Raw genomic sequence first — 141,979 nt, 5'->3', positions numbered from 1 at the left:
TTAACACCCTCTGTAATCCTAAAAGACAAACCAATAACTTTATTAAAAAAATTAAGAAAAGACACAAAGAGTAGCACAATAGAAAGAGATACAACAGAAAAATTCTGAAATAATTAATGGCATCAAGAACTCTCTCTGATAAAGGCAACGATGTAGTTTCAATGATCTTCCAATTGTTCCTCAACGGTGTCAATCTTTCACATCGGTTATCTGGCAATTCCACCAATCTCACTGTTGCACAATTGTAGTCTGACAATTCCAACCTCACTGTTTTCACCCCTCGGGAAGATGCTTTCTTCTCCTCCAAGTATCCACAGGCGTTGCCGTTGACTCTGCTCCGGTATCATGTCATGCCTAGGAAACTCGAAGCTGAGGCTACTAATTCTCTCCGCAGTGCTTCTTCTTCCATCCTTCATCATTCCCAGATTGATACCCTGCTTCGAGGTCATCGTTTGGTAGTCACTACTATAATATACGAAAAATACGCATCCCTCAATGAAGTCACAATCACTGAAATGAATCTTTATAACAATGGAGGTTTGATTGTTCATGGTGTTGGTAACTTCTTCAATCCTGCTTTCAGGTTATATATTGAGGATTTTAATCTATAGGCTGTTGAGGATGTCGATGTTCAAGGTTTTGGGTGAGTTAGATTGATTCTTAGTGGTCTTATTTAATTATTTATGAATTTTTTATGGAAAATGTTGTCCTCTGTTCTCTTATATATATATATAAAGGCATTAATATTTCATCATTGATTGCTAGCTCCTTGGTCTTTTGATTTGTCCTTATTTTTACAGTATTTGTATTGTATTTTTGAGATTATATACAAATGTTGGTATCTGATTTGAATTAATCTCAAGCCAAACTTGAATTGTCATGTGATAAGTGAGTTTTAGCTCACTTATTTAGGATCCATTTGGTAAAGCTGATGAAAGTAGAGATTAATCTGTAGAGTTTTGTATAATAGATCTTTTTAAAAAGGATCTTTTATTAAAAAGCTAATAAGTGTTTGGTTGTAAATAAAAAAGCTACATTAAATACTCATTCAGCTGTATTAAATACTAATTAAATTTCTATATAAAGTAAAAAAAAGAGTTTTTCTGGAGAAGTTCAAAATTTGGATTTCTCTAAAACAACTTAAAAAAGCTCATTTTTTGGTCAATAAGTACTTATTAATTTTTGCCAAACACTTTTATTTTTTTATAAAAGAGCTTTCGGCCCTCAAGTAGAGCTTTTAAACAAACAAAAAAAACTATGCCAAACAGAAGCTTAGTCTTCTATAGCTTAATTATTTGTGAAAAACTCAAGCATTTATAGTTATTTTGATAATATGTTTTTGTATACTTATGTAGGTTAGCTCTAAAGTGAAGTTAAGAATAATTTTCATAGTTTTTGAAGCTTTGGAGACCATTTTGGAGAGGAAGAAGGCTCACCATACCTCAACCAAGTTAAAGATGCCACCCATTATGTAACAGCCCAAACCACCCGCATCAAGATATTGTCCGCTTTGGGCCCGGCCCGTATGGTTTTACTCTTTCTGACCCCAATACAACGGTGGGTCACAGGAAAAGGCCTCTTGAAGGGAAAGGTATCGACATGCTTATAAGCCATGCTTTGTTCCCCTTTCCAACTGATGTGGGATGTTACAATCCACCCTCCTTAGGGTCCAGCGTCCTCACTGGCACACCGATCCGGGTCCGGCTCTGATACCACTGTAAGAGTCCAGACCACCCGTATCAAGATATTGTCTGCTTTGGGCCCGGCCCGCACGGTTTTGCTCTTCCCGACCCCAGTACAACGGTGGGTCACAGGAAAAGGCCTCTTGAAGGGAAAGGTATCCACACGCTTATAAGCCATGCTTCGTTCCCTTTTCCAACCGATGTGGGATGTTACAATCCACCCTCCTTAGGGCCCAGCGTCCTTGCTGGCACTCCTTAGGGCCCAGCGTCCTTGCTGGCACACTGATACGGGTCCGACTCTGATACCACTGTAACAGCCCAGACCACCCACCTCAAGATATTGTCCGCTTTGGGCCCGGCCCGCATAGTTTTGCTCTTCCCGACCCCATTACAACGGTGGGTCACAGGAAAAAGCCTCTTGAAGGAAAAGGTATCCACACGCTTATAAGCCATGCTTCGTTCCCCTTTCCAACCGATGTGGGATGTTACAATCCACCTTGAAGATTTCACCTAAGTGAATATCGTAGTGTGGTTACTACTATGAGAGATTGGGCAACTCTCTAAAAATACTCATGATAGAGATACATGCGCATGACTGTTAAAGCACAAACTAGATTAGAACTCAAAAGTTTACCTGTACTGTGTGTATTATGAGTGAAAATCTGGTTAAAAAGGCCTAGTTCAAGACTTTAGCTCACTATAGTTCTTTCAGATGAAAACTTATAAATATTAAGTGTTGGTTCAAACCCATAAGGTATCTACATCTATCACACAGTAAAAAATGCTTAATAATATATTTATTTTATAAAGTTATATTTTCATAATTTTTAATCATGTGGGGGATTGTTGTAATTGTTTTAAAATTATTATTAGAATTTATTTTACAAAATATATATTGCTTATGTGTTTTTATACGTTAGATGCTTTTGACTAAGAATTATAGTTGTAGTCAAACTATTTTCCTATTAAATAGTAGGTGTGGTTAGAGTTTTAGTCAACTTTTAACACTTATCTATCTTTTAAAGTTCTATATTGTAGCATCTATTTGTTGAGTAACGTTAACTTTGTTGCAAATATTGTGCAACTTATTATCTAAAGTTTTGCTAAGTAGTTTAATAGCTGTTTTTTTACAACTCTATAAATAGAATCATTCTTTTCCATTTAGAAATATACAGTAATAGAAAGTCAATGATTTTTTATTTTCTCTCTAAATAACTCTTTTCAAGTCCTTCATATTTTCTTATTATTGTTATAAAAAATTATTTTACTACTACAATATATATATATATATATATATACAGGAATACTAAAAGGGTTCATGGAAAATTCTATTGCTGCACCTTAGAATTTCTGAAAGATCGTTATATCTCTAGAAAGGAACGCATTAATATTACCGATGCAGAAGGGGGCGTATTTTCTCTAAAAACAGCGTATTATACATGCCTTGATCCATCATTTACAGGCTATATTTTATTTAATTGTGTTTACTTATTTGTTATTTATTTATAAATAAAATTTATATTAACAGATATTTCTTTCCTTGTATTATTTCTCCAACATAATTAACTTAATTCTATCTACAAAGTTAGCTACTGGATCAATGAATATAAACTGTGTGTTAAGAAAAGTAAAATTTGGATGCAAAATTAATAAAGCAGACAACGCACAAGAAGATAAAATTATTACAGGACAGAAATGTGATGATGGGTATGAATGATATAATCCACTTTAAGCTGCCAAAAGCAAAATCTAAACTCACCTTTTTTTAAAATAAAAATAAATTATGTATAATGGATATATATATAGTTTAAAATATTCTTGGTAATTGTTACAATTATATATTGTCCAAGAAGTTTCTCAAAAAATTTAAACCCCAAACGTATTCGTGGTACCTGTGACTTTTGTAACCTAAAATTTGTTTAAAAGTAAGCCACTCATACTCTAATCCACAGTACCTGTGACTTTTGTAACCTAAAATTTGTTTAAAAGCAAGCCACTCAGACTCTAATCCACAGAAATTCATCATACTTTGTTCATGGAGCTCTACTTACCTTCCTTCCAAATCCTCTTCACTACCTTCCTCTTTCTGTTTCTGTTGCTCAAAATATTGACTAAGAGATCAAAAACCACAAGCTCAGATTCAAAACTACCTCCACGACCATGGAAGCTACCCATAGCAGGAAACTTGCACCAACTGGTTGGCACTGTACCTCATCAAGCATTGAGAGAATTAGCCAAGAAACATGGACCTCTGATGCACCTAAAGCTTGGACAACTTTCAACCGTAGTAGTTTCGTCTCCAGAGATTGCCAAAGAGATTATGAAAACCCATGATGCTATATTTGCATCTAGGCCAGAAATTCTTGTTTCAAAGATCATGTCCTATAATTCTACCAGTATCACCTTTTCCCCCTATGGTGAGTACTGGAGACAACTTCGAAAAATTTGTGTACAAGAGCTTCTGAGCACAGCACAGGTCCAATCTTACCGACCCATTAGAGAGGAAGAGCTATCAAATCTCATTCATTTCATTGGTTCACATGCTGGATCTGCTATTAATCTTACTGAAAAGATTCATTCCACCGCATATAGCATCACCTCGAAGGCTGCCTTTGGTAAGAAATGCAAAGAACAAGAAAACTTTGTATCGGTTGCGATGGAAGTTACCAAAGCAGCTGGAGGTTTTGATGTTGAAGATCTGTTTCCTTCTGTATATTTGCTTCATTTATTCAGCGGATTGAGGACTAAACTTGAGAGGCTGCAACAAGAGACTGACAGGATATTGGACGTCATCATCAAGGAACATAAAGAGGCCAAGGCAACAAGAAAAGGTAGTGTTACTAAGGCAGAAGAAGATATTGTAGATGTTCTTTTGAGGTTTCATGATCGTGGCGACGTTGATGAGTTTTCGCTGACTTGTGATAATATCAAAGCAGTACTCTTTGTAAGTACTTTATATGTTCAGTTTGTGCTGAGACATATTATTGCTTTCTTCTATTTCCCTGTCACGTCCCTCTACTACCAAATTGGAATTTACTTGCTTCCTTATGTTTGTTAACTTAGTCAAATTAAAGTTAATTATTTAGCTAGTTTTTGTTGAAATGGTGGACTTTTGGTGAGTCTTTTTTTTTGTTTTTTTTTTTTCCTCCCCAAAAACTACCATATGCAACTTGAGAGGAAGTACTTTACATTTCAATAGAATTAACAGAAAATAAAAAAAACTTTCAGGATATATTTTCCGCAGGGAGTGAGACATCATCTATTGCTTTAGACTGGGCAATGTCAGAAATGATAAAACATCCAGAAGTGATGAAGAAGGCGCAAGAGGAGGTTAGGGAAGTGTTTAATAGAAAAGGCTCAGTTGATGAAACAAGCATTAATGAGATGAAATATTTGAAGTGTGTTTGTAAAGAGGTTTTCAGATTACACCCTCCTGTTCCTCTGTTGCTTCCAAGAGAATGCAGTGAAAGATGCGAGATTAATGGCTATGAAATTCCTATCAAAACCAAGGTGATTATAAATGCATATGCAATAGGAAGAGATCCTAAATATTGAACTGACGCTGATAGCTTCAATCCAGAGAGGTTCATTGATAGCTCTGTGGATTTCAAGGGTACAAATTTTGAGTATGTTCCATTTGGTGCCGGAAGAAGAATGTGCCCTGGTGTGTTATTTGGTATGATCAATGTTGAGCTTCCACTTGCATTGCTATTGTACCATTTTGATTGGAAACTCCCAAACGGATTGAAACATAAAGAATTGGACATGACTGAGATGTTTGGCGCTTCAGTTGGAAGAAAAGATAATCTCCATTTGATTCCCCTGGTTTATCACCCTAATTGAATTCGCCCATTGAAAATTTGCCAGGGGAAACTAATAAATAAGATGTTACTTTGTCCTTCTTTAGAAAATATATATATATAATATATGTTAGACAAACAATAAATATATGGTATAATGCCATTAAGCTGTAAGTGCCGTCAATACTTAATTCTCAATGTAGCCTGGAATATTGTTGGTTTCTCTACTTATCACTTTTGGCAAGTGCATGTTTCTTTTGTTTTTTTGTTTTTTTGTTTTTTTGGTGAATACAAGTGCAATATCAATTTAAAAACTGCCATATAATTTACTTTCTTTTGGCAAGTGCATGTTTCTTTTGCTTTTTAAAAATGTAGGTAATATCAATTTAAAAATTATTAATAAACTGCCATATAATTCTATTCAAATTTTGATTAGTAAATATAGCTTTGTAATGTAATTGTTCCGAAGTTTTAAAACGATTAGTAGTAGTGACCTTTTTCGAATAGGATAAGTAAAAAAGTTAAATCATGATAGAAGAGCCCGTTCATTATGTATAACAATTACCTATCTCTTCTGGTCTAATTTGTTACAATATTTTTGCATTCTTGAAGCCTTCTCACAATCAATTAATCATGGCATCCAAATGGGTCTTTGGCCTCCTTATTTTGGTAGCAGTAGTATTTTTCTCTACTCGTTTACAACAATTCTCTCATAAGGTCTCGAAACCAGATGTGAAGAGTTTACAAACTGACAACTTCAAATTCACTTTGGCAATGGCATCAAGAACCCTCTCTGATAGAGGCTACCATGTAGCGTCAATGATCTTTCAAGTGTTCCTCAACGATGTCAATCTTTCACGACTATTATCAGGCAATTCCACCACAACTCTCACCGTTTCACAACTGTTATCCGGCAATTCTAACCTCACTGTTTTCGCCCCACGGGATGATGCTTTCTTCTACTCCAAGTATCCGCAGGCGCCGCCATTGAATCTGCTTCGGTATCATGTCGTACCTCGGAAACTCGAAGGTCAGGCTCTGCAATATCTTCGCCGTGAGTCGTCTCGTCGCTTTCGTGCCAAGATTTTTATGTTTGATACGCTGCTTCAAGGTCATCGTTTGGTAGTCACTACTATACTATCCGCCGAATCCGCATCCCTCAATGGAGTCACAGTCACCGAAACGAATCTTTATAACAATGGAGGTTTAATTGTTCATGGTGTTGATAACTTCTTCGATCCTGCTTTTGAGAAGCAGATATATACCATGGTTTCCTCAGGCTGTTATACTAGGTATGGATTGGACGAATATGTTGAGGATGTAGGATGTTGAGGGTGTTGATATTCAAGGTTTCGGCCGAGTCAGATTGAATCTTAGTGGGTTTATATATATATATATATATATATATATTTATATATGCAAAATCTTATCCTCTTTTCTCTTATGCATATAAGGAATAGTTATTGTTGGTATGATATTGTCTAATTATTACCTGTGGCAAGTGCATGTTTTTTTTTTTTGGGGAATGATTACGCCCGCATATTTCTTGTATGTATTCATTTTTATCGCCCAAGACAATACATGGTTTAGATTCAATAACTGTATTGTTTTATTTGACGTAATTAATTTTCAAAAAGTCAAAAATAATTTTTAAAAATATTTGAATAATTTTTAATAAATATTTTTTTTCTTTAGAAATATTTTCTAAGCAAAATCAATAATGAAAAATGACTTTTCAATTAGCATTTTTGAAAATGTTAAAAAAAAAAAAAAAAAAAAAAAACAGAAGCAGATGCTAGTCTTATAATCAACAATGGTTAGTCTCGTTGTACTAGCTTGTTATTTAGCACTCGTGCTAAGGACCTGTTAAATGTGCAGCCAAGTGATACAATAGACGGGGTGCGAAGGACTTTGGAAAATGTACAACGTAGTCAGTTTGTTTGACATAATTTATGACAAGTGCAAATTATTTTTCTCTTTTTATTTTCTCGACAAATCAAACTAAACTCTACCAAACCCATGAATCTATAAGGGCAAATAGCGCGAATTTATGTGTAGAAAACAAAGATATTCGGTTTTTTTTTTTTTTTTTTGTGGTAAGTAACATAAATATTGGTAGTTAACCGTTAGAACTTCTCCACTTCGTCATAACAAGTTCATTTATTTACATTAGATTAAATAAATTGACAAATTGCCTTTTGTTTTGTGTCACTTCCTTCCAATTTATATTTTGCATTTTGTTCAAATAAAAAAAAAAATTTAAAATGCTTGCATTTTCTTCTAATTTCCTTTACTCATTTTGAATCTACCATGCCAATTAGACTGAAGTGATACAAAAACTATTTAAATGGATTATATGGTGGTGACCTTCTAAAAGTTCATGCCCAATGTGCCATTTTTATTATTATTATTATTATTATTATTATTTATTTATTTTTATTTTTTTTTTGTTTAGCTGAAAAGCCAAAGTACTAAAATCGTGAGGGGGAGTGTATTTTACTCAATGTGCCAGACATCTCTCATTTCCTTGCTTGATTTTTGTCTGCCATTAATTTGTCTGTTTACATGGTAGGGCCCATCATTAGTTAATACATTTTTACAATTTTACCTTTATTTCATTCATTTTTTTTTTTTTTTTTTGTTGGTTTTGTTTTTTATTTCTATAGTACAGCCGCAGTTTTACCGTTTCCTAAAAAATTTTGGTTGTGGTACGGGTACCCCACTCCTACCAGATACTATATGTTAATTTTTAACACATGTTTTAATTCATTATTCAAAGCTGGTATTTACCATCAAGCTTGTCCAACAATTTCAAGCACAGCCAAAAGGGAAAATTGAATATTCAACATTGCAAAACTTTCAATTCTGGTTTAATTATTTTTTGTTTTGGTGATTTTCAATTCTTGTGTATGATTGATCTAACGTCACTCACTCAAACTTTATTCTCATTCGGTGTTTGACATTTTTATAATTATACCAAATTAACAATATCATGTATATCCCAATTTCTTCATGAAGGGTCACATAATCATTTTTTTTCAAAAGTTATTCACTTTTCAATCTGTCTGTTTAGTCAAATTCAAATTTTCGAGTTAGACTTTCGCTACATGATTGAAGAAACTTTATGACTTTAAATTAGATTATAAATCCACCTATAAATTCGATAATGTAGCTGCATCATTCTCTTCACTTAAAAGAAATAAACCGATATCATTCTCTTGCACCTAGGTGTAGCTATGTTTTCTTTCACCTAGGTGCACCCATGGTATAAAATTAACATGGTAAAAAACAACTTTAAGGATATTTGCTGTAGGGAGTAAGACATCAGCTACTGTTTAGAGTAGATAATGTCAAAAATGATAAAACATCCAAAAGTGATGAAGATAGAAAAAGAGGCGAGGCAAGTGTCAAAGAGGAAAGGTTCAGTTGATGAAACAAGCAATAATGAGATGAAATATTTGAAGTCTGTCTCTGTCATTAAGAGGTTTTAAAAATTACACCATCTAGTTGCTGTGTTACTTCCAAGAATGCACTAAAAGGTGTGAGATTAATGGCTATAAGATTCCTATCAAAACTATAGTGATTATAAATGCATATGCAATAGGAAGAGATCCTAAATATTGGACTAAACCTGATAGCTTCAATCCAGAGAAGCTCTATGAATATCAAGGGTACAAATTTTGAATATGTCCCATTTGGTGCTGGAAGAAGAATGTGCCCAGGCATGCTTTTTGGTATGATCAATATTGAGCTTCCACTTCCATTGCTGTTGTATCATTTTGATTGGAAACTCCCAAATGGAATGAAACATGAAGAAGAAAACATGATCCGTATTTGATTCCCTTGGCTTATCATCCTTGGTTAAATTCAGCAATTGAAAATTTTCCAAGGGGAAAAACTAAATAAGAAGTTGTTTCTTTTTCTTGTTTTTAAGTTAGGACATGATTTGGAAGAGGAACAGTTAATATATACATTGCCACTAAGCTGTGTAGTAAACAATTAATGTTAATGCTTGAAATTTTTGGTTTGCTACTCAGTAATTTATTGCTTATGGCAATTGCATGTTTCTTGCAGGTTAATAATTAATGTTTATTTTCATGGCACAAAATACTTTTTTCTATTTTTTCAATTATCTATATAAAATACTTATTTTATTAGTTTTATAAGTGCATTCAGTTTTTGAAAGTATGACATTAGACAGTCGTTAATTTTTAATCAACTAGTCTAGTTGTTACTAGCTGGTCAATTTACAACTCATAGATCTGATGCTTAGGGATTTGGATAGCGTGTCGCCTAGGGATTTGTCTACTTACTGCAATTATTTATGGTAACAAATCAGAAAATCAAATAATAAATTATTATGTTACTAAAATAACAATAATAATAAATAATGTATTTTTTTGGCAATGATTAGTTCCTCTTTACTTTAAAAGATTTTTTTGATATTATTTTATTTAATGTTTAAATACCTCTACTAATCATGTTTTGCAGTTTGCTCTTAAAAAATTTTAAAAATTGATATATTACCATCTGAAATATTATTTTTGTATAATTAACAAATATTATATTTTCCTCCTACACTATCCTGTATATTATTTCATCTTGCTCTCCAAATATATGCATATTTTTTTATTTTACAATTTATCGAAATTTCCATTACCCATTTTGAATCTCCTTACTAATTGAACTGAAATATGACAACAACATTTAGAGAGACAAATGTAAGCAAATTTTAAAGTTCAAAGGGGCAAAGTGTAAAAATCTTTAAAAAGTGTATTTAATTTAATCAACCCTTCGAGAATCAATTTGTGCCAAACTTGTTCGTGGCTGAGAGTGGCATCTTTCATCTTAGCGATTTTTTATTTATTTATTTTTTTTTTTTCCCTGCACTACTTAGCATGTGCACACAATATTTTAATAGTTAAAACTGGTACAAAACAGAGCAGTTTCTCTGTCACTAAACACAATTGAACCAAGCATTCTCTGAACTATTCCCATCCATCTCATAATTCATGGAGATCCACATTCCGTCCTCCTCTGCCCTTTTCACCTTCTTCCTCTTCTTGGTCATGATGATCCACATCTTATGCAGAATCAAATCCAAACAACCAACACCAAAGTTACCTCCAGGTCCATGGAAACTGCCTATAATAGGAAACATGCACCAGCTTACTGACTCACTTCCCCATCACTCTTTGAGAAAATTGGCCATGAAATATGGACCTCTCATGCACTTGAAGCTTGGTGAAGTTTCAAACATCATTGTTTCTTCGCCCGAAATTGCGAAAGATGTTCTCAAAACCCATGACACAACCTTTGCCAATAGGCCATTCCTTCTTGCTGCAGAAATCTTGGCCTATGACTCTACTGGCATTTCATTTTCTCCATATGGGAATTACTGGAGACAGCTGAGGAAAATTTGCAGCATGGAATTGTTAAGTGCAAGCCGTGTCAAATCGTTCGGATCCATAAGAGAAGAGGAGGTATCAAATTTCATCAGAACAATATATTCGAGTGAAGGGCAAGTAATCAATCTTACAGAGAAAATCTTTTCATTGAATTATGGGATCACAGGAAGGGCGGCTTTCGGTTCAAAAGCCAAAGATCAAGAAACGTTCATAACCATTGCCAAGGAAATCACAAAGCTTGCAGGAGGGTTTTATATTGCAGACATGTACCCTTCAATCAAAATGCTTCAACTGGTTGGTGGACTGAGGCATAAACTTGAGAAAGTTCATGCAGAGGCTGATAGGATACTTGGAAACATCTTAAGTGACCATAAAAAGAAGAGGATGAAAAGAAGTGAATTCTATGAAGATGAAGAGGCAGATGAACAGGAAGATTTAGTTGATGTTCTTTTGAAATTTCAGGATGGTGGCCAGCTTGATCATCCCCTAACCGACAGAAACATCAAGGCAGTTTTTTTGGTAAGCACATTATATATATACATGTAAGGAAATATGAAAATATTATCAAAGGGAAAGTTGTTCACTATTTAGTAGGAAATAGTCATTTATAACGATTATATTTTATAAATTATGCAAATTTAATAATTTTAGATGGTTATCACCTATTCATAATGTCTGATTTCATTCATAATAATAATTGTATTATATAAAAACTTATTTTATTTTTGTATGATTTACCTATATATGAAGGCTTGCAAAGTCATCCATTTTCATTTTTCTTTTGTTAATATAAAATCAATGCTAAACTTTTTTTTTTGGGCATCAACTGAGCTCCTTATTCAAATTCAAACTGATAGTTTTGATAAGCTTTGGTAAATAGTAAAAGTAGAGCAACGTTAACAAAATATGTTACTTTATTATGTACTAATATTACTTGGCAATATGTTCACCCCTTTAGGGGGAAGTTAAAAGTCCATTATTCAAAGTCAGCTAGATAAATTTTAATTATGATGTTTTGGGATGAAGGCATATATACTTCATTTGCATGGCATAAAAATAAATAAAAAAATTGAAATCTTGGAACAAATTTGAATTAGATCTATAGTGAATGTTTGTCCCAGGTACAGGCAGACCCACATGGGTTCCAGCGGCACGTTCCCCTCCGTAATGTTGTCTTTTTTGGTAGATCTAGTGAATGTTTGTCCCAAGCAAAGACAGGTTACATGGGTCCAAGGGGCACGTGCCCCATTTAAAATGTTTTGATTGGTATATTTATTCATACTGTAAAATATATTATCTGTATTACAATTTTAATAATTTTTTAACATTTTAACAATATTTTCTATTAAAATCTCTTAAATAGTTTTAAATATTAAAAAACAATTATTAGATACATTATAATTGCGTATTGATTATCTCTGTTTTTCCCTCTGTCTCTCTCATCTCTATTGTGATCCCCTCTATTCTGTTTTTTTATTTCTCTTCTTTCCCTTACTTATCTGTAACCCTCTCGTATAATCTCTCTCCTCTCTTTTCTCTCTATTCTTTCTTTCCTCTATAACTTTTTCTCCTGTCTCTCTTTTGTAACTCTCTCTTCTCTATCTATCTTTCTCTCTATTCTCCATAACTCTCTCTCTCTCTCTCTCTCTCTCTCTCTCTCTCATGTTTGTGAAAAACTACATGTAAATTTTTTTTTCCTTGCAAATTGCTAAACCAAACGTAAGAAAAATTCCTTTTTTTTTTTCTTCTATATATATATATATATTTTTCCCTCTAATTTATTTTTTCATTTTGTATTTCCAATATTCAAACAACGCCTAAAAGGGATTAAGAAAAATTATAAATTGTAGCATATGTAAGTTCAACTTTAAGTCATTAAAATATGCATAAATTATTGATATAACTAGTAAAAATAAATTTTACTTTGTTGGCACATTACACGTCCAAATGGGGCTTGTCTAATGCAAAGAAGGGTCTAATTAATCTTTTGTTAAGCTCTAATGATTTTACAAACATTTTGGAAGAGGATTGTGGAGGTTATCACGCCACAAGCTGATTCGTTGGCATCATGATTGTATGTGTATGATTGCCCCTTTTTTTTTTTTTTTTTTTTGGGGGTTAATATAACACATCCGTTTCAGCTAAAAAACCTAGTTAAAATAAATTTTAAAACAGATCGTAGCATAGTTAATATATTTTATAAGTCGATAGAACTGCCTTTTTTTAAAAAAATGTATTATTTCCGTTACATATTTATAAAGCATTTGTTTTAAATTGTTATTTTTTCCTCATAAACTGCCTTTTCCTATGGGAACTAAGTGAAATTATTTTATATCATTACTCAATCTAAACGTTCCTTTCTTTTCAAGTAATTATTGGTAACTATATGATCAAAACTTTTATTTTATTAACTTGATTAGATTTTTTTAACTTTGCTCAGAAGTTAAAGGTTCTTATCTTAAGGGGGAAAAAAAAAAAAAAAGCCATCTCAGTTTTACGCCGAATTATAACAAATAAATTCTAATTTAAAATTTGAAATTTAAAATTTATTTAAATAAAATTTTTTCATATATAAGTATTAAGCTAAAGTAGTAATTTATATATATATTACCATTGCCTTCAAAAATATCCTCGTTATACAATGGTGCTCCCCCTTAATTAAATTTCTAGATCGGCCACCTGGAAAGAGTTTTAAACTTTTTCTTTTTCCATTTCTTTTATTAATTTTAAGCTATTTTACACTTATTTTTGTGTATTTTTGGTTTATCTCTTCTATAAATATAATTAGTTGATACAGTTAGTTAATAGTAAATGAAATATGTAATTAAAAGAATATACTTATTTATAATATAATATCTATTATACTACTTCTTTTGTTTTAATTATAGATAAATTGACTGGTTAGTTCTTTGGTTTCAATTACAATTTTTTTTTCAATTTCCAATTCATTTTGGTGGATTAATTCCTGACAAAACCAAAACATTTTTATTTTCTTCTACTGGAGGAGTTTTAAATAATTTATAATGATTTTGTTGAGAATACAACGTCGTATTTGCTAAAGTATTAAAATTATTATTCTCTCCATTTTTTCATAAAATAAAGAAAATTTCGACCTACTTTATTATTACAATTAGCTAGACAGTAGATTATAATATAACCAAAAAAAAAAAAAATATACCGTGTTTTTATACATGTTTAAGCCTCTTCAAACTATCAATTAGCTATAAATTAGCATTATTGATGGTGTCCCCATCTTTATTTTATTTTATTTTATTTTATTTTTTTTGGGTTGCAGGACATTTTCACTGCTGGGAGTGAGCCATCGTCAACAGCTATAGTTTGGGCAATGTCAGAATTGGTGAAGAATCCAAATGTAATGGAAAAGGCACAATCCGAGGTAAGAAGGGTGTTCGATGGGAAATCAAACGTAGACGAAACGAAAATCCATGAACTGGAATACTTAAAAGCAGTTATCAAAGAAACACTGAGAATTCACCCTCCTGTTCCACTGTTGCTTCCAAAAGAAACAAGCCAGAGCTGTGTTGTGAATGGATATTACATACCAAAGAAGACCAAAGTGATTGTAAATGCATGGGCAATTGGAAGAGACCCAAAGCATTGGACTGAGCCTGAGAAGTTCAACCCTGAAAGGTTTCTGAATAATAGTGTTGATTTCAAAGGACTAGATCTTGAATACATTCCATTTGGTGCTGGAAGGAGGATATGTCCTGGTATGATATTTGGTATGATTGCTGTTGAGTTGATTCTTGCTCAGTTGCTTTTTCATTTTGATTGGAAACTTCCAAGTGGTTTTAAGCCTGAAGATTTAGATATGACTGAGGTTTTTGGCTTATCTAGCAGAAAAAGAGTAGATCTCTGCTTGATTCCCATTCCTCATCATCCTAATATATTTTCTACATAAGAAAATTTCAGCTTGTTCATCCTGTGATAATAAGCATGTTATTCAGAATTATTCATTTTAAAATATGGGATTCTTTTTTTATATTGTAATTAATCAAAATGTAAGCTTGTAATGTGTTTGAATAAAGTTTAGTTCAAATTGTGTACCTGTTTAATTGGCCTTTGATGTCCCTATTTAATTTGCCCTCAATTTTAAATTGGGTTCTGTATTTTCAATTTGGTTTCATAAGTTAAGTTTTATTTTTTTTTTTTTGGGGGGCAAAATTAATAATTTTAGTTTTGGTATCATGTGGGCATGCACTTTAACTTTTTTTCAATTGGGGTTATATTATAATTTACCTAATTTTATTATGGAAAAATGGCATAATCTCTCCCTAAACGTCCACTCAACTTACAATTTGCTCCCCCAATTTTTTAATCGATGCGATGTCGTTCCTAAACCTTCATATAATGCCAATTTGCTTTCCTTTAATTTTGTTTCTTTTGGAATTTGACAATATTAATTGAGTTCGACTAGAGCAATTTTTTGGACTGGTGGATAATTATTAATTGCGCTATTTCTTTCCATTTGCAATGACCCAAAAAAAAAAAAACAGAAAAAAAAAGCTTGTGAAAGCATTAAAATATATTTATTGTGCAAGTTGCACCGTAACTATCTACCATAGAAAAAAATAAAAATAAAAACTGCTTTGGTTCTGGTTAATTTTATCTGAAAAACTATCTGCTTTGGAAAATATTTATTCATTTAGTTTATTTTTATTTTTCAAGTTCATCACAAATAAATCAGTCAATTTTACTGTTCAATGCCAAGCGGTCGAACGGCGGCGTGTGTTTGAAAATATTCAAACTGGAACTACCTTTCAAAAAGAAAAGTCAAATGTGAAAAAACTATGAATTGTATTCTATTTTAGTAAAGTCATACATTATCGAGTATCAAAGAAGAAAAATAATAGTGATACATGTTGCTGAATTGACAATTACCAAGAGATTTCGAATACACTATCATATTAAAAAAGAAATAATAAGTTGGAAAGGTATTATAAATTGATTTGGCCAACCAGGTTATCTAAATGTATCAATCAAATTACCTATTCCATTTCCATATTGCTCGTAATTGAAAAGTCACATGGTGTAACAAAAACAGTAGTTGAGTTATCATGTTTTGGAAGTGTGATAGTTCACACTACAAAAAAATTTATCCCAGTTAAAAATATAATTTAGTTACAAAAGATTACAGAGTATACATTATTATCGGCCTTTCACTATTCATGTTTTTCTCTCAGTGTAGCTAAATCACCACAACTGCACCAAAAAATTTCTCCTACTATGGAGATTCTTATTCCATCCATTACTTTCTTCCTCTTCTTGTTCATGGTATCAAAGCTAATATTGAGAACCAAAAGAAATAAAACAACTCCAAAATTACCTCCAGGACCATGGAAACTGCCAGTAATAGGAAATATGCACCAGCTTCTTGGTTCACTTCCTCATCGCTCTTTGACAAACTTGGCCATCAAGTATGGACCTCTTATGCACTTACAGCTTGGTGAAGTTTCGAACATCATCGTCTCTTCACCGGAAATTGCGAAAGAGGTTCTCAAAACCCATGACACAATTTTTGCCAATAGGCCATTCCTTCTTGCTGCTGAAATCTTTGCCTACAATTTCACAGACATCAACTTTTCTCCATATGGGAGTTATTGGAGGCAACTCAGGAAAATTTGCAGCATGGAACTGTTAAGTGCCAAACGGGTCAAATCGTTCCAATCCATGAGAGAAGAGGAGGTATCAAATCTCATCAGGACAATATATAACACTTCAAGTGAAGGATCAGTTCCCATATTCAATCTAACACAGGGCATCAATTCACTAAGTAATCGTATAATAGGAAGGACAGCCTTTGGGAAAAAATCCAGAGATCAAGATGCATATATGATGATTGTCATGGAAATTTCAAAGCTTGCTGGAGGATTTTATGTTGCAGATTTGTACCCTTCGATTAAGATTCTTCAATCGATAAGTGGATTGAGGCAGAAACTGGAGAAAGTTCATGAAGAGGCTGATGGGATACTTGGAAACATCTTAAGTGATCATAAAGAGAAGAAGAAGATGATGATGAAGAGAAAGCACAATGATGAAGAAGAAGAAGATTATCATAGGGAAGATTTAGTTGATGTTCTGTTAAAGTTTCAGGATGGTCATGATGATCAACTTGATCATCCCTTAACCGACAGCAATATCAAAGCCGTCTTGTTGGTAAGCATTTACATACATACATACATACATACATACATACATACATACATACACGAAATATTATATTTTGGGAAATACTAAAAATTAAAATTGTCCAAAGTCAACTGATATAATTGAAATCTTATATTTTGGGAAGTACTAAAAAATAAAAGCATATGCATTTTGTAGAATTAGTTCATACCTCTGGTGTTTAAGATACTTAGATTCATATAAAAATTTATACTAAAACACTCAAATAAGTTGTGGCCAACAAATTGAAGTAAATAATAACTGCTTCAGCACATTTTCACTACTGGGAGCGACACAACATCACCAACCGTAGAATGGGAAGTACATACGCACATACATACATACATATAGCATTGTCAACAAATTGAAGTAAATTAAAAGATAAATCCCCTGTTCCAGGATATTTTCACTGCTGGAAGTGATACATCATCAACAACTATAGAATGGGCGATGTCCGAAATGGTGAAAAACCCAGTGGTGATGAAAAAGGCAGTCAGAGGTGAGAAGGGTGTTCCATGGGAAAGCAAATGCAGATGAAACAGACATTCATGAACTAAAATACTTGAGTGCAGTAATCAAAGAAACACTGAGACTCCATCCTCCTGCTCCTTTGCTACTTCCAAAAGAATCAAGCCAGAGCTGTGTTATTAATGGATATGACATACCAAGCAAAACCAAGGTGATTGTAAATGCCTGGGCAATTGGGAGAGACCCAATGCATTGGACTGAAGCTGAAAAGTTTAACCCTCAAAGATTTCTTGGTGATTCAGTAAATATTGATTACAAAGGGTCAGATTTTGAATTTATTCCATTTGGTGCTGGTAGGAGGATATGTCCAGGCATGACATTTGGTATGGCCGTTGTGGAGCTCACTTTAGCACAGTTGCTTTTTCATTTTGATTGGAAACTTCCCAATCATATGAAGCCAGAGGAACTAGACATGAGTGAGGTCTTTGGCTTGTCTGTGAGAAAAAAAGTCAACCTCTGCTTAATTCCCATTCCCTATCATATAAGATTATAAGAAAGAGAAAGTACAGTACATTCATTAATTCTGCATTTTTTTTTTTTTTTATGCCTAAATGTTGCTGGAAAGTAAATCATGTTACTTGGTGCAAGGCAATAAACTGTCATCATTTCCAGTATCACACTATATGCATAATTGTAGTGAATGTAATCATGTTACTTGGTGAAAGGCAATAAACTGTCATCATTTCCAGTATCACAATATATGCATAATTGTAGTGAAAGTTATCTTTTATTTCCTTTTATTCTTAGCAGTAGGTAAATTTCTCTAGCTATGATGGATTTTTATAAATACTCTTATTCTGATTAATGAAAATACAGCATTCTTGCAATATCTCTTATACTTGGAACTTTTCCCTTCATTGTTTTCCCTGTGACAACATGTTGTGAGTCTGTGCTGGTAAAGAGCATTCACGCAGCAATGGGGTTCACCAATTGAGTTTTGGTTTGAGAATTTGGCTTCTTGGAGTTCAAGATTTGATTTCTGGATGTGAGAATCTGAGTTCTCGATGGAATTTAAAGACTCTGGTATCTATCTGATAAATGTCAACTTTTATAGGTTCTTTTTCTCCTTAAGAGATGCAATATTTATGATACATAGCTCAAAATCTTGGAAATGTTAATTTTGGTCTCTGCACTCTTTTTTTTGGACAGTCTTACCGTTTACTTTGCTAACAATTTTCCAATAAATAAAAAATCACCTAGTTTAAACTTTCTCTGTTAAAAAGTCAACAGATTTTGCCATGTCACTCGAAGCCTTATGACTTATAAGCAGTCACTTGAAATTAATTTTCCACAGAAGTCAACAAAAAAAATAAATAAATAAATAAAAGAAAACAGAGTAATGATTGAATCCATATAGTATTATAATGGGAAAGCTTTTTTTTTTTGCTCTGAATAATGGGATAGCTTTAGAGATTTTAGTTTTCTTTCTCTCTAATTATAAAGCAGAATTTGATTACCATTACTATTGTGGAGGCAGGACGCTCATAAAAGATCCCAATGGTGATATAGAGCAGAGAAAAATTGTTCAATATAATGGACAGCTTTGTCTATTATTATTATTATTTAGTGATGTAATTGTAGTTTTCTTTCTAATAAAAGCAAAGTTCGATTCTTACTATTCATATCTTTACACATGGCTAAAGCAAGTAAAATCATGTTCCCATTTGGCGTTTCCCACTTGCAAGAAAAATTAACAAAGTCTCAAAGCACTAAAATATTTTCCCATTATAAATGTCTTTCTTCTATGTATAATTTATTGGTTAATATAATTTTATTCACCAAATTATGCCACATTATATTGATATAAAAAAATTAAAAAAAAAAACTATTATATGTTTTGCATTTCACCTTCTATATTATAGTAAATTTCATGTTGTTTTTAAATTATTGTTCACATATCAGTTTAGAGTGATCATGCGATTTTCTAAAAAGAATCCGGCTAAATTAGTCCTTCAAACCATACAAAAATAAACAAGAGCAAGATAAAACAGTTTAGGAACAAAGTTATATGGAATATATATGGTCAATTTGATCAAGTTTACGTTTAATCTATTGAAAATGCATATAGACTACAAATTGACAATAGAATCATAATTTAGAGGACAATATGAAAATTTTTGGAGCCAAAATGCAAAATACGTATTACGATTTGGAGGAAAAGAAAAATATTATATTAAATGTAAGAAGGATTTTACAAAGCTCTGGACTTCGTCTAATTGTCCTTATTTATGGTTAGGATTTAATTTCATAGTAGGTATTTTGTTTGTTTAAGTTTGGATTTGGTTCAGTACGCTTTGAAGGTATTTTGATATATTGATATATATATATATATATATATAGATATATTATTAAGATATTTTGATACATTGATATTTTTTTAGTAGAGTTTTTTCTTTCGCAATTTGTTAAGTTTTGTTATCAGTTTGTTTTTAGTAAGTTTATTCATATTTCCAGTTCACAAATATTTGAAATGTGATATTTACAAGATTCCCAAAAAAAAAAAAAAAAAAAAACTTTTGGAATGGTTAACTTTTTGTCAGTCTTTATAGAATTTTTGATTTAATAAGCATTATCAATATGAATTTAAGTTCCATGCTTTTTGTTTTAATTATTCCCTTTTTATAATTTTTCAACGGCTCAAAAACTAACTATCCATATATACGACAATTTTGATTATGTTGAAGACTAATTCCCACCTTAAGTTAGAAACTTAAAGAGTTTATTTAAATAGGATGATGGGGTAAATTGCCATCTACAATTGGATTGGATAGTCTAGTACATCACTTGTTTGGAACATAACAAAAATTGGACTGAATCGAAAAATATTACTTTTCTATTTTAAATAATTTGTAATATAAATTTACAATAAAATTAATGGAAAATTATTTCTGGACTTGGCTAAGCTCCAGTGCAATTTCCGTAAACTTTTTGAGTGGTCATCATCTGTCAATGCCAACCAACAACTGGTCAACAGTTGGTCAACACCCGTCAATGACTGATCAACGCTGGTCATTGGTCACTAATGAAATAGAAACAGCTAAATTCATGCATTTCAATGAGATTAATTAATCCGATAGATTAAAAAGCCAATGAGAAGGCAAAAAAATATTGCATCAAACATGGTACTAAACATAACAATCTTTTTTTCTTTTTTCTTTTTCATGATTTTTTTGGCAAAAAGTTCTGAACTTAACTTAATATACTCATTCTACTCCAATCAATTGCAGTGGCCCAACCGGGCCCATAGCATATTCATTAGTATTAATTAAATTTCCCAACTTATTGTTTTACTCACTTTAATATTTGGGTGCCTCAAATTTCCCAACTTATTGTTTTACTCACTTTAATATTTGGGTGAGAGGCAGGGTATCTTTCATATTTGTTTGGGTTTTGTTCGTGGCCACACAAATTTTTTTTTTTTTTTCCTTTTCTTTTTATATGATATTAATTAGTGGCCACACAAATTAAGTGGACTGAAAAGGCTTCTTTATCACTACCCAGCCAAGCACGACTGCATGCGCTAGCACTATCTCTTTCAAGTTCCAATATACACATTGCCATGGAGATTCATATTCCCTCCTTTTCTGCCTTCCTTACCTTCTTTATCTTCTTGTTCATGGTATCCAACATAGTGTGGAGAACCAAAAGCAAGAAATCAAACCCAAAGTTGCCTCCAGGACCATGGAAACTACCAATCATAGGAAACATGCACCACCTTCATGGCATCTTACCCCATCATGCCTTGAGAAACTTGGCCATGAAATATGGACCTCTCATGCATTTAAAGCTCGGGGAAGTTTCATACATCATTGTTTCTTCACCCGAAATTGCCAAAGAGTTTCTCAAGACCCATGACACAAATTTTGCTAACAGGCCTTTCCTTCTTGCTCCCAAAATCCTGACTTATGATTGTACAGGGATTTCCTTTTCTCCTTACGGTGATTATTGGAGACATCTGAGGAAGATTTGCAGCATGGAGTTGTTAAGTGCGAAACAGGTCAAATCGTTTCGATCAATAAGAGAAGAGGAGGTGTCAAATCTGATCGAAACCATACATTCGAGTGAAGGATCAGCCATCAATCTAAGTGAGAAAATATATTCACTAAGTTGTGGTATAACAGGAAGAACAGCTTTTGGACAAAAATCTAGAGATCAAGAAGCATACCAAGCGGTATCAAATAAAATCGCAGTGCTGGCAGGAGGGTTTTATGTTGCCGACATGTACCCTTCGATTAAAATGCTTGAGCAGATTGGTGGACTGAGGCATAAACTTGAGAAAGTTCATGCAGAGGCTGATAGGATACTCGAAAACATCTTAAATGACCATAAAGAGAAGAAGATCATGAAGAGAACTAAATCCCATGAACAACAAGCAAATGATAATCAGGAATACTTAGTTGATGTTTTCTTGAAGTTTCAGCATCATGATCAGCTTGATCATCCTCTGACAGACAGCAACATCAAAGCGGCCTTGTTGGTAATTACATACATATTTATTTTTCACGTTCTATAAAATGATCTTAAAGAAATGTACTTACAATAACATTTTACATAGCTTAATTGGCATAAATATATATATATATATATATATTCAATGAAGCTCTTATCTAAGATCCTGAACTAAAGCTAAAGTTCAAAACAGCCTATAAGCACTAATATATAGGCGCCTTCAGACCCTAATAATGGCACCTTTGAGCACTTGTAAGCTGCTCCTGGATTTTATTTTAAGAAAATCCTTCTCAGTATTAGCAATTTGAAAACAAAGTAAATCTTGTTGCAGGACATTTTCACTGCTGGAAGTGACACATCATCAACAACTGTAGAATGGGCAATGTCTGAGATGGTGAAAAACCCAAGAGTTATGAAAGAGGCACAATCTGAAGTGAGAAGGGTGTTCCGTGGGAAAGCAAATGTAGACGAAACAGAAATTCATGAACTAAAATACTTGAGATCAGTCATCAAAGAAACAATGAGGCTTCATCCTCCTGCTCCTTTATTACTTCCAAAAGAATGCAGCCAAAGCTGTGTCATTGATGGATATGACATACCAAAGAAAAGCAAGGTCATTGTGAATGCATGGGCAATTGGAAGAGACCCAATGCATTGGACTGAAGCTGACAAGTTTTACCCTGAAAGATTTCTTGAGGGTGGCTCAGTACAAATCGATTACAAAGGGTCAGATTTTGAATTCATTCCATTTGGTGCTGGGAGAAGAATATGTCCCGGAATCACATTTGGTATGGCAGTTGTGGAGCTCACTTTAGCACAGTTACTTTTTCATTTTGATTGGAAACTTCCTAATCATATGAGGCCAGAGGATCTAGACATGACTGAGGTCTTTGGCTTGACTGTGAAAAGAAATGCCAATCTGTGCTTGATTCCCATTACCTACCATCCTAATTTGTCTGTAATATAAGATTACAAGAAAGAGAGAAAGTAGTGTACGTTCATTGATTTTCTGTATTTTTTTAGTTTTTGCCATTGTTGCTGTTGAAAATGCATGTCACATGGAAGTTTTTGCTTTCATTGTTTTCACAGCGACTATATGTTGTGATTGTGTACTCGTAATAAAGAAGCACTCACTAATCATTGGGGTCCAACAATTGACTTATGCTTTGAGAATTTGGCTTCTTGGGGGGTAAAGATTTTGATTTCAGCGAAATTTAAAGGCTGGTGGTTGACCCTGGTATGTATATGCTAATTGTTAGCTTAATTTAGAGGTTTTGTTCTCATTTAATTTCTTCAATCTTGATTCAGGTTTTGTTTAGAGATACAATATTTATGATGCATAGTTCAAAATCTTGAGAATATTAACTAGAAAATCATAATTTCTATGGTTAATTACACTTAACTAACACCCTTGTATCCTGTACTCTGTTTTTTGAACAGTCTTGTCCTATACTTCGCCAATGACTTTTCCAGGAACATTATAACAGCCTTTGTAATGTAAGTTTTTTCCTCTTTCTAATAAATTAGAGTTTGATATTCTTATTACTCTTGTGGATGCTAATAAAAGATGCCAATGGAAATATAGAGCGGAATAATTGCTCAGTGTAATGGGACAGTTTTGTCCTTTTGTGATTGTGGTTTTCTTTCTAATAGAGCAAAGTTTGATTTTCTTATTAGAGTTGTGAATGCTCATATATATATATATATAATATATAAAAATTTACTTTGCTGTCCTACGTCGCCTACCTTATGCTGGCATAATCAATCTGTCTCCAGAGAAAGATATGACAATTTTCTAAAACCATCTTCCCACTTGGCCTCTAATTACAAGAAAATTTTATCAAGTCTCTAACCACTAAAATGATTCCACATTATAAATATATTCTTCGAAAATATATAATTTGTTTGGATTAATTTCGTTTTATTCACCAAACTCTGGCACATTTTATTGACCAAAAAAAAAAAAAACCTATTACATATTTTGCAGCCAGAACATACTTTTGCATTTTGCTTCTCAAAAATTATATAAACTTTCAAACTGCTCCTTTAACTATTTTTTTTTCTTACTAATTTGATTTAATCATGCCAGTTTCCAAAATGAATTTGGCTATATTTGTCCTCTACAATGCACAAAAATAAAATTAACTAGAGAAGGGGGGGCGCTCTAAATAATGGGATAGCTTTTTAGATTTTAGTTTTCTTTCTTTCTAATAATAAAGCAGAATTTGACTGCTGTTACTGTTGTGGATGCAGGATGCTCATAAAAGATCCCAATGGAAATATGGAGTGGAGAAAAAATTGCTTAATATAATGGACAGCTTTGTCTGTTGTTATTATTATTAGTAGTATTTAGAGATGTGATTGTAGTTTTCTATCTAATAAAAGCTTAGTAGCATTTAGAGATGTGATTGTAGTTTTCTATCTAATAAAAGCATAGTTTGATTCTTAGTATTCATACCTTTATATATGGATAAAGCAAGCAAAAACGTGTTCCCATTTGGCCTTTACCACTTGCAAGAAAAATGGACAAAGTCTCAAAGCACTAAAATATGTTCACATTATAAATGTCTTTTTCTGTGTATAATTTATTGGGTTAATATAATTTTATTGACCAAATTATGACACATTTTATTATAAAAAAACAAACAATTATATATTTTGCATTTTACTTCTATATTATAGTAACTTTCATATTGTTTTTTAAATTATCGTTCACATATCAGTTTGGTCTGATCATGCAATTTTCTGAAAAGAATCTGGCTAAATTAGTCCTCCAAACCATATAAAAATAAATATGAGCAAAATAAAACAGTTTAGGAACAAAGTTATATGGAATGTATATGGTTAATTTGATCAGTTTAGGAACAAAGTTATATGGAATGTATATGGTTAATTTGATCAAGTTTATGTATGTATATATATATATTGAAAATGCATGTAGAATATAAACTGACAATAAAATCATAATTTAGAGGAAAATATCAAAATTTTTAGTGTTTAAATGCAAAACACGCATTATAATTGGGAAGAAAAGAAAAATATTATATTTACAAAGCTTTGAACTTCCTCTAGGTGTCCTTATTTATAGTTAGGATTTAATATTCATAGTAGGCATTTGTTAGCTTAAGTTCGGGTTTTGTTTAGTAGGCTTTGAAGTTATTTTGATATATTGATATATATTATTAAGATATTTGATACATTGATATTTTTTTAGTAAAGTTTTTTATTTGGCAATTGTTAAATTTTGTTATCACTTTGTTTTTAGTAGATTTATTCATATTTCAAGTTCACAAAAATTTGATATATGATTTTTACAAGATTCCAAAAAATATTTCTTGACTTAATAAGCATTATCAATATTAATTTAAGTTCCATGCTTTTTTATTTATTATTATTTCTTTTTTTGTAATTTTTCCACCTCTCAAAAATTAATTTTCTATGCATATGGACAATTTGATATGTTGGATATTAATTCCCACCTTAAGCTAGAAACTTAGAGTTTATTTGAATCATGGTATTAAACTATATTCTGGCTTGTAAGTAGAGGATTGGATTTAAAAATGGCAACAGAGCAGGATGGGACTGGGGCAAGGGTGGCATCCCCCTATCACACTCCCTAGAAATACTTCCATTCCAATCTTGTACTTGCTGTTTTTTTTTTTTTTTTTTTTTTTTTCTGCCATCTGTAATTGGATTGGATAGTCTAGTATATCACTTGTTTGGAACATAACGGAAATTGGACTGAATTGAAAAATATTACTTTTCTATTTTAAATAATTTGTAACATAAATTTACAATTAAATTAATAGAAAATTATTTCTGCACTTAGCTAAATTCCAGTGCAATTTCCGTAAAATTTTTGACCGTTCAACTTCTGTCAATGCCAACCAACAATTGGTCAACACCCGTCAATGACTGATCAACGCTGGTCATTGGTCATTGATGAAATAGAAACAGCTAAATTTATGCATTTCAGTGAGATTAATCAATCCAATATATTAAAAAGGAAAAAAAAAATTTGCATCAAACATGGTACTAAACATAACTTTTTTTTTGTTTTGTTTTGGTTTTTTTTTTTTTTTTTTTTTTTTTTTGGTTTTTTTGATAAAAAGTTCTGAACTTAACTCAGTATAGTCATTCTAGTCCAATTCATTGCATGGGCCCAAACTAAGCCCATACAGGCCCATAGCACATTCATTAGTATTACTTGAATTTCCCAATTTATTGTTCTACTTGGTGAGAGGCGGGGTATCTTTCATCTTTGTTTGGTTTTGCTCGTGGCCAACCAATTTTTTTAGTTTTTTATTTTTTTTTATTTTTATATGATAATAACTAGTGGCCACACAAATTAACTGGCATAAAAGCGCTTCTTTATCACTACCTAGCTAAGCACAAGCGCATGCACTAGCATTATCTCTTTCAAGTTCCAATTTACATCTTCCCATGGAGATTCATATTCCCTCCTTTTTTGCCTTCTTTACCTTCTTCATCTTCTTGTTCATGGTATTCAACATAGTATGGAGAACCAAAAGCAAGAAATCAAGCTTAAAGTTGCCTCCAGGACCATGGAAACTACCAATCATAGGAAACATGCACCAGCTTCATGGCCCACTACCCCATCATGTCTTGACAAACTTGGCCATGAAATATGGACCTCTCATGCATTTAAAGCTCGGTGAAGTTTCAAACATCATTGTTTCTTCACCCGAAATTGCTAAAGAGGTTCTCAAGACCCATGACACAATCTTTGCCAACAGGCCTTTCCTTCTTGCTCCCAAAATCCTGACTTATGATTGTGCAGGAATTTCATTTTCTCCTTATGGTGATTATTGGAGACATCTCAGGAAGATTTGCAGCATGGAGTTGTTAGGTACAAAACAGGTCAAATCGTTTCGATCAATAAGAGAAGAGGAGGTGTCAAATCTCATCGAAGCCATACATTCGGGTGAAAGATCAGCCATCAATCTAAGTGACAAAATATTTTCATTAGGTTATGGTATAACAGCAAGGACAGCTTTTGGAAAAAAATCCAGAGATCAAGAAGCATACAAAGCGGTTTCAATGAAAATCACGGAGCTGGCAGGAGGGTTTTATGTTGCTGACATGTACCCTTCGATTAAAATGCTTCAGCAGATTGGTGGACTGAGGCATAAAATTGAGAAAGTTCATGCAGAGGCTGATAGGATACTCGAAAACATCTTAAATGACCATAAAGAGAAGAAGATCATGAAAAGAACTAAATCCCATGAACAACAAGCAAATGATAATCAGGAATACTTGGTTGATGTTCTCTTGAAGTTTCAGCATTATGATCAGCTTGATCTTCCTCTAACAGACAGCAACATCAAAGCAGCCTTGTTGGTAATTACATACATATTTAGTTTTCATGTCTTATAAAATGATCTTAAAGAAATGTACTTACAATAACATTTTACATAGCTTAATTAGCATATATATATATATATATTCAACGAAGCTCTTATCTAAGATCCTGAACCAAAGTTAAAGTTCAAAAACAGCCTATAAGCCCTAATATATAGGCGCCTTCAGACACTAATGATTGCACCTTTAAGCACTTGTGAGCTGCTCCTGGATTTTGTTTTAAGAAAATCCTCCTCAGTATTAGCAATTTGAAAACAAAGAATCTTGTTGCAGGACATTTTCACTGCTGGAAGTGACACATCATCAACAATTGTAGAATGGGCAATGTCTGAGATGGTGAAAAACCCAATGGTAATGAAAAAGGCACAATCTGAAGTGAGAGGGGTATTCCGTGGGAAAGCAAATGCAGATGAAACAGAAATTGATGAACTAAAATACTTGAGAGCAGTCATCAAAGAAACAATGAGGCTTCATCCTCCTGCTCCCTTGTTACTTCCAAAAGAATGCAGCCAAAGCTGCGTTATTAATGGATTTGAAATACCAAAGAAAAGCAGGGTGATTGTGAATGCTTGGGCAATTGGAAGAGACCCAATGCATTGGACTGAAGCTGACAAGTTTTACCCTGAAAGATTTCTTGAAGGTGGTTCAGTACAAATCGATTACAAAGGGTCAGATTTTGAATTCATTCCATTTGGTGCTGGCAGGAGAATATGTCCAGGAATGACATTTGGTATGGCAGTTGTGGAGCTCACTTTAGCACAGTTGCTTTTTCATTTTGATTGGAAACTTCCTAATCATATGAAGCCAGAGGATCTAGACATGACTGAGGTCTTTGGCTTGACTGTGAAAAAAAATGCCAATCTGTTCTTGATTCCCATTCCCCACCATCCTAATTTGTCTGTTAAATAAGATTATAAGAAAGAGAGAAAGTAGCGTATGTTCATTAATTTTCTGTGTTTTTTAGTTTTTGCAATTGTTGTTGTTAATAATGCATGTTAGTTGGAAGTTTTTGCTTTAATTGTTTTCACAGTGACAATATGTTGTGAGTGTGTCTTGGTAATAAAGATGCACTCGCTAATCAATAAGGTTCAACAATTGAGTTTTGGTTTGAGAATTTGGCTTCTTGGGGGTTCAAGATTTTGATTTCAGTGAAATTTAAAGACTCTGGTGGTTGACCCTGGTATATATCTATATGATAAATGTTAGCTTAATTTAGAGGTTTTGTTCTCATTTAATTTCTTCAATCTTGATTCAGGTTTTGTTTAGAGATACAACATTTACGATGCATAGTTCAAAATCTTGAAAATTTTAACTAGAAAATCATAATTTCTATGGTTAATTACACTTAATTAACACCCTTGTATCCTGCACTCTGTTTTTTGAACTATCTTGCCCTGTACTTCGTCAATAACTTTTCCAATTAACTTTATAACTGCTTTTGTAATGTAAGTTTTCCTCTTTCTAATAAATTAGAGTTTGATATTCTTATTACTCTTGTGGATGCTAATAAATGATGCCAATGGAAATATATAGTGAGACAGCTTTGTCCTTTGTGTTGTAGTTTTCTTTCTAATAGAGCAAAGTTTGATTTTCTTAATAGAGTTGTGGATGCTCATATTTATAAAAAAAAATTACTTTGCTGTCCTACGTGGCCTACCTTATGCTGGCATAATCAATCTCTCTCCGGAGAAAGATATGATAATTTTCTAAAACCATCTTCCCACTTGGCCTCTAATTACAAGAAAATTTGTCAAGTCTCTAACCACTAAAATGCTTCCACATTATAAATATATTCTTCGAAAATATATAATTTGTTGGATTAATTTCGTTTTATTCACCAAACTATGGCACATTTTACTGACCAAAAAAAAAAAAACTATAACATATTTTGCATTTTGCTTCTCAAAAATTATAAAAACTTTCAAATTGCTCCTTTAACTATTTTTTTCTTACTAATTTGATTTAATCATGCCAGTTTCTAAAATGAATTTGGCTATATTAGTCCTCTACACTGCACAAAAATAAAATTAACTAGAGAATAAAACAGGTTATAAATTAAAAAAATTATATGAATTGTTTATATATGATTAATTTTATCAACTTTATCCATTAAAATTGAAATTCTGGATAAACTAATTATAAAATTCTAACTTAAGAGACAATGTGAACATTTTTATAGCTTGTATAAAACGTGCTATTGATTTGTTAAGCGTGTGCTATAAACGTATATTGCTTCCACCTAGGGTTACCACAAGGAACATATAACCTTATAAACATAACAGATTCCAAGTTTCAGTATTGTCTCTTAGAACTATCTATTTGATATAAGCATAATCAATATTAATTTAAGTTTCTTGCTTTCCATTAACAAACAACATAAAAATAAAAAAGCTCCATGCCTTTTGTTCTATTCGCTTTTATATTCTTTTGAATCTGCCGAGTGTGATAACTTGAGTACTTTATCAAATTGAAGATTCCATTACATACATGTGGAGATGTTTATTATTATTATTATTATTATTATTATTATTATTATTATTATTATATCTCCTTTACGACTTTCTATTTAATAAGCATTATCAGTATTAGTTTAAGTTCCATGCTTTTGTTCTATTCTCATTAATAAAAAATTTTCAATCCTTCGTGCATGATATCTAACTTTGAGTATTTTATCAAAGGGTTAATTAGATTTTGATATCCTAAACTTTTAGGATTTTGCAATTTAAATCTTTTAATTTCAAAAATAGCAATTTTAATTTTTTTAATTTATTACTATATTAGTTTAATCTCAAATTTTAACAGGATGGATGCAATTCTAACAACGTAGACAAGATTAAAGAAGGGATGGATAACCCCTCATAGATGGAACCATTACCTCTCTGTTTATCAATTGAAGATTAGATCAATCTTTAATAAACTAAAAATTAAAAACTTAAATTACTATATTTGAAAGTGAGAGACTAAATTATAAAATTTTGAAAATCTAGGATAACAATAGTGGACTTAATCCTTTTATCAAATAAAATATTTCAAGATACAAACTTTGGGAGTTGGCATAATCAATGTATATATAATAATAAATATTCTCTATTATTTGTTCTATTCATTTAAGGGAGTTGTATTATTTTTATATTACAACTTTCTGCTTACTAAGCGTAAGCAGTAGTAATAAAAGTTTCCCTGCTTTTTGCTCTATCTCCTAGAACTAATTTTGATTTTTTGGTCAACTATTACCCCTTATTGGTAACGCGTCGGATGTTCTATTTTTATTTGTGTCTGAAAGATCAAGCATGCAGGAATGGTAAATGATTGTAACATAGTGGTTAATAATAATAACCAAAAATTTTATCAAAATATGTCTATTTTATAAACAATTTGAGATAGATTTGTCTTTTTCCTCTTGAAATGGTTATCAATTTTCTTTTTCCTTTAGACTTATAGCTGGTTTCTTAAAGCTTTATATACTTCAAAACACAAGCCAATTAAACATAATTAAAATAAAACTTCATAAACGCTACCATTGCAAGCACTTCGCATATTCAATATTATTTAAAATTCCCAACTTTTTTTTTATCTACTCACTTTAATATTTTGGTTAAAGGGAGGGTATCTTTCATCTTAATTTGTTGGGGGGGTTTTTTATGGCCACACAAATTTTTCCCATTTCCATATGTATCACTACCTAACTAAGCATAAGTACATGCACTAGCATTATCTCTTCCACGTTTCCCATTTCCATATATATATCCATGGATATACATATTCCCTCCTCTTCTGCCTTCTTTACCTCCTTCATCTTTTTGTTTGGGATATCCGACATAGAGTGGAGAATCAAAAGCAAGAAATCAACCCCAACGTTGCCTCCAGGACCATGGAAGCTACCAATCATAGGAAACATGCACCAGCTTCATGGCATACTACCCCATCATGCCTTGAGAAACTTGGCCATGAAATATGGACCTATCATGCATTTAAAGCTTGGTGAAGTTTCAAATATCAATGTTTCTTCATCCGAAATTGCCAAAGAGGTTCTCAAAACTCATGTCACCATCTTTGCTAATAGGCCTTTCCTTCTTGCTGCCAAAATCTTAGCTTATGATTCTACAGGAATTTCCTTTTCTCCAAATGGGGATTATTGGAGATATCTAAGAAAAATTTGCAGCATGGAGTTGTTAAGTGCAAAACGGGTCAAATCGTTTCGATCAATAAGAGAAGAGGAGGTGTCAAATCTGATTCAAACTATACGTTCAAGTGAAGGATTAGCCATCAATCTCAGTGAGAAAATCTTTTCGTTAAATGACTGTATAACAGGAAGGACAGCCTTTGGAAAAAAAATCCCGGATCAAGAAGCATATACAGAGCTTGCCAAGCAGATCAGGAAGCTAGCAGGAGGATTTTATATTGCAGACATGTACCCTTCTATTAAAATGCTTCAACAGATTGGTGGACTGAGGCATAAACTTGAGAAAGTGCATCAAGAGGCTGATAGGATACTTGGAAACATCTTAAGTGACCACAAAGAAAAGAAGATCATGAAAAGCACCGAAACCCATGAACAAGAAGCAGATGATGATCATGAAGATTTGGTTGATGTTCTCTTGAAGTATCAGGATGGTGATCAGCTTGATCATCCCCTAACAAACAGCAACATCAAGGCGGTCTTGTTGGCAAGTTATATTATTATCCTTTTTTTTTTTTCTTTTTTTTTTAAACTATATCTTAAGGTTTTTGCATATTATTTTAATGGCTTAATTCATATGCATCAAGTGAATGAGCTACACAATTAGGTTTGCAGTATTTAACATATTATACACACAGATTTGATGTAACACCCCGTCCCGAACCATGTCGGAAATTTTTGCACGTTGACCGAGGTTGACCGTTGACCGTTGACCGAAGGGGTCAAAAGTTGACTTTTTGATCCGGTTGGAATTCTAGGTTGACTGAGGTATCGTTACGAAGTACACGTTGGCACGAGTTCGTAGACTGGTAGCACGTTGAAAACGGAGCTACGGTTTGAAAGTTTTGAGCAAAACGAGTTGAGGTCCAAACTGTCCAAGGGGTGCCGGAGTTGACTTTTTATTCATGCAAGGTTGAGCTTTGACTCATGCATGTTTGTGAAGTGCTCGTCGATACGAGTCCGTAGATTAGCGGCACGTCCGATTTGGACATGTGGTTTGAAAGTTATGGGCCTGTAAAGTTTTTCAAATACTGTATTATTTTATTATTATTTTTACACGCATAACGATGTGCCACATGTGACTTAATGAAGATGGTCATGTGTCACCATGGTGAAATGCCACATGTCAACCATGTGAAAAAAAAAAAAAAAAAAAATCAAATTATTTTATTATTTTTGAATAATAATATTATTATTAATATTATTTAATTATTTCTTTTTCTTTTCCTTTTTCTTTTTCTTTTTCTTTTTCTTTTTCTTTTCTTTTCCCCACGTGGGAAAACACCACCACTTCTTTCTTTTTCTTTTTCTTTTTCTTTTTCTTTTTTTTCTTTTTTCCCTTCTTCTTCCCCGAAACACACACGACACACACAGTTATTTTTCTTCCCTGCGGCCGTCCCTCTCTCTCTCCCGTGTTTTTGAATTCCGGCCACCCATAGCCCTCACGCGCCAGCCACCAAGGAAGCCTGCCACCTCGCGAGCTTGGCCGCCAAGTTTCACGGCCAGCCGCCGCCGGACGCGCGCCGATCGGGCCGGAGAAGCCGCCGGCCGGCCAAGTTTCTCTCTCCTCTTTTCTTGTGTTTTCCGGCCAGCCCAGTCCCAATTGAGCCTCCTCTCCCCCTATTTTGGGTCCTCTGAATCCAAAAATGGCCTCCAATCCCAGAAATTCGAAGTGGTTTGCGAGATATGGGGAAGTGAACACCGGCCGAAACTTTCCGATCAAATTCCGGCCACCTCCGGCGGAATTTGGGTCGATGGAGACCGGATTTGTGATCCTCGTTCCACGAGCTTCGATTCGGTATATCATTCGACCATTTTGGTTAAAGTTTGTGTTTGACCCTCCGGGTACCGGGTATTATTTATCCGATTAAAATATTATTTTATTTGACTGTCTGTGAATTTTGTTCTAGGAGCACCGGTGAGTCGTAGAATTGATTCCGTGATTCCGTGGTGGATTATGGGTTAATTGCGTGCTCCAGGTGAGTGACCCACCTTTAAAAATATTTTTGGGGTAATTAATTGTATTTATGTGGTATTAATTTGGTATCTATAAAATTGTGCTCATGTGGTGTATTTTAAATACAATCGGGAAAAATATTATTTTATATATATATTTACCAGTGGTAATAAATGGAAATTTTGGGATCATCAAGAAATTCCCGATTATTATTTTATGGTGATTTAATTATGAATTATATTGTTGTTTAATTTATTATGCATGAGCAAAGTGAATTTTAGTAGTATTTGTACGTGGTTTTAAATTTGATTTTCCGGGCATAATTGGGTTAAATATTTTACGAAAATATTTGGTTATATTTTATAAATTATGCCCGCGGTATTTTTATGGTTGCATCTCGTATTTCGAGGAAAATTGTGGTTTGTTGGTTATCGCTGTTTCGTACCGGGTTGTTTAAATAAAAATATGTGGGATGGTGTTTTGTGAAAATATGGTATACTTCCCACGGTGGTTTTTGGAAAAACGGTACGGTTGGTTGTTATTGTTTATTTTTTTGACGCACTCATACAGTATTGGTGTTCTGGTGTATGGTGTATGGACACGTGGTAGTGCGCGGTTATTATCTGGTTTAGCGCACGGTTATTACTTCACCCGTGAGTTGCCATTGGACCGTGGGCAGGCAAGGTTATTGTTGTGCACAGCCGCCCCCCTCCTTGGCCGGGTTGATGGTTTTTAGCAGTCGGTACTGTCGGGACGCCGAAGTGACCACTGCAGGTTTCTCTCTTTAACCTCCCGCCAGTCGGTGCTCGGGACGCTGGGTATCGGAGGGCATCACCGATATATGGTGTGGTGCGTCAGGTGTAATTGTCGGTGTAAATTGCAATTAAAGTTTAAAACCCCAAAGGTGTTCTAAAATGATTTATTATAATTTATTGCAGTTTATTTATATTTGGGTTATTTATTTGTTTATTTGTTGTTTATTAATTCGTTTGGTTCCTTGGTTTTTGGGAAGTACGTACATCGGGTTTTGTGAAAATGTTTTAAAAGGGGAACTTTTCCAACGGAGTGACTAGTGAGGGTTTTGAGAGAAAGTATTACTTCAATTGTTTATTTATTTATTTATTTATTTAATTGTTCGGTACTGGTTAATTAAATTTCCTTATTTTTATATTATTATTATTAAAGGTGTTTAGTAGATAGGGTCACTCACTGAGATGATTAGCATCTCACACTCTTAAATTCCGTTCCCCTAGGTCCAGGTTGGAGACGTTGATTGTCCGGGGCGAGCCCAACGTCTCAGTTCGTTGCCGAAGGTTCAAGAAGTTTTTCTTCCCTTTTTCCTCTCTATCTTGTATTACATTCTTATCCGTCATTTTATAGATTCCACATTTGTCGTATAATGCTCTGTATACTGTATTGGACGTGTCGTTGTTTTTATGCACTGGGTTGCTGCTGTTGTTTTATTTTTGAAGTGCTGAAATTTGTGGAAACAATTTGTAGTTTGTGGGAGGAATAAGGGGATATTTTTAGAAGTGTGTTTTCAGTGCAGGTAGTTGTGGTAATTAAATCCCTTAGGGGAGGCTCTGCCGGATTTTTCGTTGGAGAGTTCGGTAGGGTTTCCCTGGGATCAGGGCTGTCTAGGGTTCCGGGGAAGGAATTCTGTATGGGTCCTGACATTTGATCTCCTGGAAACTATCTCCGTACTTATATTATTTATATATTATTTATGCTTTGAAAATCCTCCACCATACCACCAATTTGAAAGCAAAAGTAAATATTGTTTTCAGGGCATTTTCACTGCTGGGAGTGGGACATCATCAACAACTCTAGAGTGGGCACTTTCTGAAATGGTGAAAAACCCAAGAGTTATGAAAGAGGCACAATCTGAAGTTAGAAGGGTGTTCCATGGGAAGCAAATGTAGGCGAAACAGAAATTCAAGAACTAAAATACTTGAGAGCAGTCATCAAAGAAACAATGAGGCTTCAGCCTCCAGTTCCTTTATTACTTCCAAAAGAATGCAGCCAAAGCTGTGTCATATATGGATATGACATACCAAAGAAAAGCAAGGTCATTGTGAATGCATGGGCAATTGGAAGAGACCCAAAGCATTGGAATGAAGCTAACAAATTTTACCCTGAAAGGTTCTTTGGTGATTCAGTGGTTAATTACAAGGGGGCAGATTTTGAGTTCATTCCATTTGGTGCTGGGAGGAGAATATGTCCAGGCATCACATTTGGCATGGCAGTTGTGGAGCTGATTCTAGCCCAATTGATTTTTCATTTTGATTGGAAACTTTCCAACCATATGAAGCCAGGAGATCTTGATATGAATGAAGCTTTTGGCTTGTCTGCCAGAAGAAAAGTCAATCTCTGCTTAATTCCCATTCCTTATTCCTATCATCCCTAATCTTTTTTTACTGGATATATTGGAGAATAAGAAAGAAAAGATCCAATATGTATTTACCCTTTAATATTTGACCAATGTAGCTAGTGATAAGCCTGTTATAGAACTGTTAAAAAGAAAAAAATATTGATAAGGTTATTTTGGCTAGCTCTTATGCACTATGAACACTGGTTAAGGGAGTATATTTAATTTAATTTGGAGTTTAATAGATGTTTAAAAATTGCTCTGTAATGCTATTGTATGAAATAAAGGTCAAGTTAAACATGATGCGTTGACATTACGAATGTGTATTTTCAGAAACTCTATTAGACATTGCAAATTTTCTTTAAAACCAAAATTTTGTTTAAATTGTCAATATTTAAAAAAAAATATATATATATATATATATATTAAAAAATAGATAATTAATTAATAGTATTTTTACACAGCAGTATTGGAGTACAAATTTTAAATTGACTTTTAATACATAAACATTCATGTCACCTAAATATTAACATAGTTAATTTGTATGGTACATGAACAACAATCCAAATTTTGTATTGATAATGCACTAAGCAGTCAATTGGAATTTATTTTCCACTAAAGTCAAAAAAGAAAACAGATTAATATTAAATTGATCAATATAGTATTGTAATCGGACGGCCTTCGACGTTATTATAGTTTTTCTTTCTTTCTAATAAAACAGAGTTTTATACGTATTACTCTGATGGATGGTGTCAAAAGATCCTGATGGAAGTATACAAGTTGACGTATCCTTTTACAATTTTTTTTTTTATTTTTTCTAATAAAGCAGAGTATGATTATTTTTTATAAGAATCTTTATTATAAGAAGCAAGAATACAATTCTTATTACTGATGTTAATGCTCATATATAAATGATCCCACACATCCAAATTATTCATATATATTTCTTAACATCTAGTCTATTGTCTGAAGACTTCCAAAAAAAAACAAAAAAGTATCCCACTTAGCCTTTAAATTGCAAGAAAATCTGACTAAGTACTTTTCAAGCACTAAAATGTTTCCACATTGTAAATATATATTATTTATCGGATTAATATAATTTTATTAACTTTTTATAGACAAAAAACAGAACTATAAACTATATAATGCACTTTGCTTCACAAATTAGAAAACTATCTCATACTGCTTTCTTACCATATTAGTCTAGTCTTGCAATTTTCCCCAAAAAACAAAAAAAAACTTGCGCAATTAATAATCTACAAAAATAAAATTAAACGAATAAAACCGTTAATGAACAAAACTATGGTTGTGTATGAGTAATGGTTAGATACCAAAAAAGTTTATCAAAATATTTATTAAAATGATATGGCAAGGTAGAAATAAATGTCATTTTATGTATAACTTAAATATAAGTAAGTGAATTTTCAACTATCATGTTAAATTATTTATCATATTGGAAAGCTTTCTCGGTAATATGACCAACGAAAGTGAAAAGCCTAAAAAACATGCAGGTTGCATTTTAAGTGACAAAGGCATGTGGAGAGTCGACTACATATATATATATATTGAGATACAAGCAGTGTAACATAATAACTTCTTGTGTGGAATCGGTGTTCCTGGGGGCATAGAAAAAAATAAATAAATAAATAAATAAAATAAGTAATTGAATGTGTAATATAATCTTCATTTTCTTTAATTTTCTCTACCTAAGTTGATATGTGCCAAAATTGCCTCATTAGTAATGGAGTTTGTGGAAGCTCATCCACTAGAAAAAGAAATAAGAGTTCTAAGTTGGCTCCCCTTACCGAAGTTTCTGGATCCGGCCTACATGTTGGCATAAATTCATTGGGACATGTTTTGTGAAAATAACGTAGCATGGCCTGGTGGCGAGTACGAGTCGCTGGGTGGGGGGGCATAGGGGTCAGCCCAAAAAAAAGAAGAAACGTAGCACATTGAAAAGCAACAACCAGGAACAAACTACAAAATTAGTCAAACACGTGATCTTGGATGAGAGTAATTGATGAAAATATCTCAGGAAAAACCTTTTTTTTATTTTAGCTTTTAGCGGTTGTAGTTCCCTTTGTTCTGTCTTTTGTACTAAAGCAGAGTTTGATTCTTATTTACGTGGACCAGACCAATTAAAAGTACTGGTTGTGGAGGTCCTGAAAGGTGACAGGTTCAGTTCAGTTACACTAGCACTTGTATCCAATACCTTTCAGTATTTCTACTCCTACAAGCGCCAAAATTCCAAATCCCAACGCCAAAAAGCAAAGGAAAAAAACAAAAAACAAAAATCTAAATCTCCTCGGCTTTGTCAATTTCCAATGTGAATCAAAAAGTTAGTTGCATACTAGTTATACGAGAAAAAGCCAAAAAAATTTACACCTTTTTATACACACTGAAGCCTGATCTAGCGTACGTCTCTCTCAAAACCCTCAAGATTATAAGGTGCAGACAAACTGGAACCATTTGGTTCATCAAAAGTAGGGTATGTGAAACTTCTGTGACTGATGTTTTCAGGTACTAAGTTCGTTCTTAACCTCGTATTCATACGTGGATTTTCTGGTTCACTCCACCTAGTTTTGTTATTTGGGTTGTTTATCTCATGCTTGTGCAAGAAATTCAGGTTGATTCATGGAAGGGGTGGTTCAAAAGAAAGGTTCATTAAGGAAACCAAAAGTTTGTACTATAAACAGACTTTCATTTGTTGTCTCGGTCTCTCTGTGTTTAATCTTGTATTGTGTATTGTAAACTACTTTTATTGGTACTCAAATGATTGGTCTGAGGAAAACGTAGTGACACTTTTGGATTCAGCCCTTAGAACACTTGCTTGGGGTGCGGTTTCGGTTTACTTGCATACCCAGTTACCTACTGCTGAATCAAAGTTTCCATTCTTACTGAGAGTTTGGTGGATTTCTTACTTCTTCATTTGTTGCTACTGCTTTGTAATAGACATTGTTCTCTACTTGAAACAAGTTGCTTTACCCATCCAATCCTCTGTTTCGGACTCTGTCTCCCTTTTAACTGGTTTGTTTTTTATATATGTGGGGTTCTTTGGGAAGCAAGATGGTGAAAATACCCTTCTTAGTAAACCGCTTTTGAATGGTTGTTACAGTATAATTGAAGATGCAGAACCCAATAAATCCAAAGGGAATGCAACTGTAACTCCCTTTTCGAGTGCTGGGATTTTCTCTGTTCTTACATTTAGTTGGATAGGTCCTCTAATTGCGGTTGGCAATAAGAAGACCTTAGACCTTGAGGATGTTCCTCAACTTGATACCGGTAATAGCGTAGTTGGGGCTTTTCCAACTTTTAGAAATAAGCTGGAGTCAGATTGTGGTACAATTAGTGAAGTGACTACATTTAAGTTGGTGAAAGCATTAATCTTCACAGCCTGGAAAGAGATCGCTTTGACGGCTTTGTTTGCACTTGTGTATTCAGTGGCTTCTTATGTTGGCCCCTATCTTATTGACACTTTTGTTCAATACCTAAACGGGCAACAAGAGTTTGAAAACGAGGGCTGCATTTTGGTTTCTACATTTTTTGTTGCAAAAATTGTGGAGTGCTTGGCGCAGAGACAATGGTCTTTTAGGGTACAGCAGTTTGGAGTGAGGATTCGAGCAGTACTTGTTGCAGTGATCTATAATAAAGGCTTGACTCTTTCTTGCCAGTCTAAGCAAGAGCACACTAGCGGGGAGATCATCAATATTATGACCATTGATGCCGAGAGAATTGGTGATTTCAGTTGGTACATGCATGATCCTTGGTTAGTTCTTGTGCAAGTTGCTTTGGCCTTGTTGATTCTATATAGAAGTCTTGGTCTTGCTGCAATATCAGCATTCATTGCGACTGTACTGGTTATGTTGGCTAATCTCCCGTTGGGAAAATGGCAAGAGGATTTTCAGGACAAGTTGATGGAGTCAAAAGATAGAAGGATGAAAGCAACTTCTGAGATTTTGAGAAACATGAGGATTCTCAAGTTTCAAGGATGGGAAATTAAGTTTTTGTCTAAGATCGTTGAGCTAAGGAAAAGTGAGTCGGGATGGTTGAAAAAATTTGTTTACACCAAGGCTATTGCATCATTTGTCTTATGGGGTGCTCCTACTTTTGTGTCTGTGGCTACTTTCGGTACATGTATGCTACTCAGGATCCCACTTGAATCTGGAAAGGTCTTATCCGCTCTTGCAACATTTAGGATTCTGCAAGAGCCCATCTATAATCTACCTGACACAATTTCAATGATAGCACAAACTAAGGTTTCACTTGATAGAATTTCATCGTTCCTTCGTCTCGATGACTTGCAGTCTGATGTTGTACAGAAGTTGCCAAGAGGTAGTTCTCATACTGCAGTTGAGATAATTGGCGGGAATTTCTCTTGGGATTTATCTTGTCCAAACCCGACATTGAAAAATATCAATGTTGAAGTGTTTCATGGTATGAGGGTTGCTATTTGTGGTACAGTTGGCTCAGGCAAGTCAAGCTTGCTATCTTGTATCCTAGGAGAAGTACCAAAGTTATCTGGAACCCTTAAGTTATGTGGAACAAAGGCCTATGTTGCTCAGTCACCATGGATACAGAGTGGTACAATAGAAGAAAACATACTGTTCGGTAAAGATATGGATATAGAAACTTATGACAGAGTTCTAGAAGCATGTGCGCTGAAGAAGGACCTGGCAATTCTGCCATATGGAGATCACACAGTCATAGGAGAGAGGGGAATAAATTTGAGTGGTGGACAAAGGCAGAGAATACAAATTGCTCGTGCCTTGTATCAAGATGCTGATATTTATCTTTTTGATGATCCTTTTAGTGCTGTTGATGCCCATACAGGATCTCACATCTTCAAGGTAATAATTTCTAGTGTTTTGTTTATATGTCCAGTGTAAAGAAAGTTGTTTGTTCTACTTATGCTTTGAAATGAAACAATCTATACTTTTATGGTGCTTGTTGTTATTAATTGATGCTTTTGTTGATTTTATGACAGGAATGCTTGCTGGATTTTTCGAGTTTTAAAACAGTGATTTATGTCACTCATCAAGTAGAGTTCTTACCTGCTGCTGATCTTATTTTGGTAAGCAAATTATACAGATTTCCCTATGATGTCAACGTATGAAATGCAGCATTACTTTGTTTCTGCAACTGAAACTTCAAATTCAATCTTCAACTAGGTCATGAACGATGGAAAGATTACCCAAGCTGGAAAGTACAATGATATACTCAATTCCGGAACTGATTTTATGGAGCTTGTGGGCGCACATAGGAAAGCCTTGTCGACACTTAGTTCTGCAGAGGCAGGGCCGAATGAAAATATAAATATCAGTGACAAAGAAGAAGATTTAGCTAGTAGAAATGGGGTTATGGGGAAAGAAGAAAACAGAGATGTTCAAGAAGGTAAAACTGATGATGTACTGGGGCCAAAAGGGCAGCTAGTTCAAGAAGAAGAGAGAGAGAAAGGTAAAGTTGGGTTTTCAGTCTACTGGAAATATATAACAACAGCATCTGGAGGAGCTTTTGTACCGTTTATATTGCTGTCACAGGTCCTATTTCAGCTCCTTCAAATTGGAAGTAATTATTGGATGGCTTGGGCAGCTCCCGTTTCAGATGATGTTGATCCTTTTGTAAGCAGCAATATGCTTATAACTGTTTATGTTGCTCTGGCCATTGGAAGTTCATTTTGTGTCCTTGCAAGATCTATCCTTCTTTCAACGGCTGGGTATAAGACAGCCACCATACTCTTCAATAAAATGCATTCATGCATTTTTCGGGCTCCCATGTCATTTTTTGATGCCACTCCAAGTGGACGAATTCTCAACAGAGTATGCGGATTGTGTGATTATTCACAGTGCTTGATTGTTTTTTGAAGTCCTATGTTCTATTTTAATATATTCTCTTCTTCTGGCTTCTTCTTTATTTTTTTATTATTATTATTATTATTATTATTTTTTTTTTGCTCTCTCTCTCTCTCTCTCCAACAATGTCACTAATTTGGGTGTAGTTTTCTTTCAGGCTTCAACAGACCAAAGTGTTGTTGATCTTGATATTCCATATAGAGTTGGCGCTGTTGCTTTCTACATTATCCAGATACTCTCAATTATTGCATTATTGTCCCAGGTTGCATGGCAGATTTTCATCATTTGTATCCCTGTGATTGTAGCGTCTGTCTGGTATGAGGTATTCCTTTGAACCTTGTCACAAATAATATCATCTTAAATGAAAGTAGTAAAGTCTAGTATTTCCATAGTTTTCTTATGCCACATGCTCTATCATTTGTGCCTTTGGAGAACGATTAAATGTTAACGAACTTTGCTCAGCAATGGTATCATCATGTTTCCTGTCAAATCTGAACAACATAGCTTTCTTAGTTCGTACAAGTTTCTGAAGAAAAGAAAGCAAGAAGAAAAATAAAAATATGCATCTATCCTACCTAACTCCCATAAAACATTCAATATGCAACTTCAAAGTAATTGTGGCAGAAGGTTCCTCACAAACTAAAATTATGCAGCAATACTACATACCTTCAGCACGAGAACTGTCACGCTTGGTAGGAGTCTGCAAAGCTCCAGTGATACAACATTTTGCTGAAACAATTTCTGGATCGACAACCATAAGGAGCTTTGATCAAGAGTCAAGATTCCAAGACACAAATATGAAATTGATGGATGCATATTCCCGGCCTAAGTTCAATATTGCTGGTGCAATTGAATGGCTATGCTTTCGGTTGGATATGTTGTCTTCCATTACATTTGCTTTCTCTTTGGTTTTCTTCATCTCTATTCCAAAGGGAGTCATTGATCCAGGCAAGTCATTCCCATCCAGTATCCTTTCCAGTTATTCCTCTAACTTTTGGAAGAAAAAAATAAAATAAAATAAAATAAAAACAGTAAATGAAATTGATTCATCCTTTTTGTTGTTTGTTTAATTTTTACAGGCATTGCAGGATTGGCTGTAACATATGGACTTAGTCTAAACATGTTACAAGTTTGGATCATATGGAACTTTTGCACGATGGAGAACAAAATAATATCAGTGGAGAGAATGTTTCAATATACCAGTATCCCAAGTGAGCCTCCTTTAGTAATAGAATCAAGCCGGCCAGATCATTCTTGGCCATCACATGGAGAAGTTGAAATTTATAATCTTCAGGTCCTTTATGTTATTATTGTTTGTTCCATAGCAGCTGTATCCTTCAATTATAAATAGGTCTTCATATGTGTATGACTTTCATGCACTGTTTAATCAATTCTCATATCCGATGCATTATAGGTCAGGTATGCCCCAGACATGCCACTTGTGTTGCGAGGTCTCACGTGCATTTTTCCCGGTGGAATGAAAACTGGCATTGTGGGGAGAACAGGTAGTGGGAAAACAACTCTCATACAAACACTCTTCAGAATTGTCGAACCTGCTGCTGGTCTGATTACAATAGATGGGCTTAACGTCTCTTCAATTGGACTACATGACTTGCGGTCTAGGCTGATCATTATCCCTCAAGATCCAACAATGTTTGAAGGGACTGTTAGAAGCAACCTGGATCCACTTGAAGAGTACACAGATGAACAAATATGGGTGGTCGGTTGATATCGTTATTATGATGTAATCAAGTTTCCAATTACTACATATTATTCATTGTTTCTCTTGAATGCTTCAGGCTCTAGATAAGTGCCAACTTGGAGATGAAGTTAGGAAGAAGGAAGGAAAGCTCGACTCTATAGGTTTGATTCTACAGCTATTCCAGAAAAATGTTTTCCTCACTTGGTTCCAATTCTTGTCATGGTAAATTCTATCACTTGTGTTCATTCGGATGTTGCAGTTACTGAAAATGGAGAAAATTGGAGTATGGGTCAGAGGCAACTGGTCTGTCTTGGCCGTGTGTTACTCAAGAAAAGTAAGGTCTTGGTACTTGATGAAGCTACAGCATCTGTTGATACATCTACGGACAATCTAATTCAGCAAACCCTTCGTCAGCATTTTTATGATTGCACGGTTATTACCATTGCTCATCGTATAACTTCTATTCTTGACAGTGACATAATTGTGCTTCTAAGTCATGGTAAATATGGCCAAGCCAAACTGCTTCACTTTCTCATGTTTCCATCTTGCAGTATGATCCTAAACTTCTTCATTCTGCGTGATATTCGTGCAGGGCTTATTGAGGAATATGATTCTCCATCAAGATTGCTAGAAAACAAGTCATCGTCTTTTGCTCAGCTTGTTGCAGAGTACACAATGAGGTCAAGCTCGAGTTCAGAATAGCAGACTGCCAATTAGAATGTGAATTCTAGACAATTCACCAAACAGTTGGACAACAATAAATAACTCTGCCCCAACTGAGTTAAATCCTTCTCAATGATGATATTATACTGCATTGTTTGTGGTCAAAACCTGTCTGTATTTGAATCTGGCTATATTGCATTTCCAAACATCAAAAGCTGTGCTTATATAAATCAAGCTTATGATATGCATCCAATATTAAAATTCCATTAAAATCTGGCTTGGAATATATTGCATTCTCTTCAAGGGCATTTATTAAAATTATTTCCCTTTTCCTTTAAATCCCTGATTTTCAATTCATTCGAGTAGCAAAGAATAAAAATAGAATTCCTAAAAAAAATGAGAAGGATAGAGGATCGAGGCTCAGAATTGCTTTCTCTCAGACAATAAGAACAGATACAAGGCCACCAATGGCAGAGAAGGTCGTGCGTTGCCCAATTTACAGACTGATAATATCATCACCGCATTGTAATATTCAGTGAAGAATAAGAAGAAGATGGTGGATATATATTACATATTTAGTGTCTCAAAGTAACCAACATAAGGGACATATGCTTACCTTAATGCACATGACTGGTGCAACCCTGCCCACTTAGGTATGCATTGTGGATAAAAGGCATTGATTAGGAGTCTGTATTTTTAATAAAATGACATTTAAGCAGATCTTAATTATTAAAAAGTAAAGAGTATGAGAGAGAATTTTTCTTAATAAGTATCGAATATAAAGAAGCACTACCCCTTACCACTTCAAACTTAAAAGATTTGTGTTATAGAGGCTCAAAAATTTGCTGCTCTTCCATTCATTCATCTGTTTCTTGACAAACAAGGAACATCCAAACGGTGGATTTGGAAAAGCTCCCATTTTAGAAAAGTAAGTGCTTTGTGTTCCACTACCAATTAAGCAGCTGGTACGTATGAGCATGTGGATTTGGCGAGCTCATTTCCCTGGATATAGGTGTAAATGCTAAACTTAAAGCCAATCCAGATGCAGCACCAGCTGCTTTCATAATGCTTTTCATTTTTTTTATTTTTATTTTTATTTTTTTCAACTTTACACTATTTTTTTGCAGCAAGTTTGATCTTACCACTCCCGGCCCTACAAGTTGCCCATTGTTTGAGCCTCCTCCCTTCTTTGTTGCAGTTCCACTCCTTCTCTCTCTCTCTCTCTCTAAATTCTATGTTCGAAAAATAGCTTTTTGATGCACACACTTGTTACTGCCAAATATTAGGTTTATATTGAACTCTTTGGGAAGGCTTGGGAACCAAATCTTTCCTTTTGTTGCTAGGTTTAGGATTCCACGCACAGGAAGTTTGCAAATCCCTTTAGGATAGGTGGTTTGCACCTAAATCCTTCCAAATATTCTATATTTTTGTTATTTACTTATTCTTCATAACAAAATTCCATACACTTAAAAGAAATTTTTTTTTAATTTAATATATATATATATATATATTTGTCCCAAAAAAAAAAACTTAAAAAACATATATTTTATATAAAGAATAAGTAAATAATGAAAACATAGAATAGATGTACAATATTGGGGGTTTGTGTTGTCTTGGAATCTTAAAATTTAAAAACTAATATTTTTTGGGTCAACAAAATTATTAGAGTGCTGCACAAATTTCTTTTCCCACTGCACTTTTCTATAAAATTACTAAAAACTCCTCTTATTTTTGGTTATTATATTTTAAAAAAATTAATTTATTTTCTGTTATTATTTAAAAAAAAAAAATCCATTGGCATAGAGCAAGTTTCAAAAACTAAGAATTCTAGAATCAACGATGACCGAGAAAGATATGAGAATCAAGGTTGGAAATTTTGGACTTTGAGACTTTTGGTATTTGGAAAAACTTCGTTTACTTCATCTGGGCTTGTTTGTATAGGTCCTCATGGTACACTGGAATATTTGGACGCCAACAAGAATTTTTGGTATTTATACAAGAATTTTGTGTAATGGTTCAGTAAAACAAAAAAACTACTTTTGATAATGGGATCTTGGTGGAAGAGAAGACGAAATTAGTGCTACCTACATCCTCAGACATGTTGTTGCCAGAGATCCAATTGTTCGACAAATCAAGAAACTAAAGCCGGGAAGCATTGAAGAACTATTATTATACGAGAGACCCATTAAAGGAAATAATAGGTCAAGTTTTTGAAGGTGTTCTTTCGATCATGTCCAGATTGGACAGGAATTTGTTGGCGATGCGATGAAGAAGAAGCCAATAAAACCTTAAAAAATAACCCCAAAATATAAAAAACCAAGTAATTGTGTTCGTGTAAATAGCAACATTGAATTTATATATATATATATATATATATTACTATATACGGATTATCCATATCCGTATCAATTTTGCTATATATGTATAAGTCCAAAATCCATATTTTTTTCAAATATACTTACAATTATTCATGTATATATTTTGTGGAAGATCATGAACAAAAAATAATCAAATAAAGGTAGTGTTAAGAATAACAAATAAATATATTAAAATGTGAATTAAATAATATGTGTTAATATTTTATTTGTTAATATATTGATATAAGTTAGTTATGAATAAATAAATATTTAAAATGATAAGTGTTATTAAACATAAATCAATCAAATATAATACATAATATGTAGTATAAAATTTGGTATATTTATTTAATATATTTAGAGTTATTTAATATAATAACGATAAGCTACCAAAAAATTTATTAAATAGTTTACAAGATAATGTTATAAAGATGATAATTTAAATACTCAAACTAATTAAATAATACCAGATCATTTTATTAAATTATTTGATAAACTTTTAAATCCTTTAGTATTATTAATAAATAAATATTTTGTAAAAAAACCATTTTTCATATATTTGTTGGGTGTGACCTTTTTATTTTTTATCTTTTTGGTATATATCTCTAGGATAACATTGAATGAGACACATGTATTTCCTTTTCAATCACACATGCAAAATCCCAAGTTTTGTACTAATATATTTAATTCATAGGATCGTCCCGCAAGTTGTTCTCATTATTTTGTTTATCATTATTATTATTATTATGAATTAATTAATTTTTGTCAGAACTTTAACACCCCTTTAATAAACATTACCATTGGATTTGTGTGGTCAGCAAGAAAATTGACTACTCCAAGTAATTTTTTTATTTTATTATTGATTACTCTAAATAATTTTTTTATTTTATTATTAATAATAAAATAAAAAAATTGCTTGGAGTAGTCAATTTTCTTGCTGACCACACAAATCCAATGGTAATGTTTATTAAAGGGGTGTTAAAGTTCTGACAAAAATTAATTAATTCTTTTTGGGTAGATTTGTTTCAACATCTTGGTGGACGTGATGTCATCAATAAGATCTAGAACCAAAATTATGGTATGGAATATGTATTGTTTCATAAGACTTCCTCCAAAAAAAGAAAAAAAGAAAAAAAAAGACTTCCTCAAAAAATAATAATAAAAAAATTCTCATAATTAGAAAATTTCTGTTCCTTTTTTTTAGTATAAATAAACAATTTTAACAATAATAATTATTTCCTCAACAAACCAAACAGCCATACTAATTCCATATAGAAAAAAAATAACAGAGTGAAACTAGTACGACAAAAAAATTACGATATAATTTTTTCAGCAAAAAAAAAAAAAAAAAATTACGATATAATTGTGGGGCTCTATATGATTTGTTTTACTATACAAAAAATGCAAATCATAATACCAATGATAACTTCTGGTACAGAATCCAAAAAATAATCAATTAAAATCTATTTTTAATTTATATTACTCCAAGTACGGGTCCTCCTAATACAGAGGAGTCAAATCAAAAGTGCTTTTTTTATGGGTCCCTTCTCTGCTCTCTTCTGTGTTTCTCTCTCAGTTTCACCGTTTTCTGGAAAATCACCACCAGACATTATATATATATATATATATAAATTCTTTTTTATATTTTGTCTTGCCTAGCAGTCTCCGTCTTCTGAATCTTGGGCGCCACGTTATCCTGCGCCCAAGGAAAGGCCAACAGGCCTCCTTTGACCCTCTCTCTCTGTTGACTATACCTCTGTGAGCATGCGAATTTCCATATATATACACACTCAAAATCTTCAGCTTCTTCAGTACACATATTAGCAGAGCATTTTCTTTGTTCTTTAAAGTTCAAGAAAAAGCACCCCCAAATAAAAGGCTCAGAATCAATGGAGAATCTTGGTTCATCAAAAAATGGTATGCAAACCTACTTCTCGTTACTAAGGAACTCAGGTACTGACTTCTTCCTTAAACCCATTTTTCTACGTGGGTTTTCTGGTTCTTTTCACCTAGTTTTGTTATTAGTCCTGTTCATCCTGTGGGTTTGCAAAAAAATTTGGGTAGGTCGTGGAGAGGGTACAAAAGAGAGGTTTAGGAGCACCAAAGTTTTGTTGTTTAAACTGACCTCTATTTGTAGTTTGGGTGTTTCTGCGTTTAATCTGACATTGTGCTTATTGTCCTACTTTTATTGGTATAGAAATGGTTGGTCTGAAGAGGGGCTAGTGACCCTTTTGGATTTAGCCCTTAGAACACTAGCTTGGGGTGCTGTTTCTGTTTACTTGCATACCCAATTCTCCAATTCCAGTGAATCAAGGTTTCCATATCCATTGAGAGTCTGGTGGGGTTTCTACTTCTTTATTTCTTGCTATTGCCTTGTTGTTGACGTTGTTCTTCAAAGGAAACACTTTTCATTACCCATTCAATCCTTAGTGTCTGATGTTGTTTCTGTTGTTACGGGTCTGTTTTTCATATACGTGGGGATTTTTGGGAATAAAGAAGGTGAAGATACCTTTTTGGAGGAGCCCCTTTTGAATGGTAGTTCTAGTCTTGATAATAATGCAGAGTCAAATAAGAATAAAGGGGATACGACTGTAACCCCCTATTCGAATGCTGGAATTTTCAGTATTCTGACTTTCTCTTGGTGTGGTCCTCTAATTGCCGTTGGCAAGAGGAAGACTTTAGACCTCGAAGATGTTCCTCAACTTGATCCTGGTGATAGCGTAGTTGGTGCATTACCAGCTTTTAGGAGTAGGCTCGAATCTGAGTGTGGTACAATTAAAAGAGCGACCACACTCATGTTGGTGAAAGCATTATTCTTCTCAGAATGGAAAGAGATTCTTTTTACTGCCTTTCTCGCACTACTGTATTCTGTGTCTTCTTATGTTGGTCCATATCTTATTGACACTTTTGTTCAATATCTCAATGGACAACGCGGCTTCAAAAATGAGGGCTATGTTTTAGTGTCTGTTTTTCTTATTGCAAAGATCATCGAGTGCCTCTCGCAAAGGCACTGGTTCTTTAGGGTGCAACAGGTTGGAATAAGAATCCGAGCAGTATTGGTTGCTATGATCTATAATAAGGGTTTGACCATGTCATGCCAGTCCAAGCAGGGGCACACTAGTGGAGAGATCATCAATTTCATGACTGTTGATGCTGAAAGAATTGGTGACTTTGTTTGGTACCTGCATGATCCGTGGATGGTCATTGTGCAAATTGCTTTGGCCTTGGTGATTTTGTATAAAAATCTTGGTCTTGCTGCAACTGCAACATTTGTTGCGACTGTAGTTATTATGCTGTTGAACATCCCTTTGGCAAGCTTGCAAGAGAAGTTTCAGGACAAGTTGATGGACGCAAAAGATAGAAGGATGAAGGCCACGTCTGAGATTTTGAGGAACATGAGGATTCTCAAATTGCAAGCATGGGAGATGAAGTTTTTATCTAAGATTGTAGATCTGAGGAACTCTGAAACAGGGTGGTTGAAAAAGTTTGTTTTAACTAATGCCATTACTACATTTGTCTTCTGGGGTGCCCCCACATTTGTTGCTGTAGTTACTTTTGGTACTTGTATGCTTTTAGGGATCCCACTTGAATCTGGGAAAATCTTATCTGCTCTTGCTACGTTTAGGATTCTTCAAGAGCCCATCTATAATCTCCCAGACACAATTTCAATGATAGCACAAACTAAGGTATCCCTTGATAGAATAACATCATTTTTCCGTCTTGATGACTTGCAATCTGATGTTATAGAGAAGCTTTCAAAAGGCAGTTCTGATTTGGCAATTGAGATAGTTGATGGAACTTTCTCTTGGGATTTATCTTCCCCAAGGTCAACATTGAGAGATATTAATTTTAAAGTGTCTCATGGTATGAGGGTCGCTGTTTGTGGTAGTGTTGGCTCAGGCAAGTCAAGCTTGCTTTCCTGTATCCTAGGAGAAGTTCCAAAGATATCTGGGACCATTAAATTGTGTGGTTCAAAGGCCTATGTTGCTCAGTCACCATGGATACAGAGTGGCAAAATAGAAGAGAACATTTTATTTGGCAAGGAGATGGACAGAGAAATGTACGAGAGGGTTTTAGAAGCATGTTCCCTGAAGAAGGACTTAGAAATTCTCTCATTTGGTGATCAGACAGTAATAGGGGAGAGAGGAATCAATTTGAGTGGGGGACAAAAGCAAAGGATACAAATTGCACGTGCCTTGTACCAAGATGCCGATATCTATCTATTTGATGATCCATTTAGTGCTGTGGATGCTCATACTGGATCCCACCTATTCAAGGTAATTCATGTTCCTAGTCTAATGCCATTTCATCAAACTAAATTTTCCTTCTAATGTATATGAAAATTGAAAAATCAACTCATATGTATCTGAAGATTCTACTATTGTGGTTTGGCACATGCTTGGATATCCTCCTATTACCTCTGTACTTTTTGTTAATACTAAAACAAATGATTATTTACTAAATATATGTTTTCTTTATACTTGCCAAACAGGAGTGCTTACTTGGCCTTTTGGGTTCAAAAACAGTGATTTATGTTACTCATCAAGTGGAGTTCTTACCTGCTGCTGATCTTATATTGGTAAGCAATTGACAAAGCTTTTCTTTATGATTGCAATTTTTCAAATGGATCATTCTGCTTTTTATCTGTCAGCTAAAACTAATTTTACTTCTTAGGTAATGAAAGATGGACAAATTACCCAATCTGGGAAGTACAATGATATTCTTAACTCAGGAACTGATTTTATGGAACTTGTGGGTGCACACAAGAAAGCATTGTCTACAATCAATTATGCAGAAGCACGGTCAGTTGAAAAAACAAGTATTTGTAAGGAAGATGGGAATTTGGCCAGTCAAAATGAGGTTTTGGAGAAAGAAGTGAGCAGAGATGTTCAAAATGATAAAACTGATGTAGTTGGCCCAAAAGGGCAGCTTGTTCAAGATGAGGAGAGAGAGAAAGGGAGAGTTGGTTTGTCAGTCTATTGGAGATATCTCACAACAGCTTATGGAGGAGCCCTTGTTCCTTTGATATTGCTGGCACAGATTCTGTTTCAGATCCTTCAAATTGGAAGCAATTATTGGATGGCTTGGGCAAGTCCTGTTTCAGCTGATGCAGATCCTCCTGTTGGAGGAACTAAACTTTTAATTGTCTATGTTGCTTTGGCCGTTGGAAGTGCTTTTTGTATCCTTGCAAGAGCTACGCTACTTGCAACAACTGGGTACAAGACAGCCACACTACTCTTTAATAAAATGCATTTGTGCATTTTTCGTGCTCCGATGTCATTCTTTGATGCCACCCCAAGTGGACGAATTCTAAACAGAGTTAGTGAATGATATATTACTGTGTTCTTCTTGTTTCAAAGATGATCAACAATTTCATTAATATGACTTTATTTTCTTGCAGGCTTCCACTGATCAAAGTTCTGTGGATCTGAACATTCCTTACCAAGTTGGTTCTTTCGCTTTCTCTTTAATCCAGCTCCTGGGAATAATTGCAGTAATGTCCCAGGTGGCATGGCAGGTTTTCATAATTTTTATCCCTGTCATTGCAATCTGTATCTGGTATCAGGTATATTTTTTGTCCTGTCTTATTCATGATGCTAAATAAGTTGTTCACAGATTATATATGTGACTCTTAATATTCTTATGCTGCGTTGTTCATTCTTCACCCAAATTACATTAAAATTCAAATCTGAAATATTGATGTTTGCTGCCTTAAATGATATATATTTTCCATTTATTCCTCATTGTTGGTAACTTTTGAAGAAAGAAAATAGGAAGAATTATATTTTCAGCATACATTAATCCAGCTTAACTTAAAACAAGCAATATATAATATTGTAGTATTTATGTCTGAGATTCTAACAATTTATATGGTATAATTTGCGCAGCAATATTACATACCTTCAGCACGAGAATTAGCTCGGTTAGTTGGGGTCTGCAAAGCTCCAGTAATTCAGCATTTTGCTGAAACAATTTCAGGCTCAACAACCATAAGGAGCTTTGATCAAGATGCAAGATTTCAAAACACAAACATGAAGCTGACGGATGGATATTCCCGCCCTAAGTTCAATGTTGCTGGTGCAATGGAATGGCTGTGCTTCCGCTTGGATATGTTGTCTTCTATTACTTTTGCCTTCTCTTTGATTTTCTTGGTCTCTGTCCCAGAGAGAACCATTGATCCAGGTGAGTATTCCCAATATGATAATATTTCTAGTTATTCTTTCCTCTTTCAGAAAGGAAGGGTATAGGACACTAAGTTTTCCTTTTGGTTTTGGTTTAGATTTTGATTCTCCTGTCTTTATTTGTTTATTTTCTTAATTTGTTAAAAGGCATTGCGGGCTTAGCAGTGACATATGGTCTTAATCTAAATATGCTACAAGCTTGGGTTATTTGGAATCTTTGCAATATGGAGAATAAAATTATATCAGTTGAGAGAATACTTCAATACACTAGCATCCCAAGTGAGCCTCCTCTTGTAATAGAAACAAACCAGCCAGATCGTTCTTGGCCATCCCATGGAGAAGTTGAGATTCGTGATCTGCAGGTACTTCCAATTTTTGATTGTTTGTTGCAAGCCAAATATATGTTTAGGGTGGTTCATTTGTATGGTTCTTTGGAATGTTGTATGATCTATGTTGATGAATGCAATGTAGGTACGGTATGCCCCACACATGCCACTTGTCTTGCGAGGTCTCACATGCAATTTTCCCGGTGGAAAGAAAACTGGCATTGTGGGGAGAACAGGCAGTGGTAAATCAACTCTCATACAAACACTCTTCCGACTTGTTGAACCTGCTGCTGGTCAGATTATAATAGATGGGATCAATGTCTCTACGATTGGTTTGCATGATTTGCGGTCTAGGCTGAGCATTATCCCTCAGGATCCAACCATGTTTGAAGGGACTGTAAGAAGCAACCTGGATCCACTTGAAGAGTACACTGATGAACAGATATGGGAGGTGGGTTTATTTCATTTTGATAATAGGAAGTAGTGTTCTATTTCTACATTTTCTTTATAGTTTCTCTAAAATGTTTTAGGCGCTGGACAAATGCCAACTTGGAGATGATGTTCGGAAGAAGGAAGGAAAGCTTGACTCTACAGGTTTGTTTTCATGATCCTTGAAAAATATAAGGTTATATTTTCACTGATTATCAGTTATTCTTCGTACTAAACTTCTGTCAATTTATGTGCCCATGGGTGCTACAGTTGCTGAGAATGGAGAAAATTGGAGTATGGGTCAGAGGCAACTCGTCTGTCTTGGTCGTGTGCTACTCAAGAAAAGTAAGGTTTTAGTTCTCGATGAAGCTACTGCATCCGTTGATACAGCTACAGATAATCTAATTCAACAAACCCTTCGCCAACACTTTTATGATTGTACGGTTATTACCATTGCGCATCGTATTACTTCTGTTCTCGACAGTGATATGGTTCTCCTTCTAAGTCATGGTATGTAACATTTATGGCTGTATGAATTCACTCTACTCTTTTAGCTATCTCTCAAGTTGATTTGCAGTTTTATCAATCATCTTCATCTCCATGCAGGGCTCATTGAGGAATGTGATTCTCCAGAAAGGTTGCTAGAAAACAAGTCATCATCCTTTGCTCAGCTTGTAGCAGAGTATAGTACAAGGTCAAATTCTAGTTTAATTTAATTGTCAAAGCTAGATTCTGTAGAGAGTTTCTTGACAATGACGAAAATCTACCCCTGGAAATCATGTGTACACTGTGCACGATACAGTTTTGCTGTGTGACCAAGCTTGGGTTTACAGATATACACGTATTAATAGTGTATAATCCGGCTGTGGGTTTGATGGATAAAATAAATTCCAGGCCTTATCTGTTAGGTTTCCTTCTTTTTTTTTTTTTTGGGTGTGCCGTTTGCTATTTCTGTAATTTTCAAAAATATGCGTTGCGTGTATTTTCTTGTAAAATATAAACCTTATTAGTTTTTATTGTTTAGTTGAAAGAAATTTATCGAACAAAAGGAAATAAAGACATGAGAACGAACTGCAAATGTAATATAGAAAATTCTAACTTTTCATGATAACAAACTAAATCATGCAGTGTTATAATTAAATCACACATTTACTAAAAAATTAGCACTATTCAAATTATAAAGAAACAGATAGGGAAAACAACTTACCTGCTAACCGAATTGACAATTTTCTTGAACATGAAGCAACAAAGCACCATCCACTAATTTCATTCTCTCCCTCTTATATTAGTCTTTTGCTTTCGTCTTCTCATCATTTTTTGCCGCTGTCCTACTGATCTCGCTTTTTGCAAACATTAACTCAAATTTTCTTGTTGAAAGCACTAAATATCCTATTGAGATTCCTATAACCATCCCACGTTCATACCCGATAAACACAAACTTCCAATCAAGTCCATTTTCACCATCTGATTCTTCTTCTTCTTCTTGATGAAAAATCTCTCCCCCATCCTTTCCACAGTTTTTAGAGATTGGAAATCCACATAATGCCAAGTTTCCTGCATATGAATCACTTTCAAACGTATTGAATTGCTTCCCTGATGGTATATGTCCAACAAGGTTGTTATGGGAAAGATTTAAGAATTCAAGTGATGTCAAATCTGCCATTTGCCATGGAATCTCCCCAACAAGCCCATTGGAGGAGAGATCTAACCCTCCAAGATTTGTCAAGTTTCCCAAATATAATGGAATTGAACCTGCAAGCTTATTATGGGAGAAATTGAGTCCCTTGATTGATTTGAGCTTACCAATCAACCTTGGAATCTCTCCCAGTAAACTGTTACTCGAAAAATCGATTGTTGTAAAGATAGATGTGATGCTCACCAAATCAATTTGCAAATCTTTGATTGTTACCTCTACTTAATGTTTATAATAGGATTCTCCCATCTATTCAAGCTGATGCCTATAAGAAATGTTCATCATGGCGTTGAAATTCTCAATGTACCTTCGAGTCAAAGGTCCATCAAAGTTATAGTGTGAGAGATCAACGATTCTCTGCTTAGGGAAGGAGAAGGAAAAACTGATATTGGGATCACCAATGCCACCATGAAACTTATTTGATCTCAATATAAGAATTGTAGCTCGGGTAGAGACTCCAAGAATTGAGGAAACTCTCCAATCATTTTGTTGTTTCCAAGTTCTAGTATTTCCAATCTCTGACATTTGAACAACTGATGTGGTATTGGCCTTTCCAATTGATTTCCAACCTAGTGAGGTTCATCATTTGAAAGATTGACGTAGGAATATAGCACCCTAAAATTTGTTATTTTGAAGAAGCAAATCCTTTAAAGATGATATATGAACAAAATATGATGGTAATGTCCCATTCAGTGAGTTATTAGACAAGTCCAGAATGTCAACCTTGACATGCCCTCGAATTGGGTGTTTGACGAGCCTAAATCATAAAGCTCAGTCAAGTTAGAAGATTGATTGTGGCAACTGACCAACCAAACGATACAAACCAAGTCATAATTAATAAGCTTTATTGAGTTAACCAAAATTATTTGGAATTTTTCCTGTAAGACGATTTTCAGATAGAGCTAAAAATTGACGCTGACCAACTTTTGAAAGGGAATGTGGGATTGGACCACTGAAATCATCACCAACCAGACTCAAATACCACATATCTTTAAGGTTACCTATGGAGGCTGGAATTGACCCACTGAATAATTTGCAGCCTGAAAGATCCAAATACTGCAGTGACTAATGTTTGTGAACTGTATGTCCAAATGCTGAAGAGAATTGCTCCAACTAGATTTTCAAAAATCACCTGTGAAGTCCCCATTCTCTGAAAGTACAAGTTTTTTGGGGTTTGGAAAAGTAATAATACTCTCTGGGAATTCAACCTTCAAATCGCATTGATTAAGACTTCGAGTGGTCAATGAGGAAGGAAGATTGGCAAAGATACTTGGCTCAATGGAGGCCAAATAAATATGGTCTAGAGCTAACTCTCTTAACTGGGTCAGATTTTGAATGAGAGATTTCGGCACAGAGCTTTCTAAAGTTACACCATTATTGAAACTTGAGATAAAGCGACAAACAAGAGAACGGTGGCCATCATGATTAGAGAAAGTGAAGTTAAGGTGTGTCAAGCTTAATTACCAGTGAACCATACTTCGGCAAAATCTTGGATGTTTGATAATCACTGTGAGCAAGATTGAGTTTCCGAAGATGTTTGAGATGGAAAAAACAACTGTTGGAATAGATTGAACCGCTAAGCCAACTGCAACTCAAGTCGAGGCCAATCACATTTCCTGTTCCATTTTCACATTGAATACCATCCCATTTCGCAGCAATCTGTTCCTTTCTTCCAAGAGTTTGTTTTTGGATAAGTTTTAATTAGTTCCTGCATCAGAAGAGTATACTGAAGCCAAAAAGAAAAATGTGGCCTTGAATTTGAGCAGAGCATTGCTCTGTTGTTGAGGACACAAAGCAGGCAATGAAGAGGAAGATGATGGATAGGTTATGCATGGTTGGGAAAACTTGAGCCAGAAGAAAAGGAAGCTGATTAACCTAGTCATTTTTCGTTTGAAACGTGTGACTTTCTTTTTGGGTTACCTTATTGCCACGGGCGGAAAATTTGAAATCTCTGAAATCTCCTTTTTGTCGTTTGATCTTATAAAGTTATGAAATATTATTAATTTTTTTTTCTTCTCTATATTATTATCTTTGATAATTTTGTGAAATCGAATTGTTTACTCATTTTTCAACCCTTCACTCTATATTTACATATTATCAGAAAAAAAAAATGAAAAAATAAAATAGCCAACAAACCTGGCTGAAATAAGCTACTAACAAGATAAAATATTGCATGCAGCTTTGGTGGCACGGATAAAAAAACAAATTCTCTTGTAAAATACATAAAATCTTTTTATAAAATACAAGAAATAACGAAGAAGATGATAGATATAGTAGTTCAATATCTTTATCTATACAATGAGAATATGGGTTCGAATCATAAAAATATAAAAAAAGATAATTTGTAATGTTAAAAAAAAAATACAAAAAGAAAAAGAAAAAAATAGCCAAAGAAGTTGAAAAAGACTAACTCTAGAAGCCTAATCTATTAATTAATAATTAATTAAACTATTTTAAAAACAATTATGAATTAAAAAAATAATATTAATGGCATGACTTTGTCCTTTTTTTTTGTTATTTATGTATTTATTTTTCTTAATGGAACACTTGAGCCAAAAAAAAAAAAAAAAAAGACTTTTATTATTTGCAGTTAGAGCTTTAACGACCGTGAATGCATCCGATTCCGTGACCAGCTTGGACCAACCTTGCGGCAATGCCACCTGTATAGCCTTCCCAACTGCTTTCAGTTCAGCCACTTCAGGAGCTGGCGTTTTGGACTTGAAAGAGTGAATATGCAGCACTTTTCTCTTGTTATCACGCGCAACCACAGCAAGGTAGCTTCCCCCATTTCTCATAGTCAGCTTTATAACGCCACCCTTCTTTCTTTTGCAGTTGTTAATACGTTAATTGAATTGCTCGAGTCAACAAACACCAGAAAAAAGTACTGTAGATGAATAAATGAATGTCTCGTGAAGAATTTTTGTTTATATATATATATAAAAAAAAAAATAAAATTCCCCTAAATATTCAAGTCCATTTTGATGAAAAATATCTATCAGGCTTTGAATTCCTAAGGTAGTTTCGAAGCAAAGGGTCATCAAAATTATTGTGTGAAAGATTAATGATTCTCAACTTAGGGAAAGGGAAAACCGATCATGTTGGCCCATCTCACTACTAAAAGTTGTAACTCTGGTAGAATTGGTTATTTTCAATGTTTTTTTTTTTTTTTAATCTATTATTATTATTTATCATTTATAATAATTTTTTTCATTTTCAATCATTTTCGGTGTTTTAAACCACTAAGGATAACATTAACTAATCTAATCTTATCTTATCTGAATGTTGTTTTCAATATCTGATTTTTAATTTAAATTTCTGACATTTGAATAACAAATATGATAATTTCTTTTTTTCTTTTTTTTTTTTTGAATAAATAACAAATGTGATATTGCCCATTTGATTTCCGTTAAGACCATCATTTTCTCTTAAACCCGTTTTGGTACCATGAAATTTATTCGTATATATTATCCAGCAATTTATTACACTGAACTGATTATATATATTAAACTATTTTAATTCTAGCCTAATCAAATTGCACTTTAATTTAATTTAATTAGAGGAGATTTGAAGTTGTGTAGTCCATGGGCGGATCCACGTGAGCCAGGAGGCACGTGCCCCCCTCAGATTTTTCTGCCTTTAATTTTTCATATCTGTTTTTAATTGAGTTTTTCTCTCGTATCTCTCTCTCTCTCTCTCTCTATATATATATATATATATGTATATATATTTCCCTTATATTTGTTTTTGAATAGTTTCTCTTATATTACTTAAAATAACTGAAATATTTATAATTTATCTGGGATATTTTTAACAACATATTTATTTAATGAATATTTTAACAACATACTTATTTAATCAACATGTTAACAATATAATTAATATTTTTAATACAATATTTATATACCAGAATAATAATTTAACAAATTAATTTAGTTAATGACATAAAGATACAATTCAATTATTTAACTTTTTTTTTTAAATACACTGAATTTAAGTTGCAATTTTTGTTTTTGCTCTATTACACAATATTTTTGTTGTTAACTTTTTTTATTTCCTGGCTTTCAATTACTTTATTTGTTTAAACATAACAAAATTAAATTTTTATTTTTATTTTTCCTTAAGGAGTATGCTTACTTTATTTTTATAAATTTTCGATCAATTTAATGTGTATTGTCAAAGCATTGATAATATAATTAATTGGATTACAACGTAGCAAATTTTTTTATCTTTTTATATATTTATATCTCTCTATGTCATAAATTAAAATATAATATAAATCTTATTATATATCATGGATCGCCTTTTGAAAAAATTATTTAGATCCGTCATTATTAGTAAAGTCCCATCCAATTCAACTCCATTGTTTAAGATTATTAACAAAAAGACAATGACGGAATTAGATGATGAGGGATCCCTAAATGGTCCCTCAAGCAAGTTGGATTGAAAGGTATAGTGTCTTAAAGCTATTACATGGAAACTGCTATCCAGATTACCAATGCCACTATGAAACTTATTTGATCTAAATAAAAGAACTTGTAGCTCGGGTAGAGACTCTAACCATTGAGAAAATCTCCAATCAATTTGTTGTTTCCAAGATCTAGTACTTCTAAGCTCTGACATTTGAACAACTAATGTGGTATTGGCCGTTCCAATTGATTTCCATTAAGACCAAGATTTCTCAGCCTGCATCCCATCTGCGAATGTTGTAGGGATGGTTCCTCGAAATTTATTCATATGCAGGTCTAACACTGAAGTATATTCACTCAAGTTCCCCAAACATTATGGAATTGCACCAGTCGTGCTGTTTAATCAAGGATTAGAAGGCTATTCATGATGCAAATAGAAGACAGGGTCTCACCTTTCAATTGATTGTTTGAGACGGAAAAGATAGTGATCATGTAATTAGGTCTTGAGGGAACAACAAGAAGTCCCTGAAGCAAATTGGAATGAAGGTCTAGAATCATTAAGCTATTCCATGAAATTGCCCCACCAGTCTTTTCCCACATCGGGCAACCAATTGGGTACATTCCTTTGAATTTTGCTTTTAGATATGTTAAAGATTTTAAAATTTTTCAGGACTCTTACGAAAGTGGGAAAGCACTGATGTTGCAAGAAAGACAAAAACAATTCACTACGGATGAGCAAGGAAAAATTGAGTGTAGTGTTAGAGGTAGATGATTGACTGTTATATGATAAAATTTAATTTAGTGAGATTTTGCAACTTCAAAAACACATACTCAACTCCAGAAGTGAGATTTTGCAACTTGAAAAACACATATTCAACTCCAGAACCCCATTCAAATTGTCTGATGATAGATCTAAGTTATTGAGGTTTATCATTTGAAAGATTGACTTATAGATGGGTCCACAAGACTTGTTGTTTAAGTAACAAATACTCTAAAAATGACATATTAGCAAACCACGGTAAAGTTCAGCGAGTTATTAGACAAGTCGAGACTTGTCAGTCTACATAGGCCACTTATTTACGAGGAATGGGACCCTCACATAAATACCTCAGGCAAGTTGAAGATTGATTGTGGAAACTGACCGACAAAATCATTTTAACTCAAAAACATACCAATAAGCTTATTGTGTTGAACAAAAAATCTAGAACTTGTCATGTGAGACGATTGTTATGGATAACTAAGAGTTGCAGCTGGCTAAGTTTTGAAAGTGAGTGTGAGACTGACTCGTTGAAAAAATAGAAAAATCATCATTAAGATCCAAAAATCCACATTGCTGTGAGGTTTAATGTTATGAAAATATGATAAGAATAATAGTAATAGAAGAATGAGAAAAAAAATAAAACATACAGATTTATGTAAAAAATTTTTAACGGAAAAAAAACCACAGATAAAAAGAAATGCAACCTTTATCGAAATAATTGGTACAAGATGTGAGCAAACATAGTGGTTACAAAACTCAATACTATCGAAAACCCTAAAATTGTAAACATATACTATGGAATAAACCTAAAACCAAATCAAATAAAAAATAGGTTGGATCGGCCCGTACCTTTCGATCTCGGACTTATCGACCCTCGACCTCTACTACTATCATAGAGCCCCAAAAAAATTTCACAAAATAAATTTCACCAAATTAGTCGCACCACAAGTTTTTCGTGTTGAGCTAATTAAAATTCGGATCACCAACTCTGATATTTAATATATCAATTGGACTTGGAACCTCAAGTCATCAATAAAGACTAAAAAACAAGCAATTATAGATGAATATTAATGCCAATGACAATGACAATGAACAAGGAGCAAAACCAAGATAAGTACAAAGCAATAAGTTCCTTTTATTCAATGATATCTCAATATCAATGCTAATTTCCAAAAGATGCAGAATCAACTCTTTGAATTTCTACATAGGCATTGCTTGGACTGCTCCTACAATCACTCCTATAATTGTGTTTTTTGTCTATTTTAAGCTTTATAAATAGAGATAGTTAATTGTGTTTTTATTTTAATCATATTCAGAAAATTTTTCATTGCGGATAAAGGGGATTGAAATAGATTGAATTTAAAGCGTGCTGCTTGTAAATTTCAGGTTTACTCTCTCTGAATTTTCAATTTTGATTCATGACATAAAGATAGTTGAACCTGTATTAGCCAAAAGAAATAGTCAAATGAATTGCTTATCTTATGGCAGAGTACAGTACAAGATAAAATTATAGTTCCATTTAATTATAAAAGCTGGATTCTATTGAGATGAGTTTCTTGACAACGACGAAAATCTTCTTCCACTGATTATTGCAATCACATTCGGACTGTGCACGGTATATGTAGACTGCATATATAGTTACGCTGGATGAGCCATACTAGGGATTAATAATCATGGAGTTAATAGAAATATATAGCAAATTCTAATTAACAATAACAAACAATTGAGCTAATCAAATTACGTGCAATAATATAAAAAGGAAAAATAAAAAAACAAAACATTACAAAACGGTACATATTAACGCTTTTTGTATGTCATGTGATCTACAAAGTTTGCATTCAATAGGGAAAGGATAAAATGAGAAACAGTACGTAAGATTTGACTTTCATAATTTGATAAGAAAAGAAATTTGGGGAGTAGAAAAATAGCAGAAAAATAGGTTGAAAATAAATATATTATAATATTTGTTTATGAATTCAAGTCGTTTTAAAACCCCGAATCTGGCCTTAACCATCATTTGTCAGGGCTATTCTAATATGTAGATTAGCTTGTGTACTTTCCATTTTGCCCGTATGTAATTGACTTTTAATCCTTAAATGCAAAGCCAATTATATGAAAATTGGAAATGTTACGGGAGTTGTTTTTTATGGCTTTGTTTTCTAAAGCCGACTGTTTTGAAATATTCTTATTAACATTATTTTTATGTCTTTACCACCAAAAAAAAAAAAAAAAAGAATATATATATATATATATTATTTTGACTAAAATGTATTTTAGTATCTTTTATCTTTATAAAAACTGTGAAATTTGAACATTTTCCATTTAAAAGCGGTCATGTGCTACTCACATGATCAATAAATTGTCACCACTGTCGCACTGTCCGACTGTTCCAAAGTTGAGACCTCTCTCACAGCCCCGACGAAGACTGTTCCTCATCCTTGCCACAGTTTTTGGAGATTGGAAATCCACATTATCCCAGTTTCAAAATTTGTTGAGTTGCCCAAGGATGATGTAGATCAGAGAAAGAGACAGAAGTTGAGTCATTTGAGTGATTTGAGCTTTCCAATCATCCTTGGAATCTCTCCCCAACATTTACTATACACAAGAAATTGATTGTTGTAAATATAGATGTTATTCTGACCAATTCAAATTGCAAATCTTTAATTATATGAAGCTCCGTTGAATAATCTTTATAATAAAGTTGTTCCGTATATTGTCAAGCTCATTACTACACTGGAATCTTTTCCCACATCATGACAACCAATTGGGTACGTTCCTCTTGAGATTTGATTGTTAGAAATGTTATAAGATTATTTAAAGTGCTGATTTGGTATTGTTTATGCCTTAGGTTTTCAATGTTTTTATTTTTTATTTTAATTTTAATTTTTGAAGTTTTTATTTTAATTGTGTATAAAATTGGCTTATATGCTTTAAATGATAATTTGATTTCTTACCACTACAAACTTAAAAAGCACGCTACCAGATTAGAAAATAAATAAATAAGCATATAAAGATTTCAAACTGTTTAGGGAAATGAGCCCCATTTTGACAAACGTTTATCTTTCTGTCAAAGCAAGGCAAAGAATAATAAATTTAATTGACATTTTACAACCTTGACGGCATTTTCAACATCAAAAATCCACTCAAATGACGAAAGATACTTAGGACCATCATTTCAAAGGTTGACCCATGTGCACTAAAAAAAACTTTCTTATCCCTTTTATTTTTTATTTTTTATTTTTTTATTTTTTTGAATTAACATTATATTAGCAAAAAAATGGGCAATATATGTCGCCTTCCCAATTAGTGACTTGAAAGACAAGTAGGGGAGATGTATCAATTTTGATAGTAATAATTGAATTTTGTCTTTAGCTGAAAGGAAAAGTCAAATAAATTGCAGCCACAACCAAAAATATAGTCTGCAGGATATTAGTTAAGCCAGATGCTATATATTCCAGGTCTTTGAACTCATGTTTTGGGGTCCTTTTGTCTCCCACTGTCATCGAATCTTGAGACTAGCATATGTGAAGGAAAAGAAAAAAGGAATCTTATATAGTCAAGCACGTTTTTTTGGAAAGTTATGCACCATAGACAATCAAATCAATTTGAAGGTGGGCTCTTTATGAATAGTATAGCTTAATTTCCTTATATTATTATTTCTGAAGAAAAATATCAAACAAAATGTACTAAAGTTGTCTTGTTTTATTTGTACTTTAACAAGAAAAAGTATCGAAATTTTACGTGGCCTGAAAATTATGACCCCAATTGTTATTATTATTACTATTATTATTCTAACGCATGTTTTTTAACTAGTTTCTTTCTTACATTGTCATGCAAAAGTCAGTATTGCTTGTGGGGGGATCTAAAAGTTTAATAGATCTATTTCAAACTATATGTTTGATTAATCGGACCTATTTCCTCCAGTTGCACTTATGACGTTTAACTTCTTTTGTTATCATTATTTTTAATAAATGAATTGAAAAAATATTATGGGAAAATTCCTTATAATTTTCAATTTTTGCTGACCATACACATCCGTTAAAAAGTTCTTAAAGCAGTGTAATCATGATGGAAAATACTCATTAACTTAACATGGGAGTGATGTATCCACTTAAGAAACCTCTCATATTTGATTTATAAATGAAATTAAATTTGATTTTTCATTAAAGAAAAGAATTAACTTTCATTCTTGTACCATTATATAGAATTCATCTGATATTTTTGATTCTGAATTAAAAATTAAAAATTACATTATACAAAGTTTCACATGCGGTATAACTTTTACAGTGTTTAAATTTGTGCATTTTGCTCTTTAGTGGATCTAAGGTCTAGAAATCGATGTCTACAATTTCGCATGTATGGAAACTCCCTTAAAGATTAAAATTATCAAAAAACTCTAAACCCATGTAAAAACCTTAGACCGCTGGAAACCACCTTCGACCACCACCCATCACCACGACTTCACACGAATTGACCAGCCAACCTAAGTCCATTGACCACCCTATCTCACCTATTTCAACCTTTTCGAGTCCATATCCGGTGTTCGTTCATCTAGATTCTCCCAAATTTAAAAAATCCAAGTTTCACATCGGCTTTTTAATAGTTTTTTAGCCACTTGCAATGTCTTTATAGCAAGGTGAACACTCTGTTATGATGACGAAACACTCGTAAAAATCTTAATTATCCAAAAGATGGAAAAAAAAAAAAATGGGAAGTCTGAAGGGCCCAAGTACATACAAATCGCATTCTTATTAAAACGTGTTGTTGACTCCAAGCAGAGAAGCCAAAAATCCTCACTTGTGCTGGGTCGCTTTTTCTCTCTGTCCCTGTCGCTGTTACTGTTACTTCCCGCCTTTCCTCGAAAATCATCGGACCACTTTCGTCTTCGCTCTCTTTTGCTCCTCCTCCTTCCTAGCAATCTCCGTCGTCTGAGTCTTGCTCACCACGTTATCCTACGAACCAAGGTTATCATAGCCCACCTTTGACTCTCTCTCTCTGTCTCGCACACTCTTTGTGGAAAGTTAAACTCTCTTCCATACATATAATTTGCATATATGCACAAAAATCTTCATTTGATCAATAAAACAAATTTAGCAGACTATATTCAGACACTCAATATTATCTCTTGGAAAGCAAGCACCCCATTAAAGCTCAGAAATCGATAAATAATCTTGCTTCATCAGAACATTGATATGAAAACCTTCACGTATTACTACTCGTTAGTAATGAAAATTTCAGGTACCGATTTCCTGTTTCAACCTGTTTTCCTTCGTGGGTTTTCTGGTTCTTTGCACCTGGTTTTGTTATTTGTCCTGTCCATCTTGTCGGTCTGCAGCAAATTTCGGGTGGGTAATGGGGAGGGTACGAAACAGAGGATTAAGAGCACCAAAGTTCTGTTCTACAAACAGACTTTCATTTGTTGTTTGGGTATTTCGGCGTTTAATCTTGCATTGTGTTTATTGTACTATTTTTATTGGTATAGAAATGGTTGGTCTGAAGAACAGCTAGTGACCCTTTTGGATTTAGCCCTTAGGACACTAGCTTGGGGAACCCTTTCTGTTTACTTGCATACCCAATTCTCTGATTCCGGCGAATCAAAGTTTCCATATTTATTGAGAATTTGGTGGGGTTTCTACTTCTCCATTTCTTGTTATTGCCTTGTCATAGACATTATTCTAGAAAGAAAACACGTCTCTTTACCCACTCAATCCTTAGTGTCTGATGCTGTTTCTGTTGTTGTGGGTTTGTTTTTGGTATACGTGGGGATTTTTGGGAACAAAAAAAGTGGAGAGGCCTTACTGGAGGAACCTCTTTTGAATGGTAGTGCTAGCGTATGTAATACTGCAGAGTCCAAAATCAGCAAAGGGGATGAAACTGTAACCCCTTATTCAAATGCTGGAATTCTCAGTATTCTTACTTTCTTTTGGCTTGGTCCTCTAATCTCCCTTGGCTATAAGAAGACATTGGACCTTGAGGATATTCCTCAACTTGATCCTGCTGATAGCGTAGCTGGTGCTTTCCCAACTTTTAAAAATAAGCTTGAGTCCGAGTGTGGTACAATTAACAGAGTGACCACACTTAAGTTGGCCAAAGCATTGCTATTCTCCTCATGGAAGGAGATTCTTTTTACAGCCTTTCTCACACTAGTGTACTCGTTGGCTTCTTATGTTGGTCCCTATCTTATTGACACTTTTGTTCAATATCTCAATGGGCAACGAGAGTTCAAAAATGAGGGCTACACTTTGGTTTCTGTATTTTTCATTGCAAAGATGTTCGAGTGCTTTTCGCAGAGGCAGTGGTTCTTTTGGGTGCAGCTGATAGGGATAAGGATGCGGGCAGTGCTGGTTGCGATGATTTATAATAAAGGTCTGACCTTGTCATGCCAGTCCAAGCAAAGGCATACCAGTGGAGAGATTATCAATTTTATGGCAATTGATGCTGAGAGAGTTGGTACCTTCTGCTGGTACTTGCACGATCCATGGATGGTCCTTGTGCAAGTTTCTTTGGCATTGTTTATTTTATATAAAAATCTTGGTATTGCTGCAATTGCAGCTTTTGTTGCAACTGTAGTAGTTATGCTATTGAATGTCCCTTTAGGAAAGTTGCAAGAGAAGTTTCAGGACAAATTGATGGAGTCAAAAGATAGAAGGATGAAGTCAACGTCTGAGATTTTGAGGAACATGAGGATTCTCAAGTTGCAAGCATGGGAGATGAAGTTTCTGTCAAAGATTATTGATCTCAGGAATGTTGAGACAGATTGGTTGAAAAAATTCCTCTACACTAATGCCATAACCGCATTTGTCTTCTGGGGTGCTCCCACCTTCGTATCTGTGGTCACTTTTGTTACTTGTATGCTTTTGGGGATCCCACTTGAATCGGGGAAGGTCTTATCTGCTCTTGCAACATTCAGGATCCTACAAGAACCCATCTATAATCTTCCAGATGTTGTCTCCATGATAGCACAAACTAAGGTATCCCTAGATAGAATTGCATCATTTCTTTGTCTCGATGAATTGCAATCTGATGCTATAGAGAAATTACCAAAAGGGAGTTCTGATACAGCAATTGAGATAGTTGATGGGGCTTTCTCTTGGGATATATCTTCTCCAACTCCAACATTGAGAGATATTAATATTCAGGTATCTCATGGTATGAGGGTTGCTATTTGTGGCAGTGTTGGATCAGGAAAGTCAAGCTTGCTTTCCTGCATCCTAGGAGAAATTTCAAAGATATCTGGAACTGTAAAATTGTGTGGGACGAAGGCCTATGTTGCTCAATCACCATGGATACAGAGTGGCAAAATAGAAGAGAACATTTTATTTGGCAAGGAGATGGACAGAGAAATGTATGAGAGGGTTCTAGAAGCATGTTCCTTGAAGAAGGACCTGGAAATTCTCTCATTTGGTGATCAGACAATAATAGGGGAGAGAGGAATCAATTTGAGTGGAGGGCAAAAGCAAAGAATACAAATTGCACGTGCCTTATACCAGGATGCTGATATCTATCTGTTTGATGATCCATTTAGTGCTGTGGATGCTCATACTGGATCCCACCTTTTCAAGGTATGCACTTCATCAGACTGGGAATTGTTTGTAATTTATATTAACAAAAAAAAAAAAAATTCTACTCATATATGTATTTGACGTCATTAAAAGTGGGGCTTTAAGCACACAGTTGAATATCATTGTATTGTCTTTTACTTGTTATCAGTGGTCAATACTAAAAACAAATGAACATTTTACCAAATTTATGTCTTCTTGATACTTGTCTAACAGGAATGCTTGCTTGGCCTTTTGAGTTCAAAAACTGTGATTTATGTTACTCATCAGGTGGAGTTCTTACCTGCTGCGGATCTTATATTGGTAAGCAATTGCTAAGGTTTTATTTTATTATTTTAATGTATAAAATGGGACATTCTTTTTTTTTTTTTTTTTTTTTTTCAATGTATGCAAGCCTAAGCTTAATCCTTATTATTAGGTCATGAAAGATGGAAGGATTACCCAATCTGGAAAGTACGATGAAATTCTTAATTCAGGAACTGATTTTATGGAACTTGTGGATGCGCATAAAGAAGCCTTGTTGACAATCAACAATGTAGAAGTGCAGACAGTTGAAAATGTTAGTGTTTCTGAGGAAGATGAAAATTTGGCTTGTACAGATGAAGTTGTGGAGAAAGAAGACAAAAATGCTCAAAATGGTAAAACTGATGTTGCTGGGCCAAAAGGGCAGCTTGTTCAAGAAGAAGAAAGAGAGAAAGGAAGAGTCGGGTTATCAGTCTACTGGAAATATATCACAACAGCATATGGAGGTGCACTTGTTCCTTTTATATTGCTGGCACAGAGTTTGTTTGAGATTCTTCAAATTGGAAGCAATTATTGGATGGCTTGGGCAACTCCTGTTTCAGAGGATACAAAACCTGCTGTCAGAGGCAGTACGCTGTTGATTGTCTATGTTGCTTTGTCCATTGGAAGTTCATTTTGTGTCCTTGTTAGATCTTCACTACTTGCAACAGCTAGTTATAAGACAGCCACTCTACTCTTCAACAAAATGCATATGTGCTTATTTCGTGCTCCAATGTCATTCTTTGATGCAACTCCAAGTGGACGAATCCTTAACAGAGTAAGTTTTTAGAAGATGTTATGCATAATGCTCGATTTGGTCTGATGTTATAAAATATTATTGAGGCTTTGAAATTTTTTCAGGCTTCTACCGACCAAAGTGCAGTGGATCTGAGCATTTCAAGTCAAATTGGGAACTTTGCCTTTTCTTTCATACAGCTATTGGGAATTATTGCTGTAATGTCCCAGGTTGCATGGCAGGTTTTTGTAATTTTTGTCCCTGTGGTTGCAGCCTGCCTTTGGTATGAGGTATAACACTATCTTTTTTATTAATGCTCAAGTACATATTGATGAAATGATATTGCCTCATGACATCTAACATTGCTTATTCCACTATTTATGCCATGGACATTTTACACCATCTTAGATCAATGATTAAATCTGGTTAACATATCTTTGCTGTCTTAATAGCACCGTATCTTTTGCAATTTTCGCCTTAGTTGTTGGGAATTTATGACGAAAGTAAATAGGAATAACCATTTCCAATATGCATCATCTCGCCTAACATTAAGATAACCAACAATGTATTATCATATTAATTTTGATATGGATTCTCACAAACTCACAATTAATATCATATAAACTGTGCAGCAATATTACATGTCTTCAGCACGAGAACTATCTCGGTTATGTGGTGTCTGCAAAGCTCCAGTGATTCAAAATTTTGCTGAAACAATTTCAGGTGCCACAACCATACGGAGCTTTGATCAAGACACAAGATTTCAAGATGCAAATATGAAACTGAGTGATGGTTATTCCCGTCCTAGGTTCCATTTTGTAGGGTCACTGCAATGGTTGTCCTTTCGCTTGGATATGTTGTCTTCTATTACATTTGTAGTCTGTTTGGTTTTCCTGATCTCTATCCCACAAGGATCTATCGATCCAGGTAAGTAATTCCTATATGCTATTATCTTTTGTTTCCTCTCTCTTCTTTAGAGGAAGGGTGAAGGACACCAGATCATTTGTTTCCGTTTTATTTATTTTATTTTTTTCAATTTCTAATTTGTTTTTAAAGGCATTGCTGGCTTGGCTGTAACATACGGACTCAATCTAAACATGTTACAATCTTGGGTTATTTGGAATCTTTGCAATATGGAGAATAAAATTATATCAGTTGAAAGAATATTTCAATATACTAGCCTCCCGAGTGAGCCTTCTCTTGTAATAGAATCAAACCAGCCAGATCAGTCTTGGCCAAGTCATGGAGAAGTTGAGATTCATGATCTACAGGTACTTTCATCTGTTGATTGTTTGTTTCAAACCAAATTTATTGTTGCCTTTTATGCCGGGTAGTTCATTTGTAGGGTTTTGTGCAATGGTAAATAATGATAATGAATGCACTATAGGTCCGGTATGCACCACACATGCCGCTTGTCCTGCGGGGTCTTACATGCACTTTTCCTGGTGGTAAGAAAACTGGCATTGTGGGAAGAACAGGCAGTGGTAAATCAACTCTCATACAAGCACTCTTTCGAATCGTTGAACCTGCCGCTGGTCAAATTGTAGTAGATGGCATCAACATCACTTTGATCGGACTGCATGATTTGCGGTCTAGGCTGAGCATCATCCCTCAGGATCCAACCATGTTTGAAGGGACTGTAAGAAGCAACCTGGATCCACTTGAAGAATACACTGATGAACAAATATGGGAGGTGGGTGGTCTTGTTTCAATAATATGAAGATATTCCTATTTCTACATATGCTTTATAACTACTCTATAAAATGTTTTAGGCCTTGGACAAGTGCCAACTTGGAGATGAAGTTCGGAAGAAGGAAGGAAAGCTTGACTCCACAGGTTTGTGTCTGGATTATTCAAACTACAGCGTTGCATGTGAAATTTTTGCACTAGTTTTCTGTTTTGTCCTGAAGTTGTATCACTGATATTCACATGGATATTACAGTCACTGAGAATGGAGAGAATTGGAGTATGGGACAGAGGCAGCTGGTCTGTCTTGGCCGTGTTCTACTAAAGAAAAGTAAAGTTTTAGTGCTCGATGAAGCTACAGCATCAGTTGATACAGCTACAGATAATCTAATTCAGCAAACGCTTCGTCAACACTTTTCTGATTGTACGGTTATAACCATTGCACATCGTATAACTTCTGTTCTTGATAGTGACATGGTTCTTCTGCTAAGTCATGGTATGACCGGATGAATCCTTTCTACTTCTCTACTATAATTACCATCTCGAAGTTGTTTTATATGCAATTTTCTCATTGGTCTTGATGATTTCCTTCCAGGGCTTATAGAAGAATACGATTCTCCTGCAAGGTTGCTCGAGAATAAGGCATCATCCTTTGCTCAGCTAGTGGCAGAGTACAGTACAAGGTCAAATTCCAATCTTGAATAGTTTGGTTGCACGTTTAAGTGTCCAAAGCTAGATTCTGGAGATATGAGTTCCTTGACAACGACGAAAATCGACTGGTTGCAGCAATTACAAAAGTATCGTTTTGGTCTTTGTGCTAAACCGTGGTGATCATAGATATTGATTGTCTAATACGGTTGTAGTTTTTAAAGTAGAAACAACGCCTTATTTGTAGTAGTAATAATAATAATAATAATAATAAAAAGGACAGTTTTAAATGTTTAAAATTGTTTTCTGTTTTGCCTTCCGCTGTTTCTGTGCTACTTCATAAAAATTAGTGTTACGAGTAGTTTATTGTGTATGACAGCAATGTTGTTTACTGCGTTGCAATAAATTAAGTTAATTTGCATAAAAAAGATAACTTTAACATTGTTTATTGCGTCAAATCCACTAAAAATTCTATGCTGTAAGTGTCAAGTAGATAAGACCCACATTCCACAAAGCATTTCTAAAGAAATCCCCAAGTGACATCCTCTGAAAATCCCCTATTATTGATGGCAAAAGAATAATAACAATAATAATAAACGCATAAAGGCAGCATAAACAATGATGTTGTGCAATTAACGTATTTGGGTTTGCGAGTATCGTTATACAAGAAAGCTGGAGGTGTTTCGTATATGTTGGTGAATAATTAAGTAAATTTTGTATATGTTACAATTTACAGTATAATGTATTATTATTCTAATAGTAAATTATTTATTCTTTTATTCTTTTTGGACTTCAGTTTATTGTTTATTCTGCCATATGTGTCATATAACCGTAATAAGTTTTCCTTTTCTTTTATTTATTACAGGGTTTGTTATAGTTAAATTTTGTTGGCGTACGTACCAAGTCTTTTTTTATATTTATTCCATCCATCGTGAACTTATTATAACATATTGGTCTCAGATAAAATATGCCAAATTAAATTTTTTATTAACATTTGTTAGCTCTTGATGCTGCCATAGGGCCTGTTATTAATATTTAATATAACGACTTTGGTTCCCCCAAAAAAAAAAAAAAAAAAAAAAAGAGAAACAGTTTTCCAGCCTTTCCTGGAAAATGACCAGCAAACCATTTTTGTCTTTCTCTGCTCCTTCCTAGCGGTCTCCATCTTTTGAGTCTTGCTCACCACGTTATCCGACGCCCAAGGATAGCCCACCTTTGACACACTCTCTCTCTCTCGTGGACTACACTTCTCTAACCAACATACTCTCTCCCATATATATATATATATATATATATTTATATACTCACTTGATCAGCATACATATTCTAGCACCCATTTTTACCACTCTGAAAGCAGCCCATTAAAGCTCAGAATCAATGGAGCATCTTGCTTCATCCAAACATGGTATTAAAACTTTATCATCCTACTACTCAATGGTAGTGAGTTCAGGAACTGATTTCCCACTTAAACCAGTTTTCTTACGCGGGTTTTCTGGTTCCTTACACCTGGTTTTGTTGTTTCTCCTTCTTATCTTGTGGGTGTGCAAAAAATTTAGGGTGGGTGGTGGACAGAGTACAAAACATAGAACCAAAAGCACCAAATTTTTGTTCTCTAAACAAACTTTTATTTGTAGTTTGGGTGTTTTGGCGTTTAATCTTGCTTTGTGTTCATTGTACTACTTTAATTGGTATAGAAATGGTTGGTCTGAAGAAAGACTAGTGAACCTTTTGGATTTAGCACTTAAAACATTAGCTTGGATTGCCCTTTCTGTTTACTTATTCTCCAATTTCAGTGAATCGGAATTTCCATATTTATTGAGAGTTTGGTGGGGTTTCTACTTCTCCATTTCTTGCTGCTGCCTTGTTATAGACATTATTCTTCAAAAGAAACACTTTTCATTACCCATTCATTCCTTGGTGTCTGATGGCGTGTCTGTTGTTACGAGTTTGTTTTTTATATACGTGGGGATTTTTGGGAATAAAGAAGGTGAAGATAGCTCGCTGGAGGAGCCCCTTTTGAATGGTAGTGCTAGTGTATGTAACAATGCAACGTCCAATGTCTGCAAAGGGGATGAAACTGTAACCCCTTATTCAAATGCTGGAACTCTCAGTATTCTTACTTTTTCATGGATTGGTCCTCTAATCTCCCTTGGCAATAAGAAGATTTTGGACTTTGAGGATCTTCCTCAACTTGATCCTGCTGATAGCGTACCTGCTGCTCTACCAACTTTTAGAAATAAGCTTGAGTCGGAATGTGGTACAATGAACAGAGTCACCACAATTAAGTTGGCAAAAGCATTGCTATTCTCGTCATGGAAGGAGATTCTTTTTACAGCCTTTCTTACACTAGTGTACTCGTTGGCTTCTTATGTTGGTCCCTATCTTATTGACACTTTTGTTCAATATCTCAATGGGCGACGAGAGTTCCAAAATGAGGGCTATATTTTGGTTTCTTTGTTTTTCATTGCAAAGCTTGTGGAGTGCCTTTCGAAGAGGCAATGGTACCTGAGGATGCCACTGATAGGACTAAGGATGCGGGCTGTGCTGGTTGCAATGATCTATAATAAAGGATTGACATTGTCATGCCAGTTGAAGCATGGGCAAAGCAGTGGACAGATTATCAATTTTATGGCTATTGATGCTGAGAGGGTTGGTAACTTTAGTCGGTATTTGCACGATCCATGGATGGTCCTTGTGCAAGTAGCATTGGCATTGATGATTTTGTATAGAAATCTTGGTCTTGCTGCAATTGCAGGTTTTATTGCAACAGTAGTAATTATGCTGTTGAATTTCCCTTTGGGAAACTTGCAAGAGAAGTTGCAGGGAAAACTGATGGAGTCAAAAGATAGAAGGATGAAGTCGACGTCTGAAATTCTGAGGAACATGAGGATCCTCAAGCTGCAAGCATGGGAGATGAAGTTTTTATCTAAAATTATTGAGCTCCGGAAAGTTGAAACAGGTTGGTTGAAAAAATTCCTCTACACAAAAGCCATTACCACATTTGTCTTTTGGGGTGCCCCTACCTTTGTCTCTGTGGTCACTTTTGCTACTTGTATGCTTCTGGGGATCCCACTTGAATCTGGGAAGATCTTATCTGCGCTTGCAACATTCAAGATTCTTCAAGAACCCATCTATAATCTTCCAGACGTGATATCCATGATAGCACAAACTAAGGTATCCCTGGATAGAATTGCATCATTTCTTTGTCTGGATGACTTGCAATCTGATTGTATAGAGAAATTGCCAAAAGGGAGTTCTGATACAGCAATTAAGATAGTAGATGGGGCTTTCTCTTGGGATATATCTTCTCCAACTCCAACATTGAGAGATATAAACATTCAGGTATCTCACGGTATGAGGGTTGCTATTTGTGGCAGTGTTGGATCAGGAAAGTCAAGCTTGCTTTCCTGTATCCTTGGAGAAATTCCAAAGATATCTGGTACCATTATACTATGTGGGACAAAAGCCTATGTCGCTCAATCACCATGGATACAGAGTGGCAAAATAGAAGAGAACATTCTATTTGGGAAGGAGATGGACAGAGATAGGTATGAGAGGGTTCTAGAAGCATGTTCCTTGAAGAAGGACCTGGAAATTCTCTCATTTGGTGATCAGACAGTAATAGGGGAGAGAGGAATCAATTTAAGTGGGGGGCAAAAGCAAAGGATACAAATTGCACGTGCCTTGTATCATGATGCTGATATCTATCTGTTTGATGATCCATTTAGTGCAGTGGATACTCATACTGGATCCCACCTTTTCAAGGTAGTTCATATTCATTGTGAAATGCTACATCATCAACCTTGGAATTGTTTCTAATTTAAATGCATATTTTTTTAGTTGAACATACAAATATATGCGTTTGAATGTACTAAAAGTGGTGTTTGAGGTGCACACTTTCATATCATTCTATTATTTTTTACATGCTTATTAATACTCAAAACAAATGAGCATTGTTCTAATTATACGTGTTCCTCATACTTGTCTGACAGGAATGCTTGCTTGGTCTTTTGAGTTCAAAAACCGTGTTTTATGTTACTCACCAAGTGGAGTTCTTGCCTTTTGCCCATCTTATATTGGTAAAGCAATGAAAATGGTTTTAAATTGTTGGTTTATTATATAAGCTGGATCTTTCTTCCTTTGTGTATTTCAACTTCAATTCAATCCTTATTATTAGGTCATGAAGGATGGAAGGATTACCCAAGCAGGAAAGTACGATGACATTCTTAATTCTGGAACTGAATTTAAGGAACTTGTGGGTGCGTATAAGAAAGCCCTGTCTACAATCAATAATGTAAGAGCGCTGACAGTTGAAAGCATTAGTATATCTGAGGATGAAAGTTTGGCTAGTAAAGATGAAGTTGTGGAGAATGAAGAGGAAAATATGCAGAAGGGTAAAACTGATACTGTTGGGCCGAAAGGGCAGCTTGTTCAAGAAGAAGAGAGAGAGAAAGGTAGAGTCGGGATATCAGTCTACTGGAAATATATCACAACAGCATATGGAGGCGTATTTGTTCCTTTTATATTACTGGCTCAGATTTTGTTTGAGATCCTTCAAATAGGAAGCAATTATTGGATGGCTTGGGCAACTCCTGTTTCAAAGGATACAAAAGCAGCTGTTGGAGGCAGTACACTTTTGTTTGTCTATGTGGCTTTGGCCATTGCAAGTTCATTTTGTGTTCTTGTAAGAGCTTCACTTCTTGCAACAACTTCTTATAAGACAGCCACTCTGCTCTTCAATAAAATGCACATTTGCTTATTTCGTGCTCCCATGTCGTTCTTTGATGCAACTCCAAGTGGACGAATCCTAAACAGAGTAAGTTTAAAAGAGTTTTGTGTGCAATGCTAGATTTGGCAGATGTTGTGAAACAACACAAACATTGTTGCTTTATTTTCTTGCAGGCTTCTACAGACCAAAGTGTAGTAGATCTAAACATTACTTCTAGAATGGGATCCTTTGCCTTCTGTTTTATACAGCTCCTGGGAGTTATTGCAGTGATGTGCCACGTTGCATGGCAGGTTTTTGTAATTTTTATCCCTGTGGTTGCTATCAGCATTTGGTATGAGGTATTGCTCTATTTTATTTGATGCTTAAGTATGTACTGAAGAAATGATATTGCCCCATTTCATCTTATGTTGCTTCAATATTACTAATAATCTTATGGTTCTGTTTACGCCATGGGTAAAGAAAAATGTTTATGGCACAGTAAATATTTGCAATTTATGCCTTGGTTGTTGGTAATTGTCAGGAAAGTAAGCAGGAATAATTGTTTGGAATATGCATCGTCTAGCCTAACGTTAAATAAACCAGTTTCGTATTGTAGTATAAATTTTGATGTGGGTTCTTGAAAACTTACAATTGATATCATATAAACTATGCAGCAGCAATATTACATACCTTCAGCACGAGAACTAGCTCGGTTACGTGGTGTCTCCAAAGCACCAGGAATTCAACATTTTGCTGAAACAATTTCAGGCTCCACAACCATAAGGAGCTTTGATCAAGTAACAAGATTTCAAGACACAAACATGAAGCTGAGTGACGGATATTCGCAGACTAAGTTTTATGTTCAAGGGGCAATGCAATGGTTGGGTTTTCGCTTGGATATGTTGGCTTTGATTACATTTGCCTTCTCTTTGGTTTTCTTGATCTCTATTCCAGAAGGATCTATTGATCCAGGTAAGTAATTTCTATATGCTACTATTTCTAGTTTCATCTCTCTTCTGAAGAGAAAGGGTAAAAAACACTGAGTCTTTTCTTTTCTTTTTATTTTATTTTTCATTTACTGTTTTGTTTTTAAAGGCATTGCGGGCTTAGCTGTAACGTATGGGCTTAATCTAAACAACTTACAAGCGCTGGTTATTTGGAATCTTTGCTATATGGAAAATATAATGATATCAGCTGAGAGAATACTTCAATACGCTAGCCTGCAGAGTGAGCCCCCTCTTTTAATAGAACCAAGCCAGCCAGATCAGTCTTGGCCATTTCATGGAGAAGTTGAGATTCTGGATCTGCAGGTACTTTCAACTGTTGATTTTTCATTTCCAAACACAACAAATTTTGCTTCATGTGTAGAGTAGTCTATTGGTATGGTTTTGTGCTGTGTTGTATGGTTAATGCTAACAAATGCCTTCATAGGTCCGGTATGCTCCCCACCTGCCACTTATCTTGCGAGGTCTTTCATGCACTTTTCCGGGTGGAAAGAAAACTGGCATTGTGGGAAGAACAGGCAGTGGTAAATCAACTCTCATACAAACACTCTTCAGAATTGTTGAACCTGCTGCTGGTCAGATTATGATAGACGGAATCAACATATCTCTGATGGGATTGCATGATTTGCGCTCTAGGCTGAGCATTATCCCTCAGGATCCGACCATGTTTGAAGGGACTATAAGAAGCAACCTGGATCCGCTTGAAGAATACACAGATGAACAAATATGGGCGGTGGGTTGAATTTTGTTTCGATGATATGAAGAAAACTTTCCCATTTCTACATTTTCTTTATAACTACTCTATGAAAATGTTTTAGGCCCTGGACAAGTGTCAACTTGGAGATGAGGTTCGGAAGAAGGAAGGAAAGCTTGACTCAACAGGTTTGTTTCATGATTATTCGAAATACAGATCTACATGTGAATGGTGTGCATGAATTTTCGGTTTTTCTTTGTTGTGATATCTCATCACTGGTTCACATGGATACTACAGTCACTGAGAATGGAGAGAATTGGAGTATGGGACAGAGGCAGCTGGTCTGTCTTGGCCGTGTGCTACTCAAGAAAAGTAAGGTTTTAGTGCTTGATGAAGCTACAGCATCTGTAGATACAGCTACAGATAATCTGATTCAGCAAACCCTTCGTCAACACTTTTCTAGCTGCACGGTTATAACCATTGCACATCGTATAACTTCTGTTCTTGACAGTGACATGGTTCTTCTACTAAGTCATGGTATGGCCATATGAATCCTTTTTATACTTCTCTACTTTAATTACCATCTTGAAGTTGATATATATGCAATTTTCTCATTGGTCTTGATAATTTCCTTGCAGGGCTTATAGAGGAATACGGTTCTCCTGCAAGGTTGCTAGACAACAAGGCATCATCCTTTGCTCAGCTTGTGGCAGAGTACAGTACAAGGTCAAATTCCAATCTTGAATAGTTTGGTTGCACATTTAAATGTCCAGAGCTGGATTCTGGAGAGATGAGTTCCTTGACAATGACGAAAAGGCTTGTTGCAATTACAAATGTATCGTTTTTTATCTATGTGCTAAACTGTGGTGATCATAGATATTAATTGTCTAATGTGGTTGTAGTTTTTATAGTTTAAGTACAAACAACGCCTTATTCGTAATAATAATGATGATGAAAAAAAAAAAAAAAAAAAACCGTCTAAAATAGTTTTCTTTTGTGCCTTCTGCGTTTTTTGTACTACTTTATAAAAATTAGTGTTCCAAGCAGCTCATGATGTGTGACAGCAATGTTGTTTAGTGCATTGCAATAAATTAAGTCAATTTGCATAAAAAAATATATATATATAACTTTAACATTGTTTATTGCATCAAATCCACTAATAATTCTGTGCTACAGTGACAAGTAATAAGACCCACTTTCCACAAAGCATTTCTAAAGATATCACCAAGTGATTTCCTCTGAAATTCCCCATTATTGATGGCAAAATAAACATATTAATATAAATAAACGCATAAAAGGCCGCAAACCAAAGATGTTGAGCAATTAAAGTATTTGGGTTTGTGAGAATTGTTACATGAGAAATCTAGAGGTGTTTTGTTTTTGGACATATGCATATATTGATTAATAGGCAAGTAAAATTTGTATATGTTACAATTTACAGTACAATTAATTAATATACTAATATTAGATTGCTTATTGTTTATGCTTTTTGGACTTAGTGAATTGTTTATTCTGTGTGTCATATAACTATAATTTTTTGTTTGTTTTTTCTTTTATTTATTACAGGGCTTAGTCTACTTTAATTTTAACATATATACTGAGTCTTTTTTTATTTACTCCATCCATGATCAACTTATTATAACATAGTGGTCTTAGATAAAATATGCCAAATTAAAAAATTCACCAACATTTGTTAGCTGCTGATGCTGCCACTGGGGCTATTAATGTTTAATATAATGACTTTGGTTTCAGAAAAAAAGAAAAAAAAAATGTTATACAATATGTATATATATTTAAAAAAAAGAAAAAAAAGAAAAAAAAAAAAGAGACTATATATAGAGAGAGCGAGATTTTTATTTTCCTGTCTTTCCAAGCATTTTCGTCATGCTCTGCTTTCCTTCCTAGCAGTCTTCATCTTTTGAGTCTTGCCCACCACGTTTCATGCTCAAGGATGGCCCACCTTTGACACACTCACTCCCTCTCTCTCTCTCTCTCTCTCTCTCTCTCTCTCTCTCTCTCTCTCTCTCTCTCTCGTGGACTGCATTTCTTTGACCAACAATCGGCCTCTCATATATATATATATATATAGAGAGAGAGAGAGAGAGAGAGAGAGAGATATACTCAAAATCTTCACTTTGGCAGTTTTGCACTTTATAAGTTTACACATTGAGCATATCATATTATCAGTCTGAAAGCAAAACTATTAAAGCTTGGGGTGCTCTTTCTGTTTACTTTCATGTTCATTTTTCCAATTTCAGTGAATCGAAATTCCCATATTTATTGAGAGTTTGGTGGGGTTTCTACTTCTCCATTTCTTGCTATTGCCTTGTTATAGACATTATTCTTCAAAGAAAACACTTTTCATTACCCATTCAATCCTTCGTGTCTGATGTTGTTTCCGTGGTTGCGGGTCTGCTTTTCGTATACGTGGGGATTTTGGAGAGTAAAGAAAGCGAAGACAGCTTCCTAGAGGAACCTCTTTTGAATGGTAGTGCTAGTGCATGTAATCATGCAGAGTCCAATATCTGCAAACCGGATGAAACTGTAACCCCTTATTCAAAGGCTGGAATTCTCAGTATTCTTACTTTCTCATGGATTGATCCTATAATCTCCCTTGGCAATAAGAAGATATTAGACCTTGAGGATCTTCCTCAACTTGACCTTGGTAATAGCGTTTCTGGTGCTTTACCAGCTTTTAGAAATAAGCTCATGTCTGAGTGTGGTACAATTAACAGAGTGACCACACTTAAATTGATCAAAGCATTAGTAATCTCATCTTGGAAAGAGATTGTTTTTACACCCTTTCTTACTCTAGTGTATTCCCTAGCTTTTTATGTTGGTCCCTATCTTGTTGACACATTTGTTCAATATCTCAATGGGCAACAAAAGTTCAAAAGTGGGGGCTATATCTTGGTTTCTTTGTTTTTCATAGCAAAGATTATGGAGTGCCTTTCAAAGAGGCAATGTTCCTTGAGGATGTCACTGATAGGAATAAGGATGCGGGCAGTGTTGGTTGTGATGATCTATGATAAAAGTTTGACATTGCCATGCCACTCCAAGCAGGGGCACACTAGCGGAGAGATAATCAATTTTATGGCTATTGATGCTCAGAGAGTTGGCACCTTCTGTTGGTACTTGCACGATCCATGGATGGTCCTTGTGCAAGTAACTTTGGCGTTGTTGATTTTGTAGAAAAATCTTGGTCTTGCTGCAATTCCAGGTTTTGTTGCTACAGTAGTAATTACGCTGTTGAATGTTCCATTCGGAAAGTTGCAAGAGAAGTTGCAGGACAAACTGATGGAGTCAAAAGATAGAAGGATGAAGTCAACGTCGGAGATTCTCAGGAACATGAGGATTCTCAAGTTGCAAGCATGGGAGATAAAGATTTTGTTTAAGATTATTGAGCTCAGGAAAGTTGAGACAGATTGGTTGAAAAAAATTCCTCTACACCAACGCCATTACCACATTTGTCTTCTGGGGTGCCCTCACCTTTGTATCTGTGGTTACTTTTTGCTACTTGTATGCTTTTGGGGATCCCACTTGAATCTGGGAAGATCCTATCTGCTCTTCAATAAAATGCATATATGCTTATTTCGTGCTCCCATGTCGTTCTTTGATGCAACTCCAAGTGGACGAATCCTTAACAGAGTATGTTTAAAAGAGTTTTGTGCATAATGCTTGATTTGGTAGATGTTGTGAAACAACTCAATATTGGTGCTTTATTTTCTTGAGGCTTCTACAGACCAAAGTGCAATAGATCTAATCATTACTTCTCAAATCGGATCCTTTGCCTTCTGTTTCATACAGCTGCTGGGAGTTATTGCGGTGATGTGCCACATTTCATGGCAGGTTCTTGTAATTTTTATCCCTGTGGTTGCTGCCAGTTACTGATGACATGATATTGCCCCATTTCATCTAATTTCACTTCGATATCACTAACAATCTTATGGTTCTGTTTATGCCATGGACATTCTACAGCCTCTTTAGTGGTAAAAAAATTTTTATGGCACAGTAACTTTTTACAATTTATGCCTCCGTTGTTGGTAATTTGTTAGGAAAGTAAACAGGAATAATTATTTGGAATATGCATTATGTAGCCTAATATTAAAATAACCAATTTTATATTATCATATTAATGTTGATATGGATTCTTGCAAACTTACAACATAACTATGCGGCAATATTATATACCTTCAGCACGAGAACTAGTTCGGTTATCTGTTGTCTGCAAAGCTCCAATGATTCAACATTTTGCGGAAACAATTTCAGGCTCCACAACCATACGGAGCTTTAATCAAGAATCAAGATTTCAGGATAAAATCATGAAACTGAATGATGGGTATTCGCGGCCTAAGTTTCATCTTGAAGGGGCAAAGCAATGGCTGGGCTTTTGCTTGGATATGTTGTCTTCTATTACATTTGCCTTCTTTTTGGTTTTCTTGATCTCTATTCCAGAAGGACTTGTTGATCCTGGTAAGTAATTTCTATATGTTGTTATTTCTAGTTTCCTCTCTCTTCTCAAAAGAAAGGTAAAAAGATACTGAGTCATTCTTTTTAGTTTTTAATTTTATATTTCATTTACTGTTCTGTTTTTTAAAGGAATCGCTGGTTTAGCTGTAACGTATGGGCTTAATCTAAACGTCTTACAAGCCATGGTTATTAGGAATCTTTGCAATATGGAGAATAGAAGGATATCAGCTGAGAGAATAGCTCAATACACTACCCTGCTGTGTGAGCCTCCTCTTGTAATAGAATCAAACCTGCCAGGTCATTGTTGGCCATTTCATGGAGAAGTTGAGATTTTTGAACTGCAGGTGCTTTCAACTATTTATTTTTTGTTTCAGACCCAACAAATTTTGATTCGTATGTGGGGTAGTCTATCAGCAAGTTTTTGTTCAATGTTGTATGGTTAATGCTAATGAATGCGTCCATAGGTCCGGTATGCACCACACATGCCACTTGTCTTGCAGGGTCTTACATGCACTTTCCCTGGTGGAAAGAAAACTAGCATTGTGGGAAGAACAGGCAGTGGTAAATTAACTCTCATACAAACACTTTCGAAACGTTACGTACCTTCAGCACGAGAACTAGCTTGTTTATGTGGTGTCTGCAAAGCTCCAGTCATTCAAAATTTTGATGAAACAATTTCAGGCGCCACAACCGTATGGAGCCCTGATCAAGACACAAGATTTCAAGATACAAACATGAAACTGAGTGATGTGTACTCCTGTTCTAGGTCACTTCAATGGTTGTCCTTTCACTTGGATATGTTGTCTACTATTATATTTGCAGTCTGTGTGGTTTTCCTGATCTCTGTTCCAGAAGGATCTATCGATCCAGATAAGTAATTCCGATATGCTATTATCTTTTGTTTCCTCTCTCTTCTTAAGAGGAAGGGTAAAGGACATCAAGTCATTCATTTTTGCTTTATTTATTTATTTATTTTCAAATTCTGCTTTGTTTTTAAAGGCATTGCTGGCTTGGCTGTAACATATGGACTCAATCTAAACATGTTACAATCTTGGGTTATTTGAAATCTTTGCAATATGGAGAATAAAATTATATCGGTTGAAGAATATTTCAATATAGTAGCCTCCCAAGCGAGCCTTCTCTTTTAATAGAACCAAACCAGCCATATTAGTCTTGGCCAAGTCACGGAGAAGTTGAGATTCTTGATCTACAGGTACTTTCATCTGTTAGATTGTTTGTTTCAAACCAAATTTATCGTTGCCTATCATGGAGGGTAGTTCATTTGTATGGTTTTGTGCAATGATTATAAATAATGATAATGAATGCACCATAGGTCCGACATGCACCACACATGCCGCTTGTCTTGTGGGGTCTTACATGCACTTTTCCTAGTGGTAAGAAAACTCGCATTGTGGAAAGAACAGGCAGTGGTAAATCAACTCTCATACAAGCACTCTTTTGAATCGTTGAACCTGCTGGTGGTCAAATTGTGGTAGATGGCATCAACATCACTTTGATCAAACTGCATGATTTGCTATCTAGGCTGAGCTTGATCGGACTGCATGATTTGCGGTCTAGGCTGAGCATCATCCCTCAGGATCCAACCATGTTTGAAGGGACTGTAAGAAGCAACCTAGATCCACTTGAAGAATACACTAATGAACAAATATGAGAGGTGGGTGATTTTGTTTCAATAATATGAAGATATTCCTATTTCTACATATGCTTTACAACTACTCTATAAAATGTTTGAGGCCTTGGACAAGTGCCAACTTGGAGATGAAGTTCGGAAGAAGGAAGGAAAGCTTGACTCCACAGGTTTGTGTTTGGATTATTCAAAATACAAAGTTGCACGTGAAAGTTTTGCACTAGTTTTCTGTTTTTCTTTGTCCTGAAGTTGTATCACTGACATTCACATGGATATTATAGTTACTGAGAATGGAGAGAATTGGAGTATGGGACAAAGGCAGCTGGTCTGTCTTGGCCGTGTTCTACTAAAGAAAAGTAAAGTTTTAGTGCTCGATGAAGCTACAGCATTAGTTGATACAGCTACAGATAATCTAATTCAGCAAACGCTTCGTCAACACTTTTCTGATTGTACGGTTATAACCATTGCACATCTTCTACTAAAGAAAAGTAAAGTTTTAGTGCTCGACGAAGCTACAGCATCAGTTGATACAGCTATAGATAATCTAATTCAGCAAACGCTTCGTCAACACTTTTCTGATTGTATGGTTATAACCATTGCACATCGTATAACTTCTGTTCTTGATAGTGACATGGTTCTTCTGCTAATTCATGGTATGACATTATGAATCCTTTCTACTCCTCTACTTTAATTACCATCTTGAAGTTGTTATATATGCAATATTTGTAACAGCTCAGCCCATATGCTTGCGATATTGTCTGCTTTGGGCCTCCCCCGTATGGGTTTAAAACGCGTCTTAAGGGTTAGGGGTCCCACCCCTTCACCTGCCAATCCCACTGGCCCCGGCCTTCAAGCCCATTCAAGATGCTGTTCACTTTGGAAGCAAGGTGGTGAGCCCAAACCTTCCTCTCACGATTTTCTATGCGTTTCTAGGAGACGGTAACTCGTCACAAGGGAAAGGTATTCATACTCTTATAAGGGATCGGTTGCAGCAATTACAAAAATTCATTTTTGATCTTTGTGCTAAACTGTGGTGATCATAGATATCAATTATCTGATATGGTTGTAGTTTTTATAGATAAAGTAGAAACAACGCCTCATTTGTAATAATAATAACAATAAAAGGGACAGTTTTAAATGTTTAAAATTGTTTTCTGTTTTGCCTTTTCTGTGCTACTTTATAAAAATTAGTGTCACATGTAGTTTATTATGTATGACAGCAATGTCTGATTCAACAATTCTGATGGTGTGAGATGGACAAAAAAATCTTGAACCCCTAGATCCTATATAATAGCCAACAAAATATCCACTTATGCTTTTAGGATCCAACTTCTTAATTTGGGGATTATAAATCCTTACTTCAGCTTTGCAATCCCATACTCAAAAATGATGCAAATTAGGCTTTCTTCCTGACCATAACTCAAAAGAAGTCTTAGGAATGGATTTACTTGAACTTGATTCAAAATATAAGCCGCCGTCTTTAAAAGCCTCTCCCTACAAGTAATCTGGCAAACTAGAATTTGCCAACATAGATCGCACCATATCCAACCAAGTGCGGTTTCTCCTCTCAACTATGTCATTCTGTTGAGCTGTACCAGGCATTGTATATTGCGCATCAATGCCACACTTACGTAAATATATTGCAAAAAACGCCCTAGGTTCCCTGCAGTCTCATCATATCTGCCATAAAATTCACCACCTCTATCAGACCTCACAGCTTTTATTTTCTTATTCTTTTGAAGCTCCATCTTTACCTTAAACTCCTTAAAAGTAACTAAAGAATCCAATTTCTCACAGATAAGCTCAACATTTCCATAATGAGAGAAATCATCAATAAAGGTAATAAAATACCTATAACCACCCAAAGCAGTTAGTGTAAAAGGTCCACATATATTAGTATAGATTAATTCCAAAACATCTCCACACTTTACTATCTTATCATTTCTAGCCTTGGAAGTTAGCTTCTTTTTCACACATTCTATACAAGTCGACAGATCGGAGAAATCAAGATTAAGAAGTATTTCATCCTTCACTGACCTTTCCATCATGTGCCTAGAAATATATCCCAAACGTTTATGCCACAATATTGAGGAAATATCATTAACTCTTGGATGTTTAGAAACAATAATAGGGGCAACAAGAGAATTAATAGAAGAATTGAAATCATTACTAAATAAATCAAGTCTATGTAAATTGCCACATAAAGTTTCCAAACCAACAACATTGCCATCCTTATACACTTCAACTTTGTTATGTCCATATAAGAAACTAAACCCTTGACTATCTAAAAATGAGATAGATAATAAGTTCCTCCTAATTGAGAGTACATAGGAAACTTCTTGTTATTCTAAAACATATCTAGTGCCAAGCTTCAATTTGACTGTTCCCAAGATATTCATCTTCACTCTTGAGCTATCTCTCATATAAACATGCTGCTCAAGATTGGTTGGCCCATTTGCCTTATCATCCCCTACAATGAATTAGCAACATATCTAACCACCAAGAATTCATAGGCACATCAATAATATTGGTCTCAATCATTAAAATATTATCTTTCTTCTCTTGCTTTCCCTTTAAATTCCAACACTTTATCTTCTTGTGTCCAACTTTATTGCACTAGCCACACCTTCCATTGAAGTACTCTTTCATTTCTCCTATCTGATAAGCATCATCATACTTTGTATTATTTAAAAGGCCCAAATAATAATGCTTCTCATTCATATCAAACTTGATAAATTTCTTTCATATCTCCTCAAGAAGTTCTTTTGCAGTATCAACCTTAGGAATACTAGCATATATAGCTTCATTCATGTAATTCTCCATCATCATCATGCAGCACTTGGTATCTCTAGTGGATCTATCTCCAAGGCCAAATCCAATTTCATAAAGGTCAAATTCATAACCAAAGTCTTTTTCCACTTCTGATAATTTGTCTCATCCAATTTCATTATGGCAATCATAGGCAGAACATTCGGGGTGCTACTAACTGTCAAAATAATAAACACAACAAAGCATTTAATATATAAAACAATAACTATTTTCCAGCCCCTCAACATAAAACATAAAATCAATATCGCTAGGGTCTTTGTAGAACTAAAGATACCCTTTCGCGGGTCAGGGATAGTCAACCAAATAACCACATTCAAATGCATTGAACTGAATCATCGACAGGGTAACTCGGAACCTATGACTCATGGCATTCAATCAACTTCCACTGTCATTCTAGGCATCATACAAAGCAATTAAAACTACCGACAGGGTAGCCTAGTTATTCGTATAAACCCTGGTTAATAAGTGGGGGAAAAATAACATATTGGCAATTTCATGAAATAGGCAAATATAAAACATCCCATCTACTATGCCAACATACATTACATTGGTACACATACTGTAGAAAAAATAAGTCTCATGACAGGTGAGTACCTAAAATTCCACACTACTATACCAACTAGGCATAAATCCTCTTTAGGGAAAGCTAACACAATCAAATTTTCATGCATAGATATTTAAATTTAGTTCAAGAAATTTGGAATAGAATAAATAAACAAATAACAATAATAACAATAATATATATATATATATATATATATAGATATATTTTATAATATCAAACACTAGATAAAGAAATAAACAAATAAACAAATAAATAAACCCAAAAAAAAAATATTTTTTGTTTAATTTCGGCGGCTGACGTCACCATGATTCATCATGATGACATCAGCAGGCTAAAAAAACTACATGCTGTTTCTTTCGTCTCCTTCAGCCAACCGAGTCATGGGCAACCAAGTTCCAGTCCAAATGGGTCACTCGACCCGAAGTCTTACCCGGCCATATCTCGCCGCTCCGACCACAGTTTCCGACGATACTGGTGGCGTTCAGGTCGTCTCTCCATAGGCAACGGTTTCCACAAATCAATTTGGTTCAAATTTAACTCAAAGCAAACACCCAAGCAAGAAAACATTCGGCTATGGAAGGTTCATAAATAATCAATTTTACAAGGTTTTGCACCAAATTAATTAGTCTAATTCACTCTATTCAAACCGAAAAACAATTTCCAAGTTAACCCAGATCATGAATTCGTCCAAAAATAAATTTTCCCCAAAATTTTGCAAAACTAATACACGACCGATATTTACAAATTTTTATTATATTTTATTCGAAATAGCAATCGGGCATGTATATACAGACTACATAATCTTGAATCTTATAATTTACACATGTATACAAATCAAGAAAAGAAAAGAAAAGAAAAATTAATGTAAAGCAACATAAATCACGTATTTGAGTTCTGGAACCACAGATTCATAAGGAGGAAAATAATTAAAAATAATCGTTATGTAATCAATTTACACAATCAAAGATCAATGGCCGAATAAAACATATAGTAGCAATCCGAGTATAATCAAAATACAACGAAGACATATCAGAAGGAAAATTTATTATGCATATTAACCATGCTCTGATATCAATTGTTACAGCTCAGCCCACTGGCTTGCGATATTGTGCTTGCAGTATTGTCCACTTTGGGTCCCGTCCGTACGGCTTTAAAACACGTCTTAAGGGGGGATCCCACCCCTTCACCTACCAGTCCCACTGGCTCGGGCCTTCAGGCCCACTCAAGATACTGTCCGCTTTGAAAGTAAGGTGGTGAGCCCAAATCTTTCCCTCACGGTTTTCTACGCATCTCTAGGAGACAGTAAAGCGTCACAAGGAAAAGGTATCAACACCCTTATAAGGCATGCTTCGTTCTCTTTTCCAACCGATATGGAATCTCACAATCCACCCTTCTTGGGATATAGCGTCCTTGCTGGTACACCGATCTGGGTACTGGCTCTAATACCAATTGTTAGAATTTACGGATCTAACTATACATAATAGATTTAATAAGTTATAAATTACTAATCTCCAAATGTAGTCATTGATAAATTAAATCTTTAATCCTGCAAAATAGAAAACAATGTAAAGTAATACCTATGGACATACTACTCTTAAACCACTTTCAGATCTCTAAAAATTCTAATCTTAAAAATACCGTATGGCATATGTTTGTTTGCTTGCCCTAAACTTTTTATAGTCTCTGCAAATCAGACTTACCTATTAATTTTTAACACACACAAAATAATAATAATTTAATAATATAATAGCAATAGGAAAAATATGGATAAATCATTGGGCTTATCAAGAAAATGGGTCCTCCAGTCCAATGGACCAATTGAAATGAGAATGTATGACCAATGATTCTACTATAAAATAATAAAATAAATAAGTTCTATGACATAAATAAAGATTGTAAATGAATAATTAATTATGTTAAGTTTACAAATTATTTATTTATTTAACAATATTCTCATTGGTCTTGATGATTTCCTTCTGGCGCTTATAGAGGAATATGATTCTCGTACAAGATTACTCGACAACAAGCCATCATCCTTTGCTCGGCTTGTGGCAGAGTACAGTACAAGGTCAAATTCCAATCTTGAATAGTTTGGTTGCACATTTAAATGTCCAAAGCTAAAGGCTGGAGATAAGAGTTCCTCGACGAGGACGAAAATCTACTGGTTGCAGCAATTACAAAAATATCGTTTTTGATCTTTGTGCTAAACTGTGGTGATCATAGATATTGGTTAGCTAATATGGTTGTAGTTTTTATAGTTAAAGTAGAAACAACGCCTCATTTGTAATAATAATAATAATAATAAAAAGGAGAGTTTAAAATGTTTAAAATTGTTTTCTGTTTTGCCTTCTGCTGTTTCTGCGCTACTTTAAAAAAATTAGTGTCACAAGTAGTTTATTGTGTATGACAGCAATGTTGTTTAGTGCGTTGCAATAAATTAAGTTAATTTGCATAAAAAAGATAACTTTAACATTGTTTATTGCATCAAATCCACTAAAAATGCTATGCTACAGTGTCAAGTAGATAAGACCCACTTTCCACAAAGCATTTCTAAAGAAATCTCCAAGTGACATCCTCTGAAAATCCCCCATTATTGTTGGCAAAAGAATAATAACAATAATAATAAACGCACAAAGGCAGCATAAACAATGATGTTGTGCAATTAACGCATTTGGGTTTGCGAGTATCGTTATACAAGAAAGCTGGAGGTGTTTTGTATTTGAACATATGCATATATTGGTGAATAATTAAGTAAATTTTGTATATGTTACAATTTACAGTATAATTATTATTATTCTAATAGTAAATTATTTATTCTTTTATTCTTTTTGGACTTCAGTTTATTGTTTATTCTTCCACATGTATGTCATATAACCATAATAAGTTTTCATTGTTAGCTGTTGATGCTGCCATTGGACCTATTATTAATATTTAATATAACGACTTTGGTTCCCAATATATATATATATATATATATATATCTGTTTTCCCGCCTCTCCTGGAAAATGACCAGCAAACCATTTTTGTCTTTCTCTGCTCCTTCCTAGCAGTCTCCATCTTTTGGTTCTTGCTCACCACGTTATCCGACGCCCAAGGATAGCCCACCTTTGATTCTCTCTCTGTCTCTCTCTCTCTCTCTTGTGGACTACACTTCTCTAACCAACATACTCTCTCCTATATATATATATATATATATATTATATATATACTCACTTGATCAGTATACATATTCAAGAACCCATTTTTAGCACTCTGAAAGCAGCCCATTAAAGCTCAGAATCAATGGAGCATCTTGCTTCATCCAAACATGGTATTAAAACTTTATCATCCTACTACTCAATGGTAGTGAGTTCAGGAACTGATTTCCCACTTAAACCAGTTTTCCTACGCGGGTTTTCTGGTTCCTTGCACCTGGTTTTGTTATTTCTCCTTCTTATCTCGTGGGTGTGCAAAAAATTTAGGGTGGGTGTTGGACAGAGTACAAAACAGAGAACCAAAAGCAACAAATTTTTGTTCTCTGAACAAACTTTTATTTGTAGTTTGGGTGTTTTGGTGTTTAATCTTGCTTTGTGTTTATTGTACTACTTCAATTGGTATAGAAATGGTTGGTCTGAAGAAAGACTAGTGAACCTTTTGGATTTAGCCCTTAGAACACTAGCTTGGATTGCCCTTTCTGTTTACTTATTCTCCCATTTCAGTGAATTGGAATTTCCATATTTAAGAGTTTGGTGGGGTTTCTACTTCTCCATTTCTTGCTGCTGCCTTGTTATAGACATTATTCTTCAAAAGAAACACTTTTCATTACCCATTCATTCCTTAGTGTCTCACGTCGTGTCTGTTGTTACGAGTTTGTTTTTTATATACGTGGGGATTATTGGGAATAAAGAAGGTGAAGATAGCTTGCTGGAGGAACCCCTTTTGAATGGTAGTTCTAGTGTATGTAACAATGCAACGTCCAATGTCTGCAAAGGGGATGAAACTGTAACCCCTTATTCAAATGCTGGAACTCTCAGTATTCTTACTTTTTCATGGATTGGTCCTCTAATCTCCCTTGGCAATAAGAAGATTTTGGACTTTCAGGATCTTCCTCAACTTGATCCTGCTGATAGCGTACCTGCTGCTCTACCAACTTTTAGAAATAAGCTTGAGTCGGAATGTGGTACAATGAACAGAGTCACCACAATTAAGTTGGCAAAAGCATTGCTATTCTCGTCATGGAAGGAGATTCTTTTTACAGGCTTTCTCACACTAGTGTACTCGTTGGCTTCTTATGTTGGTCCCTATTTTATTGACACTTTCGTTCAATATCTCAATGGGCGACGAGAGTTCCAAAACAAGGGCTATATTTTGGTTTCTTCGTTTTTCATTGCAAAGATTGTGGAGTGCCTTTCGAGGAGTCAATGGTACCTGAGGATGCCACTGATAGGAATAAAGATGCGAGCAGTGCTGGTTGCGATGATCTATAATAAAGGTTTGACATTGTCATGCCAGTTCAAGCATGGGCACAGCAGTGGAGCGATCATCAATTTTATGGCTATTGATGCTGAGAGAGTTGGTTCCTTTAGTTGGCATTTGCACTATCCATGGATGGTCCTTGTGCAAGTAACATTGGCATTGATGATTTTGTATAGAAATCTCGGTCTTGCTGCAATTGCAGGTTTTGTTGCAACAGTAGTAATTATGCTGTTGAATGTCCCTTTGGGAAAGTTGCAAGAGAAGTTGCAGAACAAACTGATGAAGTCAAAAGATAGAAGGATGAAGTCAACGTCTGAGATTCTGAGGAACATGAGGATCCTCAAGTTACAAGCATGGGAGATGAAGTTTTTGTCTAAGATTATTGAGCTCAGGAAAGTTGAAACCGGTTGGTTGAAAAAATTCCTCTACACAAATGCCATTACGAAATTTTTCTTTTTGGGTGCCCCTACCTTTGTATCTGTGGTCACTTATGCTACTTGTATGCTTTTGGGGATCCCACTTGAATCTGGGAAGATCTTATCTGCGCTTGCAACGTTCAAGATTCTTGAAGAACCCATCTATAAACTTCCAGAGGTAATATCCATGGTAGCACAAACTAAGGTATCCCTGGATAGAATTGCGTCGTTTCTTTGTCTGGATGAATTGCAATCTGATCGTATAGAGAAATTGCCAAAAGGGAGTTCTGATACAGCAATTGAGATAGTTGATGGGACTTTCTCTTGGGATATATCTTCTCCAACTCCAACATTAAGAGACATTAATATTCAGGTATCTCATGGTATGAAGATTGCTATCTGTGGAAGTGTTGGTTCAGGAAAGTCAAGCTTGCTTTGTTGTGTCCTAGGAGAAATTCCAAAGAGATCTGGTACCATTAAATTGTGTGGGACAAAGGCCTATGTCGCTCAATCACCATGGATACAGAGTGGGAAAATAGAAGAGAACATTTTATTTGGGAAGGAGATGGACAGAGAAAGGTATGAGAGGGTTCTAGAAGCATGTTCCTTGAAGAAGGATCTGGAAATTCTCTCATTTGGTGATCAGACAATAATAGGGGAGAGAGGAATCAATTTAAGTGGGGGGCAAAAACAAAGGATACAAATTGCACGTGCCTTGTATCATGATGCTGATATCTATCTGTTTGATGATCCATTTAGTGCAGTGGATGCTCATACTGGATCCCACCTTTTCAAGGTAGTTCACATTCATAGTGAAATGCTACTTCATCAACTTGGGAATTGTTTCTAATTTATATCAAAATAGAGTTTTATAAATATATGCATATTTTTTTGGTGAACATACAATTATATGCATTTGGAGGTATTAAAAGTGGTGTTTGAGGCGCACACTTTCATATCATTCTATATCTTTTTTATGTTTCTCAAAGCAAATTAGCATTGTTCTAATTATCTGTGTTATACATACGTGTCTGACAGGAATGCTTGCTTGGTCTTTTGAGTTCAAAAACCGTGTTTTATGTTACTCACCAAGTGGAGTTCTTGCCTTTTGCCGATCTTATATTGGTAAAGCAATGAAAATGGTTTTTGTTATTGGTTTAATAGATAAACTGCATCATTCTTCCTTTGTCTATTTCAACTTAAATTTAATCCTCATTATTAGGTCATGAAAGATGGAAGGATTACCCAATCTGGAAAGTACAATGAGATTCTTAATTCAGGAACTGAATTTATGGAACTTGTGGGTGCGTATAAGGAAGCCCTTTCTACAATCAAAAATGTAGGAGCGCTGACAGTTGAAAACATTAGTACATCTGAGGATGAAAGTTTGGCTACTAAAGATGAAGTTGTGGTGAATGAAGGAAAAAATGAGCAGAAGTGTAAAACTGATATTGTTGGGCCGAAAGGGCAGCTTGTTCAAGAAGAAGAGAGAGAGAAAGGTAGAGTCGGGATATCAGTCTACTGGAAATATATCACAACAGCATATGGAGGAATGCTTGTTCCTTTTATATTACTGGCTCAGATTCTGTTTGAGATCCTTCAAATAGGAAGCAATTATTGGATGGCTTGGGCAACTCCTGTTTCAAAGGATACAAAAGCTGCTGTTGGAGGCAGTACACTTTTGTTTGTGTATGTTGCTTTGGCCATTGCAAGTTCATTTTGTGTTCTTGTAAGAGCTTCACTTCTTGCAACAACTTGTTATAAGACAGCCACTCTGCTCTTCAATAAAATGCACATTTGCTTATTTCGAGCTCCCATGTCGTTCTTTGATGCAACTCCAAGTGGACGAATCCTAACCAGAGTATGTTTAAAAGAGTTTAATGCTTGATTTGGCAGATGTTGTGAAACAAACTCAATATTGTTGCTTTATTTTCTTGCAGGTTTCTACAGACCAAAGTGTAGTAGATCTTAACATTACTTCTAGAATCGGATCCTTTGCCTTCTGTTTTATACAGCTCCTGGGAGTTATTGCAGTGATGTGCCACGTTGCATGGCAGGTTTTTGTAATTTTTATCCCTGTGGTTGCTATCAGCATTTGGTATCAGGTATTGCTCTATTTTAGTTGATGCTTAAGCATGTACTGATGAAATGATATTGCCCCATTTCATCTTATGTTGCTTCAATATTACTAATAATCTTATGGTTCTGTTTACACCAAGGATAAAAAAAATGTTTATGGCTCGGTAAATTTTTGCAATTTATGCCTTAGTTGTTGGTAATTTGTCAGGAAAGTAAGCAGGAATAATTGTTTGGAATATGCATCATCTAGCCTAACGTTAAAAAAACCGTTCTGTATTATTGTATTAATATTGATGTGGATTCTTGCAAACTTACAATTGATATCATATAAATTATGCAGCAATATTACATACCGTCAGCACGAGAACTAGCTCGGTTACGTGGTGTCTGCAAAGCTCCAGTGATTCAACATTTTGCTGAAACAATTTCAGGCTCCACAACCATAAGGAGCTTTGATCAAGTAACAAGATTTCAAGAGACAAACATGAAGCTAAGTGATGGATATTCGCAGCTTAAGTTTTATGTTGAAGGGGCAATGCGATGGTTGGGATTTCGCTTGGATATGTTGGCTTCTATTATATTTGCCTTCTCTTTGGTTTTCTTGATCTCTATTCCGGAAGGATCTATTGATCCAGGTAAGTAATTTCTATATGCTACTACTTCTAGTGTCATCTCTCTTCCGAAAAGAAAGGGTAAAAAATACCGAGTCTTTCTTTTCTTTTTAATTTTTAATTTAATTTAATTTTATTTCTCATTTACTGTTTTGTTTTTAAAGGCACTGCAGGCTTAGCTGTAACTTATGGGCTTAATCTAAACAGCTTACAAGCCATCTTTATTTGGACTCTTTGCAATATGGAGAATAGGATGATATCAGCTGAGAGAATACTTCAATACACTAGCCTGCAGAGTGAGCCCCCTCTTGTAATAGAATCAAACCAGCCAGATCATTCTTGGCCATTTCATGGAGAAGTTGAGATTCTTGATCTGGAGGTACTTTCAACTTTTGATTTTTCGTTTCAAAACACAACAAAATTTGCTTCACGTGTAGGGTAGCCTATTGGTATGGTTTTGTGCTGTGTTGTATGGTTAATGCTAACGAATGCCTTCATAGGTCCGGTATGCTCCCCACCTGCCACTTATCTTGCGAGGTCTTTCATGCACTTTTCCAGGTGGAAAGAAAACTGGCATTGCGGGAAGAACAGGCAGTGGTAAATCAACTCTCATACAAACACTCTTCAGAATTGTTGAACCTGCTGCTGGTCAGATTATGATAGACGGAATCAACATATCTCTGATGGGATTGCATGATTTGCGCTCTAGGCTGAGCATTATCCCTCAGGATCCAACCATGTTTGAAGGGACTATAAGAAGCAACCTGGATCCACTTGAAGAATACACAGATGAACATATATGGGCGGTGGGTTGAATTTTGTTTCAATGAAATGAAGAAAACTTTCCCGTTTCTACATTTTCTTTATAACTGCGCTATAAAAATGTTTTTAGGCCTTGGACAAGTGTCAAATTGGAGATAAGGTTCGGAAGAAGGAAGGAATGCTTGACTCAACAGGTTTGTTTCATGATTATTCAAAGTTACATGCGTAAGGTGTGCACGAATTTTATGTTTTTCTTTGTTCTGAAATCTTATAACTGATATTCACATGGATACCGCAGTCACTGAGAATGGAGACAATTGGAGTATGGGACAGAGGCAGCTGGTCTGTCTTGGCCGTGTTCTACTCAAGAAAAGTAAAGTTTTAGTGCTTGATGAAGCTACAGCATCGGTCGATACAGCTACAGATAATCTGATTCAGCAAACCATTCGTCAACACTTTTCTGATTGTACAGTTATAACCATTGCACATCGTATAACTTCCATTCTTGACAGTGACATGGTTCTTCTACTAAGTCATGGTATGGCCATACAAATCCTCTCTGCTCCTCTACTTATGTACCTTCTTGAAGTAGATATGTATGCATTTTCCTCATTAGTCTTGATGATTTCCTTGCACTTTCAGGGCTTATTGAGGAATATGATTCTCCTGCAACGTTGCTAGACAACAAGTCATCATCCTTTGCTCAGCTTGTGGCAGAGTATGGTACAAGGTCAAATTCCAAGTTCGAATAGTTGGCTCAAGTTTAATAGTCTAAAGCTAGATTCTGGAATGACGAGTTTCATAACAATGAAAAAAAATGTACCATTTGTAATCACAGATATTGGTTGCGTAATCTGGTTGTGTTATGTTTGAAGTAGAAACAATGCCTTTTATGTGTAATAATAACTATAAATACAAGAACTTGTGCTGACCTTGTTAAATGTTAAAGATGGTTTTCTGTTGTGCCTTCTGCTATTACTGTACTACTTTATAAAACTATTAGTGTTCCAAGTAGTTCACTGTGTTTGCCAATAATGTTGTTTGGTGCATTGCATTACATTCAGTTAATTTTCATAAAAGGAGATACTTTAAATATTGTTTATTGCACCAAATTCACTGACAATGCTGTGATACCGTGGCAAGTACATAAGACCCTACAGTCCACAAACATTCCTGAAGAAATCCACATGTAACAGCCTCTGAAATTCCCACTTGCTGACGGCAAAAGAAAAAAATGACAATAAAAAGCATAAAAAGGCAGAAAAGTGAATTGGTCTAAGATGTGTGCAATTAAAGTATTTGAGTTTTTGAGGATTAGTGATACATGAAAGAGCTGGAGGTAGCGGAAGTTAGGTGGTAAACAATCTCACTGGATAAGTTTCATAGCTCTTTCTCCTTCCTCGTACTTTCTTTCTTTGATTTTATTATCCCTCTTTCTCTACCGTTCCATCCTGAGTACAACTCTGTTTTCTCTCCTCTGATAAAACCTTCGGTTTTTATCGATAAAATTACCATAGAAAAGGAAACGAGACAAATAAATAAATTGAAAAACATTTTAGTTTCTTCATTGATTGGTTGAGAGAAACTTATGAAGAAAATGCATAAAAGAAAATTGAGATTTGACTATATATATTCTAGAAATTTTTACATTACATGGTTGACACATTATGAGAATGACATTGTCTCAACCCTCTGGTAGTGTTATAATCAAACATTTTATTACAGTTCAACACTATCTGAGTAAAAATAAAAAATATAAAATGAAAAAAAGACTGAAAAAATCTAAGATAATTGTCAAAGTATCTTGAATATAAAACACATATACTAATTTCTTCTTCTACCTCTTGTGCTAGCCTTTTGCTTCTGTCTTCTTCTCTTTTTATGCCGCTGTTCTACCGATATAGCTATTCTTGCAAACATTAACTCAAATTTTGAACTTGAAATTACTATATATCCTATAGAGATTCCAAAAACAACTCCACATCCATACCCAATAAACGCAAACTTCCAATCAAATCCAATTGAATCATCTGATTCTTCTTCTGCTTGATGAGAAGTCTGTCCCTCATCACTGCCACAATTTTTAGAGACTGGAAATCCACATAGTCCCAAGTTTCCTGCATATGAGTCATTTTAAAATGTATTGAATTGCTTCCCTCTCGGTATACGCCTCATAAGATGGTTATGGGAGAGACTTAAGACTTCAAGTGAAGTCAAATCTGCCATTTGCCTGGGAATCTCCCCAACAAGTTCATTTGAGGAGAGGTCTAACCCTTCAAGATTTGTTAAGTTTCCCAAAGACGATGGAATGGAACCAGTAAGCTTATTATGAGAGAAGTTGAGTCCCTTGAGTGATTTGAGCTTGCCAATGAAACTTGGAATCTCTCCTTGAAAACGGTTACTCGAAAAATCGATTGTTGTAAAGATGGATGTGATTCTTACCAATTTAATATCCAAATCCTTGATTGTCACCTGCACTGAATATCTATAAGATTGGCCTCCCATATATACAAGCTCATTATCATAAGAAATATTCATCATGGCTTTAAAATCCTCAATGTACTTCCGAGGCAAAGGTCCATCTAAGATATTGTGTGAGATATCAATGATTCTCAAATTAGGAAAGGGAAAACTGATATTGGGATCACCAATGCCACCATGAAACCTTTTTGATCTCAACACAAGAACTTGTAGCTCTGGTAGGGACTCCAACCATTGAGGAAACTTTCCAATCAATTTGTTGTTTCCAAGATCTATCACTTCCAAGACCTGACATCTTAGCAACTGATGTGGTACTGATCCTTCATGTTGATTTCCATTCAAACCAAGATTTCTCAAACTGCATCCCTCTGCGAATGTTGTAGGGATGGTTCCATGGAAATTATTCATACGCAGGTCTAACACCGGGAGAAATTCACTCAAATTTCCCAAACATGGGATTACACCAGTAAAGTTGTTATTAGACAGATCAAGGACATTAAGGCTACTCATGTTGCAGATAGAAGATGGGATCTCCCCTGTCAATCGATTGCTCGAGACAGAAAAGAAACTGATGGAATCAGGTGATGAGGGACCAAAAAGAGATCCCTGAAGCAAATTGGAATTGAAGTCCACAGAATGTAAGCTTTTCCAGGGAAGTTGCTTTATGGATGTCAACTTGTTTTGAGAAAGATTCAAGATTTCCTTGAATTTCATTGTCAGAGATGTCTAAAACTGTTAAGTTTTTCAGGGCTCTTAAGAAGGGTGGGAAATCACTGATGTTGCAAGAGGACATATAGAATTCACTAAGCAACGGTAAGGGATAGTTGGGAGTAATACTGTTAGAGGTGGATAACTGGCTGTTAGATGACAAAGTTAATTTAGTGAGAATTTGCAGCTTTGAAAACATATTCAACTCCAAAACCCCACTGAAATTGTTTGATGAAAGATCTAACTGTGTGAGGTTCATCATTTCGAATATTGAACTATGAACAACACCGGAAAACTTGTTGTTTTGAAGTAACAAAGTATCTAAACAAAACATATTGACAAAATTTGGTAATGTCCCATTCAGTGAGTTAGAAGACAAATCTAGATGCATCAATGTTGATAGACCAGTTATTTTACTAGGAATGGGACCCTCAAAACGATAGTGTGATAAGTCTAAATGATAAAGCTCAGTAAAGTAAAAGATTGATTGTGGCAGCTGACCTACCAAATCATTTGAACTCAGATCTAAACCATTAAGCCTGCTGAGATTACCAAAAATATCTGGAACTGGTCCTGTGAGATGGTTTTCACCAAGAAATAACAAGGATAGCTGACAAACGTTTGAAAAGGAATCTGGGATTTGACCAGTGAAGTTGGTCGTACTAAGACTCAAATACCTCATTCCTGTGAGGTTAGCAATGGAGACTGGAATTGAGCCATTAAACTTGCAGCTTGTAATATTCAAATATCGTAGTGACTTCAGATTTCCAATTGAATCAGGCAACTGCCCAGAAATGTTGGTTAACTTAATATCCAAATACTGAAGAGAATTACTCCAATTAGATTTGGGAATTTGGCTATGAGATCTTGGTTTGTTGACAGAACAAGTTTTTGGAGGTTTGGCAAGGTAATAATACTCTCTGGAAATTCACCCTTCAAACTACATTGCTCAAGACTGAGAATGGTCAATGAGGATGACAGATTCATGAAGGAACTTGGTGCAATGTACGACATATCTACACGGTCTAGAACAAGTTCTCTTAACTCAGTTAAATTTTGAAGGAGGATATGCCATACAGAGTTTTCAAGAGTTAGAGGATTATTGAAACGAGATCGAGAGAAACCAATCGAGACAAGTTAGACAATTTTATTGGATCTTGGCTGTCAAGATTACAGAAAGACAAGTTAAGATGTGTCAAACTTACCAGTGAAGCAAACTCTGGCAAAATATGAGACTGCTGAAGGTTATTGTACGCAAGATTGAGACTCTGGAGGTGTGAAAGATGGAAAAGGCTACTGTTGGGTTGGATAGGACCTCGAAGCCAGCTGCAACTCAAGTCGAGGCCTATCACATTTCCAGTACCATTTTGGCATTTGATACCATCCCACTTGCAGCAATCTGTTCCCTTCTTCCATGAGTCTGTCTTTGGATAAGTAGTAATTCCTTCATCAGCACAAGATATAGAAGCCCAACTATCAATGGAAAATGTGCTTTTGAATTTGAGCAAAGCACTGCTCTGATCTTTGGGACACAAAGCTGGTGACGAAGAAAAAGAAGAAGAAGAAGAAGAAGCAGAGGAGGCAGAGGATGAAGATGAGCAGGTAATGAAAAGTTGGGCATACAAGAGGAAGAAAATGAACCAGAGAATCTCACCATGTTTTTTCCTTTGTATAGATTCAACTGAAATTAAATATATATATATATATATATATGATTGGTGTTCTATATACTATGACAATTTAACCAGCTACTACTAAAGAATTCATTTTTTCCTTAACTAAATTTTTAGGATTAAAAAATAATAATAATAATATATATGATCAGTTATATGTGTGTGAACATAGGGAGAACACATGACATTCTGTGAGGAATGTGGGAAGAAAGTTCTCTATGAGATTCAATTTTATTTTTCAAGTTATTAGCTGGAGCTCGACAATGACAAGGAAATGAATAAAATAAACAAGAAAAAGAAGTTGTCCTTGGAACTTTGAAAATTATACGTGACCATAATGGCAAATGATCGACCTAATCCACAAAATGGAAAATGCTTGGCTCTGATAAAGACTTTAATGCTTTTATTTGAATAGGGCTTCAAATGGATTTCTGGATAATTTAGAAGACAACTTGGGGTTTAATGGAAATTACAAACACGGACATAATGTCCTTGAGGTTGAGATCTCATACTTTTAACAAAAATAATGGCCTAAGCCAGATCATGCACATCGAAAAATGTTATATTTGAGTAATTATATGTCATTATATATATATATATGAACAATTTTTTTTTCCTTTTTTTTTTTTTTTTAAATACAACTGAAGTTTCTAACTATTTTTGACCAAAATTGGCATAGCTACATACAAATAAGTCTCTTTACCAAATTAGATAATAGACAAAAACTGATCCATTGGCAATTGGGAAGATATTAATTTGTCAGCCTCATTTGTTTTGATAGATTCAAAACCAGTTGATCAGTTTACTACTACTTTGGTAAGGAAAGACCTAATTTCATTTATGCAATTCAAAATTGGCAACACAAGTCTAGGGACCTCAGAACGAAATCAAAACCACCGTTTTCTCTAAATGACCTCCAGATCATTATCCATCATGTACTTTTTTCCCTCCCCTTTTCTTTTTCTTTAATTCTATATATTTTTTTAATAGGTTCATTGCATCAGCTTCAGTTTGCATAAGATATATAAAATATCCATTGTTTATTCTATCGTATTCAGTAGCAATGCTCTGCTACTTTGGCAAGTGGATATATATGCCCCACTTTCCACGTACTTCTTCATAGAAATTCCCATGGGATAGACGCTCTGAAAAGATAAAAAGCATAAAAGGCTGCAGACGGATTGGTCAAAAGATTTTTGTAATTTAAAATGGGTGTATTCAATCTAGAGTTTAATGGATTTAAAATGAATTATAGATTTTAAAGGATTTGATGGATTTTAATGGAATTCTATAGATTTCATAAAGAATTTATAAGAATCCAACAAAATCTTTGAGATTAAGGCTGGATTTTATATTGATAATTTTATTTACAATTTCACTGTTAAAATCCTTTCAAATCCATTAAAATCCATCATTTTTTAAAATATATTAAAATCAATGATTTTTTGAATATCATTAGATTTCAAAAGAATTCTGCAAAATCCTAATTGAATACATCCGGATTTTAATAGATTTTTATAAAATCCATTAAAATATGAATTGAATATCATTGAATTTATATAAACTCTTTTAAAATCTAAATCGATACCTCCAAAATTTTAAACACTTTTAAAATCCTTTAAACTCTAAATTGATACACCTCCTTAAGTATTTGGGCTGGCAGGACAATTAAGAAATAACTCGTTTTCCATAGATAAAAGTTTTTATTTCGATTTTTACCATATATTGTACAGCCTCAATGTTGGAAATTGATGTTGACCTGGTATTTAGGAAGTTTGTTTATTGTTGAGTACATGTTCATTTCTATGGGTTAATGTCTAGTCTTTAACTAATCTTTAGGAATATTGTTACTACAGGATAGTGGTCCTATTTTTATGTAATAGTTGCTTTTATTTTGGTTGAGTTTGTTAGATGTAATGTCTATATAAGTATTACACTTTAAATAAAAGAGTATCTTTCAATATATATATTTTTCTGTCTTGTGTGATTTATTCTCTGCTTTAGTTATTATCAGTGGTATTAGAGCCTGGTTGAGGGAGAGAAGTGAGATAGAAAGAATTGCATCTTTTTTCTACTCTAATTTCTTTGTTGCAGCAGCAATTTATTCATGGCATCTGAGAACTTTGTGCAACCTGCAATAGCTCACTTTGATGGTCATTATGACCATTGGAGCATGTTAATGGAGAATTTCCTAAGGTCCAAAGAGTATTGGCAGGTTGTTAGTGAAGGGATTGCAGAACCAGTAGCTGGCATTGTGTGGACAGATGCACAGAAAGCAGAGTTGGAAGCACAAAAGTTGAAAGATCTCAAGGAAAAGAATTATTTATTCCAAGCTATTGATCGTTCAATCTTGGAAACAATTCTAAACAAAGACACCTCCAAACAGATTTGGGATTCCAAGAAGAAAAAGTATTAGTGGACAGCAAGGGCAAAGAGAGTGCAACTTCAAGCCCTCCATGCTAAATTCGAGAACTTAAAAATGAAGTCAGGAGAGTCAGTTTCAGAGTATTTCTCAAGGACGATGGCAATCGCAAACAAGATGCGGATTCATGGAGAGAAGCTGGAGGATGTCACTATAGTTGAAAAGATTCTTCGATCAATGACGGTAAAATTCAATTTTGTCGTTTGTTCAATTGAGGAATCTAAAGATATTGATACACTGTCAATTGATGAATTGCAAAGTTCTTTGCTGGTGCATGAGCAAAAATTAAGTAAGCAAGATCAAGAGGAGCAAGTGTTACAGGCAGAAACAAAAGGTGTCTGGCATGATAAAGGTGGCTCAAAAGGAAAGAGCAAGCATTAAAAATTAGGAGAAAATAAGGTAGCTGACTCTCAAGGAAATGGAAAGGGTCGTGATGGTCAAAATTCAGCTAGGCCTAAATCCAAGCATGTAGACAAATCAAAAATTGAATGTTTTCACTGCCACAGGTATTGACATTATCGTTCAGAATGTCGTACTAATTTAATCAAAGATCGTGGAGAACGTAGTGAAAGGTCCAATTTTGCAGAAAAGGAAGAAGAGATTTCTCTTCTTATGGTATCTCACATTCAAGAAGAAACTAATGAGAATTTATGGTATTTAGATACTGGTTGCAGCAACCATATGTGTGGAGTTAAATCTGCATTTTATGATTTGGATGAATCTTTTAGGAATACTATAAAGTTTGGTGATAACTCTACAGTATCTGTTATGGGTAAAGAAAGAGTTTCTATCCAAACCGAGAGAAATTCTACACTTTCTATTCCAGATGTTCTATATGTTCCTGATTTGAAATCTAACTTGCTTAGTGTTGGGCAGCTTCAAGGGATATGAGATCTCTATCAAGGATGGTATTTGTCGAATTCAAGATGACAATTTGGGTTTAATTGCCCACGTTAGAATGACTGCAAATCGAATGTTCCCATTGTATCTTCACAAGACAACACATTCTAATTTCTCTGCAAGTGTAAAGATGAAGCATGGTTATGGCACTTACGATAAGGGCACCTAAACTTTAGTGGGTTGAGGACTTTACAACAGAAGAAGATGGTTGATGGTCTTCCACAATTTGATTCACCTATAGAAGTTTGCAAAGATTGTGTTGTTAGCAAAAAACACTGTGATAGTTTTCCAAAAGGACAATCTTGGAGAGCTAAGAAGCAGTTGGAACTAGTTCATTCTGATCTTTGTGGCCCTTTAAGACCAACATCAAATGGAGGTAAACGTTATTTCATAACGTTCATTGATGATTTTAGTCAAAAATGCTGGGTTTATTTTTTATAGGAAAAATCTGAAGCATTTGCTGCCTTTAAGCATTTCAAGGCATTTGTTGAGAAAGATGCTGGAAGCCCATTAAAAGTCTTTCGTACAAATCATGGAGGAGAGTTTAATTCACAAGAATTTAATTATTTTTGTGAATAGCATGGAATCAGAAGACAGCTTACTGCAGCATATACACCTTAACAAAATGGAGTATGCGAGAGGAAAAATTATACAATTCTAAACATGGTACAAAGTCTTATGAGGAGAAGTGACCTTCCCAAAAGCTTCTGGCCTGAAGCAGTTAAATGGAGTATTCATATTTTGAATAGAAGCCCCATTCTAGCTGTTCAAAATATGACCCCTGAGGAAGCTTGGAAAGGATGTAGACCAATGGTTAGTCACTTTCGAATCTTTGGATGCATAGCATATGCTCATATTCCTGACAAGAAAAGGAAAAAATTGGATGCAAAGAGTGAAAAGTGTATTTTTCTTGGTGTTTGTGATCAGTCAAAAGCTTACAAGTTGTACAATCCTATTACCAAGAAAATTATTATAAGTCGTGATGTGGTCTTTGATGAAGAAAAAATCTGGTCTTGGAATGATATTGACAATGGACGGTAAATTCCAGTAAATTTTGACAGTGAAGATGAAGGTGACAAAGGTGAGCAAGCAACTTTGGAAGTTTTTGCAGAAATTCAAAACATTCCAGATATTCCTCAAAGAAATCAAGTGACAGCAGCCACTCAACTTGATGTAGCAGTTGGTTCTCGTCCTCAACGTCATAGAAAAAGGCCAGCTTGGATGACCAACTATGAGGTAACTAGAATTGTTGATTCTGAAGATATTCTTACTCATCTAACTTTGTTTTCTGATTGTGATCCTACAAGGTTTGATGATGCTGTAAAAGAAGTTAAGTGGCAAAAGGCAATGGATGAAGAAATTGCAGCTATTGAAAGGAATAATGCCTGGGAATTGACAGATCTTCCAAAGGGGCAGAAAATAATCAGTGTGAAATGGGTTTATAAGACCAAGCTAAAGGAGAATGGTGAAGTTGACAAGTACAAGGCACGTCTAGTAGCTAAAGGCTATAAGCAGGAATATGGTGTGGATTACAAAGAGGTTTTTGCTCCTGTTGCAAGGCATGATACAATCAGATTAGTGATTGCATTGCTAGCACAAAATTCATGGCCTATCTATCAAGTAGATGTGAAGTCAGCATTCTTACATGGAGATTTGCAAGAACAGGTATTTATTGATCAACCTACTGGTTATGTGCAAATTGGTAGTAAGCATAAAGTTTACAAATTGAAAAAGGCTCTTTATGGACTAAAACAAGCACTTAGAGCTTGGTATAGTCGTATAGATGCTTATTTTATAAACAAAGGTTTTCAAAGGTGTCCATATGAACATACTCTTTATACTAAAATTGGAGTTGATGGGAAGATAATTATGGTATGTTTATACGTGGATGATCTGATTTATACAGGAAATGATAGAGCCATGTATGAAAATTTGAAGGAGTCTATGATGCTAGAATTTGATATGACTGATCTTGGTTTGATGCATTATTTTTTGAGCATTGAAGTAGTGCAATCTGCTACTGGTATCTTTATTTCTCAAAAGAAATATGTCCAAAAAATTTTAGACAGGTTTGACATGAAGGATTGCAACTCTGTCACTACTTCAATGGAGAAAGGTTTGAAGCTTGTAAAGGATTCAGGAGGGAAAATGGTTGATAGTACATTTTATAAGCAAATAGTTGGAAGTTTAATGTATTTGACAGCAACAAGACCTAATATAATGCATTCAGTAAGTCTCATCAGCAGGTATATGGAAAATCCAAAACAGATACATCTTTTGGCCGCAAAAAGAATTCTTCGATACTTGCGAGGTACCATGGATTTTGGGCTTTTCTACAAAATGGGAGAAAAATCAGATTTATATGGCTTTACTGATAGTGATTATGCAGGAGATTTAGATGACCGAAGGAGCACATCTGGATATGTGTTTATGAGGGGATCAGCTGCAGTTTCATGGTTATCAAAAAAGCAACCACTAGTGACATTATCAACAACTGAAGCTAAATTTGTAGCTGCATCATGTTGTGCTTGTCAAGTTCTTTGGCTAAGAAGACTTCTTGAAGAACTGAAGTTCAAGTAAGAAGGTCCTACACAAATCTATTGTGATAACAGTTCAACTATCAAGCTATCTAAGAATCCTGTTCTACATGGAAGGTGCAAGCATATTGATGTGAGATATTATTTTCTGAGAGATCTTATAAACGATGAGGTAATTGAGCTTGAATATTACAGAAGTGAAAACCAGGTTGCAGATATCTTTACTAAACCTCTCAATTCAATAACTTTTTTGAGACTAAGGAAGCTGCTTGGGGTTTGTAATATGGAGAATGTAACTTAAGTTATTAAACTGGATATTTAGAACATCGGTTTAAGGGAGAGATTGTTGGAAATTTATGTTGACCTGGTATTTAGGAAGTTTGTTTATTGTCGAGTTTAGTATTTTTTATCAATGTGAGAAAATTGATTTTAGTGATTCAAAATAAAATTCAATGATTTTAAATGATATTAAAGTGTTTTTTTTCTTTTACTCATACAAAATAAATAAATAAAATTTGCAAAATAATAAAAAATAGTTTTTAGGGGATCACATGAGCCATCTGTTAAAGTTAATATAATTGGACCATATTGAAATAATTTTAAAAATAAAAAATATTAATATATCAAAATTAATTTTAAAAAGCTCAATTAAAATATTTATAATTATAAAGAATACTGAAATGTATTTATCTTTTTTTTTTCTTGTTTTATTTGGAGGTTTCTATAAGTTTTTAAATTTTTTTTTTGAATCTTTCGAAGTTGTTTTTATTATTAAATAAATAAATACATAGACGAAAAAAGAGTGATAAATAAAAGACAGATACAGACATAAATAATAAAACAGACAAACAAATAATAGATAGATAAATAAATTAATAACAAAAAATAGATTTAAAAAAAAAAAAAAAAGGGGGGGAAATTGACCTAATAATGATCGGAGGAGGCGATCGGACTGATAGATCCCGGAAACAAAGGCAAAGTTGATGCCTCCGCTCCGGTGACCTTGTGATTCTCCGACGAAACCGAATGAGGAAGATCTGATACAAACACGAACTGGAGGGGTTTCATGGTTCTTCGGGAAAGCAGTCACCAGAAATTCAACCTGTTATATATTTCAAAATACAAATCAGGTGCCATCAAAGGACGATCATCGTACTAAATTCTCAAAAGCACGAAAACAATATAAAATGGTATCAAAATTTATTTTATATAAAATAAAAACGTATCCAAACTACGACAACTAGCGAGAGTGCCGTACACCCACAAAAAAATAAAAAAAAAACCTTGACATATAAAATGAGAATAAATTACATAAAACTTTACATGGCCGTGAGAATGATATTGTTCCCTGTATAATGACACATTTTTACATGCTACAGAAGATTAATAATAATATATATATATATATATATATATAGAATAAGGTCAACAACTTAATCAACAACGCCAAATTATATCCATTATCTACGAATAATGGATAACACAAAACCCACACCCAATAAAATACAAATTTACTTCCAAAAACAAATATTTCTTTATTCTTTACTTAGAAGACCCTGGCTGGCAATCCTGTTTGCTGTTCTTCATTCCCTGTTGCATTTTTTAGACAGTGGAAATCCACATAATCCTGGGTTCCCTTCATATGATTCATTGTGGAATTTTCTTAGTTTACCAGATGGTATAGGTCCTACAAGATGGTTATTTGAGACATCAAAGGATTCAAGTGATGTCAACTTTCCCAAGCATGGTGGAATTGTACCACTCAAGGTGTTATTAGACAAATCAAGGATCTGAAGCTTTCTGATTTCGCAAATGGAAGATGGGATTGTCCCTGTGAAACGATTCGCACCCAGTGTTAAACCAATAAGCTTTGTCAGTTTGCCGAACATGTTTGGAATTTTCCCAACCAGACGATTTTCAGAGAGAGCTAAGATTTTAAGCTGGCCAAGGTTTGACAGTGAATGTGGGATTGGACCGCTGAAATCATTACGGAAAAGGCTCAAATACCACATGTCTTTAAGGTTACCTATGGATGCTGGAATTGACCCACTGAATTTGCAGCCTGAAATACCCAAAAACTGCAGTGACTTCAGATTGCCTATTGCATTAGGCAATTTCCCTGCAATGTTTGTGAACTCTATGTCCAAATATTGAAGAGAATTGCTCCAACTGGATTTTGAAAAGTCACCTGTGAGGTCCCCATTTTCTGAAAGTACAAGTTTTTTGAGGTTTGGAAAGCTAACAATTCTCTCTGGGAATTCACCCTTCAAATCGCATTGATTAAGACTTAGAGTGGTCAATGAGGAAGGAAGATTGGCAAAGATATTTGGTTCAATGGTGGCCAAGTAAATATGGTCTAGAGCTAAATCTCTCAACTGGGTCAGGTTTTGAATGATTTTTTTCAACACAGAGCTTTCTAGACTTACACCACTGAAACTGAGATCAAGCGAAACCAAACGAGACAAGCGAGAGAGCTGTAATGGGACCTGGCCATCAAGACTAGAGAAAGTGAAGTTAAGATGTGTCAAGCTCAACAGTGAAACATACTCTGGCAAAATCTTGGATCTTTGAAGATCATTGTGAGCAAGATTGAGTTTCTGAAGATGTTTGAGATGGAAAAGATTACTGTTGGAATATATCGAACCTCTAAGCCAACTGCAACTCAAGTCAAGCCCAATCACATTTCCAGTTTTACTCTCACATTGAATACCATCCCATTTGCAGCAATCTGTTCCTTTCTTCCAAGACTTTGTCTTTGGATAGGTTTTGATTCCAGCATCAGAACAAAATATGGAAGTTTGGCGATCAAGGGAAAAGTTGGTCTTGAGTTGGAGTAAAGCATTGCTCTGGTCTTGAGGACACAGAGCTGGTGGAGAAGAAGCAGAGGAGGTCATAATGAAGAGTTGGGAATAGAGGAGGAAGGAAAGGAAGCTGAGTAGTTTAGCCATGTTTGGTTTAAGATAAAAAAAAAAGGAAAAAAAGTCCAACTTTGAAGTTCTAAATCTGATTGTTGATGTGGGATCTCTATGAGAAGTGTATTTATAGGGATATGGGGAAGAAAAAGTCCGTCCTATCTGATCCGATCCCCATACCACGCTTTCAACTTTCACATGTCATGAATTAATTGTTAACGAAGGGAAATCAAAACCAATGGATTTTCTTTGGTGTTTGGAGCCATCAACCAAGACCAGTAACCGAGTAAAATAAACAAAGAATATATAATATTCGCTGGTTTGAGTTCATTATGTTTAGTTCTGATTTTTTGAATTTTCTGTTTGCTTAAGTTGAGGTTCAAATGGGTTTCTGGATTAATCTTTGTTTTATTAATTGTTCGTTAGTGGATTTTGAACGTGACCTGGTCCCCAGTTGGTATTATATATTCAGTTCAAACATAGCTTTTTTATGGGTTTGATAATATATATCGTCATTATTTGATAACAATGATCAACAGAATTTACATGTAATTTAATTGATTATTATTAAATATTAACTTTTAAAGTTTTAAAATAAAAATAATAAAATTAAATATTTCAATTAAAATTTATCAAATAAATTAACAATCATCCTTAACAATGATAAATAGTAAAATAAAAAAAATAAAAAAGGCTTTTATGAGTTCTTATAAGGTAAATTATCTTAATGGCTTGCCTTTATCATTTTCCTTAATTTCTTTTTCATGTAATTTGTCTTTTTCTTAAAAAAGGATACAGAACCAAAAAGGAAAAAGAAAGTCCCAATTGAAAAATAATATGTAATAGTTTCGTTGGCTTTGCTAAGGGCCTACCTTCCAACGAATATGTAGTTGACTTTGAATACCCTACCTTAATTAAAAATTGATGAGAACACTGCATATATTATACCAACTTATATTTGGATGAAATCCAATTTATCCTATTTCTAATTTGCAAACAGATCTGGTCTTTTGCATAACAATAATAATAATAATAATAATAATAATAATAATAAAAAAAAACACGTCTGGTCATTTAAGCCAAAAACTTAAAAAAATAAAAATAAAATAAATGTCTAGTCATGGATGGAAAGTGACTGATATACATATATATATATATATATATTTTTTTTTTTCAAAAGAAGAGGAAAAGGAAGAAGAAGAAGAAGAATAGTTGTTTGTTTATGTACATGTACATATATATATATATTCTTTTCAAAAAAAAAAAAAAGAAAAAAGAAAAAAAGAAGAAGAATGGTTCTTTGTTTATGTGTACGTACATAGCCAGCTAGACCAATTCGGATCCTATCATGCGTTAAGTGGACAGGGAGATAATGTTCTCAACTTCAAGTTGAAGCAAATTGGGTTGGTGTTGAACAAGACCCAAAAGTCAAACGACTCTTTGTAGGCCCCATTACGCATTAATAAGGGATAAGTAATATTCCTTTTCGGTGAATATTAACCCCAAAGTCAAACGACTATTGGTAGGGCCTATTAGGCATTAAATAAAGGATAAGTAATATTCTTTTTCGGTGAATATTAAGGGTAAGTAATATTCCTGACTATTTTTTTGGAGAATTAAGTAATATTCCTATGTTTCAAAAACAAATAAATAGATATTCCTAACTAATAATATATATATATATATATATATATATCAAAATATATATATATATATACACATATATGAGGTAAATTAGTATTGATGAAATCTTACCCAAAAAAGAAAAAAGAAATAAAATTATTTTTATTTAATAATATTTACCTAATTAATTGGTAAAACGACAAGAATAAACCCATTGGCAATCCTGGGCATGGGAATATTACAATCTGTTAGACAGATTTGTTGACTAGGACAAAAATACAAATTTATTATATGAATGGTCCTTGTTGATAGCTTCAAACCAAAAAGATAAAAGTCTACTACTGCTGAGGTCAGAAAGTCCATATCTTTTATTCTTGGTTAACAAGAAAGTCCATTTTTTTTTTTTATTACATTGACCAGTATACTGTATACTCTACTCTAGCTCTAACAATTCACAATCCACCACGTATCTAAGATTAGTTTTTATAAAATAGATTGAAAATTAACAAATTTTACTTTGAGCTGTAGCTAGAGCTTTCTGTACGTCATGCATAGATATGTAATTAATCTTGGGACTCCAATATTATGTTATATATATATATATATATATATATTCGTTGATGAAAAATATTAATATAGAGCTTTTGTATTTACGTGCATGTTGCAATGTTGTACAAGGGTGTAGCGGGGGGGACATATATATGGAGTAATCTGTCTAAGAAAAACACAGGGGTTTATATGTATATATGATGTCAAGACTAATCTGCATTATGATAACATGTTTAATGCCCAAATTGATGCGGCTTATGCTGCTTTAGAGAATTAAAGACTAGGTTTGAAAAAATGGATGTTATAATTTCTGAAAATAACAATGAGATCCATTTGCTTTAGTTCAAATACCGTACGTGGCTTGGTAAATAATCTAGTTTCAAACGATTAATTTTTTACCGTAATATCAATTATGAGTGAACATAATTAATTTACTGCAGTTGAAAAGAGTTCCAAAGAATTTTATACCGTGAGGTAGGAACACAAAAGGTTCCAAGCTATCTCTCAGTTACTGCTAGGTGTCCAAATCTCCAATATTATAAGAGGAAAAAAAAAAAAAGACTGCCTGAAGGGCCAAGAAAACTTCAAAGTTTCTAGACTTTTACATGCCTAGTTTTTTTTTTTTTTTGGTAATTGCAATTGCATTCAGCACAAAAGAAAGGGAACCATGAAAGCGGTTTACCCATGGTACATGCCACATTTTCCTGTGAGAGGATTTGGGCGAAAATGTTGACAGGACAATTACAAAGAGTAGCATTAGAACAAAATAGAAGTTTGTTTTCCTTGATGGCTGTCTTGGTTGTTAGGTCAGTGCGCATGTTAGCTTTTCTTAGGATCTAAGACACCTTCCAGTTATTAATATTAATCTTCAATTTCTCTTTGATCAAAAACACCGATTCCATTATCCCATTGGCATGGTTCAGAGTTCTAATTGAGTTGCTTTACCACAGCTTATGCATCACACCGCCAATCCACATTCTTCCATCCATATTCCTCTGCTAGGTTCAAAGCCCATTCTATGGCTCTAAGTTCAGCAAGTTCAGCTCTCATAGGATTCATAGGCTTAGCTGCTAGTAACAGTATCTTTCCGTTGTTGTTTCTTGCAATCAAAGCAATCGCTGATTTGTCTGAGCTGCAGATTGCATTAGTGTGTTAATGCAAATTCTACCTCTTTGTGGGAGGTGCCATCTTTCTTTTTTATGCATAGAAGGTGCTGAATCCCTTTCCAATGATACCAAGGCATATTCCTCGACAAGAGACTCCCATCTTGCCGTGGCTAGAGCTATAATGCTGTAATTCTCAAAATTTTTTGTCATTTTGTAATTCCCAAACCACATAAAGGAAAGAAGCAAGCAGCAGGGATGTGAAGTCCTTACCTTCTAGCTTCAAGCATAATTGAGGGGAGGGATTCACACACCACCTTACCAATTCCTGAGCACTATATGACCAAGAAAACAAAGTTTCAAGTTAACAAAACACCAGTTTCAATAAATTATGTATCATGGTTTGATAAAGATTTTACCCGTATATAATTGTCGCAGAGGAAAAAAAAAAGTTTCTAGATTGATTTATTTATTTATTTATTGATAAATTACAATGCGGATTTTAAAACCAGGCCTTCAACTCAAAATCTAGAAATTATTATCCATATTCATTGCATATGTGTTGTCCTAAAGGGACAACCTAAATTAAATTAATTATCCCTGAAAAAGTTTTCTTCACCCTTTTTAACAGTACAATCAATCAAGTTATCAAATAAGATTACAGGTTTGTTACTATTATTTTTTTCAATAATTATTGGTTTAATTAATTGAAAAGAGTGGGTCGGAAGCACAACAATTTTCTTTTTTTCTTTTTTTTTGGTATTGTACTGTTCTGTAATTTAGAATTAATTGAATTTGCAAAAAGTTAGAAAAAAAGATATTAAAAAAAAAATTGCTGATCAAACATGACTATAAATTCAGAACATATTATTTCTGTCAATTTATGAGACATTTATTTCCCAATTGGCAACCCAAAAATTGTTCACATAAAATTCTACGCGGAAAGGGGGTTGTAAATTAATTGCAGTTGCATAATATTCTAAAAGTTGTAAACGAAGTTTCCATTTTTGGGGGGTTTAGAGAAGTCCAACCGCCCATACGTAAAGTTCCATATAGTTGACCGGCGTCCATGCTTAGCTTCTCTGACGCTGCATGCAGCATATACTTTGTCAAAGTTCTCCTACTTCTCTTCTCTTCAATAATTCATCCCACAAACAATTAATTCCACGTCAACCCCCATCTCTCTAATAATTAAACTAGTCTTTGAGATTTGTGTGTATATATATATATATATATATGCCATATTACTTATCGATTCCATACAACTAGCACTCGATCTCCTCGATCAGTTCTACATATACAAATTGATTAACAACAAATCAAGTTCTTCAAAAGAGAGACAGAAATATGGAGAGGTCCATGAGTAAGGTTTTTGTGACTTTTGGTTTCATTGTGGCAGTGTGTATGCATTATGTGGCTGCACAAACGGTGCATGTTGTGGGAGATGCTAGTGGTTGGACAGTTCCTCAAAATGGTGCAGCTTTCTATCAAACTTGGGCTGTTAATAAGAAGTTGGTCGTTGGTGATATTCTAAGTAAGTCATTTCACTTTCTTTATTTGCTTCTTCTGTTTCTTTTTAGTTCCATTTTTTTTAATTAGTTTATATTTTATACCATCTATAATATGTTATGAATTAATTATTTTCTTAATTGTATAGCTTTCAACTTCCGGACCAATGCCCACGATGTACTCCAAGTACCAAAAGAATCGTATGACAAATGCAGCTCCGACAATCCAATAGGCCAAACCATCACCACCGGCCCAACAAACATAACAATTGATTCCTCAGGAAACCTCTTCTTCATCTGCACTGTTGGTGACCACTGCCAGGGAGGCCAGAAGTTATCTATCGCCGTCTCTCCCTCACCTCCCGGCGCTTCACCACCTTCCGGTAACACTCATGCTCCACCTCCACCTGCCACTACTGCACCTCCTACCGCCCCATCCCCAACCGATGCATGCGCTCCCACTCCATCATCCTCTCCTTCACCATCATCATCCACTCCTAGCGGTGGCTCTTCGGTTCCACCACCGAGTGGTTCTTCTTCATCCGCCGTTTTGGCTGGTGTCTCCTTCTCCTTCATCTCCGTTGTCATGGGCTTCTTCTTTTAGATTTTTTTCCGCACTTTATTCTTATAGTCTACGTCATTGGTTGTGATAATCGTATTATTATTATTTTTTTTGGTATTAGAAATTCAGATTTTTATTAGAAGCACACTACTTGTAACATCTAATATTACTTTATGATCAATAAAAAAAAAGGTTTCTTCTTAGAAACTTTCTACAATTTGATTTTATTCCTACTGTTGTTTAAAGGAGATGTCTGATCAACAAAAGTGATAAAAATGGTGAGCACTATTTCTCGAAACATCTAGATAATTGGAGAAAGTAAAAGCGATTTAAGTTCCTAGGGTAGTCTAAAATTTCTTGGCCTTTAAGTAAAATTAGTGATATCAAATAAGGCAAAAATGGATGTCTCTAGAATAAGTAAAAACAAGCACAAGTTATAGGTTGTTTAATTGGATATTATTGTAAAAACCCTCGTTTACTTCTTATGTGTATGTATATGCAACTTGTAGTGCAATGTAGCAAGCTAATCTACCAAATTTCCTACCCATTCTAGTTCCATAACCGGCTATTCTTTTACTATCCTTTTTAGTTAGGGGTACGCAAAAAAACCAATTAACCAGTCAATCAAATCCAATTCAACTTATTTAAATCACTTATTTCATAGTAACAGAATTGAAATATCGATTATTTTATACTAATTGTATTGGACCAGTTTTAAAAATTCAAAAGGGGATATTCAGATTGGATAAAACCGGTCCAAATCAAACCGATTAAAATATAAAAAATAAAAAGATATATATTTCAAAATAATTAGATTGTTGTTTTTGTTTTATTTAGTATTTGTATTGATTTGCATTATTTGTTTTAAAAAATTGTTGAAATTGATATATCCTTTTAACCATTTTTTTATTTCACTTGTTTTAAAAATAAATATTGTCATCTTGTAAAGTGTTAAGAGATTTTAATAAAAATTTTTGTTGTTTTACATAAGTAAAAAAGGCCAAAGTTTAAAGTTTGAACCACCTAATATCTAAAATTACAAGTCCTAGTTCAAGTACAATTTTAAACCGGCCATCTAATTCTATCCAAACTATCAATTGTCGAATTAGATTTGATATTGAAATTGATTTATATTTTATTAAAAAATCAAACCGATTAGTGATTAGTAACTGGATCGAATTAATCATTACAAAAATTGTAATAGGTCAATTTTGAATTGATAAGCGCCCCTTTTCTACTAAACGGTCTCCATGTAGAACATTCCTCCAACCAATTCTCCCATGCCCATTAACCCATTTACGTGTCCTGCCTTTCTTTGCTAAATAACCAAAAACATAGTTATAGCCCAATAACCCAAGATCATTAAAAAGAAAATTTATTACTTTGCACTTGTTATATATATATATATATATATAAAGTTCGTGTATAATTTAATGAAATAGATAAGTTATGTTTCATAATGTTCATACGTTTCTGTGCATCACAAATTACGGTACCTAATTGTACTTTTATCATTAATTTAAAGTATATGTGAAACTCATAAACATGTGTTGTAATTCATAAATTAGGTCTACGTCATATGGCACAGCAAATATGATAAAAGAAGATAAAGATCTTATGTTCCTATTTATCGTCTGTCCAACCGACACTTTTAAATAATAGGGCATCATATCATTCATCAACATAAATGAAAAAAAGAAAAAATTGAACAAAAATCCATATTGACCAGCAAGAACTTTTACTTTTAAATAAAATGTTACTCTCTTTTTTGGCAGTTTATCAGGCCATTCAAAAATTAAACTGTGACCAGATATTAAAAAAAAAAAAGGAAAAAAATATTCATAAGCGTGAGAATTAATATTAGTCATGGCTATAAGCGTCATCATCATCGTCATCATAATAATAATAATAATATTATTATTATTATTATTATTACTATTACAATATAATTATTTCTATCTAATATTTACCTCTAAATTAAATGATAAAACGACAAAACTGATCCATTCGCAATCATGGGCACGACAAGATTTTAATCCGGTAGATATTTAAGTCTACTGCTGAGGTAAGAAACTCCACATTTTTATTTTTGGTATCACATTGACCAGCATTACTCTTCTTGACATCTAGGAGCATTTCCAATAATATTGCATTTTGGTACTGTATCATCAAATATGTCATAGAAACACAATTTAACTTTTTTAATAATAAGTTATATTTTACCAATTGTATTTTGAATGTCAAATTTGACACTAAATTTGCAATTTGTAAATTTTAAAAGTATGTTCCATTGTAATAAATTTTATCCCACACATTTATTAATATAAATTTTATCTTTTAACTCTTTTTTAATTGATAAAACTAAAAATGATTGGGACCATCTACATTTTATACTTATATTATTATAATTGTAATATTTTATTAGTAAAAATGGATATCATTACTATTTAGTAATATTTAGAATTTAACAATGTTATTTTTTAGCATATAATATTGGAGTATCTACTCTAAAATTTAATAATAATATTGGCAATTACCATAACAAATTTATATTAATACCAAAATTTAAAAATATTAATAATAAAATAATATTTATCATGGAAGATATTCTACAAATTAATAATCCACCATACCACTGCGTGTCCAAGAGTAGAGTAGTTGTCATAAAATAGAAATGAAAATAATAAATTTTATTCATCTATGATAATATATCCAAGAAATTTTACCTTTTCATGATGACAAATAATCAATTACACTATTTCTGCTGTATACCAAATAATTGAAAATGATTTAAAAATAAAAAAATACAACAATCAAAATGATAGTTCTTCATGCTGTGCCACAGCTACGCATTTTCCAATAATTCCACACTACGTGAATTTTTGAAAGATTAATCAAATACAGAAAAAGTCAACAAAGTTAATCTACTACCCTTATTCAACAATGCCAACTATGCCCATTATCCGTGGAAAATGGATAATACAACTCCACACCTAATAAAATACAAATTAATCTTCCAACCAAATATTCTCCTTCTTCTTTACAGACAAGTCCTTGGCGACATTGTTTGCTGTTCTTCATTCCTTGTTACATTTTTTCGAGAGTGGACATCCACATAATCCTGGGTTTCCTTCAAATGATTCATTGTGGAACTTTCTTAATTTAGCAGATGGTATAGGTCCCACAAGATGGTTATTTGAGACATCAAAGGATTCAAGTGATGTCAACTTTCCCAAGCATGGTGGAATTGTACCACTCAAGGTACTAGACAAATCAAGGAGCTGAAGCTTACTGATTTGGCAAATGGAAGATGGGATTGTACCAGTGAAATGATTCACGCCAAGTGTTAAAGCAATAAGCTTTGTCAGCTTACCAAAAATGTTTGGAATTTTCCCAACCAGACGATTTTCAGAGAGAGCTAAGAGTTTAAGCTGGCCAAGGTTTGAGATTGAATGTGGGACTCGACCTCTGAAATCATTACGGAAAAGGCTTAAATACCACATATCTTTAAGGTTACCTATGGATGCTGGAATTGACCCACTGAATTTGCAGCCTGAAACATCCAAATACTGCAGTGACTTCAGATTGCCTATTGAATTAGGCAATTTCCCTACAATGCTTGTGAACTGAATGTCCAAATGCTGAAGAGCATTGCTTCAACTGGATTTTGAAAAATCGCCTGTGAGGTCCCCATTTTCTTGAAGTATAAGTTTTTTGAGGTTTGGAAAACCAACAATACTTTCCGGAAATTCACCCTTCAAATCGCATTGATAAGACTTAAAGTGTTCAATGAGGAAGGAAGATTGGCAAAGATACTTGGATCAATGGAGGCCAGATAAATATGGCTTAGAGCTAAATCTCTCAACTGGGTCAGATTTTGAATGAGAGATTTCAACACAGAATTTTCTAAAGTTACACCACTACTGATACTGAGATCAAGCGAAACCAACCGAGAAAAACGAGAGAACTGCAATGGGACTTGGCCATCTAGACGAGAGACAGTGAAGTTAAGATGTGTCAGGCTTACCAGTGAAACATACTCTGGCAAAATCTTGGATCTTTGAAAGTCATTGTGAGCAAGATTGAGTTTCTGAAGATGTTTGAGATGGAAAAGACTACTGTTGGAATATATTGGACCTCTAAGCCAACTGCAACTCAAGTCGAGCCCAATCACATTTCCTGTTCCATTTTCACATTGAATAACATCCTATTTGCAGCAATCTGTTCCTTTCTTCCAAGACTTTGTCTTTGCATAGGTTTTGATTCCAGCATCAGAACAAAATATGGAAGTTTGGCGATCAAGGGAAAAGTTGGTCTTGAATTGGAGTAGAGCATTGCTCTGGTCTTGAGGACACAGAGCTGGTGGAGAAGAAGCAGAGGAGGTTATAATGAAGAGTTGGGAAGAGAGGAGGAAGGAAAGGAAGCAAATTAGTTGAGGTTCACGTGGGTTTCTGGTTTACTCTTTTTGTTTTATTAATTGTTCGTTAGTGGATTTTGAATGTGACCTGGTCCCCAGCTGATATTAATACATATATTTTTAGTTCAGACTTGGCTTTTGTGGGTTTGACCAAAAAATTTGGCTTTTATGGGTTCTTATAAGGCAAATGATCTTACTGGCTTGCCTATATCATTTTCTAAAATTTCTTTTCCCTGTAATCTGTCTTTCTCTTAAAAGAGGATATAAACGAATATGTAATTAACTATCAATTCCTTACCTTAATTCTTTTATCAATTAAAAATTGATGAAATAAAACTGTTTCCCAACTCCAACTTATATTATTTGGATGAGACCTAATTCATCCTATATTTCTAATTTTCAAACGCATCTAGTCATTAAAGCCAAAAAAAAAAATTATAAATAAATAAAATAACGTGTCTGGTCATGGAAGGTGACTGATTTTTTTTATTTTTTATTTTTAATGAATAATAATTACTTGTTTATGTATACGAACTATATAGCCAGTTAAGCCAAATCCAATCCTATCATGTGTTGAGTTCCTAAGTTGAAGTAAATATGGTTTGGTTTTGAACAAGACCCAAAAGTCAAATGACTCTTGTTAGGCTCTATTAGACAAACTGACAAGTAAATATAAATAAGGTAAATTAGTATATTTGATGTTATCCTTACCCCAAAATAATTGAAAAAAAAAAAAGAGTTTTTTTTTTTTTTTTTTTTTTTTTTTGTTTTGGGGTTCATTAAGGAACGACCAACACCATATCGTCTAGAGCAAAAAAGGAGATAGTAAAAAAGATATTCTTAATTTTGTAAATCCAAATTCACAAACCATATTCAATTTATATTGTAGGAATAAAAAATAATAAAAAAATTATTGTGTAATATATTTTGTGGGTCATTTTTGTTTTTTTAATTTTTGCCTATAGATTTGTTGACTAGGACAGAAATACTAATTTATTAAATCAGTGGTCTTTGTTGATAGCTTCAAACCGAAAAGATCAAAGTCTACTGCTGAGCAGAGGTAAGAAAGTACATATATTTTATTCTTGGTCAATAGTCAATACGAAAGTCCATATTTACCATTACGTTGACCTGTAGACTCATATCTACATCTAACAATTTACAATTCACCGCCCATCTAAGATTAGTTTTCATAAAATAGACATGAAATAAACTTATTCTATATATATATATATATATATAAAAGAAAATTTAACTTTTCAATGATGACAAATAATTAATAAGGAATAACACTTTAATTTTACAAAAATTAAAGAAATACAAAGTGATTTGTTATGTGACAAATCCAAAGTTGAAAGTGATTTCAGGTTACGTTCGTGCACTCTTAAAAAATGATTGGGTTTAAGACAATGAATGTTATAGTTTCTGAAAATAGCTATGGGATCCATTTGCTTTGGTTCAAATACCGTAGCTTAGTACACAATCTACCTTCTTTTTTTTTTTTTTTTTTTTTGAAATAAGTAAATAATCTACCCCTAAACGATTCATTTTTTACCGTAAGATCAGCTCTGACTGAACGCTGATAATGCCAGGTCCTGTCCCACTATTGATACTGAGGCCCAATGGGCTGATTGAAAAGGATAAGGATCCACTGTAATTCAGAGAACTTTTCGGATGTTAACCCAAACTTATATGCTCCAGCCCAAAGACCTTTAGACATAATAACCCAGGAGTATAACCAACTTATATGCTCCAGCCCAAACACCTCCGGTGTGTCATTGTGGTCCTTTTGCACGTATCACGGGCAGAACACCATGAAATGGAGAGGAAGTGATAACATGGTGTGACGGTGCAAAACCAACTGTAATTAAACATAATTAATTAATTTACTGCAGTTTAAATCAATGAATTTATACCCATATTGAGGTAGGAACACAAGGCTCTAAGCTATCAATAAGTTATAGCTGGGTGCCCGAATTTCTCATATTATACAGGAAAAAATAAACTACTTGTAGTAGGGTTAGTCGAAATATCATAATGACACGGGAGAAATTATTATAATGATTTTAAAAAAAAAAAAAAATTTCAAAGTCTTTGAGACTTTTAAGAAGTCTAGAAGGTAATCCCAGTAATTGATGACAACCGTTTATATGACCAAGAAAACAAACGTTAAGTATAAACAAACCAATGCGTCCATACTTAGCATGTAGTGGTTTGACAATAGAAATGTCAATTTATATGTCTTGAAAATCACGTTGTACTGTCCTTAATGGGGCTGTTTTTTTCCGAAAAATGGAGACCACAGGATGGCTTCAGAATAAATCTTTAAAACCCGAATTGGGAATGGATCAAGATCGGGGAATAAAGATCCCAGTCCGTATATATTTATTTATTTTTTTATATTTTATATATTTTGACTATTGTATTTTTTAAAGATATATTTTATTATAATTATAAATTTGGACTTTCATATATTTTATTATATTTTTATTACATTTTAGTCATTTTATTTACATTTTATTCATAAAAGAAATTTTTTTTATATAAATTTCTCAAAAAAAATTATATCAATTATTAAAAAAAAATAATAATAAATGGGAACAACCGCCTTGCCCCATCCCTGATTGATAAATCTCTGTCGCTAGCCCCGCTTCTAAAAAAATGGAGAAATCCATTAGAACGGGATGAAAAATTCCCCACGGGGATGAGGACCGGATTTTAAAAACCGTATCTGGCCCTGCCCGTTAACATTCCTATTTGATAGGGACTTTACCAATATATCATTGTTGTCAATTAAGAAAAAAATTAAAAGATTAGAAAGGGAAATTTTAATTTCAGACCCTTAAATATGAAATTTAAAAATTATTATTTATAATCATTGTTATATGTGTTGTTTTAAAAGGATGATTTAATTTAATTAATTATTTCTTGAAAAAATGTTTTTATAAAAAGAAAAAGAAAGAAAGAAATTACTGATTAATCATGAATATAAATTCGCAACATATTATTTCTTTCAATTTGTGAGACATACATTAATTTCTTTCCAAATTGGCAACCCGAAAATTATTGACATAAAGTTCAACGCGGGAAAAAGAGGAGGGGGGTTGGGTTGTGTTGTTAATTCACATTGAAGAGGTGGGTATATTGCAATTGCAGTTGCATAACATTCAAAAAGTTGTAAATGAAAGTTTCCACTTTGGAGGATCTAGGGGACCAACCCCTGTACACTTTGAGAGCTCCTTATAGTTGACCGGCGTCCATGCTTCTAGCTTCTCTGACGCTGCATGCAAGCAAGCTTGGTCAAGTTCTACTACTTTTCTTCTCCCTCTTTATTATTCATCCGACAGACAATTACTTAATTCCATTTCAACCCCATCTCTCTAATAAACTCGTCTTCAACTTTTTTCCTACCAACTTCATTACTTATCTATATATATATATATATATATGCCATATTACTTATCGATTCCACACAACTAGCATTCGATCTCCTCGATCAGTACTATATTTACAAATTAAGTTCTTTAAAAGAGAGACAGAAATATGGAGAGGTCCACGAGTAAGGTTTTGGTGACTTTTGGTTTCATTATGGCAGTGTGTATGCATTATGTGGCTGCACAAACAGTGCATGTTGTGGGAGATGCTAGTGGTTGGACCGTTCCTCAAAATGGTGCAGCTTTCTATCAAACTTGGGCTGCTAATAAGAAGTTCGTCGTTGGTGATATTCTAAGTAAGTCATTTCACTTTCTTTATTTGCTTCTTCTTTTTCTTTTTAATTCCATTTTCTAATAATTAGTTTATATTTTAATTATTTTGTTTGATGTATAGCTTTCAACTTCCGGACTAATGCCCACGATGTGCTCCAAGTACCAAAAGAATCGTATGACAAATGCAGTTCCGACAACCCTATCGACCAAACCATCACCACCGGCCCAACAAACATAACAATTGATTCCTCAGGAAACCTCTTCTTCATCTGCAGTGTTGGTGACCACTGCCAGGGAGGCCAGAAGTTATCTATCGCCGTCTCTGCCTCACCTCCCGGCGCTTCACCACCTTCCGGAAACACTCCTGCTCCACCTCCACCTCCACCTGCCACTACTACTGCACCTCCTACCGCCACATCCCCCACCGAAGCGTGCGCTCCCACTCCATCATCCTCTCCTTCACCATCATCATCCACTCCTGGAGATGGCTCTTCGGTTCCACCACCGCCTGGTTCTTCTTCATCCGCCATTTTGGCTGGTGTCTCCTTGTCCTTCATCTCCATTGTCATGGGCTTCTTCTTTTAGACTTTTGTCGGGAGCTCATTCTTATAGTCTAAGGTATTGGTTGTGATATTAATTTTTTCCTTTTTTTTTTAATTGAAGGAGTTATATTGATTAATTTGGTCTTTATGTCATAATAAAGTATTATAGATGTGTGTGAATATAAAAATATATATATATATATATATATATATATATATATATAAATTCTTTTTTTTATTAGAAACACAATATTTGTAATATCTAAGAGCCTTTATAACAATGATTTTTAATTTAGAGAGTATAATTTTCAAAATTTTTTTATCCAACTTCTATTTATCAATATTATTTCTCTTTATTTTTTATTTTTCAATAAATAATTAGTCTCCATCGTTACAAACAGCTAATTGCAACAGAGTGTTTATATATATATATATATAATAACTATGAAATTAAATAAAGTTATTAATTATGCATTGATAATTGTAAAATAAATATGAAATTAAATAAAGTTATTAATTATGCACTGATAATTGTAAATGTAATAAATAAATGTATTACGTTTTATATAGAAAGTGAATTTATTTGTAGAATTAAAACTTATCTTATATTTTGACTTTTTAATTTGAAAAATCTATTTAAATAATCAAAAATAGATGAGCCTCTTTAAAATAAAGAAACCAAGACTTTTTAAATAATCTATTTAAGAAAAGTTTCTTGTTAAGAACCCTCAAAATTTTTATTTTGTTCCTGATGTTTTTGAGATATCCAATAATCTAGAATTCTTAGCTATTAAGTAAATACTACGCGAAAATTGATATCTGGCGACATTCACTTAGTGACGCTACGAAATAAACACATCTGAAAAAACAAAACCGTGACTCTGAGGTTAACACGTCAGTAAAAATTCGATAAATATACGACGCATCTAAAAACTATCGGCTTCAAGAGGTCGCTAAAAACAAAAACTCACGACACATCCGTTAAGGGTCGCTGAACATAGGGCTAACCAGAGTCGCCATTAACACCGCGTGTATATTTTATCTGAATTGTATTGTACGTTTAAATGCTACTCATAAAAAATGAATACCAACCATTAATCTATGTTTACACAATAATAAAATTTAATTATACGAGGTTGTTGTTTAATTATATAATTTTTTTGGTACAGTTTATTATTGTAAATCTCTTAAATAGTATTTTTTTTATTTCAACTACAAATAATCAGTAAAAATATTAGAGCGACAAAATAGAGATTTTTTTTTTTTTAACATATGTAGCTAACAGGCGACGCATTAGTTATCATGTGCGTCGCCTGTTATCTTCCATTTTGTTTTTTTTTTCTTTTTTGGATTTTTGTTCTTTTTATCAATCTAGTTTCATTTCAACAACAAATAAGTAGTAAAACTATTAGAGAGACAAAACCGAGCTTTTTTTTTTTTTTCTTTTTTTCCATATAAAGCTAACCGGCGATGCACTATTTATATTGTGCGTCACCTGTTATCTTCTATTTTTTTTTCTTTTTTGTTTTTTTTATCAATCTAGTTTCATTTCAACAATAAATAACCAGTAAAAATATTAGATAGACAAAACTAAGCTGACTTTTTTTTTTTTTTTTTTACATATATGGCTAACAGGCAACATACTAGTTATCGTGTACGTCACCTGTTATCTTCCATTTTGTTTTTGGTTTTTTTTTTCTCTTTTTTGGTTTTTTGTTCTTTTTATCAATCTAGTTTCATTCAACAGTAAATAACCAGCAAAAATATTAGAGAGACAAACTGAGCTGCTTTGTTTTTTTTTTTTTTTTTTTTTTTTTCATATATAGATAACAGGCAACGCACAAGGTAAGTTGTGCCTCACCTGTTATCTTCCTTTTTTTTTTTTTTTTTTCTCTTTTTTGTTTTTTTGTTCTTTTTATCAATCTAGTTTCATTTTAACAACAAATAATCAGTAAAACTATTAGAGAGACCAAAACGAGCTCTTTTTTTTCATGTAAAGCTAAACGGCGATGCACTATTTATATTGTGCGTCGCTTGTTATCTTCCATTTTTTTTTATCGTTTTTGGTTTTTTGTTCTTTTTTATCAATCTAATTTCATTTCAACAACAAATAACCAATAAAAATATTTGAGAGACAAAACTGAGCTTTTTGTTTTTTTTTTTTTCATATATAGATAACAGGCGACGCACTACTTATCTTGTGTGTCACCTGTTATCTTCATTTTTTTTTCTTTTTTGGTTTTTTGTTCTTTTTATCAATCTAGTTTCATTTCAACAACAAATAACTAGTAAAAATATTAGAGAAACAAAACTGACCTATTTTTTTTTTTTTCATATATAGATAATGGGCGATGCAATACTTGCCTTGTGTGTCGCCTGTTATCTTCCTTTTTTTTTTTTTTTTTTTTGGTTTTTTGTTCTTTTTATCAATCTAGTTTCATTTCAACAACAAATAACCAGTAAAAATATTAGAGAAACAAAACTGAGCTGTTTTTTTTTTTTTTCATATATATAACAGGCAACGCACTACTTATCTTGTGCGTCACCTGTTATCATTCCTTTTTTTTTTCCCCCTCTTTTTTGGTATCATCCCTTTTTTTTTACCCCTCTTTTTTGGTCTTTTGTTCTTTTTATCAATTTAGTTTCATTTTAACAATTTTTATATATGTAACAGGCGAATCCACTATTTAGTTTGTGCGTCACCGGTTTTTTTTATTTATTTATTTTTTTTTCATTTTGTGTTTCAACTGTTTTAATTATTTTTAATATTGTTTGAATTTTTGTAAAATTGGTATGTTTAAAACAAATATTAACTTATGTTCGAATTTTACAAATTGGTCAACTATATCTTATATGTACAAACAAAAGCCATTACACTACCCTACATAGATATTCATTGGTTTGAGATATTTGTGATCATCGCTGTTTCCCATTCATCTCTAAGGTTGTTGACATGATCAACTTGTAACCAAGTGACATCTTCATACTGAACATGAGAAACTTATGTTAATACATATATAAATAATCGTAAATATTAATTATTACATAATAGAAATATGATGAAATCATTAAATTAATAATAATTTACCATTGATCTCAAGTCCCGGGGAGGAACATTGTTCCTAATGATATCTCACATTATCATCATGATATAGTAACCGCATTTCATACTCCCGGGCTGTATCGGTGTCTAAATTTGTAAACAGTAAATGATGTGTAAATTAGATACAAATATATACAAGTATTTAAATTAATTAACAACTAATAATACTCACTTTGTAAATAATAATTATCTTAGTTTTTTGCCATCGAAGTTTCTTTTCAGGTGTCTTCCCTTTGTTCCATTCAACGAAGGAACTATATAGAAATACAAATATTGTATAATATTATATTGTAGCTTCAAATTCACATATTCAATATAAGAACAATTAATTAAAAAAAATTAGAGTTATTAACTTATTCATCGAGCAGCGATTTTAGATCCTTATTAATTATATTATTATGAGTCTTCATAGAATCATAAAACCATGCTACTGCTTTGTATACATCAACAACACATAGCATCCAATATTCCTACAAACACCAATAAATATTTTAGTTAATATAAGGTGTAATTTTGCAAATTAATAAGTTAACAACATAATTCAATATAAAGTAACACAATTTTACCTTGCACGGTAGGGAGAAAACAATAGCTGATCATTTCTTGCATCTTGCCATCTATGCACTATATTTATTATCCGTCCATGAGGGTTTGGATGATCAACCGGTGCAATACTATCCGGATGAACAAAGCAATAATTCCCTTCAGAGGAGCCCGTCAATCCATCACATAAATGCCTACATAATCCGATTACAAGTAATTATAGTGTTTATAACTAATTAAATTGAAGAATTAGTTAAAAACATATCCAATTTTAGGTTACCGTATGTAGAACAAGATGCACTCAGAAGATAATTCTTGCATGTAACAAAAATCCTTTATGTTGTTCCTCGCTATGCACAACGGTTGTTCTTCTCCAAAGATCTCTTTTTTCATATTAAATGTCCATAAATGATCACTCTCGACGTCTTCGATTCGACATAGCAACTCTCGGATCGGTGGGGTAACGACTAAGGGATCAACATTATCATCTTCATCATTCTCAACATGTGACTTTTTCGAACTTCCCTACAAATATCAACAAAAAACATTTAAAGTAGGACAAAAATGAAATTATTTAAAACTTCATTATTATTTATAACTGCATCGAACAATACCTCCTTAGATGGTAAAATAACAAGATCTCTCGGCCATGCAACAAAAGCACCTTCAACATCACCAACACGTATAATGTCAAATGATGGAATAGGCAAAAGGGCAAATCCGTCAATAACATCATCAACACCATGGCACATATCCGTTGGCAGTGAAGGTACCAAAGTGCCATGTGCTACTATATGGCTGATATTGCCTTGTGCAAGAATGCATTTTACAACCTGCAAAGTTAAAAAAACAAAAAAAATAATTAATATATGATCACATGACAATATAAAAACTCGATCCCATGACCTTATGGAGGTAGGTAGGGGTCTTCAACCACGGGGTGTATACAGATAATAATAACCCACTTAAACATATATATATATATATATTAAAATTCATCCAAATACCTTGATAGATGTCATGGGTAATGGATAGATTAGAGAAGCATCATCCCTAGATGTAGATTGGGTCCCATGAGCTGCGACATCATCAACTGGGGTACTAGAAGTAGCAACATCAGCGACTGATCTTTTGAGCAGCAACATCATTAGCTGGATAGGAAAGCGACGGGATGTCAATACCACATGCCGATATGAGCACGTCAACTTGGGTAGCGCTGCTGCTGCTTTAATTTCTGACGATCGCAACAAGACCTTTGAGAAGCATATCCATTTTTTCACTTCTCTCCGACTTAGTCTTCTTTTGTGAACTTTGCTTAGGAATATGGAAAAAGTTAGTTATCGTGTATCCTTTGCCTCGACCCTTAAGCCTATCTCCATACTCCTCTTTTCCCAAAGCCTGTGTGAGGATATCAACCTGTGGTGAAGGCCGAATTTCTCCTTCTGTAGACTTCTTCTTTAAGACATTCTACAATATATTTATTAAATGATTAAATATATCAATTTATATAATAATGAACTAAATAATAATATATGCAACAAATATTCATAAAAAAAATACAATTCTCACAATTTTTTCCGCCAATTGTTCAGTTTCTTCATTTGCATATTTTCCATCCTTCCTCATACGTGCCCGTATCCATAGGTCATCTCGGTCTACATAATCTTGGGTGCCTCTTTCAAGTTGCTTCAAAAGTTACAAATAAATTAATTTTAATTATGCAAGTGAGTAACAATGACAAAATTAATAGAGTTAAATGTAAATAAAATAAAATTGCATACAATGGTTCTTTCTAATCTTTCGTAGCCCCTTGCACCCATTCTATGTGGATACTTGTTTAATTTCTATTTTTCCGAATATATGTGACTTAATGCCTACAAAATACATAAACACATGTACATATTAGAAAACCCACATAATTTAAGTAACCATGACAAACTTTAATTTTTATATAAATAATGACAACACAATTTAATACAACATTAACGTGCATTAAATAAAACTATACCTTGGATTTATCTGAAAACCTTTGTTGTACAAAATCATCCCACACCTCTTGGCTTATGAATTCATACACTGAGGATGGATGCTTGAACACTTCGGGTGTGTCAATATAAGGTTGAATAAAATGTCTATATAAGTAAGTCTTGAATTTTCTCCATTTGTCACAGCAATCTTTTAATGTTACCTTCCTAAAACTATCACCTTTACCCGTATATTGCTGCAAAATTAAAATATACATATTTAGTAACATTGATTGATAAGTAAATGCAGTAAGTTAAAAATGCATGGTAAATGCATTCAAATTACATATGCAAAAAATAAATTATAAACCAATCATCAATTAAATATGACTCTTAATAAACAAGATTTAACAATAATGTACTACGTACCTTTATATTGACCCATAGGTTATCTTTTAACCCATGTGGCACACCTCTCCAATTAGATATATTAATTGGTATTGTGCTCCTAACCAACAAGCCCTCCAAATTGTTCATTCGAATGGCCTCATTGTTAATAGCAACTCCAACCTCATTATATTGAGGTTCCAATCTTTTTTCCCCCCAAAACCTTCCTAAAGCCTTTCATCATCGTAGCCCCTCATTTTCTACGCATTGGGGATGACGTAGTTAGTCTTTCCATATCACTGGATGGTGATCCAGCGCCATCCTTATTTGAGATGGCATGTTCATTAAAATGATCCATAATTCTTCATTAAAAAAAAAAAAACATAAGCACAAATTAATATTACCAACAATATGAACATAGTGTGTATAATCAATATACCATTACTAACAATAATAAACGATAAATTCATGTAATTTATTTACCAGTTGATGCAGTCAATAATATCTTTTTAACATTTTCAAACACAAAAGGCATCTAAATGGCTAATGGATTGTGAGACGTACAAATGATGTCGTTTTAACACACGCAACAGGGAACCCGTTGACATTTACTATGCAATTTATTACGGCTATATCTTGAATTTAAACATATAAACACATAATACAAAAATTAGCATATCATTTTGCATTACATACAATTGAACCCCACTCAATCAATATAGTTATTTATCAAAAAAAAAAAATTAGCTAACCGATTGTTGAAGACAAGACATAATTTTAATAAAATAAAACCCCAACAATATAAAAGTAACGAAAAAAAAAAAAAAACAGCAAACAGAAAAATTTTTGAAGCAACACAACACATACACCAACAATCAAGAGAAACATCCAGCCACCACAGCAGGCGATGGCACGGCAGAAACCCAGCAAACCAGTCCTAGCGACGCCACGAAAAAAATCCCAACCACTCAGCCCCGCGACAGCGAAGCCCAAGGGTCACCCAACCCGACGACGGCCATGGGAAGCCCACGACTCACACAACCCGACGATGACAACGGCCATGGCAAAAGGGTGAAGTGCTTCCAACCCAAATACTGGTAAGAAGAAGAAGTAGAGGAAGATGGAACAATGAAATTTAGGAAAGAAAACCACAAACAAACCCTTCAAAGAAACAGAAAGCCTAACGAGAGAGAGATCCTTCAAAATATTTTGATATTTCCTATATTGCTTCCAACACTCAAATTACTTTACTTGGGGTTAATATTGAACATAAAGCCCATAGAAAAACATGCCACTTTATTTTTTAATATTTCATGATTATTGGGTTACTTAAGAACATCTTAGGGGCAAAAGAAAATATTTAAATACACAAAAAAAGGAAAAAAAGAACTAAAACAAAAAATTAGAACGGGCGACTCGTAAATCTAATTATGTGTCGCCTAAACCTATTTAATTAAAAAAATGTTTTTTTGGAGTGAAAAATAAAAAAACTAAAAAATATTAAGAAGGGAACAGGCGACGCATAATGGGAACTTGTGCATCACCTGTTATGTATTACAAAAAAAAAAAAATATAAAATAAAACAATCTCAGATATCTTAGTCTAATATTTTCACTGGTTATTTGTACTTGCAATAAAATAAAATTGAAAAAAAAAAGAAAAAACTATCCCAGTTATATTGATTAAATATTTTCACTGGTTATTTAAAGCTTAATTAAAAGTAGATTGATTACGTAAACAAAAAAAAAAAATTTGGAAAACAGGCAATGCATAACTGGGCCTTATATGTCGCATGTTATGTGTTACAAAAAAAAAAAAAAATTAAAAAAATCTCACTTATGTTACTCAAATATTTTCATTGGTTATTTGTATCTATAATAAAATAAGATTGATAAAAAAATGAAAGAAAAAAAAATTTGGGGAATAGGCGACGCATAACGGGGCCTTGTGCGTCGCCTGTTATGTGTTACAAAAAGAAAATTAAAAAAATCTCACTTATGTTACTCTAAAATTTTTACTGGTTATTTGTACTTGTAATAAAATAAGAGTGAAAAAAAAAACAAAAGAAAAAAAAATTTTAGGGAACAGACGATGCATAAAGGGGCCTTATGCATCGCCTGTTATGTGTTACAACAAAAAAAATAAAAAAAATCTCACTTATGTTACTCTAATATTTTCACTGGTCATTTGTACTTGCAATAAAATAAGATTAAAAAACTAAAATTCAGAAAAAAAAAAAAAAAGAATAAACTATCCCAGTTATATTGCTTAAATATTTTCACTGTTATTTCAAGTTGAATTAAAAGTAGATTGATTACGTAAACGAAAAAAAATTAGGGAACAGGCGACGCATAAAGGGGCCTTATGCGTCGCTTGTTATGTGTTACCAAAAAAAAAAAAATCCCACTTATGTTACTCTAATATTTTCACTCGTTATTTGTACTTGCAAAAAAATAAGATTGAAAAAAAACAAAAGAAAAAAGAAGAAGAATAACATGCGATGCATAGAGTAGATAGTGCATAGCCTGTCAAAAAAATTTTAAAAAAAAAAGAAGAAAAAACTATCTCAGTTATGTTGCTTAAATATTTTCACTGGTTATTTGAAGTTGAATTAAAAATAGATTGATTACATAAAATAAAACAAAAAAAATAAAATTAAGTGAACAGGCGATGCATAAAGGGGCCTTGTGCGTCGCCTGTTATGTGTTACAAAAAAAAAAAAATTAAAAAATCTCAGTTATGTTACTGTAATATTTTCACTGGTTATTTGTACTTGTAATAAAATAAGATTGAAAAAAAATAAAATTAAAAAAAAAGAAAAAACTATCCCAGTTATGTTGCTTAAATATTTTCACTAGTTATTTGAAATTGAATTAAAAGAAGATTGATTACGGAAAGAAAAAAAATTAAAAAAAAAAATTGGGGAACAAGCGAAGCATAACGGGGCCTTGTGCGTCGCCTGTTATGTGTTACAAAGAAAAAAAATTAAAAAAATTTCATTTATGTTACTCTAATATTTTCACTGGTTATTTATACTTGCAATAAAATAAGATTTAAAAAAAAAACAGAAGAAAAAAAAAATTTGGGAACAGGCGGCGCATAACGGGGCCTTCTGCGTTGCCTGTTATGAGTTACAAAAAGAAAATTAAAAAAATCTCACTGATGTTACTCTAATAATTTCACTGGTTATTTGTACTTGCAATAAAATAAGATTGAAAAACAAAACAAAAGAAAAAAAAACAATTTTGGGGAACAGGCGAAGCATAAAAGGGCCTTATGTGTTGCCTGTTATGTGTTACAACAAAAAAAAAAAAATTAAAAAAACCTCACTTATGTTACTCTAATATTTTTACTGGTTATTTGTACTTGCAATAGAATAAGATTGAAAAAAAAAATTCAAAAAAAAAAAGAAAAAACTATTTCAATTATGTTGCTTAAATATTTTCACTGGTTATTTGAAGTTGAATTAAAAGTAGATTGATTACGTAAACGAAAAAAAAAATTTTTAAAAAAAAATTGGGGAACAGGCGACGCATAACGAGGCCTTGTGCATTGCATGTTATTTATTACAAATAAAACAAAATTAAAAAAATCTCACTTATGTTACTCTAATATTTTCACTGGTTATTTGTACTTCAATAAAATAAGATTGAAAAAAAAAAAAAAACAAAGAAAAAAAAAATTTGGGGAACAGGCGACGCATAACGGGGCCTTATGCGTCGCCTGTTATGTGTTACAAAAAGAAAATTAAAAAAATCTCACTTATGTTACTCTAATATTTTCACTGGTTATTTGTACTTGCAATAAAATAAGATTTAAAAAAATAAAATTCAAAAAAAAAGAAAGAAAAAACTATTCCAGTTATGTTCCTTAAATATTTTCACTGGTTATTTGAAATTGAATTAAAAGTATATTGATTACGTAATCGAAAAAGGTTAAAAAAAAAAAAAGAAATTTGGGGAATAGACGACGCATAACGTGGCCTTGTGCATCCCCTGTTATTTGTTACAAATAAAATAAATTAAAAAAATCTTACTTATATTACTCTAATATTTTCACTGGTTATTTGTACTTGCAATAGAATAAGATTAAAAAAAAAACAAAAGAAAAAAAATTTTGGGGAACAGGTGACGCATAACGGGGCCTTATGCATCGCTTGTTATGTGTTACAAAAAGAAAATTAAAAAAATGTCACTTATATTACTCTAATATTTTCATTGGTTATTTGTACTTGCAATAAAATAAGATTGAACAAAAAAAAAATTCAAAAAAAAAAGAAGAAAAAACTATCCTAGTTATGTTGCTTAAATATTTTCACTGGTTATTTGAAGTTGAATTAAAAGTAGATTGATTATGTAAACGAAAAAAAAATAAAAGTAAAAATTGGGGAATAGGCGACGCATAACGGAGCCTTGTGCGTCACCTGTTATGTTTACAAAGAAAAAAAATTAAAAAAATCTCACTGATGTTATTCTAATATTTTCACTGATTATTTGTACTTGCAATAAAATAAGATTGAAAACAAAAAAAAACAAAAATTTAGGGAATAGGCAACGCATAGCGAGGTTTTGTGTGTTACATGTTATGTGTTACATAAAAAAAAATTAAAAAAATCTCACTTATGTTACTCTAATATTTTCACTGGTTATTTGTACTTAAAATAAAATAAGATTGAAAAAAAAAACAAAAGAAAAAAAATTTGGGGAATAGGCGATGCATAAAGAGTCCTTGTGTGTCCCTGTTATGTGTTTCAACAAAAAAAATTAAAAAAATCTCACTTACATTACTCTAATATTTTTATTGGTTATTTGTACTTGCAATAAAATAAGATTGAAAAAAAAAACAAAAGAAAAGAAAGAAAAAGAAGAGAATAATAAGCGATGCATAGAGTAGATAGTGCGTCGCCTGTCGAAAAAATTTTCAAAAAAGGTCCCTTTATGGTCTGAAACAGTCTCACAGGCAATCGTACAAGAGGTTTGATTCATTTATGATCTCTAATGGTTTTAAGAGATGCAGTTATGATAATTGATAAAAGAAAAAAAAAATAGAAGAGAATAACAGGCGACGCACGGTGTAGACAATGAGTCGCCTGTAACCAACATCTTTAAACAAAAAAAAACAAAAAACTATACCAGTTATATTGCTTAAATATTTTCACTTGTTATTTGAAGTTGAATTAAAAGTAGATTGATTACGTAAAGGAAAAAACAAAAATAAAATTTAAAATTTAAAAAGGGAACAAGCGATGCTTAATGGGACTTGTGCATCGCTTGTTATGTGTTACCAAAAAAACAAATAATTAAAAACATCTCAATTATGTTACTCTAATATTTTCACTGATTATTTGTACTTGAAATAAAATATGAATGATAAAAAAACAAAAAAGACACAATAAAAAGAATATAAGGCGACGTATACTTTATACTATTCATCGCCTGTAACGAACATCTTTAAAAAAATACAAAAAACCATCTTCGTTATGTTGATTAAATATTTTCACTTGTTATTTGAAGTTGAATTAAAGGTAGATTGATTACGTTAACCGAAAAAATAACTATAAAGATAAAAAATAAAAAAGAGTACAGGCGACTCAAAATAAGCTCTGTGCGTCGCCTGTTATGTGTAAAAAAACAAATAAAATAAAAAATCTCAATTATGTTAGTTTAATATTTTTACTGATTATTTGTACTTGCAATAAAATAAGATTGATAAAAAAAAAAAAAGAAATAAAAGAGAATAAATAAAAAAATATACAGGCGACTCTGTGTGAAACTGATGCGTCGCCTATTTCCTTTAGAATGGAATTATATGGAGACGCATGTTTCATTTAATGCGTCGCTTGTTATTTCAATATAAAAAAAAAAATTTAGTCTATGATAAAATTTAAATTCAAATAAACTATCATTGATACCCAAAAATCTGAAAGTTCATCTCATTGAACATACTTACATCGAGCAATTGGTCTATAGGTCCTTGTTACATTAGATCAAATTACAATTGGTATACCCTATCTCAAATTTAGTCGTGAGATGTGTTTTTGTGTTTCATGTATACACATATATGTGAATAATTGAAAAGAGCACTGATAAAACTATTTTTTGTTTTTAGATCTATGGAATTGATATTCATTGGAATGCTACGTGATAATAATTGTAGATAAAATTTCAAAAAAAAAATAATGAAAACTTAGAAATAAATTTTAAATTCTAGCGGATAAGGCGACTCTATTAAATGCAACTGCATCACCTGTTATTAAAATGTTGGGGGCATAACAGAAAATAAACTGTACTTAGAAAAAAAAAATTCAAAGAATTAAATAAAATGAAAAGGCTACTCTAAAGATTAACCTTTAGCGATGCATTTTTTTTAAATGGGTCGCCTTTTTAACATTTTTCTGAAAATTTTTGGTGCGTTTTAAAATTTTACGCGGGTGTTTGAATACCATTTCTTTTTGCAAAATAGATGTTATTACACTACCTAATAGATGTTAGAATTTGAAGCAATCTTAGAGAGACTTGAAGAGTTGGATATTTCGGGTTCAAGTTTCCATTTGCCAGTGTTGCTGTCTGGAAGCTGGATTCCTCAGTGTCTGCTCGTGGTTAGCGTGGCTTCTTCTTTCTTCGTCTCCATGGTTTTAGTGAGTTTCTTTTTTCTTTATGATTAGCAGTGACATGTGGTGGGTTAGGTAATTTTTTATTTATTTATTTTTCATTATTAGGTTCATTGGGTTTTTTTAATCTTGCTTTTGTCAATGTTCGCTGGGTTTTCTTCATAATCTTGCTTTTGTCGGTAATTTGTTTGTGATATTGCTTGACATTGTTTTGCTTAGATTGGTAGGGAAATAGATAAATCGTGGATAACAAAAGATAGAACCTCAAGCGATTTTGCTAAGGGGGTGAGTGTATTTTTGAAATTTAGCATGGAGAATGCCAATGATTGTAATGCCACGGTGTCCTTGCATGCAATGTGGGAATATGAAAATCCATACTATTAGGGATATTAAAGGCCATATATATTGGAATGGGTTCCATGTCAACTATCGGCAATGGGTTTGGCATGGTGAGTCATGTGTTGACAGTATTAGACCATCTTCTCATTTTGGGAATATTAATGTAGAATATAATGAAAATGATAATGGTAGTAAGGAAGATGTGGCGTTTAATAACTTAGAAATGACTCGTGCTGCATTCGAAAATTTTGAAAATGATCCCAATGAATTTGCTATGTTATTGGAGGATGCGAAGAAACCTTTGTACCCAGGTTGTACCAAATTTACCAAGTTGTCGGCCTTGGTTAAATTGTACAACTTAAATGCAAGATATGAATATTTTGATAACAGATTTGATGTACTATTGCAATTGTTATCCAAGATGTTGCCAAATGACAATGTGTTGCCAACATCCATGTACAATGTTAAGAAGACTTTGAGTGCTTTGGGAATGGAGTACACCAAGATTCATGCATGTCCTAAAAGTTGTATTTTGTTTAGTAAGGAATATGTGGACCTTAATGAATGTCCTAAATGTGGATCTGCTAGATGGAAAATTGATAAGAATGGAGTTGCTAGCAATATTCCAAATAAAGTTTTATGGTACTTTCCTATTATTCCTCGTTTTAAAAGAATGTTTCGTAGTGTTGCAACGGCTAAGAATTTGACATGGCATGCCAATGGGAGACAGGGGAAATGTAACACCCTACGGATTCTCCATCTTGGAAGTTGGTTGATTGTTTATGGCCAAACTTTGCATCCGAAGATAGGAATTTGAGACTTGGGATCACGGCCAATAGAGTTAATCCACATAGTATGTTAAGTAGTATGTATAGTTGTTGGCCTGTGATGACAATTGTGTATAATCTTCCTCCATGGTTGTGTATGAAGTGGAAATTTAAGATGCTGAGTCATCTAATTTCTGGACCGAAGTAACCTGGCAATCAAATTGATGTATACATGGAACCATTAGTTGAAGACCTATAGCAGTTGTGGAATGAGGGTGTTACGGTCTTTGATGCTTATCGTCAAGAGAAATTCACTTTAAAGGCAGTGTTGCTATGGATAATAAATGATTTCCCGACTTATGGTAACTTGTCCGATCATGCAGTGAAGGGATATTATGCTTGCCTAATTTGCAGTGAAAATACTTTTGCTACAAGGCTAAAATATGGGAAAAAAATGAGTTTTACAGGGCATAGAAGATTTCTTCCTCCAAATCATCACTACAGAAGGCAAAAGAAGGCTTTCAATGGATTTCAAGAATTTGGAGTGCCTCCAAAACCGTTAACTGGAGAAGAAATCTTAGCTAAGCTTAATGCAATGAGTTTTGATAACTCAAACAAGAGGAAAATGACTGTTGATTCTGAAGAATGTTGGAAAAAGAAGTCCTTTTTTTTTTAATTGGAATATTGGAAATTTCTCCATGTGCGATATAATTTAGATGTCATGCATATTGAGAAAAATGTTTGTGAGAGCATATATGGTACATTGCTCAGTATTCCTGGTAAGACGAAGGATGGAGTTAGTGCTTGGTTAGTTTTATAAGAAATGGGTTTACGGAAAGACTTGGCCCCTAAGCCTCAAGGAAATCGAACTTTCCTACCACCGGCCTGCTATACATTATCAAAGCAAGAGAAGAAATTATTTTGTAAGTGTTTAGTAGACTTAAAGATTCCAGATGGTTATTCTTCAAACTTTAGGAATCTTATTTCTATGGAGGACTTAAAGATGGTAGGATTGAAATCTCATGATTGTCATACATTGATGCAACAACTCTTGCCTCTTGCAATTCATGGAAACCTTCCTAAACATGTGAGATATGCAGTTGCAAGACTCTGTTTTTTCTTCAATGCAATTTGCAAGAAATCTATCATTGTTGGTGAATTGGACAAAATTCAAAATGATCTTGTTACAACTTTGTGCCTTCTAAAGAAATTCTTTCCACCGTCATTTTTGATGTAATGGTTCATCTAACTGTTCATTTGGCTTGAGAGGTCAGATTGTGTGGACCAATACATTTCAGGTGGATATACTCGTTTAAGAGATACATGAAAGTATTGAAAGGTTATGTTCGAAATAAAAATCGGCCAAAAGGTTGTATTGCCGAGAGTTACATATGTGAAGAAGTGATTGAGTTTCGTGGTGAATTTTAAGAGGGTTAGATGCAGTTGGAAACCCCATTGGTAGATATCAAAAGTTAAATGATAAGGATGATGTTGGTGCGCCCATTAAAGGTGAAAAAAATCAATCAATTGATCAAGAAAGTTGGGAGCAAGTCCATAGATGTGTACTTTCGAATGTACCAGAAGTGGAATCGTATGTCAGGTGTGTATATATAATATATATATATATATATATCAACATGTATAATTTAGTCGATATTTTGAATATATTAATATGCATAAATAAGTTCATATTTTTTATATTTTTATTAATTACAAAAACTTTTATTTGTTTTAGTATTCATTTTGACATCTTGAAGTCAAGCAAAAAAAAATTGAGGAAAAAAAGCAAAATGGTTTTAAGACGAACACAAACGTACATTTATGTACTGGTTACGTGATAAGGTATGAGAAAGTTAAATATTCAATATCATATCATTATTTTAGCTTTAACTTTTCATATTTTTTTCAGTTGACTAGATTGAATGATAAGGTATGGGAAAGTAAAATATTCAATATAATTTCTTTTAGCTTTAACTTTTCATATTTTTTTTTTCTGTTGACTAGATTGAACAGGAGCGAAGTCAACCTAATCACACAGTTTCTAAAACATTAAGATGAATAGCCCATGGTCCGAAATCGGTGGTAACGAAACATGAAGGATATATCATTAGAGGGGTTCGATTCAACATTTTAGATATGGATAATAAACGGCTCACCCAGAATAGTGGTGTCAAAGTTATTGCCAAAAGTGAGCATTTTGCTAGTGCTAAGGATAATAACCAATTTTAGCTGAGATGGCATACTATGGGATCATAAGAGAAATTTGGGATGTCGATTACACTATGTTTCGAATTCCAATGTTCAAGTGTGATTGGGTTGACAGCAGTGGTGTGAAAGTTGATGAGATGGGGTTTGCATGTGTTAACTATAATAAAATTGGATATAAATCTGACCCATTCATCATGGCTTCCCAAGTTCAACAAATATTTTATGTTGAAGATCAACTTGATTCGAGATGGTCTGTTGTTTTAACTCCACTACGACATTGTACTTTTGTTGAAGAAGAATTGGTTGAAGAAGATGTTCTTAGCGATACTACGATGACTCACAATCCATTTGCCATACAATTGCCAAGTGTTTATGAAAATGATAATGAGGATGAATGTGAGAGTGGCTATGTTCGTAATGATTATGAGGGGATATGGATAAACAATATCTTCTAAATAATTTGGTACGCATATTTATTAATGTACTTATGTTTTAAGTAATATTTATGACATTTATAATTCATTAAATTATTTTTTGATCCGCTTCCTTATGTGTTTTCCACTTTTAATTAGGAGAAATGTACCTCTTCAAATCTTAAGAAAGTAATATTCTTTCAATTTTCATCTATACTAAATTAAAAATTTAATAATGATTAATATTTTATTAATTTATTTTGTATAAATGTTAATAACTTTTTAAAATTTTCCATATGCAGAATGAGAGTGTAATATCATCAACAAGAGGACGTCAACTTCCATTTCAATGAGTATACATTCATTTAATTAATATTAAATTTGTGATGAAAAAATACAATAGTTTATAAATTATGTAAAAATATATCAATGAGATAATATTTAATTTATTTGATAATTAATTTGTTATGAAAAAATATTTATTTTAAATTTTTGTATTCTAATTATTTTGGCTAGTTTTAGTTTTTATATTTTAATTATTTTTACTATTTTAATCACATTTCACAAAATTGAAAAAAGGTAAAATTACACACCAAAAAAAAAAAAAAAAAAAAGAAGGGGCGACTAATAAACAAACAACCACGTCGCCTAACATACGAGGAGAAAGTCGCTAATATTAGTTTTAACAACCTTGTCTAAAGACCTCAAAATGCGTCGCTAAAAGAGGAATGTGTCGCTAAATAAGCAACCCTAATAATGAGTCGCTAAATATTCGACTATTAGCGACTAAAACATTTAACGACTCAACACAAAAATTTCACTAATAATTTTCTAGTGACATTGTCTAAAAGCGTCGCTAAAAAATGCGTCGCTATAAGCTGACCGATACAATGCGTCACTACAATTCATTATGCGTCGCTAAAATGATTTATGCGTCGCCAAAAACACAAATGTAGGCTACTCTTACTATGCGTCGCTGAAACTGAAATGTAGGCGACTTTTAACTGGGTCGCTAAAAAGGGATATGCGTCGTTAAAAACCGAATATAAGCGACATTAAAAATGAGTCGCTAAAATTAATATACAGGAGACTCTTATAATGTATCGCTAAAATGTCTATGAGTCGCTAAAACGAGACTAAGGCAACTTTTAATATGAGTTGCTAAAATATGTTTTGAGTCGCTAAAACTTGAATATAGGCGACTCTTAATATGCGTCGCTACAATACGTATTGCGTCGCTACAATACGTATTTAGTCGCTAAAACTTGAATATAGGCGACTCTTAATATGCATTGCTAAATTACGTATTGAGTCGCTAAAACTTGAATATAGGCGACTCTTAATATGCATAGCTAAAATATGTTTTGAGTCGCTAAAACTTGACTATAGGCGATTCTTAAAATGAATCGCTAAGATATATTTTGAGTCGCTAAAATGTACATACTGGTGACTCTTTTATTGAATCGCTAAAAGTGTTAATGTATCGCTAAAAACACGAATAAAGGCAACTCTAAAAATAAGTCGCTAATTTTCTTATGAATTTAACGATAGGACGTTAGACGACTCTCTATGGTACGTCATTAAAAATTTTGTGTGACGCATTTATTGCATCATTTATTGATGCGATTCTTGTAGTGAAAACTTGTGGAAATTTTTTCTTTCATTATATTAAATTTTGTGTATTTCAAACCCAAAAGCTCACGAAAGATACAACTAATGCCTATTGAATGAAGCAATAATATTGGATGTCCCTAGAATAAGTAAAAACAAGCACAAGTCATAAGTCGGTTAATTAATTGGATACTTTTGTACAGACTGACTTTTATTTCTACTAAGCGGTCTCCATATAGAATATTCCTCCAACTAATTCTTTCATACACATTAACCCAATTGCCTATTGTGTCCAACCTTCCTTTGCTGAATAACCAAATATATTTATATCAATGCAAAGCCATTAAAAAGAAATTTTAAATAAATAAACTATGTTTCATAATGTTAATACGTGTTTGTATCACAAATTAGGCTGCCCAACCGTATTTTTATCATTAACTGAAGTATATGTGAAACTCTTAAACATGTGTTGTAATTCATATATCAGCTTTACTTTATACCTCATATTGCGTATAGAATATGATAAAAGAAGATGAAAATCTTCTTCTATTTTTCTGTCACTATTCCTATCATATTGCATAGAAAATATGATTGAAAAATATATTTTAATTTCTTTTGTATGCATACATTGATAGAATTTTTTTTTTTTTTAGAAATAGTTATTTTTTCATTATTTCTTTAAAAAAAATTTCTTTATTAAAGTTTTTAAATATCATGGCATCATGTCATTGAAGAAAGGAAAAATTGAACAAAAATCCACAGAGGGCAAGAGAACATTTACTTTTGAAATAAAACGCTACTCTGTTTTTTGGCAGGTGCTCGGCCATTTAAAAATTAAACTGGGATCAAATAATTAAAAAATATATATATATCAGAAGAGAGAGAGAGTCAATCTATAATAATAATAATATTATTATTATTATCTAATAGG

The 141,979-nt window shown here is 33.8% G+C and overlaps 15 protein-coding genes and 4 pseudogenes across 20 annotated transcripts; 15 read left to right on the top strand and 4 right to left on the bottom strand.

Moving 5' to 3' along the window:
- The first annotated feature begins 3,580 nt into the window (after window positions 1-3,580).
- On the top strand, window positions 3,581-5,606 carry LOC107433306 (cytochrome P450 71D11-like; annotated as a pseudogene).
- A 4,817-nt stretch (window positions 5,607-10,423) lies between these two features.
- On the top strand, window positions 10,424-14,812 carry LOC107433299 (cytochrome P450 71D9-like). Its single transcript, XM_025070937.2, has 2 exons — window positions 10,424-11,409; window positions 14,186-14,812. Exons 1-2 carry the CDS (start codon window positions 10,495-10,497, stop codon window positions 14,810-14,812), a joined length of 1,542 nt encoding a protein of 513 aa, XP_024926705.2. The 5' UTR covers window positions 10,424-10,494.
- A 1,293-nt stretch (window positions 14,813-16,105) lies between these two features.
- LOC107433288 (desmethyl-deoxy-podophyllotoxin synthase-like) lies at window positions 16,106-18,246 on the top strand (annotated as a pseudogene).
- Window positions 18,247-21,097: 2,851 nt separating this feature from the next.
- Window positions 21,098-24,509, top strand: LOC112490112 (cytochrome P450 71D9). 2 transcript variants are annotated; one of them, XM_060815150.1, is made up of 5 exons: window positions 21,098-22,081; window positions 22,385-23,045; window positions 23,143-23,290; window positions 23,494-23,550; window positions 24,307-24,509. In XM_060815150.1, exons 1-2 carry the CDS (start codon window positions 21,164-21,166, stop codon window positions 23,018-23,020), a joined length of 1,554 nt encoding a protein of 517 aa, XP_060671133.1. In that variant the 5' UTR covers window positions 21,098-21,163; the 3' UTR covers window positions 23,021-23,045; window positions 23,143-23,290; window positions 23,494-23,550; window positions 24,307-24,509. The 2 variants fall into 2 exon arrangements, with proteins under 2 accessions (XP_060671133.1, XP_060671130.1); XM_060815147.1 differs by having other exon boundaries at window positions 21,099-22,081; window positions 22,385-23,290.
- Window positions 24,510-26,425: 1,916 nt separating this feature from the next.
- LOC107433280 (cytochrome P450 71D9-like) lies at window positions 26,426-28,549 on the top strand. Its single transcript, XM_060815029.1, has 2 exons — window positions 26,426-27,414; window positions 27,709-28,549. Exons 1-2 carry the CDS (start codon window positions 26,497-26,499, stop codon window positions 28,342-28,344), a joined length of 1,554 nt encoding a protein of 517 aa, XP_060671012.1. The 5' UTR covers window positions 26,426-26,496; the 3' UTR covers window positions 28,345-28,549.
- Window positions 28,550-31,316: 2,767 nt separating this feature from the next.
- Window positions 31,317-36,220, top strand: LOC132799273 (desmethyl-deoxy-podophyllotoxin synthase-like; annotated as a pseudogene).
- A 1,940-nt stretch (window positions 36,221-38,160) lies between these two features.
- Window positions 38,161-44,415, top strand: LOC107433373 (ABC transporter C family member 3). Of its 2 annotated transcripts, none has more exons than XM_016044673.4 (10): window positions 38,161-40,787; window positions 40,925-41,011; window positions 41,109-41,558; window positions 41,947-42,111; window positions 42,443-42,737; window positions 42,869-43,083; window positions 43,204-43,509; window positions 43,589-43,652; window positions 43,751-43,990; window positions 44,084-44,415. In XM_016044673.4, exons 1-10 carry the CDS (start codon window positions 38,451-38,453, stop codon window positions 44,191-44,193), a joined length of 4,269 nt encoding a protein of 1,422 aa, XP_015900159.3. In that variant the 5' UTR covers window positions 38,161-38,450; the 3' UTR covers window positions 44,194-44,415. The 2 variants fall into 2 exon arrangements, with proteins under 2 accessions (XP_015900159.3, XP_015900152.3); XM_016044666.4 differs by having other exon boundaries at window positions 38,162-40,787; window positions 41,109-41,756.
- A 3,545-nt stretch (window positions 44,416-47,960) lies between these two features.
- LOC107433578 (ABC transporter C family member 3) lies at window positions 47,961-54,359 on the top strand. Its single transcript, XM_016044877.4, has 10 exons — window positions 47,961-50,788; window positions 51,004-51,090; window positions 51,186-51,830; window positions 51,913-52,077; window positions 52,400-52,694; window positions 52,841-53,055; window positions 53,165-53,470; window positions 53,550-53,613; window positions 53,719-53,958; window positions 54,055-54,359. The coding sequence occupies exons 1-10, from the start codon at window positions 48,401-48,403 to the stop codon at window positions 54,162-54,164; spliced, it is 4,515 nt and encodes a 1,504-aa protein (XP_015900363.2). The 5' UTR covers window positions 47,961-48,400; the 3' UTR covers window positions 54,165-54,359.
- Window positions 54,360-54,733: 374 nt separating this feature from the next.
- LOC107433482 (probable leucine-rich repeat receptor-like protein kinase At1g35710) lies at window positions 54,734-57,936 on the bottom strand. Its single transcript, XM_060814282.1, has 5 exons — window positions 57,786-57,936; window positions 56,274-56,501; window positions 55,999-56,181; window positions 55,449-55,710; window positions 54,734-55,280 (listed from the first exon to the last, which is right to left on the bottom strand). The coding sequence occupies exons 1-5, from the start codon at window positions 57,934-57,936 to the stop codon at window positions 54,734-54,736; spliced, it is 1,371 nt and encodes a 456-aa protein (XP_060670265.1).
- A 7,143-nt stretch (window positions 57,937-65,079) lies between these two features.
- Window positions 65,080-71,517, top strand: LOC107433527 (ABC transporter C family member 3-like). 2 transcript variants are annotated; one of them, XM_016044816.4, is made up of 10 exons: window positions 65,089-67,869; window positions 68,083-68,169; window positions 68,285-68,926; window positions 69,010-69,174; window positions 69,517-69,811; window positions 69,941-70,155; window positions 70,272-70,577; window positions 70,657-70,720; window positions 70,827-71,066; window positions 71,166-71,517. In XM_016044816.4, the coding sequence occupies exons 1-10, from the start codon at window positions 65,500-65,502 to the stop codon at window positions 71,273-71,275; spliced, it is 4,494 nt and encodes a 1,497-aa protein (XP_015900302.3). In that variant the 5' UTR covers window positions 65,089-65,499; the 3' UTR covers window positions 71,276-71,517. The 2 variants fall into 2 exon arrangements, with proteins under 2 accessions (XP_048325927.2, XP_015900302.3); XM_048469970.2 differs by lacking the exons at window positions 69,941-70,155; window positions 70,272-70,577; window positions 70,657-70,720; window positions 70,827-71,066; window positions 71,166-71,517 and having other exon boundaries at window positions 65,080-67,869; window positions 69,608-69,805.
- An 876-nt stretch (window positions 71,518-72,393) lies between these two features.
- LOC107433544 (ABC transporter C family member 3-like) lies at window positions 72,394-78,673 on the top strand. 2 transcript variants are annotated; one of them, XM_016044844.4, is made up of 10 exons: window positions 72,394-74,983; window positions 75,211-75,297; window positions 75,396-76,034; window positions 76,121-76,285; window positions 76,604-76,898; window positions 77,022-77,236; window positions 77,358-77,663; window positions 77,749-77,812; window positions 77,922-78,161; window positions 78,263-78,673. In XM_016044844.4, exons 1-10 carry the CDS (start codon window positions 72,596-72,598, stop codon window positions 78,370-78,372), a joined length of 4,509 nt encoding a protein of 1,502 aa, XP_015900330.3. In that variant the 5' UTR covers window positions 72,394-72,595; the 3' UTR covers window positions 78,373-78,673. The 2 variants fall into 2 exon arrangements, with proteins under 2 accessions (XP_015900330.3, XP_024923139.3); XM_025067371.3 differs by having other exon boundaries at window positions 72,395-74,983; window positions 76,601-76,898.
- LOC107433471 (ABC transporter C family member 3-like) lies at window positions 78,430-89,226 on the top strand (annotated as a pseudogene).
- Window positions 89,227-90,370: 1,144 nt separating this feature from the next.
- Window positions 90,371-96,427, top strand: LOC107433535 (ABC transporter C family member 3-like). Of its 2 annotated transcripts, XM_016044822.4 has the most exons (10): window positions 90,371-92,803; window positions 93,046-93,132; window positions 93,230-93,868; window positions 93,948-94,112; window positions 94,427-94,721; window positions 94,862-95,076; window positions 95,198-95,503; window positions 95,590-95,653; window positions 95,758-95,997; window positions 96,102-96,427. In XM_016044822.4, exons 1-10 carry the CDS (start codon window positions 90,419-90,421, stop codon window positions 96,209-96,211), a joined length of 4,506 nt encoding a protein of 1,501 aa, XP_015900308.3. In that variant the 5' UTR covers window positions 90,371-90,418; the 3' UTR covers window positions 96,212-96,427. The 2 variants fall into 2 exon arrangements, with proteins under 2 accessions (XP_015900308.3, XP_060672079.1); XM_060816096.1 differs by lacking the exon at window positions 93,046-93,132.
- Window positions 96,428-97,061: 634 nt separating this feature from the next.
- Window positions 97,062-100,415, bottom strand: LOC107433463 (receptor-like protein 33). The gene has a single exon (XM_060812765.1). The coding sequence runs from the start codon at window positions 98,652-98,654 to the stop codon at window positions 97,593-97,595; it is 1,062 nt and encodes a 353-aa protein (XP_060668748.1). The 5' UTR covers window positions 98,655-100,415; the 3' UTR covers window positions 97,062-97,592.
- Window positions 100,416-102,800: 2,385 nt separating this feature from the next.
- Window positions 102,801-103,812, top strand: LOC107433446 (uncharacterized). The gene is made up of 3 exons (XM_060814275.1): window positions 102,801-103,095; window positions 103,270-103,515; window positions 103,610-103,812. Exons 1-3 carry the CDS (start codon window positions 102,801-102,803, stop codon window positions 103,810-103,812), a joined length of 744 nt encoding a protein of 247 aa, XP_060670258.1.
- A 3,951-nt stretch (window positions 103,813-107,763) lies between these two features.
- LOC107433429 (receptor-like protein 7) lies at window positions 107,764-109,128 on the bottom strand. The gene has a single exon (XM_016044718.2). It carries the CDS (start codon window positions 109,126-109,128, stop codon window positions 107,764-107,766), a length of 1,365 nt encoding a protein of 454 aa, XP_015900204.2.
- A 4,511-nt stretch (window positions 109,129-113,639) lies between these two features.
- On the top strand, window positions 113,640-114,664 carry LOC107433518 (cucumber peeling cupredoxin). Its single transcript, XM_016044805.4, has 2 exons — window positions 113,640-113,901; window positions 114,025-114,664. Exons 1-2 carry the CDS (start codon window positions 113,715-113,717, stop codon window positions 114,477-114,479), a joined length of 642 nt encoding a protein of 213 aa, XP_015900291.2. The 5' UTR covers window positions 113,640-113,714; the 3' UTR covers window positions 114,480-114,664.
- A 2,850-nt stretch (window positions 114,665-117,514) lies between these two features.
- On the bottom strand, window positions 117,515-118,772 carry LOC125420873 (receptor-like protein 35). Its single transcript, XM_048468185.2, has 3 exons — window positions 118,612-118,772; window positions 118,254-118,495; window positions 117,515-118,047 (listed from the first exon to the last, which is right to left on the bottom strand). The coding sequence occupies exons 1-3, from the start codon at window positions 118,770-118,772 to the stop codon at window positions 117,515-117,517; spliced, it is 936 nt and encodes a 311-aa protein (XP_048324142.2).
- Window positions 118,773-122,261: 3,489 nt separating this feature from the next.
- Window positions 122,262-123,291, top strand: LOC107433497 (cucumber peeling cupredoxin). Its single transcript, XM_016044785.4, has 2 exons — window positions 122,262-122,584; window positions 122,683-123,291. The coding sequence occupies exons 1-2, from the start codon at window positions 122,398-122,400 to the stop codon at window positions 123,144-123,146; spliced, it is 651 nt and encodes a 216-aa protein (XP_015900271.3). The 5' UTR covers window positions 122,262-122,397; the 3' UTR covers window positions 123,147-123,291.
- The last annotated feature ends 18,688 nt before the right edge of the window (window positions 123,292-141,979 follow it).

This window comes from Ziziphus jujuba, chromosome 1 (genome assembly GCF_031755915.1).
Source record: "Ziziphus jujuba cultivar Dongzao chromosome 1, ASM3175591v1".
Lineage (NCBI taxonomy): Eukaryota > Viridiplantae > Streptophyta > Magnoliopsida > Rosales > Rhamnaceae > Ziziphus > Ziziphus jujuba.
This window is presented reverse-complemented; position numbering and strand designations above follow the sequence as displayed.

Excerpts from the sequence above, each read along its gene's own strand:
- LOC107433299 (XM_025070937.2), top strand. The coding sequence starts at position 10,495 with ATGGAGATCCACATTCCGTCCTCCTCTGCCCTTTTCACCTTCTTCCTC. Across the intron at positions 11,410-14,185 it reads ACATCAAGGCAGTTTTTTTG|GACATTTTCACTGCTGGGAG; the intron begins GTAAGCACATTA and ends TTTGGGTTGCAG.
- LOC112490112 (XM_060815150.1), top strand. The coding sequence starts at position 21,164 with ATGGAGATTCATATTCCCTCCTTTTCTGCCTTCCTTACCTTCTTTATC. Across the intron at positions 22,082-22,384 it reads ACATCAAAGCGGCCTTGTTG|GACATTTTCACTGCTGGAAG; the intron begins GTAATTACATAC and ends ATCTTGTTGCAG.
- LOC107433280 (XM_060815029.1), top strand. The coding sequence starts at position 26,497 with ATGGAGATTCATATTCCCTCCTTTTTTGCCTTCTTTACCTTCTTCATC. Across the intron at positions 27,415-27,708 it reads ACATCAAAGCAGCCTTGTTG|GACATTTTCACTGCTGGAAG; the intron begins GTAATTACATAC and ends ATCTTGTTGCAG.
- LOC107433373 (XM_016044666.4), top strand. The coding sequence starts at position 38,451 with ATGTTTTCAGGTACTAAGTTCGTTCTTAACCTCGTATTCATACGTGGA. Across the intron at positions 40,788-40,924 it reads CAGGATCTCACATCTTCAAG|GAATGCTTGCTGGATTTTTC; the intron begins GTAATAATTTCT and ends ATTTTATGACAG. Across the intron at positions 43,991-44,083 it reads AATTGTGCTTCTAAGTCATG|GGCTTATTGAGGAATATGAT; the intron begins GTAAATATGGCC and ends ATATTCGTGCAG.
- LOC107433578 (XM_016044877.4), top strand. The coding sequence starts at position 48,401 with ATGGAGAATCTTGGTTCATCAAAAAATGGTATGCAAACCTACTTCTCG. Across the intron at positions 51,831-51,912 it reads GTGGACGAATTCTAAACAGA|GCTTCCACTGATCAAAGTTC; the intron begins GTTAGTGAATGA and ends ATTTTCTTGCAG. Across the intron at positions 52,078-52,399 it reads CAATCTGTATCTGGTATCAG|CAATATTACATACCTTCAGC; the intron begins GTATATTTTTTG and ends TAATTTGCGCAG.
- LOC107433482 (XM_060814282.1), bottom strand. The coding sequence starts at position 57,936 with ATGAGAAATGGGGGAAGCTACCTTGCTGTGGTTGCGCGTGATAACAAG. Across the intron at positions 55,711-55,998 it reads AAAAATTCCAAATAATTTTG|GTTGGAAATCAATTGGAAAG; the intron begins GTTAACTCAATA and ends GAACCTCACTAG. Across the intron at positions 55,281-55,448 it reads GATGGACCTTTGACTCGAAG|TTTACTGGGAGAGATTCCAA; the intron begins GTACATTGAGAA and ends TTCGAGTAACAG.
- LOC107433527 (XM_016044816.4), top strand. The coding sequence starts at position 65,500 with ATGAAAACCTTCACGTATTACTACTCGTTAGTAATGAAAATTTCAGGT. Across the intron at positions 68,927-69,009 it reads GTGGACGAATCCTTAACAGA|GCTTCTACCGACCAAAGTGC; the intron begins GTAAGTTTTTAG and ends AAATTTTTTCAG. Across the intron at positions 70,156-70,271 it reads TTGAGATTCATGATCTACAG|GTCCGGTATGCACCACACAT; the intron begins GTACTTTCATCT and ends AATGCACTATAG.
- LOC107433544 (XM_025067371.3), top strand. The coding sequence starts at position 72,596 with ATGGAGCATCTTGCTTCATCCAAACATGGTATTAAAACTTTATCATCC. Across the intron at positions 75,298-75,395 it reads CTTTTGCCCATCTTATATTG|GTCATGAAGGATGGAAGGAT; the intron begins GTAAAGCAATGA and ends CCTTATTATTAG. Across the intron at positions 77,813-77,921 it reads AGGAAAGCTTGACTCAACAG|TCACTGAGAATGGAGAGAAT; the intron begins GTTTGTTTCATG and ends TGGATACTACAG.
- LOC107433535 (XM_016044822.4), top strand. The coding sequence starts at position 90,419 with ATGGAGCATCTTGCTTCATCCAAACATGGTATTAAAACTTTATCATCC. Across the intron at positions 95,077-95,197 it reads TTGAGATTCTTGATCTGGAG|GTCCGGTATGCTCCCCACCT; the intron begins GTACTTTCAACT and ends ATGCCTTCATAG. Across the intron at positions 95,998-96,101 it reads GGTTCTTCTACTAAGTCATG|GGCTTATTGAGGAATATGAT; the intron begins GTATGGCCATAC and ends TTGCACTTTCAG.
- LOC107433463 (XM_060812765.1), bottom strand. The coding sequence starts at position 98,654 with ATGAAATTCAAGGAAATCTTGAATCTTTCTCAAAACAAGTTGACATCC.
- LOC107433446 (XM_060814275.1), top strand. The coding sequence starts at position 102,801 with ATGAAGTCAGGAGAGTCAGTTTCAGAGTATTTCTCAAGGACGATGGCA. Across the intron at positions 103,096-103,269 it reads AGGTGTCTGGCATGATAAAG|AATGTCGTACTAATTTAATC; the intron begins GTGGCTCAAAAG and ends ATTATCGTTCAG. Across the intron at positions 103,516-103,609 it reads CTCTACAGTATCTGTTATGG|TGTTGGGCAGCTTCAAGGGA; the intron begins GTAAAGAAAGAG and ends TAACTTGCTTAG.
- LOC107433429 (XM_016044718.2), bottom strand. The coding sequence starts at position 109,128 with ATGGCTAAACTACTCAGCTTCCTTTCCTTCCTCCTCTATTCCCAACTC.
- LOC107433518 (XM_016044805.4), top strand. The coding sequence starts at position 113,715 with ATGGAGAGGTCCATGAGTAAGGTTTTTGTGACTTTTGGTTTCATTGTG. Across the intron at positions 113,902-114,024 it reads GGTCGTTGGTGATATTCTAA|CTTTCAACTTCCGGACCAAT; the intron begins GTAAGTCATTTC and ends TTAATTGTATAG.
- LOC125420873 (XM_048468185.2), bottom strand. The coding sequence starts at position 118,772 with ATGCTCTACTCCAATTCAAGACCAACTTTTCCCTTGATCGCCAAACTT. Across the intron at positions 118,496-118,611 it reads GTGAAAATGGAACAGGAAAT|ATCCAAGATTTTGCCAGAGT; the intron begins GTGATTGGGCTC and ends TGACTTTCAAAG. Across the intron at positions 118,048-118,253 it reads TCTGGCCTCCATTGATCCAA|GGAAATTGCCTAATTCAATA; the intron begins GTATCTTTGCCA and ends CAAGCATTGTAG.
- LOC107433497 (XM_016044785.4), top strand. The coding sequence starts at position 122,398 with ATGGAGAGGTCCACGAGTAAGGTTTTGGTGACTTTTGGTTTCATTATG. Across the intron at positions 122,585-122,682 it reads CGTCGTTGGTGATATTCTAA|CTTTCAACTTCCGGACTAAT; the intron begins GTAAGTCATTTC and ends TTTGATGTATAG.